Source organism: Lethenteron reissneri, chromosome 2, assembly GCF_015708825.2.
Source record: "Lethenteron reissneri isolate LAM-NWPU_2019-01 chromosome 2, ASM1570882v1, whole genome shotgun sequence".
NCBI lineage: Eukaryota > Metazoa > Chordata > Hyperoartia > Petromyzontiformes > Petromyzontidae > Lethenteron > Lethenteron reissneri.
The window spans coordinates 7,824,531-7,936,541 of NC_083780.1; the positions used below are offsets into that span (position 1 = coordinate 7,824,531).

The 112,011-nt window shown below is 50.5% G+C and overlaps 1 protein-coding gene and 1 long non-coding RNA gene across 2 annotated transcripts; both read left to right on the plus strand.

Annotated features, from left to right (window-relative positions):
• The first annotated feature begins 14,652 nt into the window (after positions 1-14,652).
• On the plus strand, positions 14,653-88,119 carry LOC133342047 (diacylglycerol lipase-alpha-like). The gene is made up of 19 exons (XM_061550947.1): positions 14,653-14,987; positions 17,793-18,004; positions 24,775-24,876; positions 28,960-29,098; positions 32,150-32,237; positions 35,313-35,447; positions 37,510-37,587; positions 44,688-44,812; positions 45,545-45,707; positions 54,638-54,721; positions 55,984-56,061; positions 58,027-58,107; positions 61,095-61,237; positions 64,949-65,017; positions 79,792-79,864; positions 83,958-84,151; positions 84,573-84,702; positions 84,898-85,037; positions 86,674-88,119. Exons 1-19 carry the CDS (start codon positions 14,893-14,895, stop codon positions 87,677-87,679), a joined length of 3,135 nt encoding a protein of 1,044 aa, XP_061406931.1. The 5' UTR covers positions 14,653-14,892; the 3' UTR covers positions 87,680-88,119.
• Positions 88,120-97,735: 9,616 nt separating this feature from the next.
• LOC133342984 (uncharacterized) lies at positions 97,736-105,703 on the plus strand. The gene is made up of 2 exons (XR_009755208.1): positions 97,736-101,548; positions 101,663-105,703. It is a non-coding gene; the product is annotated as an uncharacterized LOC133342984 (long non-coding RNA).
• Positions 105,704-112,011: the final 6,308 nt, after the last annotated feature.

The window sequence follows — 112,011 nt, forward strand, 5'->3', positions numbered from 1 at the left end:
CGGCGTGACGAGAACTCGTGAAACTAAAAAACTAACAAACGGTTAAAGCCGCTTACTCTTCTAAAGTAGTACAAAGTGTAAGATGATGACGAGCTTTAGAAATATTGCCACAGACTCTGAGATCCTGACACCTCGTGGGAGATAGTTCCAGGAGAGTCTGGGGCCCACAGTTATAGTTTTAAGTCTCGCACTGCCACGCTGTTCCGGCAGCTTCGTCATGGCTTACAGCACAACTATTACTACTATTTCGATTTAAAGCTTTCGTGACTGCAGGGATTCATATTCTTGGTTCTTTCGGTAAAGTCACGTAGAAGGGAAATAATAAATAATACAAATGTAAAACAATAAAAATTTTCACGACGTTTCGACTGCAACACAAGCAAAACATTTTCTTGCTGTGGATTTCAAACCTGATGATGAACATTTAATTCTCACGACGTTGATATGTAAACTCCTTTGTCAAGGCTCTCTCCTCCTCCACCCAGCTTCAAGTGCGCTGCCAAGCTTGGCGGTGTTCATTAAGACGCTGTCTTCCCGACAGCTCTGTTTCTTCACCTGAGGACGGCTGCTTGCGTTGTGGCCGAAACGTCGTGAGAATTTTATTCTATTATGTAATTTTTTATTATTTAATTATTTCACTTCTACGTGACCCGGAGAAAAAATCCACGCTACCGCAGTGAGATCATGCCAACTCCAATATACAGAGCTCAGGGTCGAGAGGGAACCTACCTTAACATCTCGCCACCAAATTTAGAAACAGGTGTTTGGAGCATTTGGCTTCTATGATTTCCACACGATAGCCACTTCGGTGAGCTATCACTTGTGGCCGGTTCGCTTCTGAAAAAGAGCTATAACAGCTCAGGTGGGCCTTACCTGGTAAAAAAAAAAAAAATTGTGAATCGTTAATAATTCTCAGACTTTTGTACAATCCACTGCTGGAATTCGACATCGTTCACGGGTTGTTGTTTGCACATTCGTCGCCACGCTGGACGTTGCGGGTTGGCGAAGTGGGGGTGGGCCTCTACTGATTCGGATATCGTTTGCCGCTGATGTTAGCCGTGGCCGGGCATCGAACTGTGGTGGCCAGGTCAGAGGTCGCAACCGGGTACCCGATACCCGTACCCTACCCGATACCCGGCTACTTGTACCCGGCCGGGTACGGGTATGGTTAGGGAACGGGTACCCGTACCCGGCCGGGTACGGGTACGGGTAGCCGTTTGTGACTCTGGTGCGGCCGGGGTACGGGTAGGGAATCAAAACCCGTTTGCAACCTCTGGGCCAGGTTCATGGCACAGCGCCCCGACCACTGGGCCACCGCCTCCGATGCGCACGACACAAAGGTCGGTTTGCAGCCCCTGCAAATTGCTCGCCCTTGTCATCGTGGGGCCTCCACTGGAGCGACCTTGAGGGAATCTGGTGCGCTCTGCGACGCTGGCCGGATGCTCCAGCGGAGGCGAGCGTTACCCACGCTTCACCCCACCGCCGCGCGACTTCCGTGCCGGAACGTGGAATTGCACCTGGCGACCTCCGGCACAACGCGACGGCAGCTCCCGCCCGTGGACCCTCCGAGGCGTCCGCGAATCTAAACGGCGTCGGGAATTTGTGGACCCTCGCTCGACAACCCTACGAATGAGAAGGGTTCGGGAACAAGAGGAAGGCCGACAGGAATGAGTTCTGCCGCATTAGCAGCCTGGCGGGGCGGGGCGGCGATGGGGGGGGGGGGGGCGGCATCGGCGGTGACATTTCTCCGACGTGAAATATCTACAAACAACATTGCAATCTGCATGCCGCTTTCGTCAGAGATAATTGCGTCGGTGCAACGATACGGGGTATAAATAGGCGCTGGGGGAACAGACATATCAGTTGGCATTCCGTCTCTGTCAATGCGAACCACGTGATTGCAGTGGCCGGGGCGTACAACGACTAATAATAACTCGCAGCCCCCCGTTTTGTCGATCCGCTGCTGACGTGAAGGCCGCCCCGACAAGCCGGGTCATCGTGGCGATTGTTTGAAGGTGTCGGGGGGGTTTTGTGGGGGAGAGAACCAGGGGACCCGGTTCAAATACCGCTCGCCAGAGTACGATGCGGCCCATCCACTGCGAACATCCCTCTCTCCAGGGTCGGATGTGCGATTCATTTGTCTGTTCACGTTGTTATGGCGTTGTCGCCGTCCACTGGCGCCGCGTGATTTGCGCTCGCCACGCGTGAGGACTTGGGCCACGTCAATTGATGCCGTCCGCTTTCTCAGTCGAGGAAGTCGAGAGAATTGCCGGCGATGGCGGGTGAGCTTTAGCGGGAGGGACGAATTGAAAACGCCGGATTGGGATGGAGGCGAGGGTGGGGGTGGGGGAGGGGTACGACTAAATAATTGGGCAGCACTTACACAGTTGGGGGATGATTCGGACGAGGGTCGAGATGAGGGACACGGCGGCGCAACATGCGCGCTCCGGGCGCCGGCGTGGTTTGAAGAGCCACCGGTTGCCTTTGGGGGCGGTGCAGAGCCACGGTTGACCTTTGGGCGGTGCAGAGCCACCGGTTGACCTTTGGGCGGTGCAGAGCCACCGGTTGACCTTTGGGCGGTGCAGAGCCACCGGTTGACCTTTGGGCGGTGCAGAGCACCGTTGACCTGCCGGCGGTGGCAGAGCCACCGGGTTGACCTGCGGCGGTGCAGAGCCACCGGTTTGACCTGCGGGCGTGCGACGGTGCCGGAAGCGCCCACGTGTGACAAACCCCCGGACAGCAGACGACCCGATCCTGATCGCTCGAGCGGCCGCGAGGCTCGCGCGTTGGGGAGGGTCGCGTTGACGCGTTTTGGACAAGGCGGCGGCCCCCCCCGAGGTGGGGGGGGATCAGAGGTCGCAACCGGGTACCCGATACCCGTACCTACCCGATACCCGGCTACCCGTACCCAGCCGGGTACGGGTACTGGTACCCGTTTGCGACCCATGGTGCGGCCGGGTACGGGTAAGGAATCAAACCCGTTTGCGACCTCTGGGGGGGTCGGCGGCGCGGTGACGGTGACGGTCTGTGTTGAATAAAGCCACGGGGTCCTGTCAGCAGAGGGTAAATAATAGATGCTGTACATGACTTGGGACGGTTTTGTTGCGCGCCGGCAGTCTTGTAGGTAAATCCGGCGCGAGCTTCGAGCGTCGCTGTTGTGAGCGTCCGCAATGTGCCACTGTCAGCGTGGCGCTTCGGGCGAAAGGCGCAAAACAAATGCTGCGATTCATTTGTCTAGTCCCGTTGTTATCGCCGTTGTCACCGTCGCTGTCGCTGCGCCGTGCAAAATCGCGCTCGCCCCGCGTGAGGACTTGGGCCACGTCGATTGATGCCGTCCGCTTTTTCAGTTGAGGATGTCGAGAGAATTGCGGCGATGGCGGTGAGCTTTAGCGGGAGGGATGAATTAAAAAATGCCAGATTGGGATGGAGGTGAGGGTGGGGGGGTATCAACTAAATAATTGGATGTTGCGTGGCACGTTGGGAAGACAGCAGCTCGTTTTGCCCCATAATTAGCTGATCTGGGCAGATGCTGAAATTAACTGGCTGGTAAACAAAAAAAAAACACATTCAGCATCGCTGATGGGAGCTATGGATGCGCAACTCCACGCTCACGGCCGCCGTACGTTGATCACAACACGGCTGAAGTATTTGTGAGCCTGACAGAAATCGGACTTGCAGAGATGTGTCCAGGGTATCGCACGGACGCTGAACTCCTTTTGCGCCGTGCGTAGCCAACCGTGCTAATCGTGGACGTGCGGGGGAAGGACGAAAAACTGAACGCGAAAAGCGGTGAGAAAGACATTCTAGATCTAATCCAGATACTCTTCAATCGCGATCCTAGATCCTTGTTGCTAGTTAATTTAATTGGTCAAAAATCTCATTACAGTACTTCCACCTGGTTGAACATAGATCCTTATCATTATTATTATTACTGATAAGTAATGGTAATTCACAAGCCTTTGTTTGTCCACTGCTGGATGAAAGCCTTCCCATGGCATCTCCGTTATTGGGGGTTATTGGGGGGGGACTGCGAGTGGTGGTTTGACCATACTTCACCGCACCGGTCAGTGTGTGTCGGTGAGGGTGAGAGAATTGTCCAGAGCCAGTTCATACATTTCAAGCGAGCTTACAACCTCGATGATTTCATAGTGCGCCATCTCCCAGTGGCTTCCTGATATCGGAAGGAAGAGCGTTCCAGACGGCCACAGAAGCAGCATCTGAAAGCGCGCAATGTAGTGACCCTAAATAATAATAATAGTAATACAATAACAATACTTATATTTTATATAGCAGTGTCATTCGTGCCAACAGCATCCCACAATTCTGTACATTAATTATATATGAGGACCAAATCCCACGTACACGCGTTGGCTACGCACGTCACAAAAAAAGCCACGCGCACACGCACATACACACACGCACATACACACGCACATACACACACGCACATACACACACGCACATACACACACGCACACACACGCACATACACACACGCACACACACACACGCACATACACACACGCACATACACACACGCACACACACACGCACATACACACACGCACATACACACGCGCACATACACACGCGCACACACACACGCACACACACACACGCACACACACACACGCACACACGCACACGCACATACACACACACGCACATACACACACGCACATACACACACGCACATACACACACGCACATAACGCACACGCACACGCACATACACACACGCACATACACACACGCACATACACACACGCACACACACACACGCACACACACACACGCACACACACACACGCACATACACACACACGCACATACACACACACGCAACATACACACACGCACACACACACACGCACATACACCACCAGCACACACACACGCACATACACACCACGCACACACACAAATACACACACGCACACACACACACGCACATGCACACACGCACATGCACACACGCACACGCACACACGCACACACACACACGCACACACGCACACACACACACGCACATACACACACGCACACACGCACACGCACACACACACACACATACACACACGCACACACGCACACACACACGCACACACTGAGCAAATGAAAAGCCTACTGCCAAGCAAAAATATAAAGTGACTAAACAAATTAAGAAACGGCACCAGAGCAAACAACAACAACAACAACAAGGTTATCGCAACGGAGGAATGAGTCCATGAGGTGGAGTGCGCCGCTGGGAGACTCCACCAAGGTGACCTTTGACCTGTGACCTGGAGAAACTCCGTCACAGCCGGTGACCTGCGGGCATCTCGCAGAGACCCCCCCCGCCCCCCTCAATCCGCTGACCCCCATGCCTCTGCCACGGCCCAAACGCATCGGCGGTTGACGTCGCGCAGGACGTAGCGTGTGACGTCGCGTGGGATGTCGCGTGCTTCTGCATTGTGGGGAGCGGTGGGGTAGCGGTTAGCGAACTGCTCCACGAACCCGGCGACCTGAGTTCGATTCCCTCTCACGGCAAACCACCGGTCACGATTGCCTGAACCGGTCCTGGCCCTTCCCCTAAGTCGACTCAACCTCAAATGAGTACCGGGTGCGGTGCGTAAACATCGCCACTGGGGAGACAAAGGCGGCCGGGCGTGGTGTTCGCCACCCACCCCCTCGTGTGCCGTGCCGGCCTTCGGAGGTGCTCGCTAACAGCACTTGCCCCAACAGTCTGTTAAGGCTATATGGGGGATCTTTGCCTACATCTGCACGCGACGCCCACGCGTGTGCTTAGTCGGTGAGTTGGCGCCCTTAAATAATGCAACTCTCCAGTAATAATTACAATTGTTCAGCCTCAGTTCACGGGGCTCGGAGCCCAAGGCACACTTTTGGCGATCGTGAGCGCTTGCTCTTAATTCGCGACGCTCAAATTGACTCTGCGGTAATTCCAGGGCTCTCTCATCCTTTTTTATTTTATTTTACACGCTTTTTATTAACTCACTCTGTCTGTTGTATCCTCAAATCTTGTAACTCAATTTTAACCCACTTCCCAAATTTGGTATCGACTGCAAACTTGGTATACTTATGTCATACTGATGACAATACTATATTCTATCATTAAAAATTAAAAATATATATTTTTTAAGCATTATTTTTTATATGCTATGTTTCGGCTTGGGTTTAATTGTCCACGGTCAACTGACGTTGGCTGTAAATCACCACGGCCCCTTACGTTATGGCAAGCCTCGGGGCCATTTCCTGGAGTCGTTGAGTTCTTCCATTACTAGTCCAGTACATTTCATTAAAGCGTGTTTTAAAAAAGTTAAAATAAAAATATATTACTTATTCCATTGTCTTCTGCGAGCGAACTGGTCTTAACAAAAAAAAAACGCCAAACAGAGAATGAAATCTTTCATTTTTTGCTGTTCAAGAGTTTCCACCTAGGAGGGAGCATGCGTGTAATTGGTAGCCTGGTGATCACAGTGATGAGCGTATTGATAGACCTCTGGGGTACGCGGCGGTGGTGGCAGCGGTCGCGGGCGCTCGCGGAGCCCGATGGTTGAAGGCCGCCGTGCCAAAACAAGGCCCCATATTGGATGAGAGCAACAGGAGGACGTGCGTGACACGCTGCCCACGTCACACCACACGCTGCCCACATCACACCACACGCTGCCCGCGTCACACCACGCGCTACCCGCGTCACCTGCCCGGGAGAGTTCGGTGCCGAAAATTGTTGCGTGCCGTCGGCTGTGCCAGCCGAATGCAGCGGGGGCAGAAGACGCGACGTGGCACAGACCGTGCGCAGTTGGCTCCGCGCGGTGCGAAACAAGTTCGGCACGCGTACGTGGAGGACAAGCAAAGGTTTGCGGTACGCGCATGCCACCCGAGGGTGAAGGGGCAAGATGACCGGGGTGCTTTTGGCTGTCGGTCCACCCTGTCGTGTCGGTGCGACTGATCCGGGTCACATTCCGCCGACTGCTGTTGACAGAGGGGAGGTGGCGGTGGGGGGGGGTGTGGTGTGTGGGGGGGGGGGGCCTTCCTTCATTCCACTTGCAGGGAGCCAGCGTCTCGATCCTCACGTGCACCGGAATGCGTCACAACGTGGGCTTGGTGCTCGGGCAACGGGCGGGTCGGCAACCCGCGGGCTCATTAAGGACAGTTTCGTGATGCCGTTTATTACGGACCGCCGTCTCGTATTCGCTCACGTCCATTGCCTCTCTTGAAAGATTGTTTTTTTTTTTGCCGACCGAATTCAAACAACAAAAAATAATGGCTCCTCTCGTTGCTTTGGTTGCCGACCCCTGTGCTAGATCAAGCCTCGGGGTCAGATCCACAGAGTTTGCAGAATATCCGTGCCATTTCCTGAGCCGCGTTTTGCAGAATCTCCCTGAAATTCCTGAGCCGCGTTTTGCAGAATTTCTCTGTGATTCGTGAGCCGCGTTTTGCAGAATCTCCCTGCGATTCGTGAACCGCGATGATTCTGGCGGAGGGAATCGCAGGACTCCACATCGGCGCCGCGGGTGGCAGGGCGGGGCGGCTGGCGTGGGGACCCCCCGCCGCCCCGGCGTGCCGCGTGGGTTCCGCTTAGCGCGGTCGGCTACGTACGGCGCGAAAGAAATTCAACGTACGCAACACGTACACGCACGTACGCACGTGTGGCGCATTCCCCAAATCCGTTGAGGCGGCGATGTCACCCACCGCGAGGTGCCGGGAGGCCCCAGGCCTCGCCCTGAACTTGGCCTTAGTTTTTCATTCTCAAGGTGGCTTAGTGGCACCCCACCCACGACTGCAGGCAAATTGCCAAAAGAAAAGAAACTTTGCCGCGTGAATGAGACGGAACTGGTTTTGCGTTCCGGCTTTTCGCCGGCGCAAGTTTGCGGAGAGAATCTTGCTAGATGGCCCTTGATATGTGGCAGAGCCCTCGGGAGTTGTGTCTGCGGGTGCAAAACGTGTGCCCCCGTCCGCGGAGGAAGCTACGCAGTGGGTGGAATGGGCGAGGTGTGATCGGGACTAAACCGGACGAGAGGTGTCTCTGAAATGTATGCGTTTCGGAACGGTTCACACTTCACTTCAATTTTTTTTTACAAAATCACTTTCTTGTATTACTTTGTGGGTGACACCCACGGGTTGAGCACGCGCGATCTACCTGTGTTGTTTTCCCGGTGACGTTTTAAAGAATTCCCAGCAGAGTGGTGCGTGGTGGCGAGTTTGTCGGCGAGGCGGTGACTTTTACTGTTGTCTGAGCAGATATAAAAACAGAAATTAAAGTGTTTACTTTTCCGCTCGGTTAAATGAACGATCACCGCCTTTCTTTTTTCCTTTATATTTGTTGTGCCAGGTTTCCTGAAGCGGAGATAATCCAGTTGTTACATCATAATCGGAGGGTTTGTATCACGGTTCATTGTCAAATTTCGCCAATGTGGAGATTATCGATACGGGTGATTATTTTTGTTTTCAAATATTGTGTCAAGTAGACATTTTTATATTTGCTCTACAACTACCTATGAACGCCCACTCTCTAAAGGTTTACCAAACCAAAGTCAAAAATGTTCCTTTACAACCACCCAACCACCACCCAACCACCACCCAACCACCACCCAACCACCACCCAACCACCACCCAACCACCACCCAACCACCACCCAACCACCACCCAACCACCACCCAACCACTACTCAACAGCCACCTCCCAACAACCACCCAACCACCACCACCCCACAAAATAGAACCGCTGCAACGAGTCGTGCAAGCTGGGGACTTGGGTGAGTGTGTTTTCTCTCACCAAGTGAGAACTCAACAGACCACGATAGCCATGTTTGCAACAGGGGCACCACGGTGTTGAGATGTTTACTACCTCGCCTGCTATACAGGAAGTCGTGGGTTCGTTCCCAACGCTGACGCCTGCTGTGCATTTGGAGTTTGCGTGTCTTTTTCTCTCTCCCCGTGGTCGTTTCTCTCCGGGTCCTCCGGTTTTCCCCTCCACGTTAAGAATCAACGCCACGCCTTTAGAGTATTTGCGCTGCTGTAAATTCTCGCACGATGATAAGCCACTTGGTTGAGCTGTCGTTTGTGATCAGCGTAGGTCGCTTCTGAATAAGAGCTCCTATAGCTCAGTCGGCCTTAGCTGGTAGAAAGAAAATCGTTTATAGTTTCATAGAACTCAAGTGACCAAAATATGCTTATTTTCAACAGTGATCCAAGTCACCAGAGTGGTGAGGTCTTGGGGTGGGTGAGAAGCGAGGGAAGGTTGTTGTCTTGGCAAGGCGGCTGCGGTTGCGGCTAGGAGATGTCGGGGTAGAAGAATGTCAGGCTAGGAGATGTCAGGAGATCTCAGGCTAGATGATCTCAGGCTAGGAGATGTCACGAGATTTCAGGCTAGGAGATCTCAGGCTAGGAGATGTCAGTAGATCTCAGGCTAGGAGATGTCAGGAGATCTCAGGCTAGGAGATCTCAGGCTGGGAGATGTCAGGAGATGTCAGGCTAGGAGATGTCAGGAGATGTCAGGCTAGGAGATCTCAGGCTGGGAGATGTCAGGATCGATCTCTGCCGAGTCTGAGGTGCGGATCGTCAACCCTCGCTCTCTCATCCCCGTCGTTTTGCGTGGTGGTTTATCTCCGTTTTGCGTGGTGAATTATCTCCGGTTTCTCCAGGATTTTATTTTCATTTTCGACCGCCAACCACGCAAAGCCAAGCTCTCTCTCGAGTGGCATTTGCTAAAACGTCCCCAAATGAGCAGGACCCTCCCGAAACAAAACAAAAATACTACACAACACAACAAAAAGAGTCGCGGCTCAGTGAATCTTTCCCCAGCGAGGGGATGGGGGGTAAACAATTGGCAGTGTTAAACACTGCAGCGGCAGTAATAGTCGTCGTCGTTGTAAACACGTTTCTGTAATGAAGTAATGCCACTTTATTTCCTCCTGTATGCTGCCGTGTGTTTTTATGTCGATGATGAAGTAGACTTCGCTACGGACGCTTGCCTTTCTTGCCTTCCCCCCCAACTCGCTCTCCTCCCACGCGCCCACCCCCCTTCCGCCCCCCGTTGTCCGCTACAAGAGGATGAAATGCGTGGAGCATGATTCATTGCCTGCCGTTGGGTTTTTCCCCCCCTCTCCCCCTTCTCTCCTTCCCTCCATTCTCGCCCATTTTATCTCAGAATCCTTGAAGGTTGGAGACTGGGGAGAAGTCAGCCGTAAGGCACGGCTTAGAATTGTTAACGTGCGGTTGGAGACGCACGGAGCCCCCCCCCCACCACCTCGCGCGCGTCGGACGAGCGAGACGGCGGAGCGCTGGGCGGTGTGTTTAGTCATCGCTGGAAATTCCATGAGCCACGATTCCGCCTAAGCCGCTCGAAGCGGCAACAAATTAAGTAGCGCTCAGAAAATTCAGTCGTCGAGAGCACCGCGGGCCTTCTGGGAAATACTGGACATCTGTGGACAAGAAAAGAGCTCTCTAGCTCATCGGATTCCTCCGGTGGTAATTAAATTGATTCTGATTCTGAAAAGGAAAAAAAATACGTCGCAGGGAATGGCGGAGCCAGGATTTTCAGGTAGGGGTGGGGGCAACCCCTCCAGCAATGAAACACGATAGAGGAGTTGTTAGTAAGCAAGGACTTGTCCCTTGCTTTTTCTTCGAGGGGTGTGCGGCGATGGCTCAGCCGTCGATCGAGGGTCGAGTTCGAACCGCGTTGTGTGATCGGCATCGCGCTCGCTGAAGGTGTTGATGCCTCCAGGGAAGTCGTGTGGACTGTAGACACAACTGCGCACAATTCTGTGAGTCACGTATAACCGCTTTGCCGTTACTTATTGCTAATTATTGACTCAGACTATTATCCTATCATCTCATAGAGTCCCTGGCACGGAATAATATGCTACACAGTGGCAGTGAGGGTCGCAAAATGCCTATTTATTACTAATGAACCTCAATGATCTGATCGAAATTAGGGATTTCGATCGGATCATTGGGGGGGGGGGGGCACGTGCCACCCCCACGGAGCAATGGCCCTTCGATTCAAGGCACCGCTGTTGACGAACGTTTTCGAGTTGGTTTTTGTTTTCGCCACGCGTGCTTGTGTGCACCACCAATACCAGCAGCATCACCAAGTAGTTTAAGTTTATAAGGCAGGAAGCTTTGTGGAGCGGCGGCACGGTGGTTGTGAACACGAGTTCCGAGTTCGATTCCCAGCCATGGCTCACGTCGGTTGCGAGTGAGAGGTGAACTGGTCCGGGCTTCCCCTTCACTCACCTGCCATAGCCTGCGTGGTGAAGTATGGTCAAACAACCCCGTGACTGGCGCGGCGTGGGGCGGCCTTCAGCAGTGCACAAACCACCATCATCACGCGAAACTCCGGTCATCTTCGCAGCAGCGGCTCTTGAAGCCATCGGACAAAGACGGCGATCACCGCGTCTCGCAATTTTGGATGCGCTTCTGCGGCCGTCTGGAACGCTCTTCCTTCCCGATATTAGGAGCTGTCATCTGCGTTGAAAACGAACTTCTTTAGAACTGCTTTTTGTGTTTAGTTTATTGTCCTTACCCGCCCACCCCCGCACCTCCGATTAGCACGGTTGACTACGTATGGTGGGAAAGGAAGTTCAACGTAAATACACACACTCACAGACAAGACGAAAGGCCACCGATTCTTGACTCGAATCGCTTCGCTGAATCGTGGGCATTCCTCGCATTGCAGCGGTGGGGGGGCGGGGTGCATCATGACCGCCCCTGTCCCAACATTTTATCGGCAAAACTAAGAGCAATTTGTTCATGCGCCGTGACACCGAGTCGCATACCCACAGTATCCAACACACACACAGGTCATTGTGAATGACAGAGTCGTGTACGTTCTCGTGGTGTTCTAGAAGGGCTGGTCACACACATTGTCTCGCTTCGAACTATATCAAGTGCAGTATTTAAATGCCAACAGATAAAAAAAATATATATATAACGTGGGTGCCCAAAACGTATGGCCGAGAGAGAGGTCACTGGTTTTACTCATCGGGAAAGGGCTGAGGAGCCTAACGTTCTTCATTGCTTTAGTCCGCACGCTAAACGCTTACAGACACGCCATCTCCATTGGCTGCGAACTGGGACATTCTTATCGTGCGGGCGTGACACTGAAGCCCATGTGAAGCGGGCAAAGTCCGCCACCGGATTCTTCGTCGGTGAATGGGGATTGTGTTGCTTTGTGAGCGTGCTTGTGTCTGCACGCATGTGTCTGTGCATGTGTCTGTGCATGTGTCTCTGCATGTGTCTGTGCTTGTGTCTGTGCTTTGTGAGCGTGCTTGTGTCTGTCCTTGTGTCTGTGCATGTGTCTGTGCTTGTGTCTGTGCATGTGTCTGTGCATGTGTCTGTGCATGTGTCTGTGCTTGTGTCTGTGCTTTGTGAGCGTGCTTGTCTCTGTGCTTGTGTCTGTGCATGTGTCTGTGCATGTGTCTGTGCATGTGTCTGTGCATGTGTCTGTGCTTGTGTCTGTGCTTTGTGAGCGTGCTTGTGTCTGTGCTTGTGTCTGTGCATGTGTCTGTACATGTGTCTGTGCTTGTGTCTGTGCATGTGTCTGTGCATGTGTCTGTGCTTGTGTCTGTGCATGTGTCTGTGCATGTGTCTGTGCATGTCTGTGCATGTGTCTGTGCACGTGTCTGTGCACGTGTCTGTTCATGTGTCTGTGCACGTGTCTGTTCATGTGTCTGTGCACGTGTCTGTGCATGTGTCTGTGCACACATGTGTGCGGTGGTGCAGCGGTTTGCGCGCTGCGCTACAAACCCGGCTACCCGAGTTCGATTCCCGCGCACGGCCAACACCACCAGTGACGATTATCCGAGCCTATCCTGGGCCTCCCCTAGGTTGACTCGGCCTCAAAATGAATACTTAGTGCGGTGTGCAAACATCGCCACATGGGGACAAAGGTGACCGGGCGTGGTGTTGACCACCCACCCCCCTCGTGTGCCGTGCCGGCCTTCAAAGGTGCTCGTTAACAGCACTTGCCCCAACAGTATGTTAAGGTTATATGGGGGACCTTTGTCTTTGTGCGCGTGGCTGCCACATCCACGTCCGTCGAGGTTTGTTCCCTCGCGTCGTCCTCGTGCGTCCCAAAAGCCTCGCCGGAGGGCGCAGGCGGTCTCCGTTGTATCGGCTGCTTGACGCGGCTACGTTCAGGTGTGCGAGCTCCTCTTTGCGAGCCTGCAGACACGTTCACGTGTGGGGTGGCACGGTGTCTCTGGCAGTCCGGCGATTCTGTCTTTGCTTACGAATGAGGGCGAGTGCCAGCAGATATTTTTTGGCACTTTGCTACGAATGGATTAACATGATGACGATCGCTTGTGTTGCAATCGAAACGTCGTGATTTATTTGATTTTATTTCGATTTAAAGCTTTCGTGACTGCAGGGATTCATCTTCTTGGTTCTTTCGGTAAAGTCACGTAGAAGGGAAGTAATGAAATAATTAAAATAAAACATAATAAAATAATTCTCACGACGTTTCGGCCACAACGGCTGCTTGCGTTGAGAATTATTTTATTATGTTTTATTTTTATTATTTTATTACTTCCCTTCTACGTGACTTTACCGAAAGAACCAAGAAGATTATTTGATTTTATGTCTCACTACGTGACTTTGCCGAAAGAACCAAAGAATGTGGATTCCTGCGGTCACGAAAGTTTCTTGGTATTTGCGCAAAGCGACTCCGGAGCGTACGTTTGGTTGTCGCGAGAAGATGCGTATGACTAGAACACCATGGTTAGCGTCGCTGTGGAGGTTTTTCCTAGGAAGGTAAATCAACGGACAATTGGCTCGTGCTTCCCACACCTGAAACGCCACTTAAATTTTTTTTTTACACATCTCACCGACCACATGGCCTTCTGGGAGTGATTTTTTTCTCCCCAACAGTGTTGGTTTAATACAGTCCAAGGGAACTCTGCACCGGTGTCGACATTCAGTGTCTGATGCAGCAGAGTCCCGGCACGCTTCAAACAATGCTGGTGAATTTGCCAGATGTTTTATGAATACGGGTCCTAGTTCAATTCCAATGTTAGCCTACGGGTAACATCAGTGGCGAGCGATATCTGAACTGGTCCTGAGCCGATACCCTTCCCCACAAATTGACCAGAGTGGTGAAGTATGGTCACCAACGATCCACAAATGCGACGGAGACATCACGACGATGCACCGCCCCGCTGCTCCCGACGCCGGATGTCTGGCTTGACCACCTGAACGTGAAATGATATTTGTTGCGCTGCATCTACAGAGCAAGAAGTCTTTGAGATAAGTTCATAAATGCCATGTGGATATGATACGTATGAGACAGACTGCAGCGTGTATGTTTGCAGGCGATGCTGCATGTGTGTGGTGCCTTGTGCAACTCCGCAGGATTGTGTCTGCGTGCGTCTGCGTGTGTGTCTGCGCGTCTGCGTGTGTGTCTGCGTGTGTGTCTGCATGTCTGCGTGTGTGTCTGCGTGCGTCTGCGTGTGTGTCTGCGCGTCTGCGTGTGTCTGCGTGTGTGTCTGCATGTCTGCGTGTGTGTCTGCGCGTCTGCGTGTGTGTTTGCTTGTGGGGAACAGCAGTGTGGCGGTTGGCGCGCTGCGCTACGAACCCGGCGACCCGAGTTCGATTCCCGCTCACGGCAACCACCGGTGACGATTGTCTGAACCGGTCCTGGGCCTCCACTAGGTTGACTCAGCCTCAAATTAGTACCTGGTGCGTTGTGTAAACATCCGCCACTGGGGAGACAAAGGCGGCCGGGCGTGGTGCTTGCCACCCACCCCCATGCGCGTACTGCTCCGGCCTTCATAGGCGCTACTCGCGAACAGCACTTGCTCCTACAGTCTGTTAACGCTATACGGGGGTGGGTGCATCTTTGTCTTTGTATGCGTGCCTCTAGGTGTTAGCGATGTGAGCGAGGGCCACCGCCATGCCGGGGATCGTGGTGTTTCGACGGCGTTGGTCGGTTGGAAGCGACGACCTCGTTCTTCCGGGGATCTTCCTCTTCCTCCTGCACGCCGTGTGGTAAACCCCCCGCCGCCATCCATCGGGCGGGCGTCCTACACCCGCTCGGCACACGCCGCGCGCGCTCAACGATCGACGTCAAACGTCCGGGCGCCGCGGGGGTGGGTGCGCGCAAAAGCCGTCCCCGCGGCCACTTTAATTTCACGCAGATGTCACGAATCGGTTGGTAGCAGAAATTGAAACGAACAACCCCGTCAAGGATAACGGTGCGTTTTTTTATTCTTACAAACGATAAGCATGACCCCCCCCATTGTCAATGAGGCACACCGATATGCGCGAAGAATAGATATTTAACTAATTACAGATTCGCAGCTTTAACGTACGAATCGCAACCACGGGCACGGGTGGAGGCAATGGCAGCTGAATGTTGTACGAAGAAGCGTAAAGAGAAGCTTCTCTGCTCGCTGTTCTCGTCAAGGAGCACGAACCACCACCATCACGCAAACTCCAGTCATCCTCGCAAGCAGCGGCTTTTGACGAAGCCATCGGACAAAGACGGCGATCACCGCGTCTCGCGATTTTGGATGAGCTTCTGCGGCCGTCTGGAACGCTCTTCCTTCCCGATATTAGCAGCTATGCACTTTTAATCTATGCTGAAAACGAACTGCTTTAGAACTGCTCTTTGTGTTTAGTTTATTGTCCTTACCCGCCCACCCCCGCACCTCCGATTAGCACGGTTGACTACGTATGGTGGGAAAGGAAGTTCATCATCATCAGCAGCAGTAGCAGCAGCAGCGGCTGCTTTGGCTAACCGTCGAATAAAGACGCTCACTGCATCGCGCGCTTTCGGATGCTCCTCTGCGGCCGTCTGGAACGCGCTTCCTGCCGATATTAGGAAGTCACTGGGAGCTACGGCACTTTAAAATCGTCGTCGTCGAGATGGACAAACTCATTTCTTTAGAACTGTGTGGCCAGGTCGCTTCTGAAAAAGAGAAATATAGCTCAGTGGGCTTTACCTGGTACAATAAAAATTAGTTTAGTTATTTTTCAGTTGGGATGTATTGACGCGCAAAACCCCAAGATGTAGCGCTCTCATGCATATTGTGGTTCTCGGCACTGATACTGGACACTGAGGTGTGAATAATTATAGTAATTATAATGATATACATTTCAACTCGTAACGCGCCGCATGCTACTCGCTCGCTCCCGGAGGCGCGAGGAGGAACCACAGACAAGCTGGAAGGGCGGCAGCAGCAGTCAATTCCCCTCCTCCAAGCTCTGCGGTCCTCTATATACCCAGGTGTTATCGGCCAATCAATGAGTGTGCATGTCCGTGGGAGGAATCCGGAGCATTTGGAGGAAACCCACGCGTTTGCGAGGGCACAACACTGAATCCCATACGGACAGGGGGAGATGACATTATTCCACACTTCCTGAACCGCCTTTCTCTCGGCGAGCCGGAGTGCGAGCACCTCCTCGACGCCCACGGCAAGGGCTGCTTTGTACGTACGTGCGTCGGACTTCTTTCGCACCGTACGTAGCCGACCGTGCTAATCGGAGGCACCGGGGGGGGGGGGGGGGGGCAGGGGGGGGGCAGGGACAACAAACCAAACCTCGCCACTTCCGCATTGCTAGATTACCAGGCCAAGTGCAACGTAGCCACCGACCACCGGAGCTTTCCAAAAAGGAAGTTGAAGGCGGTGGTTACGGATGGGTCCCGTGCGCTTTTGTCACAGGTGTCGGTGAGCCGGTGGGAAGTGAGCGAGCGGAGCGAGTGAGGCTGTGTGCGTCTTCGGCTTGTGATGGGCGCGTTGAATGGGGTTGTGAGGCTCAAGTCAAGAGACGTGTGCTGTTTGGCAGGCCGCCCACTCAACGGCCTAGTAAGAGTGGAGTTCCGCTGGGGCGTTCAAATTGTGTCGTGATAACGAGCGTTGCCCGTGTTATTTGGCAGTCCGGTGCGTCGTCACTCGAGGAAAGCAACTCGAAAATAATCTTCCTGGGCCCATTGAATACAGGCGGTGGCACGTCGGGGCGCGGGGAAATTTCATGGGAGGATCGGGTTGGCGAACTTGCAGGTTTTTTAAAACAAAACATGGCCGCGGTTTTAAACGTGCGATTCGAGCGGTGAGCAATCGTTCACGGATCGTGAGGTGGCTTTCGTTACGAGGCCGTAGGATGTCTACCAATGTAGGGCTCTTAAACGAGACGGTGGGGGGGGGGGGGGGTGTAAATTGTCCACGGTTGTTGATCGGGGGGGGGGGGGGGGGGGGGGGGGGGGTGTAAATTCTCTTGTGAAACACCTGCGGCCTTGCTTTGTTGAACCAGCTCGGACCGCACCTCGCCGTCCGCCCTGCGACGGCGTCGCCGCTCTCACGATTCGCGAGCGCTCCCAAGCCGCACGAAAGGTGCTCCCGGCCCGGCAGTCAAGAAACCGCGTTTTTTTCTCCACAAAACGACGAACGGTCGCCTTCAGAGTGACACGCTCCGTACGCAATCGCGCAAGACGACTTCCGGGGGCGGGGGGGGCAAAAAAAGCGATCGAGAGATTGCGTCGCGGTTGGTCGCGTCGAAACTTTGCCCCCCCTCCGCCGCCGACCCCAACCGCCCCAACGGTTGGCCGCCATCGCCACCATCGCCACCATCGCCGCCATCGCCGCCATCGCCGCCATCGCCACCATCGCCACCATCGCCGCCATCGCCGCCATCGCCGCCATCGCCACCATCGCCACCATCGCCGCCATCGCCGCCATCGCCACCATCGTCGCCATCGCCACCATCGCCACCATCGCCATCGCCGTCGGTGTCCGCTGTCACCACGGCGTCACGCGCGCGCTGTCCTCCCCCGCACCCCCCCCCCTCCCCCAGGCTCGTGGTGCTGTGCGTGGTGCTGTTCGGCGTCCACTTCGACGCGGGCAAGCTATGCTCGCCCACGCTCGTCGACCATGGCAAGGGCTACCTGGGCATCCTGCTGGCGTGCACCGTCGCCGAGGCGGCCATGGTGTGGATGAGCATGCGGGGCAGCATACTGTACACCGAGCCGCGGAGATTCATGCAGCACATCATCTACATCCGACTGGGTACGACGCGAGCGCGAGGGCACACCGCACGAGGAGCGTTCGGCCCTGCCGTCGCTTTTGTCGAAAAGCTTTATTTGTTATCTGTCAACAGCAACAACAACAACGTACGTGAGCTGGCGGGTGAGAGCCTCAGCTGTGATTAAATGTGGTGTCTCAGAGTGTGGTGAGTCGATGGCGTGAGCCCCGGTCGTCAATGACTTTCAGAGACCCGTAGACTCGCAAAGAGACTTGCCATAGAGACCCATAGACTCGCACAGAGACTTGCCATAAATACCTATAGACTCTCACAGAGACTTGCATAGAGACCCATAGACTCACAGAGAATTGCATAGAAACCCATAGACTCGCACAGATAATTGCATAGAGACCCATAGACCCGCACAGAGACTTGCCATAGATTCCTATAGACTCTCACAGAGACTTGCACAGAGACCCATAGACTCGCACAAACACTTGCATAGAGACCCATCAACTAACACAGAGACTTGCCATAGAGACCTATAAACTCACAGAGAAATGCATAGAAACCCATAGACTCGCACAGATAATTGCATAGAGACCCATAGACTCGCACAGAGACTTGCATAGAGACCCATAGACTCGCACAAACACTTGCATAGAGACCCATCAACTAACACAGAGACTTGCCATAGAGACCTATAAACTCACAGAGAAATGCATAGAAACCCATAGACTCGCAGAGATAATTGCATAGAGACCCATAGACTCGCACAAAGACTTGCACAGAGACCCATAGACTCGCACAAAGACTTGCATAGAGACCCATCAACTAACACAGAGACTTGCCATAGAGACCTATAAACTCACAGAGAATTGCATAGAAACCCATAGACTCGCAGAGATAATTGCATAGAGACCCATAGACTCGCACAAAGACTTGCACAGAGACCCATAGACTCGCACAAAGACTTGCATAGAGACCCATCAACTAACACAGAGACTTGCCATAGAGACCTATAAACTCACAGAGAATTGCATAGAAACCCATAGACTCGCAGAGATAATTGCATAGAGACCCATAGACTCGCACAAAGACTTGCACAGAGACCCATAGACTCGCACAAAGACTTGCACAGAGACCCATAGACTCGCACAGATAATTAATTGCATAGAGACCCATCGACTTGCATATGGCGAGTTGTGATTCAATCGGGGGTATCTCCGAGTGCCAGATATTTCTAGTTGACAATTACTGCAGAGACACCCATCACATAGGGCGGTGTGCACATCACTGTGCCGCCACTCCTCAGAGTTATATGAATTTGATACGATAACACAGACAGACAGATAAGGATATGATTGATTACTGTTAAACAAAAAAAACCTCATCAATTTTGACATTCAGGTGGCTCAACCACAAAAGGTTTCCCAGCGGAATGTTTTACAGCTCGCTTTGTGCGAGCGGGTACATTTCTCGCCGGCAAGACGTCGCCTAATAAACGGATGCCGCTCGGACAGCTGGGTGATATGGGTAAAGGAGAACCTTCTACGAACTCTGTCGGGCCATGAAGGGACATGACAACAAAATTCTTTTTCGGTAAAGTCACGTTGGTAAAAAATAAAATAAAATAAATGAAAAGAACTAAACGTAGTTGTTTTCATTTTTTATTTTTTTTAAACAACTAAATTTAGTTGTTTTCATTTATTGTTGTTTTCATTTATTTTATTTTTTACTTACGTGACTTTACCGAAAAAACCAAAGAGTATGAATCCTTGCAGTCACGAAAGCTTCAAATCTAGAAACAACTTAATTTGCTACAAAATCATCGTGCGCTGTGGGCCAAGAACACTTAACGAGTAAACGGAGAGTTGAGGATCACCGTAGTCACCTAAAATAAAAGAGGATGTTTGATCGTTCGGGCCCAAATCCCTTCCGTTGCCAGTGCTTTCCCATCGGCGTTTGTTTGAGCCGGCAAAACAACCGGGAGCGCCGGCAAATGTCGTAGCAACGCGCCGGCAGTAGCGACGACGACGCGTCAAGGGATACCACGTTAATAACGGAATGTTTACGTAAGCTTCTTGGATCTCTCGCATCGTAGATCATTTACGAAAGCCGCGTCTCTTAAAAAAGAACAAACAAAAAACCTCAAGTGTTAAAATAATAAAATCGGCTGACTTAAGCCACTGAAGCTGCAATAACCGAATGAAAAAAACATGCCCCACCGAAGTGGGCAAAACCACTTCCGCGGGTGATTCGCACGCACAGGCACGCAACGGGACTGTGACCCACGCCACCTCCCCGCCATCGCCTCGCTCGGCGGCAAAGGGGAATTCAACGAGGGCCCCCCTCGGAGCCGGTCACGTGACCACGGGAAGCATCGGCACTGCTGCTGCTGCTGCTGCTACTACCACCGCACGGGCCGGGAGCAGCGACGGCCGTTAGCTTTGCCTCTGTGCTGCCCCGGGGGGTGACTGTCCGCAGCGAGTGTGGCTGCGGTGGTGTCTGCTCGCGCCATGCGGCAAGCGGCGCCTGGGTTCGAATCCCGATTCGGGTGCGAGCGTGATCGGTTCCCATTTCCACCGCATTTTGATAGCATTTCACGTGAACATACTCAGACACTGGCAGCTGTCCATCCCGCATCGGATTTTATGTTCCTGTCTGGCGGCATCTAGGCCCGTTTATCCTTGTTCTAATCAGCACAGTAACGTAGGCGTGACATTTACAACTTCATATTTATAAAACATTTTTCGTCATCATCATCGGGATCCTTGGGGCAGATGGCCCGTTGGTATCCACTGCACATTTTGTGCAGCGGACACCTACGGGCAAATCTGTCCACTACACCTGTAGCGGAGTGGACGCCTACACAGTGCCAAAATGTTTGAAGAACTACGGAGGCAATTGTATAGTTGCCTTTCAAACCATTCCTGCAATCTGGAGGCGGGAGGGGGGTACCTCTTAATCTACTGGTAAAGATGGGAAAAAGACAACAGAAGGAGAGGGAGTTTCCTTGTACAAATGCCTGCAGTCTAGCTCAGCGCACCACTTCAAGATGCCCGCAGCCACCGCCGCGGCAGGCAGTCGTGCGTGGCGAAAGCCCCGAGAGGAGAGGAGAACGTGTCAACGCGCGGTAGCCCACAGCCCACGACGACTACGCTTGCGAACGCTCGGAGTGATCGCTCCGCTCGCACTACTTTTGCGTGTTCGACATCCACATCCTCGCAAAGCTGGAGCTCGCCTCGCACGGCCTTGTTTTGCGGCATTGTTTTCTCGTCTTCTTTGGTCGCGAGCGGGTTCGTGTCCTCAAAATGTTTGTCCGTCCTTTGCTTACGGAGACAAAGGCAAACATTTCTCCCCGCCCCCCCCTCCCCTGTATAGCTTTTAACAAAAAGTTGGGGCAAGTGTTGTTTGCGAGCACCTATTAGGCTGGAACGGTACACGAGAGAGTGAGTGGTCAGGAGTGGAGTTTTAACAGACAAGGCCCAATCTGTGTTACCAAATCAGTCTTCAAATGTTGCAGACATTGGTGTTTATATCGTCTTTCATTCTTTCCTTACTTCTTTCGCACGCCCATTTGAAAAGCAACTTACAAAACATGGGGCTGTGCACTTTGAAATCTAGATTGAAAGTCATTTCTTTCCCACCGTACCTCCGATTACCACTGTTGGCTACGTACGGTGCGAAAGAAGTTCAACATACTGCTGTACATTTCCTCATGATAAGCCACTTCGTTGAGCTATCATTCGTGATGGCCAGGTCGCTGCTGAAAAAGAGCTACATAGCTCTGTGGGGCCTTACCTGGTAAAATAAAAATCGTTTAATAGTTTGAAAAGTTCGTTTTATTTGATGGATAGCCTCCGTGCCTCCTGTGCAAGCGTGCACTGGGCAGGGGTCAGTCACGTGGTGCACAGATTCACTTCGCCACGACAGGGCGGCTCTTTCATTGATACAAAGCGAATCCTCGCCACCGTTGTCTCTTCGCTGTCAGTCTGACCTCACGACCAAGCGGGCGACCGGACTGGCGACTATTAATAAAATGTCATTATAAAATGTTTCCACCTCGTTGGGCAGAACTCCGTCGTGGACAATTTGAATCACAATTTAAATTAATGCAAAAGGATCAAATTGAACACAAATTGCGACCGTAAATGTGCAAAGCGCGAGGCCGTTATTTCCCCAGAGATGAAATTAGCATCCAAATATTCTCTTCCTTGTGGAGTAAATTTCCGGGCCCCGCACGGCGAGTCCCTGCGTTGTGGACCGGCGGCACCACGGCGGCGTTGGCGGTTCGCTGCACGCGGCGCCCCTTGAACTCGGCCGCCTGAGTTCAATTCCCGGCCACGGCTCACGTCACGGATGAGCGATATTTGACCCGATCACGAGGTCGCCGGTTTACCGCTCCCCCCTCTCACACCCCCACCCCCCAATTCACGCTGACCACTGTGATGAAGTATGGTCAGACGGATCCCAACAAGCCGGCACGATGGTGGGCGACCTTCGTTCAGCGGTGGCTTTGACAAAGGGCTGTAAATCAATGACGGGGTGAGATGGGGTTGCGTATCAACTCAACTATTTTTACTTTACCTGTTCAAGGCCCACTGCGGCTACAGAGTTCTTTTTCAGAAGCGACCTGGCCACGAACGATAGCTCAACGAAGTGGCTTATCACGTGGAAATTTATAGCAGCCAAATAAACGTGGGCGGAAAAACTGGATGACCCGGATAAAAATCCACGGTGGCCACAAGGAGAGCGAGAGAGAGAGAGAGAGACATGCAAACTCTCCAAATATACAGGCATCAGGGTCAGGGTTGAGCCCACGATCTCTTGTAAACAAGGCGAGGTAGTTAACATCTCGCCACCGTGATGATGAGCATGAAAGGAAAGAAGGGAGTCGAGCAGAGATCATAGGACTAGGCACGAGAGGTCATGCTGCGTCTACTGTGGTGTCCCTGGCTCGGCCGCGCCGCGTTTTGTACATAAGTTGAACTTATTTCGCACCGTACGGAGCCAACCGTGCTGATCGGAGGTGCGGTGGAAGGGTGACGAACTAAAACACAAAAAGCAATTCCAAAGAAATGAGTTTTCAACCTCGATATAAATAACGCGATCGAAGCCAAAAACCTTTATTATGAATAATGCTGGCCGCGAAAGCCTGCGTGTTAAACTCGATTTAAAAATGCATAGCTCCAGTGGCTTTCCGAATAGTAGCACAACAATGCGCGTGTGACTCATTGTTGTGCAGCGGAAAGTAAGAGTCGCACAGCGCTTGGGAATTTTCACAGTCGTCGATCAAGCTTTCGTCTTTTCTCCCCGTCGCCGGCATTACTTTCGCGTTGCAAGAAATCTACGGATAGCAGCACGGGCGACAGGATTAATGAATAACGGGGGATTGCGTAACTCGCGAGACCTTTCGTTGTCATTTTAAGACGCTCGCGCACGCACGGCGCGCGGCCAAAATGCGACCCCGTCGACGAATGGCAATGTAGCATTTAATTTGTGAAAGCGTTACGTACGGAGATGTTTTATTTATCCTCTCGCTCTGAAATTATTCTCGTCTGCCCCGCCCCCCCCCCCTGCCGCCCCCCCCCCCCCACCTCTTAATTTACGCTCGCAATTTTACGCTCGCGTGGGATTGGCCTCGTTGCGCCCTGCGACGTGATTTAACGCGCGGCGAACGAGTTGTTGGGCGCGCGACTTCAGCGTCGCCCGACTTCGCCGCGGTTCCGAGCGAACGTTGCTTGACCTCGTTTCTGCTGGATACAAATTGGGTGGGGGGCGGTGGGCGGTGAGCGGTGGGGGGGAGGGAGAGAGCGGGGGTCCGTGGTGGGAGTTACCGAGATTGAACTTGGTGTCTGATCTGTCACGCACTCCCGTCTGCAAATCCACGGGGATCTGCAGATTACAGGGAGGAGAATCGTAGCAGCCCCCCCACCCCCCCCACCGCTTCCTCTGACCCTGCAGAGAAGAAATGATTGTGGGTGAGTGGGTGGATGATGGATAAAAGGATCTAAAGGTTTTATTTTGAATATCATATCATCACCCCCCCCCCCCTCCACCGACTTTACGAATTGGCTGTGTCGGCTGGTGCTGGCGGGTTTAGCGACACGTTTTTATTTACGCAATCTTACACCCCCCCCCCCCCAAAAAAAAAAAAACCCTTGATTGTGATAAATATTTGCCGCGAAATTCAACTCTACGTGTTGAACCCATTGAAGCGCAGCCATGTTGTATAACTCGGCCCTCATTACGAGTACCACATTCTGCAGGCCGGTCTTCGAAGGCGGCTGTGTTTTTTTTTCCGGCTTTCGTGCTCACGCCCCGTTGTCCCTCGCACGGACGCGTCGGGCGGGCGGCCGGCGTGGGGACGAGCGAAGATGCTCGGCCCCGGCCAGAGGTCGCAAACGGGTTTTGATTCCTTACCCGTACCCGGCCGCACCAGGGTCACAAACGGGTACCCTACCCGATACCCGGCCGGGTACGGGTAGGGTACGGGTATCGGGTACCTGATTGCGACCTCTGGGATGAAGATATGTTGCAGGCGCGGGTGGGTTGATTCTAGGAACTTGAATTGTGAGAAGAGACAAGACGTTGGGAAATGAGTGACAAACGGTTACTCACCAGTGACTCGTAGCCTACCCGTACCCGGCCGCACCAGGGTCGCAAACGGGTACCCGTACCCGTACCCGGCCGGGTACAGGTAGCCAGGTATCGGGTAGGGTACGGGTATCGGGTACCCGGTTGCTACCTCTGGGCCCGGCTCTTTGACGTCTGATTTCCGCCCCGCCCCGCCTGCCCGTTTTCGTTTCAGCAATTCTCGTTGTGGAATTTGTCTACTCCATCGTCGGCGTGGTGTGGATACTCACGTACTACTTTTCCTGCGACGACACCGTGGCGCGCAGCGTCACCGCCGGTGAGTGAATCGGGATATTTATTGTCTTCATGATAAAAACGTTTTTTTGGGTTAGATCGCGTAAGTGTAAACGTGTCGTAACGCTCCACCACCCGACACAGCCAATTAGTAAGGGATTTGTCACGTAAATTACAAGCGAAACGTCGTACTCAAATTGTAAGCGGTGTGGATTTACTCTCCCAACACACCGGTGGGTTGAAGTAGTAACTGATTGGCGTTTTGTTCACGTGACAAACCCCTTACTAATGGGCTGCGTCGGGTGGTGGAGGGTTACGCCACGTTTATACTTGGGTGATCGAACCCAAAACACCTTTTACTATGATTAATATTGGTCGCGAAAGTGTCCTACGTGTTAAGCAGATTTATTGTTTACTTGGAGGAATCCGATGAGCTATGAAGGTCTACAGCTGTCCAGTAGAGGAATGGGGTCAGAACGCTACAACAACAAACGGTACGAAAACACGACAGGAGTGCAAAGTACAAGAAGTGCATGGGGAGGGGTCACCTTTTTATTTTTAGTTCGCTTGTCATACGATCCATCGATTACAACCAACGAGAATTTGCATTTTTTACTCTCGCGTTGGGTTGAATATTTTTTAAAAGGTGTGCGCATTTATTTAACGTCGTTATCAACATCAACCGTGATTGCAGATTATGCTGATTGGGAGCGCATTCACATTTCCCGTGTCACAATCAGAATATGTATTACTCTTTGGTTCTTTCGGTAAAGTCGCGTATAAAGAGAAAGTAATAAATTAAATGCTAGCATACGACGTTTCGATTGCAACACAAGCAATCATTATCATCAGGTATAAATGAAATAGAAACACAAATGTAGTTTACTTAGAAATGTAATGTAATACAAGAGAGAGTCGGATAACATAACAGTCAACACCCTACCTGGTTGATTACGTTCTTCCTCTCTCAAATGTAGCATTCTCAGGAAGAACGTAATCAACCAGGTAGGGTGTTGACTGTTATGTTATCCGACTCTCTGTTGTATTACATTACATTTCTATGTATACTAGATTTGTGTTTCTATTTCATTTATACCTGATGATTGCTTGTGTTGCAATCGAAACGTCGTATGCTAGTATTTAATTTATTATTTTCTCTTTATACGCGACTTTACCGAAAGAACCAAAGAGTAATTCATGCAGTCACGAAAGCTCCAAATTAAGTTAGAATATATATTGTATACTGGAGGAATCCGATGAGCTACAAAGCTCTGTTTCACAGGGGTAGGATGAAGCGGGATGCTCACGGTGGCGAGAGACCGGGTGTGGAGACAGGGGTAAGATGAAGCCGGGCAATCGGAGTCATTGCTTCCGGCGGGGGAGAGTAGTGTACCGTGCCATCGCGAGCTTGTAAGGTTTGCTGACCCCGTGCCCATAGCGGACATCTGTTGAAACGGAGCTCCATGGCTCGTCGGATGCCTCCGGCAGACTAAATAAAGATTCCGACCCTGAAAGATTCCGAGGGGTTGTCGTCGGTCACGAGATGCTCAAGTGTACGCCACCTGGGCAGGAAGCGGGTGATGTATTATCTCGGTGAGGCAATAGCTGCAGCAGTTGACGCTTAAGCGCCAATAGCTAACGAACACCTTCACGGGAAGTCTCAGTGGGGGGGATCGATGTACGATGAAAGTGCCCCGACACCCCCACCTCCTTCACCTGTGTCGTATTACTCTGATCATCGCCTCCTCCACGTGCGCTACGCTCCAGAAACCTTGCGTCAAATCCCCTTGGTCGAACTCTGCTGAATGGGAGGGTCGCTCCTTCTCTGATGCTGCTGCTGCCGCCTCTGTCTAGAAACCCCCCTCTTCCCTTCCGCTGTCTGAAACTCCAACGTCGCTCCCCCCTCCCTACCGCCGTTCAAGCCGTGACACGAGACCCTACGATGTATTTTCCCACAGCGATCTCCGTCTCTCTGTCTCTCTGCCGCTATGCCCTGGAGTCTCCCCCCAACCCCCACACCTCCCCCCCCTGACCTTCACCCTCTTCTTCTCGCCTCCAAAAATAACCTCGGGCAAATAACCGAACCGCAACGAGCCCTCCGTGCGTCCCGTGAAAATGGGGTCGTGCCCTAGCGCGCGCGCGTGTCTCGTCGCCGCCCTTCGCAGGGGCTCGTCGAGATGCGGCAGCGTGTTCTCAGACGCTCGCTTCGTCGTCGTCGCGCGCAGCGTCGTACCCGTCCACGCTCGAGGGGGGGGGGGGGGGGGGGCTTACTCTTTGGTTCTTTCGGTAAAGTGACGTATAAAGATAAAGTAATAAATTAAATACTAGCATACGACGTTTCGATTGCAACACAAGCAATCATCATCAGGTATAAATGAAATCTAACCAGAGAACTATAGACAGACATAAGCAGACAGATATCACCAAGATACATAGAGAGAGAGTAACAGAGGCACAGAGAGGGAGATCGTCTCTGTGGGGTGGCCTTAAATAGACAGAGGGGGGGGGGGGGGTGGGGGCGGAGAGAGGGAGGGGTTAAGATCGGGGGGGGGGGGGGTTGTTCGTCTATCGGGTCCCCACTCCGTCTCGACCCGCCGTCTAGACCTCGAACTGCGTCCCGTCGAGTGCCGCCGCTCGTCGCAGTACGACGGAGGACGGCGCAGGTGCACGAGGGCCCGCCTTAGCCACTTGTCGCTGGGCCCTGCCCGTTGGCACCACCCAAGTTCACTCTCATTAGCGGGGGGTTCATCACTGATAATGTGGTTCGGGTTCGCCCCCCCACATAACAGCTCTACTACCCCCCCCCCCCAATCCTCGCCCACCCACCAATTTTAAGAAAAGCTGGAGACAGGCTTGATGTGCGGATATGCACCCAGCCTGGCACGGGCATAGCGATGACGTTGCCAAGAGTATCAGATGCTGCTCGTCAGGATTTTCTGCATGTTAATGAAGGCGTGCCGGTGTTATGTAACTGTGTATTGTGCCATCACAAAAACAAACGTTGCGTGTGCATACTTGTGGTCCTTTTGAAATACGAGTTGTCTGAGTGTGTTTCTTAATCGTCCATACAGTTTCGATTTAAATCTTTCGTGACTGCAGGGATTCATCTTCTTGGTTCTTTCGGTAAAGTCATCACGTAGAAGGGAAAGAATAGAATAGTAAAAATAAAACATAATAAAATCATTCTCACGACGTTTCGGCCACAACGCTAGCAGCCGTCCTCAGGTGAAGAACAGGTCTGTCGGATAGACAGCATCTGAAGTTTTGAGTCTGGTGGTGTAAATGTAGCGCCGGTGAGAAAAGCAAATAGAATGCAGCCGATCTCATTAGGCCTCTGAAACCTAAGCGGGTTTGAGCCTGGGTAGTGTTTGGATGGGTGACCGCTTCCGCGCATAGAGCAGCTGCTGTAGGCTGCCGCATCTGAGTCACGTCGTCAGCAGAGGCCAGTGCGGCGAAAACCCATTGTTGCCGCTGTACTTTGATTCGGTGTCTATGCTCCCCACATTCATGAACTTGCACTGATCGACACGGCGTGGCACGGGGAGGTTCTTACCCAGCAGTGGAATGACAAACGGGGCTGTACGTGTGCGCACGCGTACTAAACCGTCAGTGGGCCAAGTTGCCACGCTGCACGCGCGACGGGGAGAGTGTGCGAGTGTGCGGCAGCGGGGAGAGAGCGTGACCGCGATCGGAAGACTCGCACGGCACGCGGGAGCCCTTGGCCTAGTCGGTGGATTGACCAGAAAGGGCTGAATTTTATTTTTTTATCTTCTTGGTTCTTTCGGTAAAGTCACGTAGAATTGAAATAATAAAATAATAAAAATAAAACATAATAAAATAATTCTCACGACGTTTCGGCCACAACGCAAGCAGCCGTCCTCAGGTGAAGAACAGGTCTGTCGAGGAGTCAGTCTGTCGAAACGTCGTGAGAATTATTTTATTATGTTGTATTTTTATTATTTTATTATTTCCCTTCTACGTGACTTTACCGAAAGAACCAAGAAGATGAATCCCTGCAGTCACGAAAGCTTTAAATCGAAATGTATTTTTTGAGTGAAGTTGGCATCCCCCCCCGCCCCCCCCCCCCCCACCACACGCTTGCCATCTGCGTCCCTTCTTTTGGCAGGGATCGTGACGTGCAACTGGTTTGTGATCATCGGAGTGTGCATCACGCTCACCTGCGTCTTCGACAGCACCGGCAGGACTTTCGTCAAGCTGCAGGCCAGGAAGAGCCGGCAGCGGTCTCTCACGACCTTTAACCTCCGGTGAGAATGTTGATTCTTTCCTCTGGGCCGGGATGGTGGCATGTGGTGTGTGGGGTTGGTGGTCCTATCTCTCCAGCTGTTTTAGCAGCGCCCTGCAAGTCCAGCTGTTTTAGCAACGCCCCGGGAAGTCCAGCTGTTTTAGCAGCGCCCTGCAAGTCCAGCTGTTTTAGCAGCGCCCTGCAAGTCCAGCTGTTTAAGCAGCGCCCTGCAAGTCCAGCTGTTTTAGCAGCGCCCTGCAAGTCCAGCTGTTTTAGCAGCGCCCTGCAAGTCCAGCTGTTTTAGCAGCGCCCTGCAAGTCCAGCTGTTTTAGCAGCGCCCTGCAAGTCCAGCTGTTTTAACAGCGCCCTGCAAGTCCAGCTGTTTTAGCAACGCCCCGGGAAGTCCAGCTGTTTTAGCAGCACCCTGCAAGTCCAGCTGTTTTAGCAGCGCCCTGCAAGTCCAGCTGTTTTAGCAGCGCCCTGCAAGTCCAGCTGTTTTAGCAGCGCACTGCAAGTCCAGCTGTTTTAGCAGCGCCCTGCAAGTCCAGCTGTTTTAGCAGCGCCCTGCAAGTCCAGCTGTTTTAGCAGCGCCCTGCAAGTCCAGCTGTTTTAGCAGCGCCCTGCAAGTCCAGCTGTTTTAGCAGCGCCCTGCAAGTCCAGCTGTTTTAGCAGCGCCCTGCAAGTCCAGCTGTTTTAGCAGCGCCCTGCAAGTCCAGCTGTTTTAGCAACGCCCCGGGAAGTCCAGCTGTTTTAACAGCGCCCTGCAAGTCCAGCTGTTTTAACAGCGCCCTGCAAGTCCAGCTGTTTTAGCAGCGCCCTGCAAGTCCAGCTGTTTTAGCAACGCCCCGGGAAGTCCAGCTGTTTTAACAGCGCCCTGCAAGTCCAGCTGTTTTAACAGCGCCCTGCAAGTCCAGCTGTTTTAACAGCGCCCTGCAAGTCCAGCTGTTTTAACAGCGCCCTGCAAGTCCAGCTGTTTTAACAGCGCCCTGCAAGTCCAGCTGTTTTAGCAGCGCCCTGCAAGTCCAGCTGTTTTAGCAGCGCCCTGCAAGTCCAGCTGTTTTAGCAGCGCCCCGGGAAGTCCCGCAAGCGCGTAGCCAGAAGGCAACTGGGGTGCCGTGTTGAGCGCGGAGCGACTGATTTGTCGATCGCGGTCGGGGTCGGGAAGAAGCCATGGGCCGATGCTGTCACGCCACGCTTCTGCGTTTCCATTGTGAGGCGGATGGGCGCAGTGGTGAGTGTTCCGTTATCCAACGCTGTGGTGTCAGGTGGTTGGTGGATCACGCGGCTTCGCCAAACTGCAAGGTGGCCACGAAGATAGGCAGCATAGCAAATGGGTTATATAATCCCTCTGTGTTTACCTTTTGACTAGTTTCACAATTGATGACAAGGCACGGTGCGATGGTGGCCACGGTAAAACGCGTGTGTGCCATCATCTCAAAGGATTATACTGGGCGAAACATTTCAGTGAACGAATAACAATAACTTTTTTTAAAGGGCTGAGAGTGGCACGAGCTTGCAGTTTCAGAGGCTGTACCTTTCTCCTTTTTACGGCACCTAAGTTTGGAATGACGTTGAAAATCCGGTTTTTATTTTCATTCGACTCGCTCAATGTTTTTCGTAATCCTGGGCGTCTCTATGGACAAGCAAACGTCCGATTTTATTTTATTCATGAAACCCCTGAAGGCGCAGGCAGGTGGGCCGGTGCTGAAACTACCCCCCCCACCCTCCCGCGCTTCCTGGCGACGGTGTCGCAGCACGCGCGATGCGCGCGCGTGACCTCATGCGCCGTCTCCACTCGGCAAGCAAAAGGGAAATAGGCGAAAGACTCCACGCGATCGAAAATGCCACCACAAGACTTCTCGCCCACCCATAAAGACAAAGGTCTCCCATATAACCTGAACAGACTGTTGGGGCAAGTGCCATTTGCGGGTAGCAGCGCCTATGATGGCCGGCACGGCACGCGAGGGGGGAGGGTGGCCAGCACCACGCCTGACCGCCTTTGTATCCCGAGTGGCGATGTTTACACATTGCACCAGGTACACATTTGAGGCTCAGTCGACCTAGGGGAGGCCCAGGACCAGTTCAGATAATCGTCACTGGTGTAAGCCGTGAGCAGGGAATCAAACTCGGGTCGCCAGGTTTTGGAGCACAGTGCGCTAACCACTACACTACCGCTCACCTCAAAATGCCTATGCCAGACTTTTCACTCACCCACACACACAAACGAGTTCACGTTACCCCAATATTCCAATCCCTCCGCCGGCCTCCAATCCATTCCCAGATAAATTTTCAAGATCACACTCACCGTGATCAAAATCTCCCTCTCTCCGTTGCATGTATGTATGTATGCTGAACTTCTCTCGCATCGTACGTAGCCAACCGTGCTAATCGGAGGTGCATGCAGTGTGCACTCCGGTAACGCGCGATGTTGATTCTAAGTGTGGAGGGAAAAAACCGGAGGACCCGGAAAAAACTCCGTGTATGCCCGGCGAGTTGGTTAACATCTCGGCACCATGGCACGGAGGAAAAGCCTGAGAGGATGACGCTACAGTGAGGGAAAAAAGTATTTGATCCCCTGCTGATTTTGTACGTTTGCCCACTGACAAAGAAATGTTTTGCAAAGGGGGTCAAATACTTATTTCCTTCATTAAAATGCAAATCTATTTATAACATTTTTGACGTGCGTTTTCTGGCTTTTTTGTAGTTATTCTGTCTCTCACTGTTCAAATAAACCTACCATTAAAATTATAGAACGATCATTTCTTTGTCAGTGGTAAAACGTACAAAATCAGCAGGGGGTCAAATACTTATTTCCCTCATTAAAATGCAAATCTATTTATAACATTTTTGACGTGCGTTTTCTGGCTTTTTATAGTTATTCTGTCTCTCCCTGTTGAAATAAACCTACCATTAAAATTATAGAACGATCATTTCTTTGTCAGTGGGAAAACGTACAAAATCAGCAGGGAATCAAATACTTTTTTCCCTCACTGTAGGTAGACGAGAGAGAGAGAGAGAGTGGGGCGGTGCGTGTAACCGCACGCACGGCTTGGCGCGTGCTCGTGGCGTGCAGGCATCGGATGGAGGAGGGCCTCACAAACAACTGGGCGCAGAGGCTCAAGCTGTTTATGTGCTGTGCCAGAACCAAGGACACGCAGACCGTAAGTACTCCCCGGGTCTCCTGCCTCTGCCGCGGTCTCACCCCGCTTCGTGATTACGAGGTCCGTCGGACCTTACGTTAAACAGTGGTTTGCTTCATAATCAACGTTTTTGGTAAAATTTTCACGACGTTTCGGCCACAATGCAAGCAACCGTCGTTGTCTTTTTGACAGCCCTGTTCTTTACCTGAGGACGGCTGCTTGCGTTGTGGCCGAAACGTCGTGAGAATTTTATCTTATTGTGTGTTATTTTTATTATTTCCCTTCTACGTGACTTTACCGAAAGAACCAAGAATATGAATCCATGCAGTCACGAAAGCTTTAATTCGAAACGTTTTTGGGTTAGATCGCGTTATATATAAATGTGTCGTAACCCTCCACCACCCGACATGGCCAATCCGTAAAAAAAGTGTCATGTTGACAAAAGACAAAATAGTTCATTACTTCAGCCCACCGGTGTGTTGAAGAGTGAATCCACAACATTTACAATTTTTGAGTACGACGTTTCGCTGGTAATTACATCCAGCATCATCGGGAAATTTGCCAAAATGGTGAAGCCCTCCACTTGCTCCCGGTCTTAAATAGAGCAGCAGCAAGGTCACGTCATCATTTAAGTGGTTTGCTTGCATCATCCCGAGGGTTCTCTGGGCTGACACTGGTGAGACGAGGCCATAAAGAAGGCTGTGTTCTGGTGTAGGCCAATCAGTTTTCAAAAGCGATGCATTTATTATAATCAGAGCATGTTTGTTTTCATGTTCACCACAAGTAGTCTGTGTAGTGAATGCAGACTTGATTACTAGCAAAAAGGTTTCTATTTGGTGTTTGAACATCTAAACACCTGTTTTGTTGGCAGACAGGGCAAACCCTCTTCTTATTTTTTCAGTGTTTGCTCATGCGATAGCGCGCGTTTTTAAGTTGAAAGACACACACAGGATAAGCGGCGGTGCTGGGAGAAACGGCCCGTGAATCCTGCAAGGCTGGGGATGTGTTATGATTATTACTACTACTGCTACTCTTGTTTTACCCAGCAATGCCTCACCGAGTCTCGTGAATTTTTTAAAGAAGGGTCCGCCTCTTCTTGGTTCTTTCGGTAAAGTCACGTAGAATGGAAATCATAAAATAATAAAAATAAAACATAATAAAAGAATATTTCATTTTTATTATTTTATTATTTCCATTCTACGTCACTTTACCGAAAGAACCAAGAAGATGAATCCCTGCAGTCACGAAAGCTTTAAATCGAAATTTAAGGGTTCTCCTGCCAATTGTTCGTTGTTGGGGGGGGGGGGGGCATGGGTGGGGGGGGGGTGCAATGATTGCTGTACGTATAATCCCGATCGAGTAATTTCTGTATGTTTGACAAGGCACGTGGTGATGCATCAATTAATATACACGCTTCGAATTGTGCATGCATGAACCGTTGATTAATTTTTTTAAATATACGTTGCACGTAATTGCTTGACATGCACTCTGCAGACATTCTCCCCTGGTTATATATAACCTAATAAAAAATAAAAAGGTTACATCCACTGTACTACAAGCGATGAGATCAGCTCGTGCGCAGGTGCTAAGTAGGATTGTTATGATTTAAAGCTTTCGTGACTGCAGGGATTCATCTTCTTGGTTCTTTCGGTAAAGTCACGTAGAAGGGAAGTAATAAAATAATAAAAATAAAACATAATAAAACAATTCTCACGACGTTTCGGCCACAACGCAAGCAGCCGTCCTCAGGTGAAAACCAGGTCTGTCGAGGCCTCGACAGACCTGGTTTGTTTCATTATGTTTTATTTTTATTATTTTATTACTTCCCTTCTACGTGACTTTACCGAAAGAACCAAGAAGATTGGATTGTTACATCGCGGAGGGCAGAGGAGCGACGCTCGCAACAACGAGCGAAGCGCCGGGTGGTTAAAACAACAGCAAGTTGGCACATTAGGGGGGCACAGGTGGTGCAAGCATCTGCCGGTCATATTTGTCAGTCAACCCATGGCACCAACTGGGTCTGTTCCGTGACCTTCTGCCAGCAGGCGTTCGATACGTCACGTGGCCTTAAAGCGCGCACAGCCTGGCACAAGCGCCATGGTGATGTCCCCGCCACTTAGTGGCGATTGGCGGTGGCTGTTGTTACATCTCAGGGCCGTGGAAACCGGTGGCTCCTTGGGGAGGGGGGGGGGGTGATGGGGGGGGGGTATAATTCAGCAGTGGATCGATTGTGTCTGATGATTATGATGAAGGACAGTAGAAAGCCCTGGGAACAGAATGAATAATTTGCACCTAAAAGATATGGGGAGTGTGGATGATGCAGATTTGATTATTCGTACCTCAGATGGGGTGCTGCAGGTTTCATCAGTTGATCCTCATGGCGGTTCCCTGGGGTACCAAATTATACAAAATGTCCGAGGCAATTAAATATTTTATTTCTGGGACACTTTTTTTTGTCCAGGGGTTGTTACTTAATTCTGCGACTGGGGTACCAGTCAATCCGAAATCAGTGCCACTCCACGATGTCGAAACGCCAAACATGAACATAAACACTTAACGCTTTCGTGACTACAGGAATTATTATTCTTTGGGTCTTTCGGTAAAGTCACGGTCTGTGAACCTATCTACGTGACTTTACCGGAAGACCCAAATAGTATTAGCATAAAAAATCCGTTATCGAAAATGCCAATTTGAATGGTGCATCGTGTACAGCTCGTTGAGATGCGTCGATTGCCGCATCGCCGACCATCAACAGACTAAAAATACTGACTGCATCATGGAAATGATGCGAGAGCCAGGGTACTTTGGAACCCCGGGGTACCGCCATAAGGTTCAGTTGTTACTCCTGAATCTCTGCAAAGATGTAATTTAATTCACTAAACGTGCGGGAATAGGGCTTTCGCTCTGACCAGGATTAGTGCATGAATATTTGATAACGTCGGGGTCATTGTCGTAGCAAGGGTCAGACACGGCGAGCGTGTCGAAGCTTCTTCTGATCAGCAGTTCCCACTGTCCATCGGCGAGGTACCACGACTCTGCCTCTCCGCTTCCACGCGGCCGTCGCGTGACGCGTTTCCCCCACGGCCCCTGCCCCAGGACGCCTACTCCGAGGTGGCCGTGCTGATGGCCGAGTTTTTCCGGGACTTGGACATCGTTCCGTCGGACATCATCGCCGGCTTGGTGCTCATGCGGCAGCAGCAAAGGGCTCGGAGAAACGCGGTGCTGGATGAGGTGAGTGTGGGCTCACATTCACAATTCATACGGCTCTTACCACTGGCACATCCGAGCTGAGCCGGCACTGGGCCTTCACGGTGCGGGTAGGTTTTTTTTTCCATACTCTTTGATTTTTTCGGTAAAGTCACGCAGGCAAAAAAGGAAATAAATAAATTAATCTCACGACGTTTCGGGCGCAACACAAGCGTCCTTCTTCAGGTGGGGACAACGTAGCGAAAGCACAAATGCTTAAGTGTGTCTCGGAGATGGCTGTGACGAGGGATTATATAGTCGCGGGGCCTGGAGGTTTTTTTTTTTCCCACTGGCAATTTACCGTGTCCAGCCGGAACCAAACCGTTATTACGCTTGGCCTCGCGAGACATTAGAATCTGACTCTGGGGGAGGGGGGCGGTGGGGTGGAGGTAACCAGGTTCCAGGGGCAAAGCTTGTAAATTTCGTCATACGTTGTACGTATATGTACGTATGTTGAACTTCTTTCGCACCGTGCGTAGCCAACCGTGCTCATCGGAGGTGTGGGGGGAAGGACAACAAACTTAGCCGCAAAAAGCGCTTCTAAAGAAATTAGTTTGTCAATCTGGATGATTTAAAAGTGCATTGCTGCAGTCGCTTCCTAATATCGGAACGAAGAGCGTTCCAGACGGCCGCACAAGTGCACCCGAAAGCGCTGCGTTGACACGAGACCCGACTCGCTCACGGTGCACGACAACGAGTGGCACGGCTCGGGTTCTTCAGTGGAAAAACAAAGCGGGCCTTCTCCTGAGCCATGTCTCGCTTGCTCAGTGCAGCTCCGGTGCCGTTTGTTCCTGCAGTGGATGATGTTATTGATTTTCACCTAGGTGTATTTTTTTTTGCCCTGTTTCTAATCTTGTATTTGTCCTTCGTGTTAGAAGGGTGTGATATATTCTTGTTTGTGACATTTGGTCGTATTTCCTGATCAATCCTCTAAGTGGGGTGCGTTCCCCTGAATTGTTTGGGCTAATGCCATTATTATGTCTGAATAAAATCAACTTGGGGAATTTGTTTTTTCTAAACAAACAAATCCAGAGGCAATTATCCTCCCAGCTGAACAGCGTGACCGTCTGGAAGATCAGTTTTTGTGTTCTATCGGGTACGAGCCAAATAAGTCACCTTGACAAGGGAGACTTCAGATTAAATATTAGAAGTGACACAACATGGGAGGGAAACAAAACTGATGTCAAATATTTTAAGTGAAAACAACGAATTTTAGAAAACCGGGGAAAACAAAATTGAAAAGGAAATCCAAGCTCCAGGACTCTTCCCAATATCAAATCTCTGTGCAAGGAGTGGGTTCACCGCGATTTTCAAGCTTGCGTTATACACTCATTGAATTGCGTTTGTAAGAATCGCGTTTTTTGTGCGTGTACAATTCACGTAATGTGTTTAATACGTGACCTCTGCAGCAACACACTCGTGGCAATCGCGTTCGCTGAAATTTAAAACAAATAAAATGAAAACGTGTTTTTGAATCAGATCACGATCGTGAATCGTGTCAAGTCATCAAATCGGTAAATTAATCGATAGAGCTTGAATCGTTTATATTTGTTTGTATGCTGAACGTCTTTCGCGCCGTACGTAGCCAAGTGTGTTGATCGGCTCGGCTTTGGCCACGTAACAATTTGACCAAATTTGTGACCTTTAAAAGCCCTCCTCGACCCTACACAGCCAACCAAACAAATTTTATTCTCATGCGTACAAGCGTTTAACAAATGCGCAAACATTTTTTTGTTCCCGCTCATCCATAACGGTGAGTTGAAGAACGATCTTCACAACCAAATCTGGCGACAAGACCTGACGCTTCGTTTGAAACTGCGTCATGTGTCAGCGGGACAAGCTCCGAAACATCAAGAGTCCACAGTCCAGAGTAACAGGGCAGAATGTGTTTGAGTATTGGGCTCTAAACCGTTAGCGGAGCAAGTTACAAAGTGTGTGGTGCGATATGGCGTGGAGTTGGCACAGAAGTGTGTTCAGGCATGGGTTTCCTCACTCGTGATGTCTAACCATCGCTGCTGTCTCTTCTCCTTGTGTTGTTGATCTATAGGCAAACAATGACATCCTGGCCTTCTTGTCTGGAATTCCCATCGCACGGAAGACTGAGTATCTGGACCTCAAAAATTCTGTAAGCAGCGCACTCCATTTTATTTATTCTCAATCCATCATTTGTCACACGTTTTAGCGAGATGAGAGCCCAATAGATATTTTTGTTTGTACAGATGCACCGAGGAATCGTTAGTTGGCTTTAAAAAAAAAAGAATTTAAAACTATTTTGTCAATTTTCATGCTGCTTTAACAAATTGCAAGTCCGTGTCGGTCATGGTGGTTGGTTGAGCACACTTCACCGTTCTGGTGAATGCTGGTTGGTGAAGATGGCGTGCACGAGACCAGTTCAGACACCACTTGCCACCGATGTTAGCCGTGGCCGGGAATCAATCTCAAGTCGCCGGGTTCATAACACAGTGCGTTAACCGCTGCACCACCACTCGGGTACAAATCATTGTCCCCGACTGGCAGGCCAAGTGCCGAGTCACCTTGGGCCACACAGGGACAGCTGCCACTGGGGGGGAAGGGGGCGGGTGGCTCACCATAATTGTCGAGATGATTTCTGTGATGCAAGTCGCGTCCAACGCGCTCTCCGAGACGCTCCGGTTTAAAAGAGCATGCCGTCAATAACGGAAACATTATCATTGTCATCGTTATAATGTGAAAAGTTATGCAAACTGGCTTCTGAGTCCAGCACCCGATGACCTGCGTTAGTGGCGATGTGTCGTGATCACTCGGCAACCGAGCTGCACTGCCTTGATCCCCCAACGACTTGCATCAGACTTGGCAGGCGCTCTGCATTTTTTTTGTTATTTCACGCACTGAGATCACTTTAGCACTTGGGTCACCCTCCTGTCTGCCGATGCAATATTTACGTTTGTATTGAACATGCACGCCCATCATGACAGTAACAAATAACAGCCTCCGTAGCCCGGCTGTAAAATGTGTTGGCATGATGCCCTATACGTCTGAAGGGTAAAGGAATTCTCAATAATAGTTGTAGTGGTAGTGGCAAATCCGTGCACGTTCAGCCCTCTCATCAATCCAGTGCCGGATGAGGGCCTCTCTCACGCTCTGCGGGGTCATGTTGGTTATTTTCCGGAACTTCAACCCTGGTCAGTGTGCGGGTTGGTGAATGTGCGGTAAAACGTCGCGTACAAGTACAACACAACAACGAACGTTGCTGCGCCGCCCGTCCTGCCCACCCTCCCGCCTGCAGTTGGACACCTATACCCACAAGCCCCGTGGCAACCCACAAGCCCCGTGGTGTGCTTCCATCCGAGCCTCGATCTATGCTCAACCCCAGCTTAGAATTTGGAGGTCTGACGAAGATCGCTCACATTCCGGGTGACTTGGCAATGGTTTGTTTAACTGTCTGGAAAAAAAGCTTTGCCGCACCGCGATGTTGCATTTGTTTTGTCAAGCCCTTTCTTAAAGCGGCGTTTTTGTTTTGTGCGGGGGTTCGCACGCTGTGACGTCTTTTAATATTGTGCTTTGTGTAGGTCGTGAATAGCCCGGGTGAAGGTTTATCTTCTCTCTCGATTTCGCTCGTAATTAATTTTCTTTGGTCAGTCAAGTTGGCTTCAGTTTGGCATGGAGGAGTGGGCCCTCTATTCAGAATAAGAATATTTATTTATACTGGAGGAATCTGATGAGCTAGAAAGCTCTTTTTCACAGATGTCCAGTATGGTCGGGTAAGAGCGTTACAACAACAAACAGTACAAAAGCATGATAGTGGTGCAATGTATAAGAAAGGTAAACGCATCACCCAAACACATACAAATAAATCGAAACCATCCCCATCCTACAAGGCAAAGCCCACTGAGGTATGAACTTATTTTTCAGAAACGACTTGGCCACAAATGATAGCTCAACAAAGTGGCCCATGATATGGACATTTGTAGCATCAAAATAATCCAAATAATCTTAATATTAGTGGAAAACATTCATCAAGCAGTGGATAGATAATGGCTGATGATGATGGCGATGGTGCATTTTTTTATCATTTTCTCAAGTAGAATACATATTTTGGAAGGATGTCTACATTTTACTTTGTCTTATAAATGTTCTTAAAATATTTTAATCTCATGATTGGCACTTGTTCAGACGAAACAAAAGCCATAATTGCAAACCCAGCGATTGTCACACAGCTGATATATTCTTAATTGCTGTGGTGATATGGCATTGTGTGCCACGGTACAGACTTAAGTACCTAATCCCTATTTTGGGTCTTTGGGTAAAGCCACGTAGATAGATCAAAGAATACAAAATAATAATAAAAATAATAACAATATTACGACGTTTCGATCGCAACACAAGCAATCGTCATCAGGTGAGAAATATCGCGGGTGAGCTGCTGAGAATATACCTGATCCTTTTGCTTGTCGCAACTTCACGTGGAAAGGGTGGCTTGCGCTAAATGATATTCGCGCGCGGTGAGGGAATGAGATAAGCGGACAATACCTTTCATTCTTATATCTGTCCCTCCACGTAAAATAAAAAAAAACATGGGTGTTTTTTTCTAAAGACAACCCATCGGCCCACCACGGCCTTCTGGGAGTGCATCATTTCAGCAGCGTTGATTCACTCGGTAGCCAAGCCAGAACGTCACGCCATGTGCATTCCCCGTGCACCGCGTACGCTTGCGTACACACCGTGTACCGTGCTTGCGTATGCGGCGTGCACAGCGTGCATGCCGCGTACGCTTGCGTACACACCGTGCACCGTGCTTGCATATGCAGCGTGCACAGCGTGCGCTGTGTAACTTCAGCACGTGTCATTTTTGCAAGCAATTTCAATAAACCGTAAATAATCGATTCTCGCAACTTCATCAAAGTATCGCGTGCGTAATAATAATTGTTTTCAATCGATGAAACGTGCACTCTACACACTCCGTTGATTTTGAAAAACGTACATTAAGCCTTTAACTTGACTACGTCGCTCGATTTCTGAAACTGCCCGAGGTTGTTCCACGTTGTTTCCAGTTTTCTATTCTGTGCTGCGTTCCGTGTTGGATAAGCGACACTTTGCAACTCTCATTATATGAAAACACTTCCTTTGACGAGGTAGACAATTACATTTGTTATTTTAAAAAAAAAAATCGCTCACCCAATTGAGATCCAATTAACGCGACTGCCATTCTGCGCCCGTGACGTGAAGTGGGTTAACATAGGTAGGAGGGGGCTGTACATTATTTAAGAAGAGGGTAACAATGATTCCCGTACAGCCCATCAATGCGGGACGGATCCCTGCAACTTAAGGGCACAACGACCTTTGATTTTTATTTCAATGCAAAGTGTAGCGGCAGTCTGACACAGGCTGCCACACAACGCGAGATGGAAGTGGAATCACGACTGGAACTCTTCAAGGGAGGCCTCACGAAATTCTCGAGTGCCGCGGTGGCGAGATATTAACTACATCGTCTGGTATACTGGAGGTTGTGGGTTCGATCCCGACCCTGACAATGGCTGTATATTTGGAGTCTGCGTGTCTCTCTCCCCGTGGTGGCGTGGATTTTTCTCTGGGACCTCCGGTTTTTCCCTCCACATTTACAATCAACATGCGTTTAGAGTATTTGGCTGCTATAAATTTTCATGTAATAAGCCACTTTGTTGAGCTATCATTTGTGGCCAGGTCGCTTCTAAAAAAGAGCTACATAGCTCAGTGGGCCTTACCTGGTAAAAAAAATTATAATCGATCTGTTACTCACAATCGAATGGAGCTGAATGGACTGAATGGGCCCCGTCTCGTTTGCAGCCTTGTTCTTACGTGTTTTTGAATGACAATAATTTTTATTTTTCTCATGCAAAATGGCCTGGCAGATATTTCTACACGTTGGCTATCGAGCTCTCAGTCGCGTTTTTGTGTTTTTTGTAAAAGAATCCTAATTTTTGACAAGGGGAGGGGCGTGCCACGGTGGTTAGCGCGCGCTGCGCTGTGGGACCGGGTGATCCCGAGTTTGATTCCCTCATCATCATACATCGCTCATGGTCGTCGGCATCCCCCTCACCAACCCTCACTGACCCACGTGGTGAAGTATGCTAAAACGACTCCCCCCCCCTTAACCAAGACGGCATGAGGTAACCTTCATCCAGCAGTGGATTGACGAAGGGCTGTATATTATTATAAAACATAAATGTATTTCCTCCTTTATCCAGTGGTGGATTGATCGTGGCTGATGATAATGGTGATGAAAGTTCTCGGCAAGAAATCCTATGTAATGCGTCTGGTGTTTTCCTTCCCTCATCTTAAATTAATTTCCTGAGGTGTTAATACACGCTAAATATTGTAAGGCTGAAGTTAATGTTATTTTACCTGTTTTAGCTTAAATTGTATGTATTAGCAAACTTAGGTGAAATGGGATTCTATTGGATGGTGTTAATGTCTCAAGATTATTGTGCTTGAACTTGTAAACCGATTCCTCAGCGCATGGTGATGTAACGCCATCTGCGAACAAATGTTTAATTTTTTAAAATTAGAATCCGCATCTTTATTTATCCTGGAGAAATCCGATGAGCCATGAAGCTCTTTTTCACAGATGTCCAGTAGGTTAACGAGTGATGTTTGAAATCACATTCTCTACATGACGACGTAAGTTGAACTTCTTTCGCACCGCCGCACGTAGCCGACCGTGCTAAACAATGAGAACTACGAACCAATGGAGAGAAACCTTTCTCAATTCAAGTGGGCCATGTTTTGATGCGTCGTCTTCTGAGGCCCCCAAACGGTTAATTATCCCACGGGTTCAGCTTGTCAGTTTGACCTTTTAAAAGTTCAACGTCAGCCCGTCGCTGCTGCTCGTATTGATGTGGTCCTTTTTATCAATTGACAATTTTTTTAATCGCCCGTTCCTGGGCTCGTTTCAATCAGGCGCTGTGCAGCGTGTAACAGATACGGCGCACTTATTTATTAATTAATCGCCGTAAATTCTATTGAATTATTCCAGGAGCATAGCGATACTCTCCCTTCCCGGGGATTTTGAGTGGCGACATTATAAAAGGCGGATTCACTGTGCGTGGTCAGTGAAATTACCATGTTGATTGCGGTCGATGAGTAACGTGTGCACATCGGTTAGCACGGTTGGCTACGTACGGTGCAAAAGAAGTTCAACACACATACACGCATGCGTACGTACAGAAGGCCGTCTCGCGTAGGCCAATTAGTTTCAAAGACAACGCGTATATAATTATCAGAGCATGTTTGTTTGCATGTTTTGCCACAAGTGCGTGCGGTTAATGCAGACTTAATTCCTTGCAGTAGGTGTCTATTTGGTGTTTGAACATCTCAACACCTCTTTTATTTCCAGAAAGATTAACGCCTATTATTATTTTTTGTATTATCTTGATACTTGGAAAAAAGGTCCGAAAGATATCCATATATACGTGAGAATACATGCATATTCAATAGTGTGTGAATATTCATGAGCGTACAGCATTATACGATAACGAAATATCGTGAAGCATGTGATGTTCGCACGGAATCGATTTTCCTCGTGACGACGATGATGCCGGTCTTCTGTCCGAGCTGGATTTTTTTCTCTCCATGTTCTTGTGGTATAATGTTTCTGAAGCGTTAATAGGACACTTTGCAGTTTTGGTATGTTTTGAAACAGAAGAATAACTTAATTGATATGATAATCGTGGCCTTCATGAAGCCGTTTTTTTTCATGGTGAGTGAATCGTACAATTTCGTTTTAAAATGGTGCACTTGGGTGGCACACGGGTCTCGGTAATACACGAAGAGGCTGGAGGGACGGTCATTAATTGTAGGCAGCTGAAACCTTGCCACTGTTGCAGAGTAGCCCCCCCCCCCCCCCTGTAGGTTCTCCTCTCCATGTCATTGCATGGCAGTGGCGGCAGGAACTAGACATGGCAGCGATAGAAACTAATGGACCAGAAGCGTCAAATTAAGTGAGGGCAGTATGAAACAGCAGACTGTTCCATGAGGCTCCAGGATAGGCACCTGTCTGCAGGCATTGTCGTGCTGTTTGCAAGCTGCCTTGCTTCTCGGTGTTCAGGAGTTGCATTAGCTGTAGGGGCAGACATTGCAGCACATGCAGCGTGCCGTGTTGCTTCTTGGTGAGTTTAATTAGCTGTAGGTGCAGGCATTGCGGCACTTGTAGAAATGGCATCAATTAGCGTTATCGGCTTTGGTGAAGATAAGTGCAGTTTTTCCGTGATGTGTGTAGGTAAAAGTCCGTAAGAAGGAATTGTAAATAGCGAGTGTGAGAGTGAATCACCGTGTAGGGAATGTTCATTAAATATTTTATAGGTGAATTTGTAAGCGTTGTTGGCACGTGAAAACGAAGCCACACAGGAGTGAAGCATAAGGCTGGAAGTTATTGGAGGGTGTTATTGTTTGTCGTGATTGAAGCAATTATCAAGAGTGTGTGAGCGGTGGTGTGTGCACATCTATAATTACGTGAACGTGAGCGTGTGTACATGTGCATGCGTTTTTTCTGCTTACCAGGCGATGTAGACTTGACGTGTATGTATAACATGTAGGCTTTCGCGACCAATATTAATCATAATATAACCCAAATACCTTTATCATGAATGTGCTCAAATTGTTAATGTTGTGGATTTACTCTCCAACACACCGGTGGTCTCAAGTAGTATACTACGCTATACACTACACTTTACATTATACTAGTAACTAATTGGCGTGTTGTTTACGTGACAAACCTCACTGGCTGTGGAGGGTGACGACACATTTATACTTACGCGATCTACTCCAAACACCTTTATTGTGAATCGATGTACGTAGTCGTAGCTTTTGCGTAGCGTCTGTGTTTTGTAGAAGGAGGTAGGTGGTGCTGGTACGTAGATGTTTTATAAGAGTAGATGTATTGTGTGAATATTGCAGTGCGTGTTGGAGGTGAGCTGTGCACGTGCAGGAATCGCAGTAAACGGCGGTAGTGGGTGAATTTGGCTGGATAAACGCGGGCCTGATAATAGCGGAGGATAATGTGCAGCGGCGTGGGGGAGGGGGGGTAGGTGTAGTGTGCAGGTGTTACAGGTGTTGCAGGTGAGCCGGGAAGGTAAAACACACTCATCCGTGAGTATGCACGGAAACTTTGGGGTGTGTAGGATTCATGGTTTTGGCACAATTTGGTTCACACACACACACACGCAAAGTCTGCGTTATAAAGATTGCTGAAAATCGTTTTTGTTCTTCCAGAATGTCATGAGCATGTACAAGGACGTGTGCTACTACATGCACTACGCGCTGGCTGCGTATGGGTGGCCCATGTACCTCATCAGGAAGCCGGCTTGCGGACTCTGCAAGCTCATGGCCAACTTTTCGTGAGTACTGCGCTTCGCTGGCGCCAGCGTTGGCCCCTTGCTGTGCTCTCGCGTTGCACCGAAGGCTCATGGTAGAACCCGGCGTAGTGGCGTCACTCAAAATCCGCTTCGGGACACCAAAGGGGTCTCGAACTGTTGCAGCAGTCGGGGAGCACAGGTGGTGGGCAGGTAGGGCACGTAGGCACGGGTGGTGGGCAGGGGGGGCACGGAGACACGGCAGAGGTCGCAACCGGGTACGCGATACCCATACCCTACCCGATACCCGGCTACCCGTACCCGGCCGGGTATGGGTACGGGTAGCCGTTTGCGACCCTGGTGCGGCCGGGTACGGGTACGGGTAGGCCGTGAGTCACTGGTGAGTAACTGTTTGTCACTCATTTCGGGTAGGGTACGGGTACCCATTTGCGACCCTGGTGCGGCCGGGTACGGGTAAGGAATCAAAACCCGTTTGCGACCTCTGAGACACGGGTGGTGGGCAGGGGGGGCACGTAGGCACAGGTGGTGGGCAGGTGGTGCATCTCAGTCAGTCATCCCAAAACACTCGGCTCTGTCCCCGTGACCTTTCCGCTGCCGGCAGTGGCGAGCCTTCAACACTTCACGCGGCCTCAAAGCGCCTCCTACCCTGACGCAAGCGCCGCGGTGACATTGCCTCCGCTCGGTGGCGAAGGACAGCAGCGGCGGCAAGCTGTTGTTGTTGTTGTCGCTGCTGCTGCGCCGTGTGAACCGCGTCAGGTGCTGCTGCCTGGGCTACTGCGTGCGGAGGCACCGATTCTCTCCCAGCCTCACGGTGCAGGACGACAACTGCTGCCAGTGCAACGTGGCCGCGATCCGCCGCCACTTCCTGGATGAGGGCCTCTCGGGGGTGGAGATCGTCTTCGCCTCCATCCACGACGCGGTGAGAGCGCCGCGGCGGCGCCGGTCGCACGGCCCGTGCGCGAGCCTCGTACGCACGCGTGTAGAACTTTTTTTGCACCGCATGAAGACAAACACGCTAATCGGAGGTGTGCGGGGGGGTGGGGGGAAGGAAGACAAACTGATCGCTAAAAGCAGTTTGAAAGAAATAAATTTTCAATCTAGATTTTAAAAAGCATAGCTCTAGCGGGCTTGCTAATATCGCAAGGAAGAGCGTTCCAGACGGCCGCAGAAGCGGTCCGGTAGTCTAAGATCAGCATGCAATTAGCTTTGCCTTTTATTTGGCTATGTTGAAGTGCAACATTTGCATATTTCATCCACAGATTTTATCTACATATGTGAAGTTGAACGTGTTATTTTCACGTCTTTTCTATTGCGAGTTTTAACAAATGCATTGTATTATAGTGTTTGTATGTACGTATGTATGTATGTTGAACTTCTTTGGCACCATACGTAGCCAACCGCGCTAATCGGAGGTGTGGGGGGGAAGGATTACAAATTAAACACAAAAAATCAGCTCGAAAGAAATTAGTTTTCCATGACATTTAAACGTGCATAGCTTCCTAATATCGGAAGGAAGAGCGTTCCAAACGGCCGCAGAAGCGCATCTGAAAGCACAGCGCGATGCGGTAACCGTCTTTGCAGAGATGTATATTGAACTTCTTTCGCACTGTACGTAGCCAACCGCACTAATCTGATCCTCGCCCGCACGGATGTGTTTAACGCGAGTTGACACGGCGCACTCTTGCCGACGAGGCTATCGTACCGTGGCTCTTTGAGTTCTTCACCGGGTGAAACACGCCAGTGTGAATCTGTTGCTCTATCGTTACTCTCTCTGGACAATGGGATATCGTCGGTGGACGGGTACACGATGCTGTTGGGCGTCATCTCTCGCTTGACAAGAGTGGCTCGCGTGGAAGCTGCCATTATCCACTCCAGAAAATAAGCCAAAGCTGAGGTCGAATCATTTCATTCGTCAGTCTGTCTGACTTGGCGTCACGAAGATGAGTCGGTATGAATACAATTTCAGCGCAAAGTTTTTTGTTGCTTTTTTGGGACCTGCCCTGTAGAATTCCGGCCTAAATTGATCGAAGGGTCGACAAAAACCTGGTGATAAATAAAAAATAAAAGGAACCTAACGCTGAAATGGGCTTAGCCACTGCCCAAGGCGTTGCGTGCCGTGCGTGCGTTGCATCCCCGGACGCCGTCTCGCGTCTTCGTGCGTCTTCGCGCGTCACGCGCCCCGTCCGACGTCACCTCGTTGCGCCGGCTCGGACGTTATCGTTATTGGCCGCTTGATCGTAAGCGCTCCCGAGGTCAAACACACTTCTTGGAATTCGTGCAATCAGCGTGGTTCACCTTCATCGTCGCTCGTTTCAAACGGCTTTCAGCCAGGCCAGTGCACCACGTTGTCATTCGTTTTTCACGGGCTTGCCATTCGTGGCACGACAGTGGGTATTTGTGAGGGTGTCTGAAATCTGTTGATTTGTTTCCACTGCACCCGTTGTTAATCATTTGAAAGCAATTCTGATTTCAGCCACGTAAGGGAGGTCTGAGTGCCACGAATTTCCATTCACACTGCACCTCGTCCAGAGCAACCGCCAAGCGCGTATTGCCACTCGGTACAAAGAGAAGCAGCAGGTTACCCCTCCGCCTTAAGATCTTGGATTATATAATAAATAATGAAACCCAGAGACACTGTGGGGTGGAGGATAACGGGGTAGGTAAATACAGGAGGGATTAATGGTTATTTTTAGACGTACAGGCTCGTTGAGCTATGACAGCTGAAGCACTGGTCTTCTTCACTTAATATTGATTGCGCGTCCTGTGTTTATATATATGTAGTGACATAGGCCGTCACTACTGTGTCGGCCCGTACGAGGGCTGGGGGCCCCAAAGGGGTGCCTGGGGGGTCACGTGGTGGAGGGACCCAGACCTTCCCAGAGGTGGGGGAAGGGAGGCGTGGCCTGGGAAGGGAGGCGTGGCCTGGGAAGGGGATATAAGCGGGGTGTGGATGCAGAGCGGGGCTGTTGAACTCCGAAGTGAGGACGACATCATCGGTCCTCAAGTCCCGGGTCGTCGTCCTGGACCAGGCAGCCCGTCGCCTGCCTGGTCCCCTCTGTGTCGTGTTCCAGAGTGTTAGTGAGTTGAGGAAGGTGGTCACCACCTCATGTACAGTGTTATATTACTTACCGTTTAATAAATAGTGTTGCCTCCAAGCTGTGTGTGTGTGTGTGCACCTAATTCGAACCCACTACATATATATACACTGAGTTGTCAAATGGCTGGTCTGCGCTGTCCCATAAACCACGCTCGCTCTATGCTTGGCTTCAGCAATTACAGCGTGCAGCTTGTGAATACGCGTGTTCCTGTGATTTGGTTGAAATGGGAAATGCAAATCTGTCCGACGAACCAAATCGTACTTGCGCCTTTAGAGCACGGGTGGAATTTAGGATTTTCTGTTCGTAAACGGAGCAGATCGATGAACTCGTTGTCCAAAAATGGGTTTTTTTATGACGGAATAATCGTGGTAGTATTTTTCTTTCAAAGGAATTTACTTCAAATTGAATCTCTCAAATTTGACTCGTTATTTTCCAAAGAGCGTTTTGCACGTCGGAGAAGAGCTGAGTGCCCGGAGAAAACGCACGCACGCACAAGGAGATCACACCTCTTTTTGTTTTCTTTCAAGTTTATTTTGAACCGCAGAGCCGTTATTAATCTTTTTTTTTTTTGCAGCTGAAAGTTGGTTTCGCGGCCTAGAAAAATCCGAAACCCACTTCAACAAATTCCGCGCTCGGCTTCTTGCTGGGAATTTGTTCCCTTTACCATTCCGAGCGGTAGTGTAGCGGTTAGCGCTGCGCTGCGCTACGAACCTGGCGACCCAAGTTCGATTCTCACTCACGGTACCCAGTGACGATTATCTGAACCGGTCCTGGGCCTCGCCTAGGAAATGAGTACCTGGTGCGCCACTGGGGAGACAAAGGCGGCCGAGCGTGGTGCTGGCTACCCACCCCCTCGTGTGCTGTGCCGGCCTTCATAGGTGCTCGCTAATAGCACTTGCCCCACTATAGTCTGAATGAAAACGTTATAGAAAGTGACCCCCCCCCCCCAGATGTGGGGGTAAAAAGTTGATTCAACAAGTTTCCAAAAATTGTCGACCATCCCCCAAAAAAGACATTTCTACCGACACACCCTACATACAATAGTCATAGTATCTGCAGACGTTGGGGGGGGGAGAATAGTGCATCAGTGGGGGCGACAGGCGAAGCACGAAGCGCCGAGAAGCCCCCCGCGGGAGCGATAACAAGGCGGCCGTAGGCCACCGAAACTCGAGCGTGTTTCTCAATGTGGAGGGTGAAAAAGCAGAGGACCTGGAGAAGAATCAACAGGTAGAACATGCATATACAGCAGGCGTCAGGGTCGGGAATCGAGCTGACGACCTCCCGTATACCAGGCGAGGGAGATAACATCTCCAAGCCACCGCGGCGCCCCACCCTGGTGGAGAGAGAGGTAGAGGCAAGGACCGTGTTTGATCACAGTTGCTTATTTAAACACGGTGTTGTAAAAAGCTCATGCATTGAGTTGCACAAATGCGTGTGTGTTGCACAGTCGCATCCCCGCTGCACGATCAAAATCGTGAAATTCAACTTCAAGCCAAGCAGACTTGAGCCAGATTAGCACTCGGATGGAAGGCTGCTCAGTAATCTACCCGGCGTTGTAGGTTTCGAAACGTGAGGTGGCCCACTTGACGGCAGTCCTGCAATGACTTCTGGGATCGTGCGTGCGGTCGTAGATTTCCTCTCCGCTTGCTCTCTCCCTCGGTTTCGCTGCCCGCGCGCGGCCCGGTGACCGATGAGTGCATTCCGTCAGACACCAATGCCCGTTGCAGGGCCCTCCCGAGTACGAGTCGCGAGGCTAGGCGAGGGTCTCTTCAGTGCCGGATTAAGCTAGTGCGCGGGACCTGTAGCCTATGTTATAAAGGGGCCCAAATAAAAAAAAAACGTAAATATGAAAACACATCATTTTTTTTACTTGCGTAGTAAAGTAATTTTATGTTTTCATTTTCTATACAGCCAGATGATACGACAAATCGCTAACCTTAAACACCCAGTCGTTCGTAAGAGTCGAAGGCGGTACAGTACTATAGTAATAGAGCAAGTGCAGAATCACTGAACCGGAATTGATAGCTTGAAAGCATTTAGCGCGGGGCCCTTGAAAGTGCGAGGGGACCCGTAGCATATGGTGTTACTTTTGCTACTAGGGTAATCCGGCACTGGGTCTCCCGTGTCAAAAAAGAAAGGGACGTTGCTATCGCTCGTGAAGGTGCACTCGGCGGTTGTCTTATTTGAGGGAGTTAAAGTACGTTGTTTTTTGCACGTCGGATGCGCGCGCACTTAGAACCGCACGGGAAATCGGATCGATGAGAGAGGGGAGATGGGGAGGGGGGCGCGCGGAGGGAAAACGATCGGAGAGAACTTGCCAGCGGCGGCCCTTGCGTTTCGGGACACGTTGGTTTCTCAAGGAGGCGCGAGAGATCATTCACAGAGTTATAGAGGTGTTGTGTAAGGCCCTTTGCCAGTGACAAGTGAAAAGATGGGCAAAACGAGAGCGTAGGACCGAAATAGTCTTTTGTTCTGTGGGAGACGGAGCCTTTTGGCAAACAGAATCCGCGATGGTGGCATTCCCTTCCTCCTCACTCCACTTTTTTTAAAATGGCATCTTAGAACTCCCGTGGTTTTTTTTTTGTTACTACATGGAGGCTTTCTCCGTAACTTAAGCTTCATGTAAAGCGCTTTGAGGCCCTGCGCGAATTGCGCTGTAGAAAATCGAGTTGATGATAATTATCAAAATATTCTCAAGAGATGGCCCTGGAGTGCCATCCAATTGGAGGTGCTTTCCGTCAGCGTTGCTGCGCGCAAGCGATTGCAAGCCTGCGCCTTTACGTCTGCTGGGCCAATTGAATGCAACACGTGAGTTGGTTACAACAAAAATGTATTCAAGGTTACTCACAATCAGTTTAACACGTAGGCTTTCGCGACCAATATTATTCATAATCAACGTTTTTGGGTTTAGATCGCGTTATTTATAAATGTGTCGTAACCCTCGACCACCCGACACGGCCAATCAGTAAAAAAAGTGTCACGTTGACAAAAGACAAATAGTTCACTGCTTTAGCCCACCGGTGTGTTGAAGCGTGAAACCACAACATTTACAATTTGAGTACGACGTTTCGCTGGAAATTGCATCCAGCATCATTGGGCAATTCGCCACATTTATAAATAACGTTACTCACCATGGTGGTGAGATGTTAACTATCTCACCTCATATACAGGAAGTCGTGGAGTTCCATCCAGACCCTGACGCCTGCTGTATATTTGGAGTTTGCGTGTCGTCTCTGTCTCTCCCCGTGGTCGCGTGGATTTTTCTGCGGGTTTTCTGGTTTTTCCCTCCACATTTAGCTTCAACATCACGCGTTTAGAGTTATTTGGCTGCTATAAATTTCTACGCGATAAGCCACTTCGTTGAGCCATCAATTGTGAGACCCAGGTCGCTTCTCAAAAAGGAGCTATGGAGCTCCGTGGGCCTTTCCTGGAAAAAGAAAACAAATAGTTTAGAGATTAGTTTTAATAGTTTAAGGAATAGACATACCAGACGATGTGCAGCACATGTACGCAGCTCCTTCCTCGACGGCTCCAGCCAATCATAGCATAAGACAAAAAAATACAAGTCTACAGCTACAAAGGACTTGCATTTTACATGAAAACGGGTTTTTTAATGTAATTAAAATTTTACATGAACATTTAAACAGCAGAAATTGGAACCCTCATCTCCGAAATTGGCTTTCAAGGTGAACGGCATAATGCCTATTTAAATCAGTGCTGCTATCGCGTGTGGTTTTAACTAATTCATGATTATGTACTCGGCCACAATGCACGGGCTTGCACTTTGACGCGTGCGCGCGCGTGTGTGTGCGCGTGTGTCTAATTCGGCGGGGAGCGGTCGTGCAGCGGTTATCAGCGGCCACACGGGTTCAATTCCCGCTCACGGCGCGCGCCGGTGACGATTATCTGAACCGGTCAATGGCTTCCCCGACGTTGACTCGGCCTCAAATGGGTAACCGGTGCGGTGCGTAAACATCGCCGCGAGGGAGACAAAGGCGACCGGGCGTGTTGCTGGCCACCCCCACCCCCTTTGTGTTCTGTGCCAGCCTTAATAGGTGCAACTCGCTGAGAGCACTTGCCTCCAACAGTCTGTTAAGGATACACGGGGGATCTTTGTCTAATTAGGGAGCCGCGTGCAAAGCGCGCCGTGTTTCTGGGTGACGAGCAGAGACACGTAGGGGAGCGTGATGGGGCACAGCGGGGGAGCAATGGTGCAGTGGTTAACGCACGGCACCACGAACCCGGCGTGCCCGAGCTTGACTCCCGCTCACAGCCAACTTCGGTGACGAATATCTGGGCCTCCCCGAGGTCGACTCGACCTGAAACGGGTGCCTGGTGCGATGTATCAACATCAGGGCTCGCGACCGGCTGGGCATGGTGCTGGCCATGCCGCGCATCTGTGCGCCGTTTCCCGCTTTAACAGGTTGCTCGCTGACGCCACTCGTCCCAGCTGGTCTGCTCGGGGCTATGCGTGGCGGCTCTCTCCATTTGTATTTAGCGGAACACGGTGCCCGTTCGTCATCGGAGGCGAGGAGATGTCTTTTTAAATCCTTTATATTAAGTTCACTTGCTTGCTTGCTTGCGCGCTTACGACCGTGCAAATCTTTCGGTCGTTTTTTAACCCACTTCCCGTGATCCAATCGAGCTGACATTTTGCACACAGACTCGTTGTGCGTGACAATTTATTTTCGTGAAAATGTTTTTCCAAAATTTTACACTTTTTAGGAAAAAATCAATTATATTTAATTACCAATTCCTTAATAGTGGCAGGCAATCATCTGACCCATAGGTGGCAGCCATCTCAAGCCAGAGGACGAGAGGACTCTAGCCGCTACGCATATAAAGGATTTATAGTGAAAAACTTTGTTTTTACGGGTTAATTTTTTGGCAAACCCAAATATAAACATTTCCAAAGGTGCGCTGCTGCTGCTACAACCTGCTGTGTCACAGCCAGAGGTTAATGGTGCCATGTCATTATTTTTCTGTTAGAAACTACTGCGCTGTAATGCGAGCTTTTCATCACCGCTGTCGCTCTCGCCCCCCTACGCGACTAAATGATTGTCCCGGGGGGGGGGGGGGGGGAGGTTCACTCGCCGTTGTTATCCAGCCCGTGGATATGCAATGTCGTCGCCCCGTGTGTGTACAGCCAACTGCACGCGGTATCACGGTTGTTCAAAAGAGACAAATGAACGTGACGATTTCCCCCCCCCCCCCCCATCTTTCTGAAAAACACATGGACCCATTTAAGCCGGCGCATGCACGCGCACACACACGCACGGCGACTGAGACTTAACACTTAGCGTTCAGCCGTGAGAGTCTTAAGACTACCGCGGCACGGGGGAACCGAGCTTGAAGCGCGGACTGGATGTTGCTATCTTTGAGGTCGCGATGGAATAAAGATGAGATCTAGAAACCGAGCTTGAAGAGTGCACTGGATGTTGTTATCTTTGAGGTCGCGATGGAATAAAAGATGAGATCGGGAAAACCGAGTTTGAAGCGCGGACTAGATATTGTTATCTTTCAGGTCGCGATGGAATAAAGATGAGACCGGGGGGGGGAAATCTTGAGCAACCAAATGGAAGAATAGAATTGGGAAATGGGGATGTGAGAGAGACAAATCGTCAATCTCCTTTCTTTAGCCATGTGAGAGCCCACTGCCTGTGGGTGTGTGTGTGTGTACGTTGAGCTTCTTTCGCGCCGTACGTAGCCGACCGTGGCACTCGTGTTGTCTTGCAATTGGTGCCGTTCAACCAGTTGTGAACCCATTCAGATCTGTCATTGCTTGTGATTGATGACCTTTGTTTAGGTCCACCGAGACTCTTGGTCCATTCCATACAATGCATCGTTTAATGTCCTCTGCGTAATCTCTCTCTCGAGAGAGCGGCTTTTCAAGTGATTGGTGTGGTTTTTCTTTTTAGCCAGGTGATAGTCAAGAGTGATTGGCCTTTTTAGGTGCAATGAACAGGCAAGTAGTGTGCATGTTTAATTTGCGGTAAATTTTAAAAGTAAAACATTTGGCTGCGGTACGTGAATATTTTGTGCGTGCCAAACCTACCCGTTGCAGGGCTGGGTGAGCAGATTGCGAGTTCGATTTTAGCATGACGGCAGGAAATCGTCGGGGCAAATGTATGTTCGTATAACACGTGGGCTTTCGTGACCAGTATTATCCGCAATGATTGGGATCCTATGATGGAATGCACATTATAAATCCGGAGTATTTATTCATTATTATTATGAAGGTTTTTTTTGGACATCACCTTTAGAACGCGTCAGGAGCAGTGGAGTTGTAGCGCCGTGTTTGTCGATGGGGCATTGCGTCGTTATACGTTGAATGGTCCGTTCTGGATGACCACAGCGGCACACTACTTCTGGAGAGATGTTTTATTTTCCATTTGTGCATCAGGTATCCGCATCTGCCATGGATTGTGTGGATGCAGTTTAAGCCGCATCTTGTGACGTTGATGATTAAAGTGACAATGATTGATGGCCATGATGATGATGATGAAAAAGGCGCCGGAGTTCAGGGAATCGAACTCAGGGGGCTGCCTGATATTGATGATTAAAGTGACGATAATTGATGATGATAGTGATGAAAAACGGGCCCGAGTCGGCGAATCGAACTCAGAGGGGGGGCGGGGGGGGAGCCCCCTTCTCTGCGGCGAAGACCCCGGGGGCTATTGCCACAGCTGCCCGTCCCCTGATGCTGGATGCCCCTTTCGGTCCCGCGCGTGTTTCTTTGTGGCGGCCGCAGGTCTACGAGACGCCCTTCTACGTGGCCGTGGATCACGACAAGAAGCGCGTTGTCGTGAGCGTGCGGGGGACGCTCTCGCTCAAGGTGCGCCTCCGGTGACGAACAATTCGCTTGCGCGCGTACACGCGCGCGTCAAAATGACCGCCCTCACGGTTCTCATCTCCCTCGGTGTCGTACGTTGAACTGCTCTCGCACCGTACGTAGCCATCTGTGCTCATCGGAAGGTGCGTGGAAGGACAACAAACTAACCACACAACTTAAAAAGATAATTCCGCCATCGCCGTGAAACGGTTTGCGTGGTGAGGCATTCTCTATCGCGACCGCGTGGCTGTCGCTGAGGCCAGGTGGGCGCTGCGGCGCGTCACACGCAGTGTCACCGGGGCACACGAGGCTTGAACCTGCCGTCGTTCCCGTAAATAGACGGCGTCTCTCCCGTCGAAACGCAATGGACACAATGCACTGGCGGCGGAGTGGACGGTGCAAACGACGTGTCGATGCCAAGGGAGAATGATTCTGACCCTTAACAGCACGCGCTCGTATCGGTGTGTTACCCTTCGGTACATCTTCTTGGTTCTTTTGGTAAAGTCACGTAGAAGGGAAGTAATAAAATAATAAAAATAAAACATAATAAAATAATTCTCACGACGTTTCGGCCACAACGCAAGCAGCCGTCCTCAGGTGAAGAACATGTCTGTCTAAGACTCTGTCTAAGACTTTGTCGACAGACATGTTCTTCACCTGAGGACGGCTGCTTGCGTTGTGGCCGAAACGTCGTGAGAATTATTTTATTATGTTTTATTTTTATTATTTTATTACTTCCCTTCTACGTGACTTTACCGAAAGAACCAAGAAGATGAACCCCTGCAGTCACGAAAGCTTTAAATCGAAACCCTTCGGTACGTTAGATCGAAGCGGAACAGTAGGTGATTCGATTGCTTGAGCATGACAAAGACACTTGGGTTGAATATTTCAAATTGGCCGTGATGTCAATCGGTGCATGCTCATGTACGGCTCGTTTGTCAATCCGCTGCTGGATGAGGGCCCCCTCCCTCCAACGCCGTGCAGGCCATGGGGGTGGGTTTACTTGACTATGCTTCACCGTGCTGCTCACTGTGGTGTTTGCTGAAGGTTGGGAGCATAGAAGTACTGTACAACAGTGGATATTGCTTCACGGAAGTCTCTTGCCCACCGTACAATTAATCATTGTTGTTTTTTAATGCTATATGCTGTCGTATTGTTCTATTTTTAATATATATTTTACAAAAATCAAGCTGTATATTTATTATCCACTACCCGGTCTCCACCTCCACAGCGCGACGCGTGGCTGTGTGCTTTGTCTCCTTCAGGATGCTCTCACGGACCTGACAGGCGACGCTGAACCCTTGCCGGTGGAAGGACATCCTGGCACGTGGCTCGGGCACAAGGTAGAGGGAGCTTTGCTGTTCATATCCAGTGCATCCCACGACAGGGTGAATTCTTCAGAGGGTGGCGGCAGCTTTTTTTTATTTTTACCAGGTAAGCCCCACCGAGATATTTAGCTCTTTTTTTCATTGAGCTATCATTTGTGGGCCTCAAATGATAGCTCAACGAAGCGTGTGGACAATTATAGCAGCCACGCTGATTCTAAATGTGGAGGGAAAAAACCAGAGGACCCGGAGAAAAATCCACGTGACCATGGGGAGAACATGCAAATTCCAAATATTATACAGGTGTCAGAGTCTGGATCAAACCCACAACTTCCTGTATACCAGGCGATGGAGTTAACATCTCACCAATGTGCCGCCCCAGGCCTTTCTCCCAGCGAGAATGGCCTGGGTCAGGGGTGGGCAACCAAAATAACAAGGAGAGACATTTTTTTCGAATTCGGTAAATAAAACGCTCAATATTTCAAGAGCCGCAATGCCATGTGAGTGCGAGATGGCGATCCTGAATAAATAACGTCACGAAGCAGTCGTTCAAGATATGTGGATAACGCTTTGGTTGTCTGGCCACATGGTAAAGATACACTTAATGCATTTCTAGATAATGTCAATTCGCAAAACCCAGCCATCCAGTTTACCATGGAAATGGAGGTGAATTACACACTCCCATTCCTGGATATTTTGCTCGGATGTGGCCAAAATGGTAAAATAACACACGGCGTTTACCGAAAGGAAATGCACACTGATGCCTATCGGAATGCAGATTCCCATCATCACCCTGCACAGAAATCCTCTCTCATCAAGACACTCATGCATCGGGCTAAAACAGTGTCAGATGGTGAACGTCTGAGGACGGATGGGTCCAGAGATCAGAGAGAGGTGGATTGCGTCACTATTCTGGCAAATCACCCGATGATGCTGGATGTATTTACCAGCGAAACATCGTACTCAAATTGAAAATGTCATGGATTTACTCTCCAACACACCATTTTATTAATTTACAAGTAATTGCAATTTTTACAAAAACTTCCCACGAAATGTCAACTGTTGTACGAATTCTTTACATTTATTCCAAATTTTTATAGTAACCCTCGGTTTTCTGAGAAAAAAATATGAGCCGCTGTTTTGTATCGGTGCAATGTGCTGCTGCGGCTTGCAACTTTGGGAGCCCGTAGGTTCACGCCGGCAAAGCTGGCCGTGTGGGTGAGATACCCACCGAGGGTTGTCGGGGTGCTGAGCCCACCACGGACACGACCTGGGGCCCGTGAGGCTCCAAATCCCAAAGAACCACGTTCTCAAGCAAACGTGCATGTGTCTGTGTGTGCGTGTGTGTGTGGGCTCAGCCTGGTCACAAGTGACTGCATCGAAATAAAACCCAGACTGGATAACTTCGCCAGGTGTGAACGATTGGGGGGAGCGGTAGTGAAGTGGTTAGCATGCTGCGCTATGATACTCGGAGACTCAAGTTCGATTCCCGCTCATGGCCAACGCCAGCGACGATTATCTGAGCCGGTCCTGGACCTCCCCTAGGTCAACAAAGGCGGCCGGACGTGGTGCTGGCCACCCACCCCCCCTCGTGTGCCGTGCCGGCCTCCATAGGTGCTCGCCAACAGCACTTGCCCCAACATTCTGTTACAGGCTGTACAGGGGGATATTTGTCTTTGGGCTCAGCCTGGTCACAAATGACCGCATCGAAATGAAACGCAGACTGGATTACTTCGCCAGGTGTGAGCCGGTTGCTGGTCACACGATCGAGGTGCGTTGAGCGATAAAAGCCGGTTGAATCGGTGGAACAAAAACAGTCTTGTCAATGCGCCGCCCCGTTGCACAAGTTCGAATGCAGGGCTTTACGCCGCGCCGCTGTGCTCTTAAGTCTGCGCCCGTGTTGCTGTGGCAAAGGAAGGCAGCACCGGCGTGTGATCCCGTACCTCATGCATTGCCTGTGTTGTGTCGCCTGTCGCTCTTCAGGGAATGGTTTTCTCTGCCAAGTACGTTAAGAAGAAGCTTGAAGAGGAGATGATTCTATCCCAGGCCTTCGGACGAGACCTGGTCAGTGCAGGTTCTTGCGCTCGAAAGTGTTTTGTTCAACGCGTTGCACCGCCACGTCTCAATTTGCTTCAGCAAGAGCTAACACGGCCATGAACAGTAGTTTCATCGATTTCAAACGAAACAAAACTATTTTTTTTTTTACCAGGTAAGCAATTGGATAGCCCCGCTGAAACTGAGTGACCGAACGATGAACACATGGATAGATCGTGTTGACTGCTGGGGATCAAACCCCCGGGTTTTCCCTCCACATGTAGCATCAACGCACGTTTCAAGTGTCTGGCTGATAACAATTTCCCCGTGATGCTAAGCCACTTCGTTGGGCCACAATTTGCGGCCAGGCCGCTTCTGATAAAATAGAGCTACACAGCTCGGCAGGCTATATAGCGTACCTGGTGTGTAAAAAAAAAAACGAGTTAAAAAAATTTACGAGTTTTAAAATAAGTGGCCCTGGGGTAGGCCACGGTCTACCCCAGGGGGATGACGCCCGCCGGCGGTGACGAACGACGGCGTGGGTCGCCACGGGGAGGGAACGTGCAAGAGGAGGGGGGGGGACGGCCACTCTGGAGAGTGATGACGTCGGCTCGTTTGAGCAGGAGCCACACGGGTGGATCCGTTGCACCGCGTGGCGCGTGTGAGAGTTTGGCGAGGGCTATGGTCGTGGGCGGGGGGAGTCTCTCACGATCTCACCAAAACAAACCCAATCACACCTCTACTGTGGATGATGTTGGTCACAAAAGCCTCACGTGTTAAACTCGCTCACGGCAGTCAGAGCGCACGCCTGTCAACCCCTTATCAGTGCCCTGCCTTATTACAGACCAATTCAGACCTCATTGATCACCCCGTGCCCCTTATAAATATCAACGTTCATCCTACAAAGTCCCATCACAAGGGAAAAACACACAAAAATAAGACAAAAAAATGTTGCCCGCATTGAAACGGCTGTACGCCGTATGGACCTGAAAACTGAATTTCCCTGTATAAGACTACGGGGTAAACCGTATGGGTTGACAGGTACGGTAGTGGGGAGCGGTGGTGCCACAGCGGTTAGCGTGCTGCGCTGCGCTACGAACCCGGCGACCCAAGTTCGATGCCCGCTTACGGCCACCAACACCAGTGACGATTATTTGAACCGGTCCTGGGCCTCCCTTAGGTCGACTCAACCTCAAATGAGTGCGTAGTGCAGTGTGTAAAAATTATCGCCACTGGGAAGACAAAGGCAGTCAGGTGTGCGGCTGGCCACCCACCCCCTCATGTACCGTGCTGGCCTTCGTAGGTGCTCGCTAATAGCACTTGCCTCAACGGTCTGTTAAGGCTATAACAGGGGATCTTTGTATTTGTCTTAGTAAGTATGTTGAACTTATTTCGCACCGTACGTAGCCAATCGGTGCTCATCGGATGTGCGGGGGAAGGACAACAAACTAAACACAAAGAAAGCAGTTCTAAAGAAATGAGTTTTCAATTTCGATTTAAAAGTGAACACAGCTCCAGTGGCTTCCTAAAATCAGAAAGGAGAGCAGTTCCAGACGGCCGCATCTGAAAGCGCGCGATGGGGTGACCGCTTTGGTTCGATGGCTGGCCGTGTTAACGACACAGCGATGTTTAGCCGTGTTGACGACACAGCGATTCGTCGATTCAAATCTCCTCCCGCGCCCACGTTGCACACGCATCAAAGTCGCGTGCGTGGGAGTGCGTAATTTGCTATTTATGTAAATGATATTCGAATGTTATGCTAATGTCACACTTAGGCTAATGGAGGGGACAAACCCGAGACAGAACGAACAAAAAATCGACACTAAGGAGATGGTAGGAATGTGACAAAAAACCCCCATGGGTTTCTCGAATCGAAGCGTTGACCCCTAAGCCGTGACGGATCATCTAATTGCGGGGGCGACGAGTGACTTGTTAACGTGCCCTGGCGCGCTATCGCGTACAAATCACCGGTTTTAGTCGAATAAAAAACAAACAAGTGACTGCCGATGTACGCTTGCGAGTGCGCACGGTTGTTGCGGGGGAGCTCCCATAAATCACCGACGTTACCGCATTGCACCGCGTGCACGCCCACCGCTCGTCACGATGCTCGGCCACGCTCGTGTGGGTTCATACGGACTCCCGTGGCCCGTTGCGTAACGCAAGCCTCAAGTGATTCTTACCTCACGCGTGATGCCCTATCAGCCGTAAAGCAGTACTGTACCACCCGGGGGGGCGGAGAAAAGATCTGCACAAGTTCTTCCCCTCTCTTACACCTGCGGTTTTATGGGAATGGCAAGATCGTCGGCAGATTTTGTATTCGGCAGAGGCTTTTTTGGAATTTATATGGACGTCGAATAATTTTTTGTAGACCGGCTCGTTGGTGAGATTGAATGTCGAGTGTCAACCGACGTGTAGTTTTTTCTGGCATTCGCTGGGGGAAAAAATGGCAATCGCGATGGAAATTAACAGGGATTTCTCCATTTTATGCCAAACGTCAGCACGACTCCTCCTCTCGAGCCAGGGAGTGTGGGAAAGTCTGCCTGCCAGAATATAAATTAGGCCCTCTTTAGTCGTACATGAACATTTTTTTTCAACAAACGTCCAAACTTATGGTATATTGTTGATTTGTTTGTGTACGTGTGTTGTTGTTGGTGTGGAGCTACGTGTGTGTGCGTGTGGCGAGCGGTAGTGTAGCGGTTAGCGTGTCGCGCTATGAACCCCGCCGACCCGGGTTCTAATCCCGCTCATGGCCGACACCGACGACAATTATCTGAACCGGTTCAGCGCCTCCCCTAGGTCGAATCAGCCTCAGACGAGTACCTGGTGCAGTGTGTAGTAAACATTGCAACTGGGGAGACCAAGGCGGTCGGGCGTGGTTACTGGTCACCCACCCCCTCGTGTGCCACATATGTGCTGATACTCGCTAAAACAGCACTTGCCCCAACAGTCTGTTAAAAGCTATCGGGCGGAGGGGAGGTGGTGTCTTTGTGTGTGTGTGTAATCACTCTGTCTTGCAGGGCCGAGGCACGAAGCACTACCACCTGGTCATCGTGGGCCACTCCCTCGGGGCGGGAACCGCTGCCATCTTGTCCTTCATGCTCCGCCCGCAGTACCCCACGCTCAAGTGCTACGCCTATTCTCCCCCGGGAGGCCTTCTCAGGTGGCAACTCACAACACTGCGCACGAGACCAAGACAAAGATCACTCCACCCCCCCCCACCCAGTGTAGCCTTCACAGACTGTTGGGGCAAGTGCTGTTTAGCGAGTAGCTCGCGATGCGGTGACCATCTTTGTTCGATGGGCAGCCAAAAGTTGCTGCTGCGAGGATGACCAGAGTTGTGGTGATGGTTTGTGCTCCTTGACGAGATCGGAAAAGTATTGCGGTTCATTTGTGGCGTGCACTTTGTGTGTAATGAGTGCGACACCAAGAGACAGCGGCCTCGAGCGATGAGGGCCGCTCTGCCCCTGGCGACGTGTGGGGATGCGCGTTGGGTGCGATGGGATGTGAACATGGGGAAGAGTTGTGGACTGGTGGATACAATGTCCGTCGATTTCCGTAACATTTACAAAAACGAGCAAAGCTGTTGGCAAACATTTTTCTCAGCCTAAGGCCCTTCGCAATTATACTTTCCTTTAGAATTTTATATATATATTTTAAAATGCTTTCACAAATGACAATTAACGACAGTTGACAATGTGGAAAGGTATTGCGATGGAGCGAACACAGATGGAACACTTGAAAAAGGTACCAAATACTGGAGAGAGAAACAAAAAACACGTGAAAAATGATTTAACTCGCAGCCAGCAAACACGGCGGCGGCAAGTGTTGCTGAAATCAACTTTCAGTGTAAAAATACCCCAAAACAACCGGAACGCATTGGCAGTGCGCTTTAACGGGTTCGAATGACCGTGCTGGCAAGTGCTGACTGTCCTCACGTGAACCCAGGCGGCGGATCAGTGCTCTGAGCCACCCGGCCACCTCTGCCGCCCCCCTTTTGTTGTGAAGTGAGCTCTTGCAGGGCCGGCTGCTATGGTGATAGCCTGTTAGGAGCACCGTAAGTCGATGCCGAGAAAGTCTATCACCTGTCTGAGCAAATACATATTTTTTTAGGTAATTGGTTGCCGCGGTGGCAAGATATTAACTACCTCGCCTGGTATGTAGGAGGTCGTGGTTTCGATCCCGACCCTAACACCTGTATATTTGGAGTCTGCGTGTCTCTCTCCCCGTGGTGGCGTGGATTTTTCTCCGGGACCTCCGCTCTTTCCCTCCACATTTCGAATCAACAGCAGGCGTTGAGAGTACTTGGCCTGTGTAAATTTCCACGTGATGACGAGCCACTTCATTGAGCTATCATTTGTGGCGAGGTCGCTTCTGAAAAAGTGCTAGATAGCTCAGTGAGCCTTACCTGGTATGAAATAAAAGAATTTTGTTTTATATTCTTGGTTCTTTCGGTGAAGTCACGTAGAAGGGAAACAATAAAATAATAAAAATATAAAACAATTAAATTCTCACGACATTTCGACTGCAACACAAGCAATCATCATCTTGCAGGGCTGGCAGGTGATGATGATTGCTTTCTGTTGCAGTCAAAACGTCGTGAGAATTTAATTGTTTTATATTTTTATTATTTTATTGTTTCCCTTCTACGTGACTTTACCGAAAGAACCAAGAATACGAATCCCTGCAGTCACGAAAGCTCTAAATCAGAATTTTGATTTAGTTTATTTTCAATAATTATTTTACTGACTTCGAGTTCGTCACCCACCGACATAGTCCGGTGCCATCAGTGTGTGGGCACAGGGCCTCGCACGGTCGGTATTTGGCGCTGAAATTTTCGGCTGCGCACGGCTTCTCTAGCAGAGGCAACACCGGGGCAGATGAGGCATCGTCTGCCCTTTTGCCAGAGACGCAGTTATTCCTTTGATTTGGCCCGTGGACACAATTAGTGGCGTAATTGCGGATAGAAGGGAAACGTACGAATGTACGTTGAACTTCTTTCGCACCGTACGTCGCCAATCGGAGGTGCGAAATAAAGAGGACACCCACCACCATCACGGAAATGGAGTTATGAGATGGTTTGACGTGCAGCCGTGAGATCGGAGTTTGGCATCACAGGGCCATAAAGGATGATGATGGTAGACGGCGTGGGGGTGCCTTCCTACAGCAGCGGATAATTCAAGGCTGATGATAAATCCGTGTTATGCTGGAGAGGCGTCCAGGGGAAGGGGTGTAAGTCACGCTGTGCGGTTTGGGGTGGGGGGGCCTCGTTTGGTGTGGGGGGGGGCATTTATTATTCAGTAGAAATACAAAACTTATTTTACCAGGCAATGCCCACTGAGCTATATATAGTGATTATGCACGCCGAGGGGAAAACCGGAGCGCCTGGAGAAAAACCCACGCAACCACGGGGAGAGAGAGAGAGACACGCAAACTCCAAATATACATCAGCAGACGTCAGGGTTGAGATCGACCCCACGACCTCCTGTATGCCAGACGAGTTAACATCTCGCCACCGTGGCGCCTGTCATCATCATGCAGTCGTCACATCATCAGCAGCCACAATCCATTCACTGCTGGATAAAAATGATTCCCAATTAATTTCGTCACAATTCCTTGCGATGGCAATGCACAGCCATCGCTAATGGTCTCAACTATGTCTGTAATGATGAAGGATAGAGCTCGAATCGCCATAATGACACGGCATGGGGGAAGCCTTCATCCAGCATGCAATTGGCAAAGGACTCGAATAAGTTATTAAAACTATTATATTGCCTGTGAATCTCCTAATTAAATGGAGGCTCCATTAACAGAATAACTGTATCGGCTTCTTGCGTAATTTTTTTGTAGCCGCTTGCAATCCAAATGAACAAGCTCGTCAGCTTGTTTTGCGCCACGGTGGCGAGATGTAACTACCTCGCCTGATCCCGACCCTGACGCCTGCTGTACATTTGTAGTTTGCGTGCTTCACTCTCCCCGTGGTCGGCTACATTTTTTCCTCTGTGTCCTGCGGTTTTTCTCTCCACGTTTAGAATCGACTTCACGCGTTTACAGCGTTTGGCTGCTGTACATTTTCACACGATAAGCCACTTCGCTTAGCTATCATTTGTGATGGCCAGGCCGCTTCTGAATAAGGGCTTTACAGCTCGGTAGGGCCTCAACTGGTAAAATAGAAATAGTCCGCCCAGACAGTCACGGCGTTTGAATAGTAAAAAAAATATATATATATATTTTTTTAGTTTGCTTGATGAATAGCCTCCCCACAGTGCTTCGCTGTGCGGGAGCCTTCCCGTCGTGCAGACGATCACGCTGCTCTCTGCTTGTCAGTGCGATGAGCGTGTGGCTTCGTGTCGCTGCTCTGTTTCAGCGAGTTTAACACGCAGGAGGCTTTCGCGACCAATATCGTCCATAATAGAGGTTTTTTGGGTTTGGTCGCGTAAATATTTAAATGTGTCGTTAAACCCGCCACCACCCGACACGGCCAATTAGTAAGGTTTGACACATAAACAGAACGTGCCAATTCGTTACTTGTACAGCACATCGGTGTGTTGGAGAGCCAAGCCACAACATTTACAATCTGAGTACGACGTTTCGCCAGTAATTACAACCAGCTTCATCAGGCGACAGCCAGATTTGTGGAGAAATCCACCTGTTTTGTTCCTTATGTAGAGGGGTAGATGTGATGACGTCACTTGTGAGCCCTTCTTGTGCGAAGTACGGTAGGGGGGGGGGTTAATGAATGCATATAAATGAATATGGATATCCATTGCCGTTTGGGTTATTTATATGATAACCAACGTTCATTATGCATGCACATTGTGCAAGCCCATTGCTCTTGTACTTCCTGTCGATTGTGCGTCTTTTTCTCTTTCAGTGAAGCAGCGATGGAAGAGTCCAAGACCTTCGTCACGTCCGTCATTCTGGGAAAAGATCTGGTCCCGAGGTGAGCCACGCACCACACGCACCACACCACACGCACCACACCACATGCACCACACCACACGCACCACGCCACACGCACCACACCACACGCACACCACACCACACGCACCACACCACACACACCACACCACACGCACCACACCACATGCACCACACGCACCACACCACACACACACCACACCACACGCACCACACCACACACACACCACCCCACACGCACCACACCACATGCACCACACCACACGCACCACACCACACACACACCACACCACACGCACCACACCACACGCACCACACGCACCACACCACACGCACCACACCACACGCACCACGCCACACGCACCACACGCACCACACCACACGCACCACACCACACGCACCACACCACACGCACCACGCCACACGCACCACACCACACGCACCACACCACACGCACCACACCACACGCACCACACGCACCACGCCACACGCACCACGCCACACGCACCACACGTACCACACCACACGCACCACACCACACGCACCACACCACACGCACCACACCACACGCACCACACGCACCATACCACACGCACCACACCACACGCACCACACGCACCACACCACACGCACCACGCCACACGCACCACACCACACGCACCACACCACACGCACCACGCCACACGCACCACACGCACCACACCACACGCACCACACGCACCACACCACACGCACCACACCACACGCACCACACCACACGCACCACACCACACGCACCACACCACACGCACCACGCCACACGCACCACACGCACCACACCACACGCACCACACCACACGCACCACACGCACCACACCACACGCACCACACGCACCACACCACACGCAACCACACCACACGCACCAGACGCACCACCACACGCACCACACGCACCACGCCACACGCACCACACGCACCACACCACACGCACCACGCCACACGCACCACACGCACCACGCCACACGCACCACACGCACCACACCACACGCACCACACCACACGCACCACACCACACGCACCACACCACACGCACCACACCACACGCACCACGCCACACGCACCACACGCACCACACCACACGCACCACACCACACGCACCACACGCACCACACCACACGCACCACACGCACCACACCACACGCACCACGCCACACGCACCACGCCACACGCACCACACGCACCACACCACACCACACGCACCACACGCACCACACGCACCACACCACACGCACCACACCACACGCACCACACCACACGCCACGCACCACACCACACGCACCACACGCACCACACCACACGCACCACACGCACCACACCACACGCACCACACCACACACACCACACCACACGCACCACACCACACACACCACACCACACACACCACACGCACCGCACCACACGCACCACACCACACGCACCACACGCACCACACCACACGCACCACACCACACGCCACACGCACCACACCACACGCACCACACGCACCACACCACACGCACCACACGCACCACACCACACGCACCACACCACACACACCACACCACACGCACCACACCACACGCACCACCCCACACGCACCACACCACACGCACCACACCACACGCACCACGCCACACGCACCACACCACACGCACCACACCACACGCACCACACCACACGCACCACGCCACACGCACCACACCACACGCACCACCCCACACGCACCACACGCACCACACCACACGCACCACCCCACACGCACCACCCCACACGCACCACGCCACACGCACCACACCACACGCACCACACCACACGCTCCACACCACACGCACCACACCACACACACCACACCACACGCACCACACCACACGCACCGCACCACACGCACCGCACCACACGCACCGCACCACACGCACCACACCACACGCACCACACCACACGCACCACGCCACACGCACCACACCACACGCACCACACCACACGCACCACCCCACACGCACCACCCCACACGCACCACCCCACACGCACCACCCCACACGCACCACCCCACACGCACCACACGCACCACACGCACCACACCACACGCACCACGCCACACGCACCACACCACACGCACCACACCACACGCACCACACCACACGCACCACACCACACGCACCACACGCACCACACGCACCACACCACACGCACCCACCCCACACGCACCACCCCACACGCACCACGCCACACGCACCACACCACACGCACCACACCACACGCACCACACCACACGCACCACACGCACCACACCACACGCACCACGCCACACGCACCACACCACACGCACCACACCACACGCACCACGCCACACGCACCACACCCACACGCACCACCGCACACACGCACCACACCACACGCACCACACGCACCACACGCACCACACGCACCACACCCACGCACCACCCCACACGCACCACCCCACACGCACCACGCCACACGCACCACACCACACGCACCACACCACACGCACCACACCACACGCACCACACCACACACACCACACCACACGCACCACACCACACGCACCACACGCACCGCACCACACGCACCGCACCACACGCACCACACCACACGCACCACACCCCACGCACCACACCACACGCACCACACCACACGCACCACCCCACACGCACCACACGCACCACACCACACGCACCACACCACACGCACCACACCACACGCACCACACCACACGCACCACCCCACACGCACCACACCACACGCACCACCCCACACGCACCACACGCACCACACGCACCACACCACACGCACCACACCACACGCACCACACCACACGCACCACACCACACGCACCACCCCACACGCACCACACCACACGCACCACACCACACGCACCACCCCACACGCACCACCCCACACGCACCACACCACACGCACCACACCACACGCACCACACCACACGCACCACACCACACGCACCACACGCACCACACGCACCACACCACACGCACCTTACCACACGCACCACACCACACGCACCACACCACACGCACCACACCACACGCACCACACCACACGCACCACACCACACGCACCACACCACACGCACCACACCACACGCACCACACCACACGCACCACACCCCACGCACCACACCACACGCACCACACCGCACGCACAACACCACACGCACCACACCGCACGCACCACACCACACGCACTACACCACACGCACTACCCCACACGCCACACGCACCACACGCACCACCCCACACGCACCACACCACACGCACCACACCACACCACACCACACGCACCACACCACACGCACCACACCACACGCACCACACCACACGCACCACACCACACGCACCACACGCACCACACCACACGCACCACACCACACGCACCACACCACACGCACCACACCACACGCACCACACCCCACTCACCACACCACACGCACCACACCCCACGCACCCCACCACACGCACCGCACCACACGCACCACACCACACGCACCACACCCCACGCACCGCGCCACACGCACCACGCCACACGCACCACGCCACACGCACCACACCACACGCACCACGCCACACGCACCACGCACCACACGCACCGCACCACACGCACCACGCCACACGCACCACACGCACCACGCCACACGCACCACACCACACGCACCACACCACACGCACCACACCACACGCACCACACCCCACGCACCACACCACACGCACCACACCGCACCACACCACACCCACCACACCACACCACACGCACCACACGCACCACACCACACGCACCACACCACATGCACCACACCACACGCACCACACCACACGCACCACACCACACGCACCACACCACACGCACCACACGCACCGCACCACACGCACCGCACCACACGCACCACACCACACGCACCACACCACACGCACCACACGCACCACACCACACGCACCACACCACATGCACCACACCACACGCACCACACCACACGCACCACACCACACGCACGGCGGTACTGACGGTAGACTCCTCCCTTGCCGCCCGTGCCAATGTCACCTCGGGTGGGGGCCAGGGGGGATGGTCAAAACTAAAATTATCTGGAAGAATCAATTTCACGAAGGAAATTGTGTTTCCCCTGAAATCGTACAAACGACGATATAAATTTATCCATTTAAGCGGCGCATTGCACGGTTTTTAACACCATCCGATAAAATGGTGTGGCAGTTTGCTTAATCGGTTTCTCACTGCATGGTTTCAATGCTTATAAGGGCCATCGCTGAACATTAACCTGGTCCCAAAGAAAGGCATTCCACGGGGCTATCTCGTTGGACAAAGGTCTGTGGCGGGTGAATGAAAGAAAAAAACAACCTCAGGAAATGGATTGACACGCCAAGATAATGTTAAATCATCCAAACATTGGAATTGTTTTTTGTTTCCGGGGTTAAATAATAAAACATGCAATGGTTGACGATGCCTTCCAAGCGGTGATACCCAGTGGCGGAAATGGGCCGATATATACGGCACTACGCCAGTCCGGCACTTCTTGGAACACCAAACACGTATCAGGCCCCGTGGTGTAAAATGCACAAGGATATCCAATCCATACCCATGGCCTCTGTGTGTGTGTGTATGCTACGAAGATGAGCGAGCTGTTGCCCAAAACATCACCTATTATATACACTTCCCTGTCAAGGCCACGGTGTTATTGACACATGCGTCGGGTCGTTTGTTATTTAAACCTGCATACCACTGCCACTGTTTTAGAACAGTTCCTATTCCTACGCTGCGACGTTTTCGTACAGAGGGGAAAGGGCAGCGAACTTACGTTTGTGGCTCCTCCACATCCTAAATGAAACCTCAACCCACATACGATCACCGCAAACAGCTGACCACATGGCTCGATAAGGCCAACGTTTAGACGCTTGCGGCATTCGGGCACGGTTGTAGATAAAATTGTCTGGTTGTCTGTCTCTCTCTCTCTCTCTGAGTGGTTCACAATGGCCGTGTCGGAGACGCTCAGGCTGACACTGCTGAGATCTTACATTAACAGTCCTGCGTCTGAGTGGCTGTGTGTGTCTCTCTCTCTCTGTGGTTCATAATGGCCACGGCGGAGATGCTGAGGCCGCGCAAGACGAACATCGTACACCGTTTTCGGAAAACGCTCAGCCCGCCGTAGACAAATTAATGGCCCCTTGCATACCACTGTATACATCAATGTCCGTTTCCATGGCGATGCTCGGGGTTGTAAGAGAGAGAGCGCGTGGGGATTTCAATGACAGCGCTTGTGCTTAAAGCATCGAGCCGGAGAGAGAGAGCGCCTCCCCGCTCCGGCGATCGCCGGAGTGTCGCCATCCACGTGACCTTTCACCCCCGCGTCCCTTTGCCTCCACCGCCGCCTTGCAGTAGCGGGGGAAAGCGCCACACCATCCACACCCCACCCCACCGGGACTCTCCCTGGTGGGAAGCGGCCGGCTTGATGCCTCAATAACAAACGCCACTAGAGAACGGGGGTCTGCTTCAGTGGTGGATATAAGGGGGGGGTCAGGGGGGGTGGGTAAGGGGGGGGGGGGTAAGTGTGTGCCTCCCCCCCCCCACCCCAATTGTATCTATATATATAAAATCGTTCATGTCTGTCTGTCTGTGTGTGTGTGTGTGGACTTTGGCCCATACGCACTTTCATTGGACGGCGGTTGCCCCTGGCAACGGCTAGCCACGCCTTCGCCGCTTTCATTGGACCTGGCAACGGCTAGCCACGCCTTCGCCAAGGGCTGCAGTTTCATTGGACGGCGGTTGCCCCTGCCAACGGCTAGCCACGCCTTCGCCACTTTCATAAGCTCCGTATTTAATTAAATAATAGCCATTACACAGTATTGTTGGAGCGCTAGGGGGGGGGGGGGAAGGAACGCCACCCGTACCCTGCCTCTTCCAAGCCGACAATTTTAGGCGAGGCCGCAGGCTTTGCACGCTACTAGGCCTCGACACCCACCACGCCACTCTGAGGTAAATTCATCAAAGTTTTTCCTACTCTTCACTACACCCCCACCACAATGTGTGCTATTAATATTACTTTTAAACCCAACGCGCCAACAATCGATTACTTTAATGTTCACTGTACAAATACTCATTAAGCTGGGTGAGCGTACTGCCAGTCTATCATGTACACTGTAGCCTGCTTATTAAGCTCGGTGAGCGTACTGCCACTCTATCATGTACACTCTAGCCTGCTTATGAAGCTGAGTGCGTGTACTGGCAGTCTATAATGTGGACTCTTGCCTGGTTATTATAATCGATTCTTTATATGTTCTTTGTACAAACAGTCATTAAGCTGCTTGAGCGACCCCAGTTCGATTCCAACTCACGCCCACCACCGCTGACGATTATTTGAAACGGACCTGGCCCTCCCCTAGGTCCACTCAGCCTCAAAAGCGTAACTGCTGTTGTGTGTGAACATCGTCACTGGGGAGACAAAGGCGGCGGGGCATCGTGGATCCAAGTCCCGGGCGAAGCCGGGTCATGTGTATGTGTGTTTGTGTTTATGTGTATGTCTGTGTGTCTCTATGTATGTGTGTATGTATGTGTATGTATGTGTTTGTGTGTATGTGTGTGTATGTATGTGGGTTTTTTTAATGTCTTTATGTGTATGTCTGCGTGTCTCTATGTATGTGTGTATGTACGTGTGTGCATGTGTTTGTGTGTATGTATGTGTGTGTGTATGTATGTGTGTGTCTATGTATGTGTGTGTATGTGTGTGTATGTATGTGTGTTATGTGTCTGTCTGTGTCTGCATGTATGTGTGTGTGTATTGTGTATGTGTTTGTGTGCATGTATGTGTGTGTTTGTGTGTATGTGTATGTCTGTGTGTATGTGTTTGTGTGTATGTGTGTGTATGTATGTGTGTGTATGTGTTTGTATGTGTTTGTGTGTTTACGCTCGCATTACACAAATGTGTTGCTGGTCTAAGGCGTTCCTCGCACAGCATTGCCGCTTTATTATTTCAGTCGTTTACTGCCTTACGCACCCTGAAAGTCGTGTGTGTCTGCAGCAAGCGCGTGTATGTGTACCTATGGACGCGCGCGCGTGTGTTGTGTAGGGGGAACGGTAGTGTAGTCCTTAGCGTGCTGTCTGTGTGTCTGTGTGTGTGTGTGTCTGTCTGTGTCTGTCTGTGTGTGTCTGCGTGTGTCTGTGTGTGTGTCTGTGCGTGTGTGGTGTGTGAGGAGCGGTGGGTGTAGTGCTTAACGCTACGCTGCGCTACCAACCCGGCGAACCCAGTTCCATTCCCGCTCACGGCCACCACCGGTGACGATTATTTGAACCTCCCCTAGGTCCACTCAGCCTCAAACGAGTAACTGGTGTGGCGTATTAACATCGGCACTTGGGAGACAAAGGCGGCCGGGCGTGGTAGATCCAAGTCCCGGGCGAAGCCGGGCCATGTGTATGTGTTTATGTGTATGTCTGTGTGTCTGTATGCATGTGTGTATGTATGTGTGTGCATGTGTTTGTGTGTATGTATGTGTGTGTGTATGTATGTGGGTTTTTTTGTATGTGTTTATGTGTATGTCTGCGTGCCTGTATCTATGTGTGTATGTACGTCTGTGGATGTGTTTGTGTGTATGTATGTGTGTGTCTATGTATGTGTGTGTATGTGTTTCTGTGTTTGTATGTGTGTGTATGTATGTGTGTTATGTGTCTGTCTGTGTGTCTGCATGTATGTGTGTGTGTATTGTGTATGTGTTTGTGTGTGTTTGTGTGTTTACGCTCGCATTACACAAATGTATAATGCGGGTCTAAGGCGTTCCTTACACAGCATTGCCGCTTTATTATTTCAGTCGTTTACTGCCGTATGCACCCTGAAAGTCGTGTGTGTCTGCAGCAAGCGCGTGTATGTGTACCTATGGACGCGCGCGCGTGTGTTGTGTAGGGGGAACGGTAGTGTAGTGCTTAGCGTGCTGCCTGTGTCTGTGTGTGTGTGTCTGTGTGTGTGTGTCTGTGTGTGTGTCTGTGTGTGTGCGTGTGTGGTGTGTGGGGAGCGGTAGTGTAGTGCTTAGCGTGCTGTCTGTGTGTCTGTGTGTGTGTGTCTGTCTGTGTCTGTCTGTGTGTGTCTGCGTGTGTGTGTCTGTGTGTGTGTGTCTGTGTGTGTGTCTGTGTGTGTGTGTCTGTGTGTGTATCTGTGCGTGTGTCGTGTGTGAGGAGCGGTGGGTGTAGTGGTTAACGCTACGCTGCGCTACCAACCCGGCGAACCGAGTTCGATTCCTGCTCATGGCCACCCCCGGTCAAGATTATTTGAACCTCCCCTAGGTCGACTCAGCCTCAAACGAGTAACTGGTGTGGCGTATTAACATCGGCACTGGGGAGACAAAGGCGGCCGGGCGTGGTGGATCCAAGTCCCGGGCGAGGCCGGGTCATGTGTATGTGTGTATGTGTTTATGTGTATGTCTGTGTGTCTGTATGCATGTGTGTATGTATGTGTGTGTATGTGTTTGTGTGTATGTATGTGTGTGTGTATGTATGTGCGTTTTTTTGTATGTGTTTATGTGTATGTCTGCGTGTCTGTATGTATGTCTGTGGATGTGTTTGTGTGTATGTATGTGTGTGTCTATGTATTGTGTGTATGTGTTTCTGTGTATGTATCTGCGTGTATGTATGTGTGTTATGTGTCTGTCTGTGTGTCTGCATGTATGTGTGTGTGTATTGTGTATGTGTTTGTGTGTGTTTGTGTGTTTACGCTCGCATTACACAAATGTATAATGCGGGTCTAAGGCGTTCCTTACACAGCATTGCCGCTTTATTATTTCAGTCGTTTACTGCCGTATGCACCCTGAAAGTCGTGTGTGTCTGCAGCAAGCGCGTGTATGTGTACCTATGGACGCGCGCGCGTGTGTTGTGTAGGGGGAACGGTAGTGTAGTGCTTAGCGTGCTGCCTGTGTCTGTGTGTGTGTGTCTGTGTGTGTGTGTCTGTGTGTGTGTCTGTGTGTGTGCGTGTGTGGTGTGTGGGGAGCGGTAGTGTAGTGCTTAGCGTGCTGTCTGTGTGTCTGTGTGTGTGTCTGTCTGTGTCTGTCTGTGTGTGTCTGCGTGTGTGTGTCTGTGTGTGTGTGTCTGTGTGTGTATCTGTGCGTGTGTCGTGTGTGAGGAGCGGTGGGTGTAGTGGTTAACGCTACGCTGCGCTACCAACCCGGCGAACCGAGTTCGATTCCTGCTCATGGCCACCCCCGGTCAAGATTATTTGAACCTCCCCTAGGTCGACTCAGCCTCAAACGAGTAACTGGTGTGGCGTATTAACATCGGCACTGGGGAGACAAAGGCGGCCGGGCGTGGTGGATCCAAGTCCCGGGCGAGGCCGGGTCATGTGTATGTGTGTATGTGTTTATGTGTATGTCTGTGTGTCTGTATGCATGTGTGTATGTATGTGTGTGTATGTGTTTGTGTGTATGTATGTGTGTGTGTATGTATGTGCGTTTTTTTGTATGTGTTTATGTGTATGTCTGCGTGTCTGTATGTATGTCTGTGGATGTGTTTGTGTGTATGTATGTGTGTGTCTATGTATTGTGTGTATGTGTTTCTGTGTATGTATCTGCGTGTATGTATGTGTGTTATGTGTCTGTCTGTGTGTCTGCATGTATGTGTGTGTGTATTGTCTATGTTTTTGTGTGTATGTATGTGTGTGTTTGTGTGTATGTGTATGTCTGTGTGTATGTATGTGTGTGTATGTGTTTGTGTGTATGTGTGTGTATGTATGTGTGTGTATGTGTTTGTATGTGTTTGTATGTTTACGCTCGCATTACACAAATGTGTTGCAGGTCTAAGGCGTTCCTCGCCCAGCATTGCCGCTTTCTTTTTTCAGTCGTTTACTGCCGTACGCACCCTGAAAGTCGTGTGTGTCTGCAGCAAGCGCGTGTATGTGTACCTATGGATGCGCGCGCGTGTGTTGTGTAGGGGGAACGGTAGTGTAGTGCTTAGCGTGCTGTCTGTGTCTGTGTGTGTGTGTCTGTGTGTGTGTGTCTGTGTGTGTGTCTGTGTGTGTGCGTGTGTGGTGTGTGGGGAGCGGTAGTGTAGTGGTTAGCGTGCTGTCTGTGTGTCTGTGTGTGTGTGTCTGTCTGTGTGTGTCTGCGTGTGTCTGTGTGTGTGTCTGTGCGTGTGTGGTGTGTGAGGAGCGGTGGGTGTAGTGGTTAACGCTACGCTGCGCTACAAACCCGGCGAACCGAGTTCCATTCCCGCTCACGGCCACCACCGGTGACGATTATTTGAACCTCCCCTAGGTCGACTCAGCCTCAAACGAGTAACTGGTGTGGCGTATTAACATCGCCACTGGGGAGACAAAGGCGGCCGTGCGTGAGTGGTGAGGGAGGGAGAGTCGTGAGGGAGGGAGAGTGCTGAGGGAGGGAGAGTGGTAAGGGAGGGAGAGTGGTGAGGGAGGGACTCAGCCGCAAAACGAGTAACTGGTGTGGCGTATTAACATCGCCACTGGGGAGACAAAGGCGGCCGGGCGTGGTGGATACAAGTCCCGGGCGAAGCCGGGTAGTACAGCTAGTGTAAGTATATTTATCAGCGAAAATACGTTGCGTATTCTTTGTTCTATAAATGTTTTAATTAATGTAATGTCGTATTTCAAAAAGCTTGGTATTTCGGGACGTTCGTGGCAATGGCCCACCAATTGAGCGCGGTTGGCTATGTACTGTGCGAAAGAAGTTCGACGTACGTACATACGCACGTGTAAAGAGCAAGGCCAAAGAGAGGTAGAGGGCATGAGAGTTGGAGGCTGCGCTTGTAGAGCGCGGGGCGTGACAACAGCAGAGGGGAGAGTTTGACGACGGACCTCAGCGGGTTGCGACGCCGTGCTCCCGACTGGCATTGGGACACCGCAGGTATCTTTTTGGTGATCACAAGCTCCCTGCCCATAGACTCGGCACTGCCCCTAGACTCAACACTGCCCATAGACTCAACACCGCCCATAGACTCAACACCGCCCATAGACTCAACACCGCCCATAGACTCAACACTACCTATAGACTCAACACTGCCCATAGACTCAACACTACCCATAGACTAACACTGCCCATAGACTCAACACCGCCCATAGACTCAACACTGCCCATAGACTCAACACTGCCCATAGACTAACACTGCCCATAGACTCAACACTGCCCATAGACTAACACTGCCCATAGACTCAACACTACCCATAGACTCAACACTGCCCATAGAACTCAACACTGCCCATAGACTCAACACTGCTCATAGACTCAACACTGCCCATAAACTCAAGACTGCGCATATACTCAACACTGCCCATAGACTCAACACCGCCCATAGACTCAACACCGCCCATAGACTCAACACCGCCTATAGACTCAACCCTGCCCAGAGACTCAACACTGCCCATAGACTCAACACTGCGCATAGACTCCACACTGCCCATAGACTCAGCACTGCCCATAGACTCAACACCGCCCATAGACTCAACACTGCCAATAGACTCAACACCACCCATAGACTCAACACCGCCCATAGATTCAACACCGCCCATAGACTCAACACTGCCCTTAGACTCAGCACTGCCCATAGACTCAACCCTGCTCAGAGACTCAACACTGCCCATAGACTCAACACCACCCATAGATTCAACACCGCCCATAGACTCAGCACTGCCCATAGACTCAGCACTGCTCATAGACTCAGCACTGGGAGGCAACCAGTCTCTCTGGTGAATGGCTGTTGTCGTGGAGAGTCTTATTGTAACGAAAACCCACGTGACGAAGGGGAGAGAGACACCGCAAACTCCAAATATATAAATCGAGGCTGATGATAAATCCTTGTTATGCTGGAGAGGGGTCCAGTGAAAGGGGCGCGAGTCACGCGGTTGGGGGTGGGGCTCTGATGGGGGCGGGGGCATTAATGATTCAATACAAATATGAAACTTTTAATACTAAACTTATTTATTTTACCAGGTAAGGCCCACTGAGCTGTATAGCTCTTTTTTCAGAAGCAACCTGGCTATCACAAATGACAGCTTAACGAAGTGGCTTGTCATCACGTGGACAATTATAGCAGCCATATCATCTGAACGCACGCCAACTCTCAATGCGGAGGGGAACACCGGAGGACCCGGAGAAATTCCACGTGGCCACGGGGGAGAGAGAGACACGCGCAAACTCCGAAACATACAGCAGGCGTCGGGGTTGGCGTCGAACCCACGACCTCCTGCACACCAGGCGAGGTGGTTAACATCTCCTAGCCACCGTGATGATCATGATGAGAGAGAGACGCGCAAACTCCGAAACATACAGCAGGCGTCGGGGGTCGGTGTCAAACCCACGACCTCCTGCACACCAGGCGAGGTGGTTAACATCTCCTAGCCACCGTGATGATCATGATGAGAGAGAGACGCACAAACTCCGAAACATACAGCAGGCGTCGGGGGTCGGCGTCGAACCCATGACCTCCTGCACACCAGGCGAGGTGGTTAACATTTCCTAGCCACCGTGATGATCATGATGAGAGAGAGACACGCAAACTCCGAAACATACAGCAGGCGTCGGGGGTCGGCGTCGAACCCACGACCTCCTGCACACCAGGCGAGGTGGTTAACATCTCCTAGCCACCGTGATGATCATGATGAGAGAGAGACACGCAAACTCCGAAACATACAGCAGGCGTCGGGGGTCGGCGTCGAACCCACGACCTCCTGCACACCAGGCGAGGTGGTTAACATCTCCTAGCCACCGTGTCTTCCAAGCGTTAAGGGGCGAGAGCGCTGGGTTTTACGTTTGAGAGTTTGCTCCGTGCCTCGGCCCCGTTCTGAGCTCCCCGCCGCGGCGATGAAATGCCGGCCTTGTTGCGTGTGCGCCGCGCAACGCGGCGGGGATCCGGGTGTGATGAATACACAGCTCCTTCAGGTTGACAGAAACCCGCTTGGAAATGCAATTTCTTATGAAACAGAACCCAGGGTGTGTAAACTTTAATATTTGTTTTATAAACGTAGATTGATTTCAGGGAGTTAATAATGGATTGGTTTGAGTGATGTTTCATACCTGCGGGGAACACCAAAGAGAGCTCTGTGTGTGTGTGTGCATCGTGGGAAGCGGTAGTGTATCGGTTAGCAAGGCCGTAATTTTACTATATATTGGGGGGGACACATTCCCCCCCCCCCCCCCCAATATTCAAATATGCTCAAAATGTCCCCCCCCCCCCCAACATACTGCTATAAAATAGATTTATTTTTATATGATTGTGGTTATGGTTGTACTTTATGAATCACTAATCTCTGCCATTACATGCAATGAAACAAGAAAAGGTAAAAAAAGAAAAAACAGAGCAACGTAATACAATACACTATTAGACATTATTGTAAAAATAAATAAAAAGTCAATCCCATGTGTTGGTGAATTTTTTTTTATATTTTAGGCAAGAAATTAGTTTTCAAATTTAGATTTTTTTTCTGGGGGGGGGGGGCCCCAGACCCCCTGGAAGATTTGGTCCCCCCCAATGTTGACTCCATGGCTACGGCCTTGTCGGCTAGCGCGTCGCGCTACGAACCCGGGTTCGATTCCTGCTCACGTCCAACACCAGTGACGGTTATTTGGACTGGACCTGGGCCTCCACCCTCGGTAGACTCGGCCTCAAATGAGTACCTGGTGCGGTGTGTAAAGCATCGCCACTAGGGGAGACAAAGGCGGCCGGACGTGGTGCTGGCCACCCACCCCCTCGTGTACCGTGCCGGCCTTCATAGGTGCTCGCTAACAGCACTTGCTCCAACAGTCGGTTGAAGGCTTTACGGGGAATCTTTGTCTTTGTGATATATATGCATATGGAAGCTGCGTAAAGAAGTAACAAAATAATTTTTTAAGGCGTCTGAATACAGCACGCTGGCGGTAATGTCAACTTCCTCGCGTGATTAACAGGAGGTCGTGGGTTCGATCCCGACCCTGATGTGTATATTTCGTGTCTCTCCATGGTCATGTGGATTTTTCTCCGGTTCCTCCGGTTTCCCCCCCCCCCCGCCCCCACATTTAGAATCAACGTCACAACGCGTTTAGAGTATATGGTTACTGCTGTACATTTTCCACGTGATAAGCCACTTCTTCGCGCTGTCATATGTGATAGCCGGGTCATTTCTGAAGAAGAGCTCCACAGCTCAGTGGCCCCTTAACCTGGTAAAATAATAAATAGTTTAATATTAAAAAAACGTCAGAGCATAGGGATGAAATGGGGAAGAGGTGAAACGAGGAGGCTGATGCAAGCGACTGGGTGATTGAGCCATGGGATCGTCCAGGCTTTGAGGCTTGGCACTGACGGAGTGCGGCAAAGGGGGCTGCTGATTTATTAACTCTACCCCGAAGTGGACGCCAGGCTGCCGAGCCATCCGTTTGTCATCTTTATCACAGTAGCAATGTGCACCAAAGACAAAGATACCCCGTGTAGCCTTAACAGACTGTAGGGGCAAGTGCTGTTAGCGAGCACCTATGAAGGCCGGTACGGCACACGAGGGGGGGGTGGGTGGCCAACACCACGCCGGCCGCCTTTGTCTCCCCAGTGGCGATGTTTACACACCGCACCAGGTACTCATTTGAGGCCGAGTCGACCTAGGGGAGACCCAGGACCGGTTCAGATAATCGTCACTGCTGGTGTTGGCCGCGAGCGGGAATCGAACCCGGGTCGCCGGGTTCGTAGCGCAGCGCTAACCGCTGCACCACCGCTCCCATTTATGTGCACCACTCGCACGATCGCAGAACGGGGTGCCGACGCAGTGTCTGTGCTGTGCTTTGACAGGATTGGGTTGCCCCAGCTGGAGACGTTTCGCAGGCAGCTGTTGGACGTGCTGACGAGGACCAACAGGCCCAAGGTACTCAAAATCGTCGCCCGATACCCGCGCTCCCGCGGCCCACTCGCAATCGTCGACACGGTTCGGGTGACGCTCATTTGGGTCCCCCCCCCCCTCTCCGAGGGGGTGAATAGGCCGGCCCGACCACGGCCAGGGATTGAACCCATTAAAACCTCCTTCGCGATCGCGAGCCTCACACTCTCGTTGCTGGCTCCCCCCCCCCCCCCTCAGCCCCTCTATCCTTTCCTGTAATTGACTTCAGCCGTCGTCAATCCGAGGGTTGGCCGCACCGTAGGCTATCCTTCGCCACTGACTTCTGACTTCTGCCATCCTCACTGTCTGTTCCAGCGTGCGCCTCGTCTATGCTTTGATGTTATCCATCCGTTGTGGTCCTTCGTCTTCCTCGCGCACGTGAAACGGGCATTGTGCCCTGCATAATCTGCTGTTCCAAACAAGTTCAATTTATGTGTTCGTTTTGGTTTTTTTATTTGCTAAGTAGTGGGGATTTGTTTTAGCTTTTTTTTCTGTACGGAACTGGATCATTGATGTGCAGCATCGTGGGATGCAATTGCATGAATGACACTATATAAAATGAAATTCTTTTTATTTTTTTTAATTCTCATGAGATGACCATAGTAGGCTAAGCTTTCTTGATATTATCACCTCTAACAGTTTTCTTTCAACACCCGCTTTCTCCAGAACCCGTTCATTTGTTTTCTTTTCAGTCCACCCACGATGCACGCAAAATATCCGTCTATCCATCGTCAGCAATCGTAAACCCATCGAACTGTCCGTACGTACGTACGTATGTATGCACGAAGTCCTCCTCGCCCCCCTCTGCCACCGTGCCTCGCAGTTTTCGCGTCGTTCACTTGGATTCCCTACACCGCAGTCTAAATAAGTCCACGTTTACTTCTAAACTCAAATCGAAGGTGCCCTTTCCGCGCCTGCTCTCCGCACTGCCAGACGAGCACAGCAAGCAGAGTGAAGCCACGACGAGGGAGTGCAGTTCAGCCTCCACCGTTGCCCCGCTGTGTCCCCGTGCACACTGTGGGTGGTTGGGCGCGTCGGCGAATCCTCATCGGAGAGAAGAAGAGCCCCAATTGTGGGCTTTACTCTGCAACACACTACGGGGTGTGCGCTGAAGTATTAACCAATTCGCGCGTTTCGTTTACGCGACGCAACCTCACTAATTGGCTGCATCAGCTAGTGGCGGGTTTAACGACACATTTATATATTTACACGATGTAACGCAAATTTAAAAAAATTGTGTTCGTATAGTGCATACTCTTAGTTCTTTCGGTAAAGTCACGTAGGTAAAAAATGAAATAAAAATTAATTAAAAAAAAAACAATTAAATCACGACGTTTATTTTTTTATTTTTATTAATTTTAATTTCATTTTTTACCTACGTGACTTTACCGAAAGAACTAAGAGTATGAATCCTTGCAGTCACGAAAGCTTCAAATCTAGAATTCGTAAAGTGCAGCTGCACTGCATGCGCAAGGCTGCATTGCCACATGCGCTAAAGGCGTTAACCACTGTCACGCCAGGATTTCCTCGCTATCCCCCCCCGCCACCATCCCGTCGATGATGCCATGAATTGTCACGAATCGGGGTGACGATTTTCATTCAGGAATCGATCCTGTTCTGCTCTGTGGTGCATGCGTCATCTCGAGTGGAATGCGGAGTTTGCTTCGGACGCATGCGGACGGAAAGCGTGACAGATCGCTGTGCGGTGCGCGCGATTCGATGCATCCTTCCCGCGAGCGTAAGAATCAATTCTAATCAACGAATTGATGCATCGTTTAATGCCTCCAAGGCACTTGTACATAATTTATTTTTATAAAAGAAACAAAAAAAAACCTGTATTCAATCACTGTATAGTGGTAGCGAGGAGACTGATTCCATTAGTTGATATGATCTGGAGGGCATTAGAGCAAACGGCCCTATGCCCAAGATATACATTTTTTAACATTGTGCTCGAAGCCATTGTAGCAGGGCTGCGGGAGAGAGACAGAGTGTGGCTTGCAGCGCGGGGATACCACTGCGCCGGGCTGGAACATCAGCACGTGCAGCTGCTCGTAGCTGAAACAAAACAATTATCAAGTGTGTATCCGCAATACAGGTTTTTGGGTTAGATCACGTAAATATAAATGTGTCGTTAAACACACCACCACCCGACACCAGTGTGCTGTACTCGGACCGAAATGGCACGTTCTGTTTACGTGACAAACCTTACTATTTGGCTGTGTCGGGTGGTGGTGGGTTTAACAACACATTTTTTATTTTTCGCGATCTAACCCAAAAACCTCTTATGGGTAATATTGGTCGCGAAAGCCGACGTTAAACTAATTATATGTATGTTGAACTTCTTTCGCACCCACACGTGCTAATCGGAGGCGCGGGGGGAAGGACAACAAACTAAACACTAAAAGCAGTCTCTAAAGAAAGGCGTTTTCAATGTTGATGATGTAAAAGTGCAGAGTTCCATTGGCATCCGAATATCGGGAAGGAAGAGCGTTCCGGACAGCCGCAGAAAAGTCAACATACATGCATACAATCCACAGAGTAAGGACATAACAGCAGCGCATCGTGCCAGCTGTGGAAACATTTGACTGGCTTCCAGTGAAAGGAGGCATCAATTTCAATATCTTGATGTTGGCATGCAAGGCATTTCTGATTGATGGACATGCCTTTTTCTCACCTCGTGAAACACACATCTCCTGGTGGTCTCGATGACCCGTCTGGCTGGTGCTGTTGTCAAACCTTTTGTAAAAAAAACCCAGCTCCTAACACTGTAGATCCTCCTCCTCCTTATCATCCCCCTCCTCCTTTCGTGCGATGTCTGAGCGATGTCTGCGCGGTCGACGACAGGGAATCATCGCCATGGAGAATTCGCGTCTTGACATTTCGTGAAGATGCGAATGGGGCCCCTCGCACATACAGTGATAATTTCTGCTACGTTCGGAGACGTTAAGAAAAGGGCTCGCCGATCTCGTGCAAAAGGTCTCTTTGTCCTCTAAGGCATCGTCCAGGGATTGTCATGGCAGCTGCTTCTGTCACCGCGGCTTTCCAAGTTCTGCGCAACGAGCCGCTTAGCTGCGGGGAGATTACATTAGCAGTCACATTTCTGGGATAGGGGCTCACACGTAAGTTAGATTTACAGTAAATATATCTCCGTGGTTTACGCGTTTCAGACTTTCATTGTGCAGCTTTTCCCGGGTGCCGCCTTGCGCGCCTCGCACATGGCATGCCACGGGTAAAGCTGCCAAGGAGCGTCTTGGCTCCGCGCCCTCGCGTAGAACTCTCATCTCGGGCGGGATATCACAGCCGCTCTGCAGATTTGTTCATTAATTACCTAGCGTTCACGTCATCAGTAGTCGTGCGCATGTGGTCGTCACATGTTGGCCAGGATTTGTACATCTTCTGGGCGCTGCGAATGAGAGAATTGGGCTGACCCTTGTGGACAACAGGGTTCACGGGTATCAGGATGGTATGCTAGAGGATTACGGTTGGCTACGTACAGCGCGAAATAAGTTCAACATATACGTACGTGCAGAGGAGTGGCAACCGTTACGTCAAGCACTCCCTTGCTTTGCTGCAAAACCGGCAGACGTGCCAAGTCTCCACCTTCGGCAATCCCTCACATGTCGGTTGGAATGATCGTTTTCCATCCTCATCATCATCACCGGCCTCCTGCCCGTGGGTCCGACGATGGGGCCCCGGTGAGGCCGACGATCCGCGATCGACGGACTCTCGCCACCGCTGCTCGCGCGCCGCGTGTGTCCGAGCGGGACGCATGGCCCTGATGGCGGACCGTTGTTACTCGCTCTGTGGCAGCGCAGCTGCGTCTGCCACTCATACTTTAAACTTAAAAAAAAAAAAAAAAATTATTTCTTTCCCCCGTTGTCATCGTAGGGTTTCGAAGAGCTGGACGCCAAGTGCCGGAGTTGTTAAAAAAAAAAAAATCCACCTCGTGGCCGCCATCCTAACCAAGCCCTCGTTTAATGTGCCTACGTTGAACTTCTCTCGCACCGTACGTAACTAACCGTGCTAATCGGAGGGTACGTTCCTTCCTTGTCGTCGTCGCCCCCCCCTGCCCGCCCCGCAGTGGAGGATCATCGTGGGGGGCACCAAATGCCTGCGGAAGTCGGAGCTCCTCACCGAGGCGGAGGCAAACCACATGGTGAACAACAAGCTGGGCAGCTTCCACAGCGACATGTCGCTCACGCCGTGCTCCTCCATCCCGCTGTACCCGCCGGGGAACATCGTCCACGTGGTGCACAACCACCCGCCTGACACCTGGTACGCCAACCGAAATGTGAAACGTGACATGGACTGGAGGCCACCCCTGCAATAATAATTCTGCTACTTAAAAAAAATTACATCCCATTTTATTTACTTTTCCCAACTACAATACGCTTTTAAAGTTGCTGTCTTTGCTGCTGCTGCTGTTGAAGTTGCTGTCAATGTTAATATTCTTGCTGCTGCTGATATGGAGTGTCGAGATGTTAACTCCCTCGCCTGGTATACAGGAAGTTGTGGAGGGTGTGGGGGGGGGAGGCTCTCGTTACATTCTCTGCAGCGAACGTAACGATGAATCCACGCCCTGTCGCCCCCGCCCTCCCTTCCCCCCGCCTCCCCACCCTCGCTAGCAGCCCGTGCCCCAACAGTTTGTTAAAGGCTCTATGGGTGTATCTTTGTCACTGTCCACCGGTTGGTGCAGCTGCTGGAAACAGGAGGAGCCCACGTACCACGCGCTGTGGGCTGACAACAAGAGCTTCCACGAGGTGGTGATCTCCCCGGCCATGCTGCACGAGCACCTGGCCCACGTGGTCATGGACGGCATGCACAAGGTAACGCGGCCGCTACCCCAGGGCCCGCGCGTTCACTCGCTCGGTTGCTGCCACGCTCCTTTCGCAAACGGGCCTTCCAGCGGTAACGCTTCGGCGCCGTCGCGGCAAGACGGGGCGGGGGAGGGTGGTGGGTTTCGTGCTCCATTCCGACGAGATCGGCGTTCACCGCGCGGTTGTTTCCGCCGGCACAACCAGGTGCTGGAGAACTACAACAAGGGCAAGACGGCGCTGCTGGGAGCCGCCAAGATCATGGTGAGCCCCACCATGGACCTGGACCCCAATGCCTGCCTCGTGCAGAACAACACGGCGGAGCGCAAGAGCGATCTCAGCCTCAGGTAAACGCGCGCCGCTTCGTGTGTTGTACGTACGTACGTTGCACTTCTCTCGCGCCGTACGGAGCCAACCGTGCCGATCGGAGGAGCGGGGGAAGGACAACAAACTATGGGTCTCTGTGTGAGTCTGTGTATGTGCAGTGTCAACGATTCAGAGACAGAGTTTCTAGGAGGCACTTTCTTCATTGGCAACTTTCACGGTCTCGTCCGCACACTCTCCACAGTAGCTCAGCCTGGCCTGGACACAACACCAGCCGTCTAACACTGACGGCGCCGACTGAGAGAGCCAACTACTATCTTGTAGCACAATATCTAGCGGAGACGTTTAGCGACAAGACGACAGCAACGACGAGACGAGTCCACTCCCAGAACCGGCAGCCCTGAGCCCCCCGCTCTCGTCTCCTTTTATGCTCCCAGCGCGGCCTGGCTCCGCCCTGACCACGCCTTCCTTCTCGAACCCGCCAGCAGGTTCCAGCGGCCTCCAGATGGGGTCCTCTGTGACCCTTGCCCTAGTTCCTCCTCTCTGCCACACGCACCGTGCCCACGCCCTCACCGGCGTGTGTGCTGCCTGTTCACCACAGCTACCGCTGCTGTCCACCAGCCGGCGCTATTACACTACATATGTATGTACATACTTAATTTGGAGCTTTCGTGACAGCAGGAATTACTCTTTGGTTCTTTCGGTAAAGTGACGTATCAAGACAAAATAATGAATTAAATACTAGCATACAACATTTCGATTGCAACACAAGCAATCATCATCAAGTATAAATTAAATAGAAACACAAATCTAGTATACTTAGAAATGTAATGTAATACAACAGAGAGTCGGATAACATAACAGTCAACGCCCTACCTGGTGGATTACGTTCTTCCTGAGAATGCTAAATTTGAGAGAGAGATAAAACACAGAACCAGAGACATATAGACAGCCATATAAGTAGAGACAGATATCACAGAGATACATAGAGAGAGAGAGATGTACATCGGCACACAGAGAAATATGTATGCACGTTGAACTTATTTCGCGCCGTACGGAGCCAACCGTGCTGATCGAAGGTGCGGGGGAAGGACAGCGAGAGAGTTTGGAGTGCAGCTTCCAGTGGGGCGACAGTATTGCCCCCATCACCTAGAGATCAACGCTGAGGTTGTGGATAAACCTTGATATATATATCAAATAGCCGGCCAGGTGACTCAGCAGGAGAGTGAGCGGCACCCAATCAGAAGATTGTGAGTTCATATCCCGCGTTGGGTGGGGGGGCGGGTGGATTCAGCCCCATCATCCCCCCCGGGATCGATTAAATATTCGCATCATGTTGTGGTGGACATTTATCCTGTGGATAAACTCGTGCCGACCACGGAATTTTCCACCTCTGTCTGCTCAAGGCTATGGACAGAAGACGAGCTGCGCCCTCAATGCTCCGATTAGCACGGTCGCATCTCCGATTAGCACGTTTTGGCCACGTACGGCGTGAAAGAAGTTCAGCATACGTACGTGCACTGCCCATTCAGGCAGGAAATCACCGTTTTTATATATTTGTTAGATATTTTTTCATCATCACTATGCCAAACACAGCGGCGAGGATGACGACGGTTGTCCCGCGACGATCACGTCCACGCGCTGCGCTCGGCCTTGCAGGAGCAACAAGGAGTCGGAGCTGTCGTGGGAGTACACGCACCCGGCGGAGCGCGAGGTGGGATCGGGTCGCGCCGCCGCCGCCGCCGTCGATCAGCTGCTGAGGGACACGCGCGAACAGCTCGTCGCGGAGCTCAACGAGCGGCGGGCGCCGCTCGCCACCGTCGAGAGCCTCTCGGACAACGACTCCATCGGCAGCTTCGACTCGCGGCGCTCCTCCGGCTTCCGCAGCGTGCGCAGCTCGCCCAGCCTGCGCGTGGTGATGGAGCGCGACGAGCCGCCCTGCTACTACGTCGACCCCGTGATCCCCGAGGAGAACCCCTCGCTGAGCTCGCGCAGCGAGGCCGCGCCCCACGACGCCGTCTCGAGAAAGTCTCCGGAGGCCCTGGGGGGCGGCTACGACGACGACTACGACGGCGGCGACGAAGAAGGCGGCGGGGGGACGGGCGCGGCGAGGGACTCGTCTGACGGCGGCGACCGGCGGCGGCCGGTGCCGGTCAACGTGCAGCCCCCCAAGGGGGGCGTGGAGGCGCTGAAGGGGGACCTGGTGAGCGGCCTCGCGAACGAGAACGGCAAAGTGAACTGCGCGCCGTGCTCGCGCAGCAGCGAGCGCGTGTGCGCGCCCAGCCCGGACGTGCGGCAGTTCTCGGATTTTATCGACAGCGTGTTCAACTTGGACAACCGCAGCAGCTCCTTCCAGGACACGTACCGGCTGGCGTTCGAGGACAGCCTGGACGAGCTGAAGGAAATGGTGAAGTCCGTGAGCGAGCGGGAGATAAGCGAATGCGGCAAGGTCAAAACGAAGAGCACCGGCAGCCAGGCGGCCTCCTCGGAGGCCATCACGACGTCGGGCATCTCCGTGTCACAGTCGGGCCCGATGAGTCCGTCCAGCGAGGCCTGCACGACGAGCTCCACGCTTTTGGCAAGCCACGAGCATCTCATCGCCACCAAACCGGGCAACTGTCACCGGGACAGTGAGCCGGTAGACTGCTACGTCTCCACCATCTAGAGGTCCTCTTGACGTTTTTCACTCGCTCGCCGCAGTGTAAACGGAGCGAGCCAAGTCGGGAAAATAAACCGCCATGGGAAAGGATAGCCCCGGGGAGACTTAGCAAAATTGGCGAATAGGGCACGGGAGGAGGGGCGGTGATAGTCTTTGGTTAAACTCAGACTCATTGCGGTTGTTCGTGTAGGCGGTGTAGACGTGCCCCGGGTAAGGTGGGCGTGCGCTTTCAGCAAAGCGGAGGTGCTCGGCTTTGACCCGAAGCTTCGTTGAGACGAGGCGCGAAGTCGCCGCTCGGGTCGAGCTGGGGGTCGTGCAAAGCGTGGCGCCGTGATGCGATCTTGATTGGGTGAACGTCTGCACCCCGAGCGTGCGGCCTAGCCTCGACCTGACCCTTTTGCAGCCTTTGGACACAGAATTGAATTGAAATGCATTTTCGCTCGGGATGGGTTTGCACTCTTCGTTTTTGTTTTTTTGTTGTACCACTTTGTGGAACTTGCCACTGTGGTGGGGTTATGCCCCGAGCTTCTTGGGTGCTGAGGGAAAGTGGACCTCTATGAAGTACCACCGCATTCGGTGGAACTTAAGTGGGAAATTTATCGCAAACACAATGTCGGTGAGAGTGGAATCAAATCGAGGAAAGGAATGGGTTAACATCACAATTGCATGCACGCATGTCTTGTACATACTATATCCTCTATGCACTGACAAACGTAATTTAATTCAGCGAAATCACGACACCGGCACTTGTAGAAAGTCACGTTAAGCTAAAAAAAACGTTTAAGTATCCTCCCTTGCAAATAACGATTCCCCCAGCCCCATTAACTGGACAAAAATGTATCAAGGCCAAGACGAAATTTCACATGCTGAAATATTCCGGCTGTTTTTTTTTTGACGACCTAATGTACGCATCACTCCTGTTAATATGTGGGGGTTGGGGGGGGGGCGGGTAGCTTATCAGCGATGTATGTCATCTGCACATCAGCTCTTCCTTTTATCCATTACTTCTTGGGATTCGAGTAACACTTGCGGGAGCGCATTTGATCTTTCCTGCGATATCCTGGAGGCGTTGAGAGGCAACCGCTTTCTCCCGTCCACAGCAATCTGTGGGATGACAGCTTTGTGTGGCCCTCGAGAGCGAGACGCCTCCATTGTACGCAGACGCACCCATTACGCCCGATCCATTGGCTTCACCACGGATGAGTGGGTCTTCTGGGACAACGCTCATCTCGTCCTTGTTACGGACAAGGTGAATCTCAATGCCAGTGCTCTCGGGTAATATCGCGGGCAGAGCCCAGCGGAAGTCCACGATCGCCGGCATCTTTGGGAAAGGACGCGGCCCTTGGAGAGATGGACTAACATCGCCCCGAGGCTAACATTGCCCATAGACTAATAATTTATTGAGTAATATTGAGACCAGATAACATGAGTTGGGGGGGGTGGGGGGGGGGGGGTGACGGTGAGGCTGGCACTTGAAATAGAGAGAGAGAGAAAAAAAATCCTAGTTGCAATTTGCTTCTCTTCTCATCTCATTCCGGCGGCTAGAAAAACACACAAACAACCAAAAAAATATTCCCGTTATGCTCTTAAGTTTATTTTTTATCCCTGTAATCATTGATGACCGTCGAAAAAAAACGGTTGGTTCGGGGGACCCGAGATGTGAAAAACAACTTTTGGGCCACACACACACGCACACACGTTGCGTAGATATATCTATCATGGCCGATTTGCCAAATCCACGGCTGGATGAAGGCCTTCCCACGCCAAGTTGGCCGCGGTCGCTTGACCGCAATTCACCGCGCTGTTTAGTGCCGGTTGCGGATGGAAGGGGTTGGGTGTGTGCGCGCGCGCAAGGCTCCACCATCTTCTTGGTTCTTTCGGTAAAGTCACGTAGAATTGAAATAATAAAATAATAAAAATAAAACATAATAAAATAATTCTCACGACGTTTCGGCCACAACGCAAGTAGCCGTCCTCAGGCGGAGAACAGGTCTGTCGAGGAGACAGAGTCTGAATGACAAGCCCCAGGCTTGGAGCGACTATTTAAGCTGGGATGGAGGGGCGAAGAGCGCCTTGACAAAAGAATTTGCATATCAAGAAGAATTTAGCATATTTATGGGAAATGCAGATATGCGATTAGTAGGCTCCACCAGTTCATGTAACGACTCGCCGCCCACGTCAGCCGTTAGCTGGGAATCAAACTCGGCCGACCGGGTTGGTAAAAGAACACACCAAGGCGCGGAAGAAGTTCAACGTACGTGCACGCGTACTGTAACCGGTTCCCTAAGGCCACCTCGTATCCGGGGTGTCCGACTCATTTCACCTCCACCAGCACTGCCTCGAGATGTTGCTGGGTTCCCGGTGGCCGGCTGCAGCACGCTCCGCCTGATTTGACGACGGAGGTGGGGAGGAAGCGCACTTGGTCACGACCCGCTCGCACGTCTTGCGATTGAGGATTCTCATCGACGAAAAGGGATGTTAGCGTGCATAGCCATCCTTCAGTGAATGGTCACGCCTCTTCAGTTGCTCGATGGGGGTGACGTGAACCCAGTTGCGTACACCACGGAGCATTCAAACGTTTTGGTGGTTACACAGGTGCACGGTATTTTCCCGCAATTCGCAACCCTTGCAGGGTGGGTGGGGCGCGTCGCCGCAAGCAGTTGTCGTGATGTCGAAGCAGTCGGAAGACAGAAATGTCAGTGAAGCTAATTTTATTTTAGACTCTATTATGAGGACCGGTCTGCTACGCTGCACCGGTGTACCACCAATACGTCCTTGTACGTTGTGGCGCACGCGCACCATTCGATGCACGCGTCGCGGGTTCAAGAAGCGACGTTCAGGCTACGTGCCGGCCTTCGACACTATCATGGCGGAAGGGAAGCAGTGCCTGTAAACCTTACCGACGATTCTTCAAAAGGATGAAACCGGTGCATTAGTCCTATCTCTAAACTATTTAAAAACTATTTTTTCTTTTTTCAGGTAAGGCCCACTGAGCTTTATAGCGTTTTTTCAGAAGCGACCTGGCCACAAATGATAGCTCAACGAAGTTGGCTTATCGCGTGGAAATTAAGAGCAGCCAATTGCTGTAAACGCGCGTTGATTCTAAATGTGGAGGGAAAACCAGAGTAAAAATCCATGCAAACTCCAAATATACAGCAGCAGGCGTCAGGGTTGTGATCGAACCCACGACTTCCTCCATGCCAGGCGAGGGAGTTAACATCTGCTGCACCTTGCTACTTGATGCTGCTCTATATAAGTCTGCGCTCTGCTGGGCAGATGGGCATGTAAGGCAGTCGCCCTCCCCCCAAACGCCCCACTCTCCCCGCTAAATGGTCAGTTCCCCCCCCCAAAGCCAGCCCCCCCCCCCTCCTTCAAAATTCTTAGTGCGAAGTCCAATGATGTTCGTGCAATGTGAAACACCATTGGCGTTTTATTGTTGTTGTTGTTGTTCAGCGTCTCCTCTTGCGCGTCGTCGGGAGTGTGAGCGAGAGCGGAATGCGCCGTAGACAAAAGTAGATCGTATCGTCGGTTAGTCTGTCCGGCGCCCCTGAGTTTTGAAATGGTCCCTTCTTTTACATAATGGTCACGCTGCAGGGCTAATGCACGCTATTGCAGGTTATACTCCCACGACTGGTTGTAGTAGGAGAATCTGCAAGGCATTGTGGATTTGGTGGCAATGATTCTCTGTGCAGCCTAAAATCACATTTTGTTTTTTTACATTTTTGTCGTCGTCTTTCCGCCGCGCCTCCTATTAGCACGGTTGGCTACGTACGGTGGTGCAAAAGAAGTTCAACGTACGGACGTGCAAAGCCTCACTGAGTCTCGAGACTCTTTTTCAGGAGGGTCCTGCCAAGTTTGTCGCAGTAGGGGCCGGCGGGGGGGCGATGTTGCTACGTGCGTGATCCCCATTGAGTCATTTGCAGAAATTTTTTTCGCATCGGAAATTGTTTTTGTTGGCCAACATCAGTTGCGGTGTACGTTTTGTTTAGCTACGGGAGAGAAAAACCTGAGAAGCTCGATTTTGCCGTTACTTATTTTGAATGAAGCAGCCGTGGGGGTGGGGGGGCGGTGCGGGAGAAGGGGGGGGTTGTGACCGTAGTGGAGATGGGCGAGCGCTGTGGGCAGGGGTTAAAGTGCGTAGACGCACGCTTCAAAAACTATGCGTCGAGTTACCCATTTCTGCCGATGGGTTGGAAGAACTTGCGTGCGTGCGTGCGTGCACACCCAACCGTAGAGAGTATTTCCAGCTCGGGATGAAATATTGAATCGACTGCAAATGTCTAAATTATGTAAGCGGAATTGATTCAAGACCCGCTTGCGTGTACATATATATTTTTACAATTCACAAGAGACAGCCACACGCGCCGTCTATCTATGTACGCACACATCTATCTACATTTGATGTAAAATGTCACCGTTATGTAATTGCGCTCAACTCACATCAGACTCTTACAGCGGTCGCTCCAGCCTGCTTTATGCAAATATGAACACGTACGTCGACCGTGTTTATGCTGCGAAAATTCGAAAACCCCCTTGCGGTGAGTCATATAAGTTAGGTGGGGGTTAAAACACACTGCGTCATTTTGAACGGGGGGTGGGATGAAATGTTACACGTATTTATACAAGTGTTTTTTTGTTTAAAATCTCTTTTAATTGTCGCGTCATTTTTGCCATTTGTTGGGAGAGTCGCGTTACGTCTGTGCACCCAGTGCCGGATGAAGCAAGTGCGGGGCCTGTAGCATGTGTTATAAAGGGGCCAGAAATAAAATAAAAAACACGTAAATATTAAAACACACATTTTTTACTTGCATAGTAAAGTAATTGTATTTTTCCATTCGCTACACAGCCAGATAATACGACAAATCGCTCACCTTACACACCCAGTCGTTCGTAAAAGTTGAAGGCGGTATAGTACTATAGTAATAGAGCAAGTGCAAAATTACTGAACCGGAATTGATAGCTTGAAAGCATTTAGCGCGGGGCCCTTGAAAGTGCGGGCCCGTAGCATATGCTACTTTTGTTACTCGGATAATCCGGCACTGGGTGCACCACCGCTCGTCAAATCAGTCATCCTAACCCTTTACCCCCTCCCAACAGCAAGAGGCAGTCCCGTAAAGTCATCACGACCGTGTGACCTCGTTGATGGAAACAATAATAATTCCCAGTTGCGATTAATTGGTGTTTCGGCTCTGTCGATATTTGTCGATCCTTGGCGGGTCCGCAGATAATAGTGCTCATTGTAGATTCAACCGACTCCTGCAGCAAACCGAATTTGTAGATTATATTCTATGCTTGCGCACGATAGCAGCAGCAGTACGGTTCAGCAGCCAAATGCCAATGTCGAGGTCTGCCAGAGGTCGCAAACGGGTTTTGATTCCGTACCTGGCCGCACCAGGGTCGCAAATGGGTACCCGTACCCGTACCCGGCCGGGTACGGGTAGCCGTTCCCTACCCGTACCCTACCCGAAATGAGTGACAAACGGCTACTCACCGGTGACTCACGGCCTACCCGTACCCGGCCGCACCAGGGTCGCACAAACGGCGACCCGTACCCGGCCGGGTATGGGTAGCTGGGTATCGGGTAGGGTACGGGTATCGGGTACCCGGTTGCGACCTCTGAGATCTGCTGCTGGCCAAGACGAGAGGTCTTCAGCAGAGAGATAAAGAGAGGTTGTGTCGTTTTAACTTAGTTGGTATGTTCGAATACCACGTCCGATCACTTTCTGGCCCTTAACAAGAGCATTCTCAGCATTTAGCTCAACTGATCGTATGTAGGATTCGAATGAATGCCTAGGTGTCGGTATCAGTTGTGTTTTAAGGTCACGGGGAAACGCGTAACGGGTGGGCCACACCGAGAAGGTGGTGGGCCATCTCCCAAACCCAATATGTAGAAAAGAGAGTGACGCAGATAACAAACTAAAAACTACAACCACGTATCTTTGACTTTCATTGTATTCTCAAAGTTTACCGGATCAAAATTTTGTAATTTTCAAACTTGTTGTTGTTGCTTACCTTGTACGTCCCCTTTGCTTGTTCTTGATAATGAAACTATTGTTTACAGATCTGTTCCAATCTCTAAATAACAAATTGGATACGCTCTACTTGCTGAACGCATTCGTGGTGATGTTGCACTCAGGATTTGAATATAATTGCACAAGACAATATTTGTGTATGAGGGTAATTCGAAATCCTTCTCGTTAAATTATCATAATTAGTTGACGTGCTAATCCACACTATATTATCTCAATAGGAAACGTGCCCTGCAATATGCTCATTGTTCAAAGGGCCTTGGTCAGAGGTCTTTAGTGATGAGACTTCAGTGTTAGCGAAGGGAATTCCCTCCCCGCCTGGCATTTTGAACCATCAATACCTGGCTGATCTCGTATGATAATTGGTTTTTTTTACCCTTTTATCTGGCAACAAAACTGACACCTTTTTTTACGAGGAGTCATGTTTGCATAGACCACAATACCTGCAGTCATAATGCAAACAAAAAACACAACTCTGATAATGTATGCACTGTCCTTGAAGTTGATTGGTCCACACCCGAGACAGCTTTCCTTAGAGCCTAGTCTCACATGGGTTGGACCAGATGACGCCAAAAGGCGCACAACTCAAAGACAATGCACCATCAGAGTATGAGAGCTCGGGGTAAGCATTTACACCATTGGCACCTCAATGGTGTAAATGCCAGATAAAAAGGGTAAAAAAAACAATTATCATATATTTTACTGGCAAATGAGGTACCAATGGTGTTCTTGCTGTTCTCGTCCAGGAGCATAAACCATCACGCAAACTCCGGTCATCCTCGCAGCGGCTTTTGGCTAAGCCATCGGACAAAGACGGTCGCTGCATCGCGCGCTTTCAGATGCGCTTCTGCGAACGTCTGTCACGCTCTTCCTTCCGATACTAGGAAGCCACCGGAGCTATGCATTTTTAAATCATCTATATTGACAAACTGATTTCTTTAGAGCTGCTTTTTGTATTTCGTTTGTTGTCCTTCCCCCGCACTTCCGATTTGCACGATTGGCTACATACGGTGCGAAAGAAGTTCAACATTCATACATTTATTATGCCTCCCCTACAGTGAATAAAAGGGAGATGAGACATTACGACTTGTTAGTGTGGGAGGATGTGGGGGCTAGGGGCGAATATTGGATTATATCGAGGGTTTTCGATTCTAGGATGTTGAAAGGGATATTGCAGATATTTGATAATTCTCGCGTCATTCGTGTCACTCCATGCCACTAGACACAACTTGTTTTTCTAGGAAAAGTTCAGAAGGGACGTCGTGTTTTAGAAACAATCTGAAGGTGACGCTGGCTGCAATCACCAGCGAAACGTCGCGCTCAGTCGTAAGTGTTGATGGGTTGCTCTGCAACACACCGGCGGTGCTGAAGCAGTCACCAATTATATTCTTGGTTCCAGTGGCGGCTCCTGCAAAATCTCTCAGGGGGGGCAAATGTCTGGATGATTGATAAGGATAAGGTCCACCCATGCAATGAATAAATTAACAGCTTAAGCATGTAAAGGCAACTTCACTTCTTTAATATTAATGAAAAATAAAGTGACTCTTACAATACATCTTGTTTGTTTATATACTCACTATTAAAACAAACCACTCAAGTTTATTTTATTAAAGATTCCACTAGGTAGCGATAAATTATATTGTTGGATGAAACGTGCTTACGTAGGATGATGTTAGCACGTATGATGACGTAAGCACGTTAGTGCATGCCCTCCCGGAAGCCATAGAGAATGCATTGGAGCGCCCCCGTTCGAAAAAAACATCTTTGAATGTAAGTCTATGGGGCCACTCGGGGCGATTCTCAGCCGTAGTGAAATCGCCCCAAAAGAGGCGGTACTCCACAGAACGTGACATGACGCTGATTGGACTATTTCCAGAGGCTGACAGTGACGGCTAGCGTGACTCTGTGGTTGAATGACATTGGTGGTGCGTCGCCCAATCGCCCTAATGAAGAAACCGCCCCTGCATGGTTCTTTCGGTAAAGTCACGTAGAAGGGAAATAAGAAAATAAAAATATAAAACAATAAAATTCTCACGACGCTTCGACTGCAACACAAGCAATCATCATCAGGTGTGAAATCCACAGCAAGAAATTTTGCAAAAAGTGGCGTTTTTATTTCAAAATTTCTTGCTGTGGATTTCACACCTGCTGATGATTGCTTGTGTTGCAGTCGAAGCGTTGTGAGAATTTTATTGTTTAATATTTGTATTATTTTATTATTTCCCTTCTACGTGACTTTACCGAAAGAACCAAGAATATGAATCCCTGCAGTCACGAAAGCTTTAAATCGGTAACCAATTGTCTCGTTTTGGTCACGTGACAAACCTTACGGATTGGCTGTGGCGGGTGGAGGTGGGTGTACGACACTTTTACATTTACGTGACCTAACCCCCCCAAAAAAGAAAACCGTTATCAACAATAATATTGTGAAATCTGAAACTACTAGCACGAAATGCTGTATCTAGGCTCGATTTTTCACGTGATTTTTTTTTCTTATGAAAATCAGGAAGCATCTGCCGAGTATGAGGTGTTCATGGGGAGAACTTGATAGCAAGGAAAGCCAGTTTTGCACGTGACAGACCCTTCGCCCTGTACGTACGTTGAACTTCTTTCGCACCGTACGTAGCCAGCCGTGCTAATTGGAGGTACGGGGGAAGGACAATAAACTAAACACAAAAAGGCAGCGTTACCTCGACCATATCCACGCCGACAGCGACGCCGATCCATATCGCACCCAAAAGCCGTGGACATATTTCTCTCCTCTCTGGCGTTGTGGACAACAGAATCGTTCGCACTATTTTGAGGTCACCTGCGTTTTACTGAGGCATATCACGCAGTTAAGGCTTCCTGTTATTTTCAATGTTTTTTTAAATATATATAGCAAGAAAAGAAAGAAAGAAATGAACGTCTTTAGTTTACAAATATTATGGGAGTTGGTTTCACTGACCACGACTTGATTTATAATGATTATAATCTGACTTGTGTATATACAAAACGTGTTTTTTATTGTTTGCTTTTAATTGTTTACATTTACAAAAGATATCTATATATACCATAGGAGTAAACAATTGTTTTCAAAAACATTGTTTTTAAGCGATGACGCTTTTAAACTTGTCAAATGTTTATTTCGGTTGTATATATATTTAGTCCATTGTCGCACATGCAGCGAGGTACGATAAGCGTTGGTTGGTGGTGATGGTGTGGCTGTAACATCAAACGTTTCTGAATAATTGTACAACGTGAGTCAATTTTTTTGTTTTACAATATATAATCACGTTTTTTTTTACGGTGAGTCACGATGTGTATGTACGTAAAAAGGGTCAGAGTTGCGTGATCCGCATTGCGGGGGCTGCAGACGTTGAATATTATTTATTTGTTCTTTAAGCATGCACGCACGCACCGGTGCGGAGGATTGAAGGCCCGGCGATCAATTCCCTTGTTGCGACAGAGATAAAAAAAATTAACCCGTAAAATCAAAGTTTTTCACTATAAATCATTTATATGCGTGGCGGATAGAGTCCTCTCGTCCTCTGGCTTGAGATGGCTGCCACCTACGAGTGTAAAATTTTGGAAAAAATTTTCACGAAAATACATTGTCACGCACAACGAGTCTGTGTGCAAAATGTCAGCTCGATTGGATCACGGGAAGTGGGTTAAAAAACGACCGAAAGATTTGCACGGTCGTAAGCAAGCAAGCAAGCAAACTTAATATAAAGGATTTAAAAAACAAGCGTACTATGGAAATTTATTTTGCCTGTTCGTCTCTTTAACTTAGGCTAATTTCATTAATAACCGATGGGGTTTTTTATCGATGCGTAAATCATTCCCGCTGTTGGGTTAATAAAAAAAAAATCACCCGCTTTTGTGCGTTTTAAAAATAGCACTTGTATTCAATTGCCAAAAAAGAATCGTGACATCCCTTGGAGGGGAACTGTCACTTTCATCACGATCTTCTACATCATCGTTCAAAACTGTTTCTGGTATTTAAGTGGAAACGTTCGGGGGGGGGGGGGGGGGGTGCGGTGGTGGTGGTTCCGGTTCCGGAAAAGCGCTCATCTTGTACGACACGCAGCCGCGAAATACGCGTGGCCGTATATCGACGTTGCCAGTCCACCCCGTGATCGTGAAGCTTGTGCTTCCGTGAACGAAGGAAAGCCGTGGTCGAGCGCGCTGCACGGTGGCTCTGTCGCAGCCTCAATGCTGCACGTGCAGAGGTCGCAACCGGGTACCCGATACCCGTACCCTACCCGATACCCGGCTACCCGTTTGCAACCCTGGTGCGGCCGGGTACGGGTAGGCAGTGAGTCACTGGTGAGTAACCGTTTGTCACTCATTTCCCAACGTCTTGTCTCTTCTCACAATTCAATTTCCTAGAATAAATCCACCCGCGCCTGCAACATGGCTTCATCCCAGAGGTCGCAATCGGGTACCCGATACTCGTACCCTACCCGTACCCGGCCGGGTACGGGTAGCCGGGTATCGGGTAGGGTACGAGTACCCGTTTGCGACCCTGGTGCGGCCGGATACGGGTAAGGAATTAAAACCCGTTTGCGACCTCTGTGCACATGAGATGCGTGCCGCTCAGCTAAACGTGAAACACGGGGCTAGCGGTCGCTGCCAGCGGCAGCAAGTTGCGGGGGGGGCAGGCTAGCCTTTTTTATTATTATCAGAATCTTTATTCATACCGAGATGTCCAGTACGGGCACGGGGTCAGAGAGTTACAACAAGAAACGATGCAAAAAAAACGATAGGAGTGCAAAGTATAGGAAAGGCAAGCGAATCACACAGACAGAAAAAAAAGTAACCGAGACATGTCAAGTTACAGCAGTGAGATTTCAACTAATTACAACTATATCTGGCTGTGGCCTGATGAAGCTCATTGTAATTACTGGCGAAACGTCATACTCAGATTGTAAATGTTGTGGCTTGGCTCTCCAACACACCGGTGTGCTGTACTAGTGACGAATTAGCACGTTCTGTTTACGTGACAACCCTTACTAGTTGGCTGTGTCGGGTGGTGGCGGGTTTAACGACACATATTTACGCGATCTAACCCCCAAAAACCTGTGTTATGGATGATATTGGTCGCGAAAGCCGACTGCGTGCGAAACGGATCCTCGAATCATAACCCAGAAATCTCAGCAGTTCATTGACCTGCCCAGCGCTCTGGGTCTATATCTGCCGGTGGCGACGGTGAGGAATTTCCAAATGTCGATGACCGAAATCTCCTTTGCCGTGGTGAAAATGTCGTCTTGCGGTGTTGCCTCGGAGAAATTGGAATGTCTCGCGCGACGCTCAGTCGGATTACTTTATTCACCAACGGTTTTGAATTGAAAGTCACCTAATCAACATTTTAGTGATTTTTCTTTTTTAAGTGCAGATTAGACTTCATCCAGCCGTTACTCCCCTAGCGTAAAATGTTTTACGCTTACGATGGACATTGATGTTGGACTATCCTTAAATAAGTTCCATCAAACGCACTGGAGCTATGCACTTTTAAATCGAGATTGAAAACTCATTTCTTTAGAACTGCTTTTTGTGTTCTTTGGGTCTTTCGGTAAAGTCACGTAGATAGAAGAAAAAATAATAACAATAAAATAATAAAAATGAAAATTTAATACAAAATCATAAAAATATCACGACGTTTCGATCGCAACACAAGCAGTCGTCATCAGGAGATTTTTTAAAATTTTCTTTCTATCTACGTGACTTTACCAAAAGACCAAAGAATATGAATTCCTGCAGTCACGAAAGCTTTAAGTCTATGCTTTTTGTCTTTAGTTAGTTGTCTTCCCCCGCACCTCCGATTGGCACGGTTGGCTACATACGATGCGAACAAAGTTCAACACACTTATAGATACATACATTGCCTTGTGTTCAAGCAACGGGCAGCTTTTGATTCTTTAAATTGTCTAATCCACGGGTCACATACCTCAACGAGTGTCATTTACAGCATCACCAGCAGACGGGAGTGATTTTGATGTATATACCGCAACAGTGGTCTGCATTGTTATCACCATTGTCCTTTGCTTTCACCAGGAGAGACTCCTTTGAGCTGTATTACCTTAATGACCTAGGCTTCTTGCTCCTAAGACAGAAGTGTCGGTGACAGATGTATATAACCTTTTCCAGCAGAGCCACCTTGGGGACATGTTTAAAGCCAGTAGCAGCTCACGACTTGGGCCAGTTGTCGTGTCACAGCCCCAAAGGACCAAACCTGCGGTGTTTCACACTGCTCCCTGGAGTAACGAAGGCGTGATGGAGATCAGAGTGATGCCATATTTTAATATGGGCACTGTAAAACTAAACCGAACTGTGCTTTTGTTGACCAGGTAATGCCCATTGAGTTATGCACATCTTTTTCAGAAGCGACCTGACCATCACAAATGATAGCTCAACGAATTTGCTTATCGTGTGGAAAGTTCTAGCAGCCGCATACTCTAGACGCGTGATGTTGTTTCTAAATGTTGAGGGAAAAGACGGGGGGACCCGGAGAAAAATCCACGCGACCGCGGGTAGAGAGAGAGAGACACGCAAACTCCAAATATACAGCAGGCGTTTCTGTCCATCGATCTCACGACCACATGCATATCAGGCGAGGTAGTTAACATCTCCTAGCCACCGTGGTGATGATGATAGAGACAGGCAAACTCCAAATATACAGCAGGCGTCAGGATCGTCATCGATCCCACGACCACCTGCATACCAGGCGAGGTAGTTAACATCTCCTAGCCACCGTGGTGATGATGATAGAGACACGCAAACTCCAAATATACAGCAGGCATTTCTGTCCATCGATCTCACGACCACATGCATATCAGGCGAGGTAGTTAACATCTCCTAGCCACCGTGGTGATGATGATAGAGACACGCAAACTCCAAATATACAGCAGGCGTCAGGATCGTCATCGATCCCACGACCACCTGCATACCAGGCGAGGTAGTTAACATCTCCTAGCCACCGTGGTGATGATGATAGAGACACGCAAACTCCAAATATACAGCAGGCGTCAGGATCGTCATCGATCCCACGACCACCTGCATACCAGGCGAGGTAGTTAACATCTCCTAGCCACCGTGGTGATGATGATAGAGACACGCAAACTCCAAATATACAGCAGGCGTCAGGATCGTCATCGATCCCACGACCACCTGCATACCAGGCGAGGTAGTTAACATCTCCTAGCCACCGTGGTGATGATGATAGAGACACGCAAACTCCAAATATACAGCAGGCGTTTCTGTCCATCGATCTCACGACCACATGCATATCAGGCGAGGTAGTTAACATCTCCTAGCCACCGTGGTGATGATGATAGAGACACGCAAACTCCAAATATACAGCAGGCGTCAGGATCGTCATCGATCCCACGACCACCTGCATACCAGGCGAGGTAGTTAACATCTCCTAGCCACCGTGGTGATGATGATAGAGACACGCAAACTCCAAATATACAGCAGGCGTTTCTGTCCATCGATCTCACGACCACATGCATATCAGGCGAGGTAGTTAACATCTCCTAGCCACCGTGGTGATGATGATAGAGACACGCAAACTCCAAATATACAGCAGGCGTCAGGATCGTCATTGATCCCACGACCACCTGCATACCAGGCGAGGTAGTTAACATCCCCTAGCCACCGTGGTGATGATGATAGAGACACGCAAACTCCAAATATACAGCAGGCGTCAGGATCGTCATCGATCCCACGACCACCTGCATACCAGGCGAGGTAGTTAACATCTCCTAGCCACCGTGGTGATGATGATAGAGACACGCAAACTCCAAATATACAGCAGGCGTTTCTGTCCATCGATCTCACGACCACATGCATATCAGGCGAGGTAGTTAACATCTCCTAGCCACTGTGGTGATGATGATAGAGACAGGCAAACTCCAAATATACAGCAGGCGTCAGGATCGTCATCGATCCCACGACCACCTGCATACCAGGCGAGGTAGTTAACATCTCCTAGCCACCGTGGTGATGATGATAGAGACACGCAAACTCCAAATATACAGCAGGCGTCAGGATCGTCATCGATCCCATGACCACCTGCATACCAGGCGAGGTAGTTAACATCTCCTAGCCACCGTGGTGATGATGATAGAGACACGCAAACTCCAAATATACAGCAGGCGTTTCTGTCCATCGATCTCACGACCACATGCATATCAGGCGAGGTAGTTAACATCTCCTAGCCACCGTGGTGATGATGATAGAGACACGCAAACTCCAAATATACAGCAGGCGTCAGGATCGTCATCGATCCCACGACCACCTGCATACCAGGCGAGGTAGTTAACATCTCCTAGCCACCGTGGTGATGATGATAGAGACACGCAAACTCCAAATATACAGCAGGCGTTTCTGTCCATCGATCTCACGACCACATGCATATCAGGCGAGGTAGTTAACATCTCCTAGCCACCGTGGTGATGATGATAGAGACACGCAAACTCCAAATATACAGCAGGCGTCAGGGTCGGCATCGATCCCACGACCACCTGCATACCAGGCGAGGTAGTTAACATCTCCTAGCCACCGTGGTGATGATGATAGAGACAGGCAAACTCCAAATATACAGCAGGCGTCAGGATCGTCATCGATCCCACGACCACCTGCATACCAGGCCAGGTAGTTAACATCTCCTAGCCACCGTGGTGATGATGATTATGATAGAGACACGCAAACTCCAAATATACAGCAGGCGTCAGAGTCGGCATCGACCCACGACAACCTGCATACCAGGCGAGGTAGTTAACATCTCCTAGCCACCGTGGTGATGATGATGATAGAGACACGCAAACTCCAAATATACAGCAGGCGTCAGGGTCGGCATCGATCCCACGACCACCTGCAAACCAGGCGAGGTAGTTAACATCTCCTAGCCACCGTGGTGATGATGATGATAGAGACACGCAAACTCCAAATATACAGCAGCAGGCGTCAGGGTCGGCATCGATCCCATGACCAACTGCATACCAGGCGAGGTAATTAACATCTCCTAGCCACCGTGATGATGATGATAGAGACACGCAAACTCCAAATATACAGCAGGCGTCAGGGTCGGCATCGATCCCACGACCACCTGCATACCAGGCGAGGTAGTTAACATCTAGCCACCGTGGTGATGATGATTATGATGATAGAGACACGCAAACTCCAAATATACAGCAGGCGTCAGGGTCGGCATCGATCCCACGACCACCTGCAAACCAGGCGAGGTAGTTAACATCTCCTAGCCACCGTGGTGATGATGATGATGATAGAGACACGCAAACTCCAAATATACAGCAGCAGGCGTCAGGGTCGGCATCGATCCCATGACCACCTGCATACCAGGCGAGGTAATTAACATCTCCTAGCCACCGTGATGATGATGATAGAGACACGCAAACTCCAAATATACAGCAGGCGTCAGGGTCGGCATCGATCCCACGACCACCTGCATACCAGGCGAGGTAGTTAACATCTCCTAGCCACCGCGTTCGGGGTAGACAAGCACTTCCTCTCGACTTGCATGACTTTTACAGCCAGGTAATAGCTTAACGAGATGAGAAGTTGTAACAAATAAATAGCCACTCGTCAAACAAATCCCAATATTTTAATTCTGGGTATGCATGCCGTTGTAAATATATCCGCTTGCTTAAGCAAAATCCGTTGGCATTATTCTATTTTTATTGCGTTATAGAATATATGATTGCATGTGTATATGTACAAGTGTACAGTATATATATTAAACTTGGCGTTGGTTGGCCTGTAGACACTTTGTGAGAGTGTCGGGCCAGAAACGATGCACCCTTTCTAGCCGATGGCTTTTTGACCAACGCTCGAAAGATCCAATCGACTCCCCCCATCGAGGACCACAAGGAGAGAAACGTCGTCTCGATTAGACTCCTCTGCTTGGGTGGTGTGAACTTTGCGATGCTTTGTGAGACCCCCCCCTGCCCTGCCCTGCCACCCCCCCCCATCTGCTTTCACAAATATGAGTTGTTTACATGCCAATTTCATTAATGTATCTTCCAGAATGCACTTACATCGCCGTTTTAGGTATATTAGACATTTTTTTTTCGTTTTTTTAATGGACAATTTTGGAAATGTTACGGTATTTGCTCGTGGAACTTTTTGGGTGACCTGTTTGCTCATTTTGGAGAATGTGAAAACTGTCGGTTTTTTTTTACAATATATTTTGAATTTAAATGAAAAAAAAAGTTAGTCGGTCTCTTAATGTCAATTATAATCTTCCGCCAACTCTCTTTTTCTGCTCAGAAAAATTGGCAATCGTCCAGATTGTCGGTTTATTAGGTACGCTTTGCTTATAAGGCAACGTTCGGTAATTCATTCGTGGTGGAGTATTTTCAGCCTGAAACTATTTTAATTTAGTTTGAATATTTTACTTGTGATTTTTACCACGTTTTTCTTTTTTACAATTGTACAGTGGGGTTTCTTATGTAAAGTTCAGGATTTCCATCAGCAGAGTTTTTGATGAGTGACTTCGCTTTATAATTTATGTCATCTGTGAAACTGCTTGTGACATTGAGGCTGCAGAGGGAGTCATGTTGTTTAGTATAAGAAGGCATTAATGGTAATAGCTCATACAAAACATTAAAATATATCGACCTGTACTAAGTAATAGAGCCACATCATGTTGAATGAATGTATGCTAATTGTAATAGATTAAATTAACTTCACATATAATCCAAGAATACAGAATTGCTGGCCTTAAAATTAGCGAAGTATTTCAAACGCACCCAAAAAGATGTCTCACTACTCTGGGCTTGGCTTGCCTTTCGACGTCTTTGCACATTCGCAAGACACGCGTGCCCGTGCATCTTGCGCTCACTTTAAAACCCAGTAATTCTCCCATTCTTTCACAAGCATGCATGACGTATTATCACACATCCCATGGACCCCCTCTTAATCCACCAATTTACTAATTTGGTTTTCCATCAGTTGCATTATAGGTGGAGTGGAATTTTACCGTTGTGAATTGCACACTATTGTTTGTAACCCCCCCCCCTTCCCCTACTGTGGACTGGACATTGAAAAGTGTTTTCAGACTGATCGCCCGATGGAGCCGCTTTATCAAGGCTACCGTGAATTGCCATTGCATGGTACTTGGGCACACCGTAGATCTGCGTGTTTTAGGAAGTGGCACCCTGGAATGCTGCGCGTTACACGTGTGGCATTTTCCGGCGGAAGATTCACAGGTGGTAAAAAAAAATAAAAGTTAGACGATCAGAATTAAAGCCCCAAAATTCTTAAGAATGGGGAGAAAAGACAGGGGTGACAGAATGGAAATGTACACACTTTAAATGAGCACACACGGGAAGACCAAGCCCATCCATCGCATCTTACATTCGGCTCCGTAAAACGAGCCATATCTCAACAAGTGTTGCGTGTGCCCATTGAAAAGCCCACAGATAGGTGAAGATGTCAAGCACGTGTCAGCCCAACGTGTACCCTGGAAGTCGATGTAAACAACACGTGTGGTTTAAAGCCTGGTGACAAGAAACGTTACTCTGCGTACCATGTTTTCACGGCATGGACAAGATGATCCATAAGCATGTGTATGCAGCGTGTAATCCTGATTACAGAGAAAACGTTACCATTATTTGAAATGACCTGGTATACAGTCTATTCTGAGTAATGAGTAGCTACGTAAATGCATAACTTCTATAAACGTAGGTACTGTTGGCACAAAATAGAGATTAGTCCAGTGAAGTTGTACGTGACCAACTATTATTAGAATGTCGCTAAAATGATAAATTTACCGTTTTACACAAAAGTCACTAAATTCGTTTATGACCGTGAGTAATCAAAAGTTGGATTTCGTAGAATTTCAAACCAAAAAAAAATGGCTAGAAAAAAAAAGTTCCGTGTCCATTAAAGTCGTGTACATCGTTGGTTTGTTAAACGTTGTTTTTTGCCATTTGACAATACTTTAGAAGTGCTTTGATTTTTTTCATATTGAATAAAAATAAACCTACATGCACCGATTCGGTTTTCTTTTTTTTTCATTAAATGCGTTTTTTATTTTAAAGACCCGTCTGCCAGGATGTTGTCCCAAAAATAAATCCAAAACAATATCCTGACGACAACGCAATGGGGAATTTAGTAAACTTCTGCAACAAAAAAAAAACCCCAATAACACATTGTGGGAGTAAACTCCGTGCTTGAGTGGTGTTGGAGAAATGGGATCGGCGTGATGAGCATCGTTCCTGGGATGCCCTGACGAGCCATTTAAAAGCATATTGCCATGTAGTTTTAAATCCTTTATATTAAGTTCGCTTGCTTGCTTGCTTGCGTGCTTGCTTGCTTGCTTACGACCGTGCAAATCTTTCGGTCGTTTTTTAACCCACTTCCCGTGATCCAATCGAGCTCGACATTTTGCACACAGACTCGTTGTGCGAGACAATTAATGTTCGTGAAAATGTTTTTCCAAAATTTTACACTGTTTAGGGAAAACAAATTAAATATTTAATTACCAATTGCTTAATACTGGCAGACAATCATCTGACCCATAGGTGGCAGCCATCTCAAGCCAGAGGACGAGAGGACTCTAGCCGCCACGCATATAAAGGATTTATAGTGAAAAACTTTGTTTTTACGGGTTATACTTATTCCCCCCCTTTCCAACCCAGCTTAAATATACACTCCAAGCGTGGTGGTGTTTCATTTAGACGCTGTCGCCTCGACAGACCTGGTCTTCACCTGAGGACGGCTGCTTGTGTTGTGGCCGAAACGTCGTGAGAATTATTTTATGTTTTATTTTTATTATTTTATTACTTCCCTTCTACGTGACTTTACCGAAAGAACCAAGAAGATGTATTTTTTATTTCAAAATGAATCGCATTGGGATAAAAGCGCTATGCTTCTGCGCATTATTTTTAATGCGTAGTTACATTAAAATGTTTCGGTCGTGCGTCCTCTCTGCATCCCGAAAGGAATTGGCACTTTATTGATATAATCGTTTAGGTCAGAGTCAAAGTGTCTCCGTGCTCAAACAAAGTGAGGGTGAAGATGATCTCTGTTGGTCATTCCTGGGCTGATGGCGCAAGTGCACATCGCTGTGAAGGTAATCAGTCTCCGAAAGAATGCCCACTTGATCTCCGACAGTGCCACTCGTCTTCTCCACCCAAAGAGAGAGAAAACGATGGACCTGATTTGACCGTCGAGTTTTGAACACAACCGCATAGTTGCAGTGCCTCGGCCATAGAACCTGTGTAGTGACTGACTAAGAATAGGAGGCGCTCTTTATTAACAGCCTTAACAGTTCACACTTAACAGTTCACACAATAGTGTAAATGCTTACCCCGAGCTCTCATACTCTGACGGTGCATTGTCTTTGAGTTGTGCGCCTTTTGGCGTCATCTGGTCCAACACCATGTGAGACTAGGCTCTAAGGAAAGCTGTCTCGGGTGTGGACCAATCAACTTCAAGGACAGTGCATACATTATCAGAGTTATGTTTTTGTTTGCATTATGACTGCAGGTATTGTGGTCAATGCAATCATGACTCCTTGTAAAAAAGGTGTCAGTTTTGTTGCCAGATAGAAGGGTAAAAAACCAATTATCATATTTTTACTGGCAAATGAGGTTCCCATAGTGTAAAGGCTTACCCCGAGCTCTCATACTCTGACGGTGCATTGTCTTTGAGTTGTACGCCTTTTGGCGTCATCTGGTCCAACACCATGTGAGACTAGGCTCTAAGGAAAGCTGTCTCGGGTGTGGACCAATCAACTTCAAGGACAGTGCATACATTATCAGAGTTATGTTTTTTGTTTGCATTATGACTGCAGGTATTGTGGTCTATGCAAACATGACTCCTTGTTAAAAAGGTGTCAGTTTTGTTGCCAGATAGAAGGGTAAAAAAACAATTATCAGTTCACACTTGCTAACTACGGCTCCCAGTCAGGACAGTTGGCAGGCTGCCTGACTGGCGACGCCGAGATGGTGAAGACGTTGAAGGCGGCGAAGACTCCAGCAGCGTCAGCACGACGGGATTCCCACTCCAAACGACAGCCCCGAGCTCCCCTCCCGGGGCCCCTCTTATACTGTCAGCGTGGCCTGGCTCCGCCCCTGGCCCCGCCCCCCTTCTGGAACCTACCAGCGGGTTCTCGATGTGACCCTTCCGTGACCTTTCCCCGAGATCCCTCTCTGGTCTATCACGTGACCTGCTGTCAGTCAGGAATGCTGTAAGTTGCAGATCCCCTTCCCTGCCAGCAGCCAGCGCTATGCTGCTACGTGACCGATTCTATGTCACTGCACCTGGGGGTGAGCTTGCGGGTTTGTGGGCTGGTGGGTGAGCTGACCGAGGATAATTTGAGGATTAATCTCGTGGCAAGTTGAATGAAGAGCTGAGGTTGAGTCGGGTGGTGAGTTCGTGAAGGGTGCAGCTTTTACATTTTGTTAGAGAATGTTGAGTGACTTGATACAGTTCACGTAAATTTTACTCAGATTTTTTGCAACATCTCAACAAAGCAAATACGATCAAAGGGGCATTACGTCGGGATGCACAATTGGTCCATTTTCAAATTGTGAATGATCATTATCAAATAAATCAAGATCAGATTGGATGATCGGACCGACTGAGTGAAAGTGCCCGGCGACGACGATTCGATCAGGGGATTGGACAGCGCGCATGCGTTTATCCAGTCGCGAGGAGCCCAATTGGCTTCATGTTAACAGGAAGGAGTTAGCAGTAATACATATACAGGACTATTCGTCAACGTGTAATGCGCTGCATAATGTGCACGTGTGTTCGGAAACAATATTTCTTAACTAAACTCAACTTTATTATTTTTTTTACCAGGTAAGGTCCACCGAACTATTAGATCTTTTTTAGAAGTGATCTGGCCACACATCATAGCTCAACGAAGGGGCTTATCATCGCGTGGAAATTTAGAGCAGCCAAATAACTCTGAACGCAAGTTTCTAGATCCAACCATTACACCACAAGAGTAACCTGGGACATTCATCTACGAACACGGTGGGGGGAGGGGGGGCACGATTGACGCCAGGGGATCTTTAACTTCCACCGTGAGTGAAACAAGACGACACGTAGTATTATACTGGTAGGAACCTCCTGGTTACACCAGCCCACAGGGGATTATTGTGTCTGTCCGTTCGTCGTGCAGGGAGAGGCTGGGTGGGGAGGGGCTGGGTGGGGAGGGTAGGGCTGGGTGGGGCTGGGTTGGGAGGGGCTGGTCACCCCGTGGTGCCCTTATAAAACTCAACGTTTAACCTACTCACGCCGGCTTGTGCCCGCCCTCACAGTCGGCCATATTTGCGGAATACGCCACGCCGCCGTTGACCCTGGCCATTGACCGAGCAACCCAACGTTCCTACCAGCTCCCTCCGCAGGACAATGTGTTTACGGTTGTAACACACCGCAGTAATTAATCAGGGGCGGCCGCTCGATTGGAACCGTTCACGTCCGCGACAGAATGGCAATCACGTGGCTGCCAGGCCATGGCCGCCGCGATAGCTAAACGTAGCTTCTCGGTTAAAATCAATGTTTACTGCTCGAATGGGTCATCGGTTTAAGCAGTCTTCATGCAGTTACCGGTAATGAAAGAAAAAACACCGATTTTTAAAAAAACGTCTAGTTATAACAATGGTCCTCCAAGGGGGGCACCTTGGTGATATTTGTAAATCTCGTTTGAGAATTTTTGGTCACAATGTGCAAAATTACGTAAATTGATAAATACAAATTCGAACGACGGTGTTCACATGTGGAGTTGGAATTAAGGAACTGCCTTAATTGTGCACGTGTACACGAGAGAAGTGTAAATTTAAAACACTTTCATTTCAGCGTGGTGAAATGTACTTGCTGCTAACATCAGCCATGGCATACTAGCGCCACCCAGTGGAACAAACTGCCCCACGTGTGTGTACGTACGTGTGTACAGACACTTTTCTACTTACGAACGAGTGAGGTTCCAAGAGGTTTGTTCGTAAGTCGATTTGTTCGTAAGTCCAACTTTACTCCCGTCGATTCCAAACATGTTGTACGGCATGTGCACTAAACACGGGGAATGGCTTTAAAAGTTGTATAATCTCCTGTAGATGCCACTGGTTCTTCACGTTCTGCGGATGTAGATGCCACTGGTTCTTCACATTCTGCAGATGTAGATGCCACTGGTTCTTCACGTTCTGGAGATGTAGATGCCACTGGTTCTTCACGTTCTGGAGATGTAAATGTCACTGGTTCTTCACGTTCTGCAGATGTTGATGCCACTGGTTCTTCACGTTCTGCAGATGCAGATGCCACTGGTTCTTCACGTTCTGGAGATGTAAATGTCACTGGTTCTTCACGTACTGCAGATGTAGATATCACTGGTTCTTCACGTTCTGTAGATGTAGATGCCACTGGTTCTTCAAGTTCTGCAGATGTTGATGCCACTGGTTCTTCACGTTCTGGAGATGTAAATGTCACTGGTTCTTCACGTACTGCAGATGTAGATATCACTGGTTCTTCACGTTCTGTAGATGTAGATGCCACTGGTTCTTCAAGTTCTGCAGATGTTGATGCCACTGGTTCTTCACGTTCTGAAGATGTAGATGCCACTGGTTCTTCACGTTCTGCAGATGTAGATGCCACTGGTTCTTCACGTTCTGCAGATGTAGATGCCGCAGGTTCTTCACGTTCTGCAGATGTGGATGCCACTGGTTCTTCAAGTTCTCCAGATGTAGATGCCACTGGTTCTTCAAGTTCTCCAGATGTAGATGCCACTGGTTCTTCATGTTCTGTAGATGCCACTGGTTCTTCACGTTCTGCAGATGTAGATGCCACTGGTTCTTCACGTTCTGGAGATGTAGATGCCACTGGTTCTTCATGTTCTGTAGATGTCACTGGTTCTTCACGTTCTGGAGATGTAAATGTCACTGGTTCTTCACATTCTGCAGATGTAGATGCCACTGGTTCTTCACGTTCTGTAGATGTAGATATCACTGGTTCTTCACGTTCTGGAGATGTATATATCACTGGTTCTTCACATTCTGCAGATCTAGATGGCACTGGTTCTTCACGTTCTGTAGATGTAGATGACACTGGTTCTTCATGTTCTCCAGATGTAGATGCCACCACCACCGTCTATTGCGCGGCGGTTGGACTTACGACTCTCGGTCTGAACAGACAACTGGACATATGGACACGTTTGTTCGTATCTCTGAAAGTTTGTAAGTTGAATGTTTCGTTTCTCGTGAATAATTTTTCGGCCATCACCCCTCCCCCCTAACCCCCAACACCCCTCCCCTCTATCCCCCATCACCCCTCCCCTCTCTCCCCCAACACCCCTCCCCTCTCTCCCCCAACACCCCTCCCCTCTATCCCCCAACACCCTCCCCCCTATCCCCCAACACCCCTCCCCCCTATCCCCCAACACCCCTCTCCCCTATCCCCCAACACCCCTCCCCCCTATCCCCCAACACCCTCCCCCCTATCCCCCAACACCCCTCCCCCCTATCCCCCAACACCCCTCCCCCCTATCCCCCAACACCCCTCCCCTCTATCCCCATCACCCCTCCCCTCTATCCCCCATCACCCCTCCCCTCTCTCCCCCAACACCCCTCCCCCCATCCCCCAACACCCCTCCCCTCTCTCCCCCAACACCCCTCCCCCCTCTCCCCCAACACCCCTCCCCCCATCCCCCAACACCCCTCCCCCCTCTCCCCCATCACCCCTCCCCCCATCCCCCAACACCCCTCCCCTCTCTCCCCCAACACCCCTCCCCCCTCTCCCCCATCACCCCTCCCCCCATCCCCCATCACCCCTCCCCTCTCTCCCCCAACACCCCTCCCCCCATCCCCCAACACCCCTCCCCCCTCTCCCCCAACACCCCTCCCCCCATCCCCCAACACCCGTCCCCCCTCTCCCCCAACACCCCATCCCCCAACACCCCTCCCCTCTCTCCCCCAACACCCCTCCCCTCTATCCCCCAACACCCCCCCCCTCTCTCCCCCAACACCCCTCCCCTCTATCCCCCATCACCCCCCCCCTCTCTCCCCCAACACCCCCCCCCCTCTCTCCCCCAACACCCCTCACCTCTCTCCCCCAACACCCCTCCCCTCTATCCCCCATCACCCCTCCCCTCTATCCCCCATCACCCCCCCCCCTCTCTCCCCCAACACCCCTCCCTTCTCTCCCCCAACACCCCCCCCCCTCTCTCCCCCATCACCCCTCCCCTCTATCCCCCATCACCCCCCCCCCCCTCTCTCCCCCAACACCCCCCCCCCTCTCTCCCCCAACACCCCCCCCCCTCTCTCCCCCATCACCCCCCCCCTCTCTCCCCCAACACCC

What these genes read in the sequence shown, in the direction of transcription:
- LOC133342047 (XM_061550947.1), top strand. Translation starts at nt 14,893, where the DNA reads ATGCCGGGGATCGTGGTGTTTCGACGGCGTTGGTCGGTTGGAAGCGAC. An exon ending in CGAGGACCAACAGGCCCAAG is followed by an intron (nt 79,865 to 83,957) that starts GTACTCAAAATC and finishes CCCGCCCCGCAG; the next exon opens with TGGAGGATCATCGTGGGGGG. An exon ending in AAGAGCGATCTCAGCCTCAG is followed by an intron (nt 85,038 to 86,673) that starts GTAAACGCGCGC and finishes TCGGCCTTGCAG; the next exon opens with GAGCAACAAGGAGTCGGAGC.